General features: G+C 41.7%; 2 protein-coding genes and 1 pseudogene across 5 annotated transcripts; 2 read left to right on the forward strand and 1 right to left on the reverse strand.

Annotated features, from left to right (window-relative positions):
* The first annotated feature begins 2,171 nt into the window (after window positions 1-2,171).
* On the forward strand, window positions 2,172-15,529 carry KIAA1191 (KIAA1191 ortholog). 3 transcript variants are annotated; one of them, XM_055435439.2, is made up of 9 exons: window positions 2,172-2,387; window positions 3,415-3,523; window positions 3,756-3,841; window positions 6,684-6,862; window positions 9,356-9,485; window positions 11,489-11,613; window positions 13,593-13,699; window positions 13,884-14,026; window positions 14,136-15,529. In XM_055435439.2, the coding sequence occupies exons 3-9, from the start codon at window positions 3,814-3,816 to the stop codon at window positions 14,342-14,344; spliced, it is 921 nt and encodes a 306-aa protein (XP_055291414.1). In that variant the 5' UTR covers window positions 2,172-2,387; window positions 3,415-3,523; window positions 3,756-3,813; the 3' UTR covers window positions 14,345-15,529. The 3 variants fall into 3 exon arrangements, with proteins under 3 accessions (XP_055291414.1, XP_055291415.1, XP_055291417.1); XM_055435440.2 differs by having other exon boundaries at window positions 9,359-9,485; XM_055435442.2 differs by lacking the exon at window positions 3,756-3,841.
* SIMC1 (SUMO interacting motifs containing 1) lies at window positions 15,166-100,210 on the reverse strand. Of its 2 annotated transcripts, none has more exons than XM_055435435.2 (11): window positions 99,973-100,210; window positions 67,560-67,679; window positions 56,119-57,645; window positions 53,035-53,267; window positions 52,193-52,262; window positions 47,711-47,865; window positions 40,313-40,465; window positions 38,016-38,144; window positions 25,323-25,479; window positions 25,099-25,183; window positions 15,166-16,440 (listed from the first exon to the last, which is right to left on the reverse strand). In XM_055435435.2, the coding sequence occupies exons 1-11, from the start codon at window positions 100,099-100,101 to the stop codon at window positions 16,196-16,198; spliced, it is 3,003 nt and encodes a 1,000-aa protein (XP_055291410.2). In that variant the 5' UTR covers window positions 100,102-100,210; the 3' UTR covers window positions 15,166-16,195. The 2 variants fall into 2 exon arrangements, with proteins under 2 accessions (XP_055291410.2, XP_055291412.2); XM_055435437.2 differs by lacking the exon at window positions 99,973-100,210 and adding an exon at window positions 67,905-69,019.
* Window positions 100,211-132,330: 32,120 nt separating this feature from the next.
* Window positions 132,331-133,933, forward strand: LOC129563427 (protein FAM151A pseudogene; annotated as a pseudogene).
* The last annotated feature ends 10,246 nt before the right edge of the window (window positions 133,934-144,179 follow it).

A 144,179-nucleotide genomic window follows, 5' to 3' on the forward strand; every position in this document is an offset into this window, starting at 1 on the left:
CTGAGTCAGGAAGATCCCCTGGAGGAGGGCACGGCGACCCCCTCCAGTGTTCTCGCCTGGAGAATCCCGTGGACAGAGGAGCCTGGCGGGCTGCAGTCTGCAGGGTTGCAGAGAGCTGGACCTGACTGCAGTGACTCAGCACACATGTCATCATGCAGCCTCTAGGTGGCGTTTCAGGGGCTCCCAGGAACTCTGGTCCTTTGTGTCTCAGGGCAGGAAGAATTCAGCCAGAGGCAAAGTGACAGGTAAGAAGCGATTCGTTAGAATTGGATGCTTGGAAGGGTTATGGGCAGGCGAGAGGGTACCAGGCCCCGAGAACTTAGTGGGCTACCGTTTTGTAATCAATGGAAGAGTGAGGAGGAGGGAAAGACCACCTTCTTCCTCTTTCTTAGCTGTCTCATCAGCTCCTCCTCCAGGTTGGGCAGGGGAGTTTTCTTGTCCCTACATGGTCAAGCCAGGTTTGTCATGGAACTATGGAAAAATTATTTCAGGTCTCAGTGCAGTGAGGGCCTTTCATTTGGAAATATCATCTTTCCCTAAATCATTGTTTTTTATGTATCCAGAGAGCACGTCCTGGGGATCAGTAACTTCCTGAGCTCCTGGGCAGGACGTGGGTCTCGTGCCAGCACTGTTTTCTTGTTTGGGGGCATGTCTCATGCTGTTGTTGCTGAGAAAGCCTGCTTGGTTTTGTGGGTAAGCCAGCCTGCCTTCTTCAGTGATCATTACCTTACAGGGGTCTTCCGTACTGCTTTCTTCATTACAGTCCTCTAGCGAGGTTAACAGTTTCATCACCTACTTTGTCCCTTTGCTCCGTCCCTTTCCATTAGGAGAAATAGTATACCCATAGGAATGAGTTCAAGTATCAGAAGGGCACAGAAGTATCATAAATTCAATTATTGCTAGCACATCAGAGGCATAAATTAAGAATTAATAAAGAAAAAGGTTGATATATTTGACTACATTAAAATAAAGAGTTAATGACTTTTAAAAGATACCCTAAAAATAATGAAAGACATATCACAAGGTACGAGAAGTTATTTATGATCGAAAAGATCAGCATCTAAAGTATATATACATCAACAAGAAAAACATAAAACACCGTAAGAGAAAAATAAACCAAACAGTAAATAGGTGTTTCATAGAAGAAAAGGCTAGTGAACACTCAGGATGCTGAACCTTCTTTATTGGTACTGTATGGAGACCATACGGTATTTTTAAAAAGCAGAGCCATCACTTTGCCAACAAAGGTCCATACAGTCAAAGTGATGGTTTTTCCAGTAGTCACGTATGGATGTGTTGGACCATAAAGAAGACTGAGCAAGGAAGAACTGGTCCTTTTGAACTGTGGTGCTGGAGAAGACTAGTCAATCCTAAAGGAAATCGACACCCTGAATATTCATTGTAAGGACTGATGCTGAAGCTCCAATACTTTGGCTACCTGATGGGAAGACCTAACTCATTGGAATAGACCCTGATGCTGGGAGTGACTGAAGGCAAAAGGAGAAGGGGGTTGCAGAGGATGAGTTGATTAGATAACATCACCAACTCAATGGACATGAATTTGAGCAAACTGCGGGAGATAGCAAAATACGGGATCTTCACTGGCTGTAGTCTGCTGCTGCTGCTGCTAAGGCGCTTCAGTCGTGTCCGACTCTGTGCGACCCCGCAGACGGCAGCCCACCAGGCTTCCCCCGTCCCTGGGATTCTCCAGGCAAGCACACTGGAGTCGGTTGCCAAAGTCTATGCTGTCCCAAAGAGCTGCACACAACTTAGCGACAGAATGCCACCACCGCCACCTACAGGAGGCGGGCGCTGCTTGCTTCACGTTTTGGTCCTGCTTCCAAGTATGAACCCGGCTGCTAACATGAACCCAGCAGTTCCTGGAAGAGGGTCCCTGCTCACTTCAGCTCTTCTTAGCCAAAATGCCTTCGTATCTCTCCTAACGACAACTTCCCTAAATGAAAAAGGTTTTAGAGTGTCACTTTACCGTGCTACGCATAGAATGCTGGTCAAGGGGCGCTTTTCTTCTGGGAGCTTGCGGATTCGACACACGGAGCCCTGGCCCCGAGACCCTAAGTTCCCGTGATGATCCTGGGGCTTGCCGGATCGTGGACTACAACTCCCAGCATGCTCCGAGCCCCGCCCTCATCCTGCCGGGTCTCGCGTGAAGTGACGCAGGCTCGGGAGAGTTTATCAGGGAGGCTGCCGGCCGCTGGTATCCCTTTCTCCCTCCCCGGTTGGCGTCTGGGATCTTCTGTCTCGCCACAGGCACCCCCGCTCACACCATGGCTTGGATTCGGACTGCGCAACAACCTTTCGAGAGACGGGGGTCTTTGGAGCCTCTTTAGTCCCGGGCCGCAGGCAGCTCCGCGGCGGCGGACGGAAAGGTAACTGGCGGAGCCGGGCCCGGCCCTTCGGGGGCTCGGTCTCCGCTGCCTGGGAGGGGCCTGACCCCCACCCCGCCAGGCCCGGCGCTGGGGCCTCGTGGTGCCCTCGCTCAGGCTGGCTTACTCAGGCTCGGAGCTTGGCTGGACCGCAGCGTGCAGCTTTCGCTCCGCCTTCGGGGGGCTCCTCCCACCGCGGGGTTCCTCAGCGAAGACGCCCCCGCAGCCCCGCCACCGGGCCTCGCCTCTAGCAAGCCGGCCTAGCCCTGGACCACCCACCCCTCCTTGCCTTCAGCTCCCCAGCCTCCTGCTTGCTTCGCCCCGGGGAGCCTTCATCTTGAGCCGGCCCCTGCCCCTAATCTCCTTAATCTTTCTTAGCCTGGCTGGGTGGAAGAGGCGATTGAGTCAGCCCAGGCCTTTCACGTCCTAGTGGCGTTGTCCTGTGTCTGGTAAAGAAGTCAGAGCTCTGCGCGGGAGGGGGAAGGGCCGGGCCCGGGAAGTGAAAGGGGAGGTGTCCTTGTCGGGACGCTCCCTGGACTCCGAGGTTGACGGAACTTTGGCTTCTGCGATGCTCTTTACGAGTTTGCCGTCTGAGCTTCATCCGGATCGAGGGGGCAGTGTAGCAAGTTGAAAGCAAATAACGGCTTGCTCAGAGCTTTGAACTCCTCGGTAAAATGGGGCTGAAATCTGTCTTACAGATGGGCCACTTATCTGTGACCTTGGACAAGTCACTTCTCCTTTTTGGTTTCTTCTAAAGTGGGAGTAAACAGTGGATTGCTGCAAGGGTTAAAACACAAGATAAGCGTTGTCTGAGTATCAGTCAGTACTAGCAACAAGGAATGAATTTATTGACTTGATCCCTAGCCCCTTGCTGTGGGTCAGGTTATTTTGACCCTGAGCCCTAATTTACTGAAAAATGAAATGAGTATAGTATCTCTTTCTAGATTCTTATGGCAAAAACATGAAATACAGGGAGATGTTTGACAGACTCTGCAGGGCTGTGCCAACACTGGTTGTTTGTTGTTCTCAGAACCTCTGGAATGGCTGGCCTCTTCCTGAGCAGTTTTGCTAATTTGCAGCAGCTGGACGGTGTTCCTCATTAATATCTGTCTGTCGGCATAATCGTCACATCGTCTCTGGTAAGGGGACCTTTTCACTGTGCATAGTGCCTGTCGTATCCTGGGTGTTAGGATCAGTGACGGGTACGCTGAGGCCTTTGACTTTGTCCTTTTTTTCCTCCCTTGGCCTGTTTGTCACTCATTGGCTCTTTTACGTGTTAAAACCATAAAACTGTGTGCCTGTTGAAAGAACAGCGCTGGACCTTGTCTTTGGTGTTCGCTGTAAGAAAATACCCTTTGTTATTTTTATTAGGTGGCGGGGACTCAGCTCAAAATCTGTGTAGGAAAAGCACCTGGATCCCAGTCTTTCAATGGCTTCGAGACAACCAGAAGTGCCTGGTAAACTTAGTTCTTTTTGGTATAGTTATGTTTTACCTTTAGGGTTTTAAACTAGACAGAAACCACTTTTTCTGAACCAGATGTTAATAGTTACTCTCTGCCATTTAGACTTACTATTTAAAGGATGCCAATCTATTATCTTATTATTATAATCCTATTAAATGGTTAGTATTATTTTATTATCACATTAAATCTTACCTTATTATCTTATTAACCCACCCAGGGTGTGAACCCAAAATCTAACTTGAAAGAGCACCCTTATTGCTCTTAAGGGTTTCGACAAATTTGTCACTTTCCTATGTATCAAATCAAAATTCAGAATAGTTTTTGTACCAAAATGAATAAACTCACCCCTTTTGTTTGTGAGGAGGAGGTAGGAGATTGGGACGAATGAAAGTCAAAGCAAAGACACCAGCCTGATTTCAAGGCAACTTGAACTTAGTTATGACAATATTCACTGCAACATTTAGTGAGTCCTGGGTTCTTTACAGGGTGGTAATTTCTGGGTTAGTGAAGTCATTGATCCTTCCTTGGACTGTTTTAGTGGGAGGGGTTAGTGATTTTTACAGTCTGAATCACTTAATTTTTAAAAGAAATTTAAACATTTGTTTATTACCATCCTGGCTGCACTGGTCGTCCTTGTGGTGCGCGGCTGCTTTCTCCAGTTGCGGCACCTGCAGGCCTGCCTTGGTAGTTGCAGCACGGGAACGTGTGGGATCTTAGTTCCTGGCTAGGGATCGAACCTGTGTCCCCTGCACTGGACCACCCGGGAAGTCTCTGAATCAATTTTTGATTCTCAGTATAGATGATAGTGCCTGTCTCTCAGGGTTACTGTGAAGATCAAACATAAATGAAAAGTGTGAATCAAAAGTTAATATTGAATAGTTACTTACTGCCCAGAAAAATTTTAGTTTTCTATTCATGGGAATATGTGTGAAAGTTGCTCAGTCGTGTCTGACTCTTTGCGACAGTCCATGGAATTCTCCAGGCCAGAATACTGGAGTGGGTACCCTATCCCTTCTCCAGGGGATCTTCCCAACTCAGGAATCCAACCCAGGTCTCCCGCTTTGCAGGCGGATTCTTTTCCAGCTGAGCCACTAGGGAATATATTTCCTCATAAATACTACCTGATTTTAGTGTTTTTAGGAAGGCTGTTGGGATGTCTTTAAGATGTTTGTGAAATTGCTCCCAAATTAAGTGGAGGGATAGGAGTCTCCTGTCTTGTCTTTTGATATGGATCCATCTTGAGTCTCAGACTGCCACCAACTTGTGCTCCAGTTCGTGTTTCATTGTGGTTGTGATGCCTGTAAACTCCCTGTGGGCATCTGTGCCCCAGGCTGCATGCAGGGCGGGGAGCGTGGAGGGTTGCATGGGGGTGTGAGTGCTGGCTGATTCCACCTCACACTTGCTGGGCTGTTGTTTAAGATCCATGCCTCAGTTTCCCAAGCTGGGAAAGGGGGAGAATATCTGCTTAATGAGGATTAGAAAAGATGAGGGATGTGTGCTTGACAAAGAAGAGTACTTGGTAATTGTTATTTGCTTATGTGTTTGTTTTGATTGAGATAATCCACATACCATACAATTCAGCCATTTTAAAGTGAACGGGTCAGTAGAGATTTTTAGTGTAGTGACAAAGTTGTGCAACTGTCACCACTGTCTTAATTCCAGAATATCTTCCTGTCCCCCAAAAGGAAGCCTTGTCCCTGCAGTAGTTAAGCCTTATCCCCGCTGTGGCTCCTCCCTCCACCCAGCTCCGGGCAACTACTAATCCTCTTTGTATGGATTTGTTGGTAGTTGTTAGAAATCATAGTAAAAAGGGTAACTGCTTGTCCCCCTCTGTTTACATAGAATGTCTTTGCTGGTTGGGACTTCACTGCCACACAGGTTGATGTCTTGAGAGAGTGGTTGTGCAAAAAGGAAACTGTCAACCTGAAGGCAGCAGGATCAGGCATTAGTCCTGGTTTGAAAGGATCCGCAAAGTGAACTTGGCTCCCTGGTCTGGCAGAGCTGAGTGCACCCTTAAAGTAGGAGCCTGTGTCAGGGTGGGGCGTTCCATTGGACAGGAATAGCAGGATCAGCTGGCACTGCTTTGTGAGAACGGTTGTCACTAGTTTCTGGATGGAAATTGCCTCTGCTCTTTTGAGTCATAGAGAACATTTGAAACTGTTTTGGATGCTGCTGGATACCCAGAGTGTCCAGCATGTCATATTGCTCTTGTTTTCTGAGGAGATATAGGAAAGACAGGATTTGCCACCTCTGAGCCTTCATTTACTCATCTATAATATGGGAACAAGACTTCATGTTTTTTGGGGAGGGGGGAGCGGGCCATGAGGCTTGTGGAATATTAGTTCCCTGACCCTGGATTGAACCCGGGGCCTCAGCAGTGAAAACGCTGAGTCCTAACCACTGGACTGCCTGGGGATTCCTAAGACTTCATATCCTCAGTTTCGCCTGAGTTGAGATGTTTGGGATTGCCACGGGGGCGGCTTCTGTGGCCTAAAGAATACAAGCTTTAAAATCATGTGGGTTTGGCTTTTGATTCCTTACTACACTTTGAAGTTATGTGACCTGGCTCAGGTAAATTGAACTGTCTGGTTTTCTAATCCATAAAGATGGATTAGGGCCGCTGTGTTGGTGAAGTGGAGAATCCAAAGCGGCAGGCCGAGAGGAAGGACTTTGTCCTGTTTCTTTACCTTGCCTGGGTTAGCTCTTCCAGAACCAGCTGCTATTGCTTTGTCCCAGAAGAAGTGTTTCAGAGCCTTCCTGCCTACAGATGAATTAATTTAAAGCTACCAGTATGTTCAGCTGCTGAACCCATCCTGACTGGTGTCTCTGTTCTTAGCTCTTGAGCCTAGTGGGCCTCTAGGCAAGATGTCCCTGCCCATCGGGATGTACCGCCGGGCATTCAGCTATGATGATGCCCTTGAGGACCCTACACCCATGACTCCTCCTCCATCGGACATGGGCAGCATCCCCTGGAAGCCAGTGATTCCAGAGCGCAAGTATCAGCACCTCGCCAAGGTATCTGACCCTGCTGAGTGCCCCCGGCAGGCCCAACCCCTTCCTTCTCCTTCCTCTGCTCCTGAAGCTGCCGGTGGCCCCCGGCACACGGGGCGGCCACTCATCTCTGTGCTTGTTAATGTTCTCTGTGGGGTTGCTGGGCCCCTTTTCCTTTACCATTCAAAACTAGAGCGGCTGTGTCTTCTCCCGCCACCCGTCCCTGCCATTTCCACAGTGTTAAATCCAGGCTCCTTAGTCTGGCTTTCCATGATCCTGGTCCTCTGAACACCACGCCCCCCACATGCCATGACCCAACCTTGCCACTTACCTAAGATTTCTTGTACTTAGTAGGGTATTTGATGCCCCTAAGTCTTTCTTGTCAGTGCTCCGATTGCCTGGGACAGTCCCAGTCCCCATCCTGTCGTTCTGTTCCGTCTGCCTGACAGACGGCACCTTTCTTTAAGTCTGAGCTCAGCCTCTTCGGTGCTCTTCCTGTGTCCTCCCCTGCTTTTCAGGTCTCCAGTGCACTTTGGACCCTGTCACCATCCCTGCTGTGTCACTGTCACCCTCTACTAGTGCTCTGGGGCAGGGCCATGTCTGATCTGTACCCATCTGCAGCACCTAGTGAAGGATGTGGCAGACGCACTGGTTTCTCGTGCTGTCCTTTGTCTCGGGTGCCCGGCCCATGCCGCCCCCGGGGAGCGGCCTTCCCGTCAGCCCTCCTCCGTGCCCATCTGCGCTCACAGCCCTTTGTGCAGCTGGGCTCATGGTTCTTACATGCTGGCTGCAGGCGTGTTACTGGACCCCCTGCTTCCTGACTCTCTCTCGCCTCTGACTTCCCAGAAAGGTGGTCCCACTGCCTGAATTAGCCTGGCCTGCCCAGTTCAGGTGATTCCTTTTCACCCGCAGTCGCGCTGCACTGTGGAGTTGTGTGACAGCTCAGGTCCTGAGGGCAAGTAAAGCCCCCGTGGATGCAGCCCTGGGAGTGAGCCCCTAACAGCCTGTGTCCCCGCCATGAGCCTGGCCTCACCCCTGAGCCAGCGTCTCGTGTGACAGATGAAAATACTTCTGTCACGGAGTTGCTGTGGGGATTAAAGAAGAGACAGCAGGAGGCCCGTCCTGTCTTTGGTGTGGAGCCGATGCTGTGACTGTGGCTTCCAGCCCACCTCTCAGTAGAGCCGTGTCTGAGCCCTCCTTTCTAATGGGGGTGCCCCGCTCACCCACGCCCGCCCCGTCAGGCTCTCAGGATGCGCGCCTCTTGCTGTCGCCATGAAGGAGTCCCTGCATCTCCAGGGCACATTCCCCACGTTAGTCATCTACCAAAATCTGACCCAGTCAGTTGTTGAGGTGGAAAAGGGCCCTGGCAGCCTGCCTGCGATGCCAAAGCAGCAGACTCACGGGACTGGAGCAGAAAATAAGGGCGGCTCCTGATGGAGCTTAGGGCTTGGAAGGCGGCCCACCACCCTCTTCATCTGTGAAGGCTCCTGCTTGCTTCACGAGGCAAAGAATGTGCGTCCAGTTTTCGGCTGTGCCCCAGCTGGGACAGCTGATGTTTGGAACAGCCACTCTCCATGGGGAGCCCAGCCTGACTCTGCATGCATGCTTCCACTGGTCCTAACTCTCTACGCCCTAGGCATCTGCATCCCCACCCTCAGCTGTCCTCCATGTGAGGAAGCAGAGGTTTAGGTTTTACTCGAGTTAGTTGGATCGTAGCTGAGAAGTTTAAATCCTGTTTTGTAACAGGGATGCAACATTTCAATACTTCTTCCTCCCCTCCTTTTTGACCATCTTTCTTCTCAATTCCTTTGGAGAAGCAGAGAACAAAGAGGAAACCCACTTCTGCTTCCAGTCAGCCCTGAGCACCGTGTCAAGTGTTGAGATGAAGGAAGGGAGCACGCTCCAGCTCTCTCATGTTAAAGATGAGGAGCTATGGAGACTTCCTGGTTTGTTTTAAAAGACCATTATTGGACCTTTAGAGCCATGGTCCAGAAAGTGTGGTCTCGGGACCTGCAGCATCAGCATCACTTGGGGGTTTGTTGGAAATAACGGTCTTGAGCCATGACCCAGACCTCCTGAATCCCCTCTGGGTGGGGTCCAGCAGTCTGTTTAACAAGCCCTCCAGTGGATGCTGGCGCTCGGCAGAGTTCCAGAACTGCTTAGTAGATGCAATGATTAATGAAGCCAAAGCAGGCATGGTGCTTGGAACACAGTCAACGCTTAGTAATAGGCGTCTCCTCTGCACCCTCAGGGCCATGGTGGTGAAGTGAATTGGACACAGTCTGGGACGACAGTAAAGCCTAGAGCTTCAGATTCTGGCTCTCCCACTTCTATAAATACATAAATTCAGGCTCTTTGTATCATGCCATATGTGTTGTCACTGCGCATCATATATCTCTAACCAGATGGGAATGACAGCCCCCTTCACATATTTCCTCATATATCTGATTGCTCCCAAAGGAGGGGCTGAGGCTGTGACTCCCGTGTCCGGCTCACGCGCCCCCTCCCCCTCTTGAGCAGGTGGAGGAGGGAGAGCCCAGCATCTCCCCGCGCGCCCCGGCCCTGCCGCCGGCCACTGACAATGCAGAGAAGGCCCCTGTGGTGAAGGCCAAAGCGACCCATGTCATCATGAGCTCTTTGATCACAAGTAAGCCTCTGCGCTCTCGGAATAAGAGTCAAGTGGGGCAGGGGAGAGTTGAGTTCCTACAGCCAGCTGCCAGGGGCTCTGCACAGCCACCTGCCTCAGCCTGTCCCGTGAGCCCTGCCAAGGCCAGCCAGGCTGCTGAGGCGGCACCAGGGCTGAAGCCCCATTTAGGCGGGAGGTGGACCCAGCGCTCAGCACTGCGGTTCATTCGGGGGCACTCCTGCTGCTCCTGCTACAGCCTTGTTCTCCCCTGCCCATCAGCGTGGCCTGGGGCAAGTTGTCTTAACTGTGGCGGCTGTTCTCTCCCTGAGGTGGGGGATCTGGCCTGCAGCAGGTGGCAGGATTGGATAGCACCGTGCTCAGTGGCCAGGGGCTGCTGCTGCTGCTGCCGCCTCAGGCTCTGCTAGAGGAGGAGACCCCCTGACTGAGGCATCGCCCGCCTGCCCCGCACTTACTTTTTTTGAATTAAATGGCTCAGCCGTTGATCCTTTTCCTGGACCTTGAGGCACCAGTCTTTAGTCTTAAAAATATGTGATTTATAGTCCTGATAAGACTAGAAACAAGATAGCCTGAATTAAAAAAAATCCTAACAAGTTATCTAAACTTGGTGGTTCTGGAAGGTCCTTCTAGTTGCTGTGGGAAGTTAACAGTTACTAGATGCAGAGTTCTGCTTGTTCGCAGCAGCCTCTGCCAGGGGCAGGGCACTCTGGAAGTCAGAAGCCCTTGTTTATGTGCTCAGGGAGGGTGTCAGTTAGTCTTGGGCAATTCTTGAAGAATTTACCCAGGAACCAAAAGTTCAGACTCTTACCTGGACTTTCTTATTCACACAGAAATGCACCGTTTGACTTGGCAGCTCTGCCTTGTATTCTGCAGCCTTGAGACTGTCCTGGCAGCGCTGAGCGCAGCCCTTGTTCTTTCCGTGCAGTGGGGTTGCTTTATTAACATGCAGGTTGCCAACAGCAGAGACAGCACAGAGCCCCAGTGCACATCATTATCACTCAGATGCTTATGTGGCTTAGTTATGTCCACCTGTAGGCATATTTTTATGCAATTGCAGGTATAATAAACCAGTTTATTTTTTCAGTTAATACTGCCTTGAACTTTTGATGTTGCTATAATCTTAAATTTTTTTTTTTAAAGCTGCACTTAAATTAGTGTATAGTATTCATTAAGAAGTCCCTTCCTGCTTTTAAAATTTTCAGGTGTCTACCTGGCAAGACTGGAAAACATCTTCATACTTTAGTGTGTGTGTATGTTTTCCCTTGCTTCTATTTCTGATGGAAATAAACTAGCCCCTTCGAAGGGGAGGAACTAAGTCATGAAGGGCCTGTGGCGTCTGGACACAGCTGCCACACTCTCACCCGTGAGGGTGCATTATACAGAGTGTGCAGATGAAGCAAGAATCCCACTGTCGTGCAGGGTGTCACTGACACTGGCCCTCAGACGCTGTGCCGGCACTGTGGCGGGCGCTCGCGCACACGGGCGTGGGAAACACCGCGTCAGTAGACCTTGGTTTGTTCAAGTCACTTTCTCTCTGGTTTGGATCTAACTGCGACCCTGGTGCCATCTGGCCTAAATGTGGCCTGCTTTCTCTTTGGGCAAAGGTCTTAGAGAGGGTGGTGAGTCTCTCTGAGAAAGCTTTGTATTGGAGAGCTTGCACTGTTTCTGAACGTCAGCTGCCTTCTCCGTGTTGCATTTCTAAATATTAATACACAGGAAATGTCCTGGGGTACAAATGAGAGGACGGTAAGGAGTGTTTCCCTGCAGGTTGTCTGGCTCTCTTTAGGAGTAACCTGCTCTTCAGCTTGTGTCAGGGAGGCTTCCTTCTGCTCAGAGGGGCTTTGTGGGAGATTCAGAATTGCTACTACGATGCCTGTCTGGGGGATCCCATTTCAGACGGCCAGTGTGAGCGCTTGCTCCTGGGGAGAACCGTGGCTGGCTGTTGATCTCCCCCAGGTTGCGATGGGAGGTGGGGTGGCCATGACTATCATCTCCTCTGTCCCCAGAACAGACCCAGGAGAGCATTCAGCGTTTTGAGCAACAGGCAGGGCTGCGAGATGCTGGCTACACCCCCCACAAGGGCCTCACCACTGAGGAGACCAAGTACCTTCGAGTGGCAGAAGCACTCCACGTAAGCTTGTTTTTAGGAACTGAAAACACACCGAACCCCCATCATTTATAGCTTGAGCGTGGCTGTGGTTCAGAAGTTACCAGCTCAGCTAGTTGGGGGTTTAGGAGAGTGGTGGCAAGAGATGCGAATGAGGAATTCAGAGCAGGTTTAGTCCCCCCCGAAAGTGGTTGCACTTTAGCTGAAAGGTCCCAGGCTCTCAACCTCATCGTTTCTGCTTATCTGTAAAGCTTGGGTTGGAGGGTCAGACGAGATTCTGGGCTGATCCGTGTGAGCATGTGATGAACAACAGAGCCAGCGTGGGTCATTGTGTGCTAGCGAGCGACCGAGGGTGAGAAAGGAGAGTTGGGCAACCTCAACAGAGGTAACGCTGGCTGGGAAGGAGTGTCAGGTTCTAATTTAATTATTAAAAAATTAAAATAGTGTAGAATTGGGGTGTTTTTGCTTTTTCATTTTTAAAATTGGAACGAATAAAGAATTTTCAGTAAGGCTTTTGTTTAGTTACTAAGTCACGTCCAACTCTTTGCAACCCCATGGACTGTAGCCCACGAGGCTCCTCTGTCCATGGGATTTCCCAGGCAAGAATACTGGAGTGGGTTGTCATTTTCTTCTCCAGAGTATTTTCCTGAGCCAGGGATTGAACCCACATCTCCTGCATTGGTGGGCAGATTCTTTATCACTGAGCCACCTGGGAAGCCCCTTCAGTAAGGTTAATAAGGACCAAATAATTGTATAAATAAAATAGTTTTAAATGATTTTCTTTCAGGGACTATCACTTTATAATTAATGCTGCTTTTAAGATTTATCAAGCACTCATATTCACTTCATCTTATTAATCCTCTGACATAGACACTATTATCCGTGTTTTGTAAATGAAGAAACAGGGGTCTAGGGTTATGTATTTAAACATCCATAGTATCTGAACTCAAATCTCTGGATACCCTATTCCCTATGGATTCTTTCTCATATTCCAAAATCTTCTGAGAATCTGGCTCCTGAAGGGGCTTATTCGGAGGCATGATATACAATACATAGAAGGAGGAATAATGTAGAGTTAGTGGCCTGTGGCAGAGACAAGACACTGTAGACAATGGTTGCATTTTGTAATGAGGGTCCCGGATGATTTTTGCACACTACACTTAAAACTATGCTGTGGGGGAGTCAGGGTTGGCTTGGTGTCCAGCTGAAGCTCTCAGACAAGACAGATGCTTCTGAAGCGGAGCACTGTCAGCCTTTGACACTGAGAACTTTCCAGGGTGTCATTCTGAATTCAGTTGCACAGTTCACTCCATGTAGTCATGGAACTGAATCTGGCACATCTTTTGCATCTTGGCCATAGGAGTAGAACATGAGGATGGCTGAGATGCCAGCTCACATAGCTTCCTGTGCTGAGAGGGTGGAGAGGATTCACACATGGGCACTTATGCAAAGCCTGGGCTGAGAGTGTTGGCATACTAGCCACGGGGCATGGAGACGTGTGGAAGCCTTGCCCTAGGGGCAGTGATTCAAGCAGGCTTGTCTCCCCCAGGAAACTGCTGGTCTGTTGTTAGGCGTCTGTTTACTGCACCCAGAGCACCAGGGTGACTGCGTACGGGAGGGAGAGGTTGCACAGAGGAACGCTGAGCTGGAGAGAGTGGCGTGCTGAGGTGGTGTAGGAGAGGCAGGGAGGCGGGCTGAGGAGGGCCCGCTGCAGGGCTTCTGGCTCCTCCACTTACTGGCTGTAAATGTGCGGAAGTCAGAAGCTCTGGTGTGAAGTTAGTACAGAGATGTTTGAGATGTATTTGATGAAAACATGTTTTTAAAATACGGACTTTTACCTCGCATTGCAGAGCCTGAAGAATATCTGTCCTGTAACCTAGATGATTGCACCTGTTAACGTTTCCTATCCCTGAAGTTATTGTGAACCATGTTGTTACTCCCTAACTTAGCTGTTTTGTATTTGCTCTGACTTTTACCAAGTCTCTCTTAACCCATGTGAGCAGAAACTAAAGCTCCAGAGTGGAGAGACAGCAAGAGAGGAGCGGCAGCCGGCGTCCACGCAGTCCACCCCGAGCAGCAGCCCCCAGGCCTCGCCTAAGCAGAAGAGCAGGTGACCCCCCCGCCGGGCCCCAGCAGCCGGGGGCTCAGATGGGCTGGTGTCCCCTCCATGCCGGGAGCTCAGCCCAAGGCTTCCCAGTCAGGGGCGGGAGCTGGCGGTCCCTGGCCCCAGCAGGGAACACTTCTAGAGCTGGAGCAAAAGGATGTGACCTGGCGTTTCATCCTTTCTCTTGCAGAGGTTGGTTCACTTCTGGTTCTGCCACAGCCTTACCTGGCCCCAGTCTTAGCACCATGGATTCTGGAAGCGGGGATAAAGACAGAAGCTCGGCCGATAAATGGAGCCTCTTTGGACCAAGATCCCTCCAGAAGTCTGAGTCAGGTAAGGCACCCTTTTCACTAAAGAAAGCGGCGTGGCAGGCATTTGACCATGTTTGCTGCTAACTGCTGACAGATCTTGAAATCGTCTGCGCTGTGGTTTACTTCTGCAGGAGGCTTTGCCATCCAAGCCTACAGAGGAGCCCAGAAGCCTTCTCCAATGGAAGTGATGCGCGCACAAGCCGCCCGAAGGGCGGAGGAGCCAGCAACGTGCAAGCCACCCAAGATGGATATCCCAGTGATGGAAGGGACGAAACAGCTGCCACGGGCCCACAGTCTCAAACCCCGGGACTTGAATGTTCTCACACCCACTGGCTTCTAGAGCTTTCTGTCCTGGGGACTCTGCATCGAGGGTATTGAGCCCAGCTCCCTTTACCTTGGCTGTGACATAGGAAAAGTTTTCTTTTTGTGAAAATCAAACTGAGGCTAGATGGAGACATAATTGGTTTTTGCGAAACATTAGTGCAAAGCTTGTCCTTGTGTGGAAAAGCCATTTTGTATTGCTTTAACGTTAGACTAAACTTGAGCAGTGGTGTATGGGAACCTCCCCAGAACTTGGACCACTGCTTACTAGGTGACTGTCTGCATTGTTCCAAAACCAAGGCTTCAGGATTCCTTCACCACTGTCCAGGTGGCATGGACAGACCACCGCGTAGGGATGTCCGCGGACTAGTGCAGGCGACTTTGGCCCTCACGGCTCTGCTGGTGCTGGGTGCTCTGGTCTGGCCAGTCAGGGAACCCAAGACCTGCTTGAGATCTGGGTACAGCTAGGAGCCAGCCCCGGCAGGGACCCCTTTCTGTGCTGGCACCGGAGTCTCCTCGCGTCCTGGGGGACCTTGTGGGCCCGTGTCCCGCAGCCAGCCCTTGCTGTGGTTTCTCTGGGGCCTGTGCTGTGGGAGGGGTGCTTCTCTTCTGTGTGTCACCACAGAACAAACACTAGTCTTAACACATCCTTTGTTGCACTTTAAAGTGACATTAATTTAACTTCCATTTGGTTGAAAACTTCCTAAGGAGAAAGTTCAGTCTACTGGCTTGCTATAGATAAATGAATGTTAAACTTTTTAAAAAAGAGGTGGCAACTGCAGTTCGAATATAGTCTTGAGGTTCATAGGAGACTAGTGTCACTCTATTTTGATTTTCTTGTTCAGGCTAGGGCTTGAAAATTTCCTGGGAGGTGGAAGAATTAAAAAGTTTCTGTATGCAATCATTTTCCCCTCAAATGAGCCTGATACCTTTGTAAACATGTGCCTCACTGAGGAAGGGAGCTGGGAAAGCCACGTTTTCATTCTCTTCACCGTGTACATGTACAGCCACTGTCCTGAACACTGTCTCCCACTCCTGCTGTCTTTTGCTTTGGACGGTATCGTGTCTACACACAGAGCCAAGCTGACCTTCCCCCAGAGACACCCTGGAGTCTCAAATGATCAGAATTAATTTATTTGTGTCTTCTGTTATGCTTGTATCTCTTGTTTTGACAATAAAAATCCTTACTACTTTCTCAAATGTAGATGGAAGTTGTTTTTCATTACGTTATTCCATTCTGCCTACTCGTCATGAAACCTAAGCATGATAAACTTGATATTTTGAAACACCATTGCCTCTTTATTGTATCCTTTTAACATGAGATTTTTTGCAGCACACTCAATACTTTTGTTTCTATCCCCCTTCATTACATTAGGTGTTAACAGACTGTCCACAAATTCATAGGCAGTATCACAGGTCCAATATTGGATGTTTGTTTTCCATTAGGGAGACAAACATCTTTCTCTTTTGAAACAGGTTCTTAGTACCTGAATGACGTAACATTGAACGTCTAGAATTTGTTCAGCACATGGATTCTTTTTTTACATCTTGAATGGAAACATTAAACATATAGTGCATACAGTATTACCTGTTTCAAAAAAAGTATACATAAATAATTTATTAAAAAATATATACACCATATGTATTTAAGTCATATCTGAGAAGAGGCTAGAACAGGGTTGTTAAAAAAAAAAAGATATTTACTAAAGAGTTAGAAAGTTATCATAGCCTACAGATAAATAAGGTAGGTTTGGTCCTGTTAGATTTTAAACTACTTTCTATACTTCTGGGACTTCCAAGCAGTTGGAGGTGGAGGTCAGGAGGTATTCTCGGTGTTCAGTGCCTCGGATGACCTTGGGCTGCCCCGGGCCTACGGAGAGGCCTCCGAGTCAGGGTTCAGGTCTGCGGCAAAGAAGAGCAGGAGCTTGAGGAGGTGCACCTTGTCCTGAAGCTGCGGGACGAGCGGCTCCCCCAGCATGTGGACCAGGCGGCTGCGGAAGGCCTCGATCTGCTTCTCCACGTCCACCACGGAGATATCGTCTCCCTGCTGGGGCTTGGGCTTGATTCTTTTGATGATTAAGTCTTTCCGATCAATCACTGAGCTCCGCAAGTGCTCTGCCAGAAGGAAAAAGTCAGCAGCACTGTTCTGAACGACTTTCTATTCCTCTATGACTGGGGAAGATGGAATTTTGGTAGGTAGGGTCTAGGCAAAGATTTGTTGATGACTGAATAGGCTACAAGTCAAAGGCCCATTTCTGAAAGGTCCTTTGTTCTGGTTCTCTCTGGACCTCAGGTTTCAGTATTAAAGCCTTGGTTTTAGTTCTTTTTCCTTTGTTGATTTAGACAACGAACCTATATTAAATAATGAAACTATTTCAAATGGATATAATTGGAAAACTTCTTTGAAAAGAATTGCAAAGAAATATTAAATTTTATGTGGTAAGCTTGTCATGATTTTGGTTTATTGTAATTCTATTTAAAAGAGTCCATTTTGTATGTATTGCAGGATAGACCAAATGAATAAATATATTCGTGTTGTTGAGAATAAAGCAAGGGTTCTCACTATGGGAGAAATGATTGAGTTGAGGAAGGAAGAACTCTGTGGAAGTGGAAACAGGTATCAGTATGAACTTGTATTTTTAAAAAATTACATAATTTACTAGCTCTTGTCAGAAAGGGCCTAGAAGCAATAATAACTGATGGCCATCCCAGTAGCAATCAGCATACTTAGCACCTAGATCCTGGTTTCTAAATACTATTTCCCACTCAACGCTAAAAGATACTAGAACTCTTGGCAAAAAGGCTGATTTTAGGATCATGGCAAGGAAGTCACAAGGTGAACCTGTAACTTTTTTTATAAGAAAGTAAGGCCACCTCATGCAACGAGTTGACTCACTGGAAAAGACACTGATGCTGGGAAGGATTGGGGGCGGGAGGAGAAGGGGACGACAGAGAATGAGATGGCTGGATGGCATCACCGACTTGATGGACATGAGTTTGGGTGAACTCCGGGAGTTGGTGATGGACAGGGAGGCCTGGCGTGCTGTGGTTCATGGGGTTGCAAAGAGACACGACTGAGCGACTGAACTGAAGGGAATGCTTATAAACTAATGGGGACATGTAAGAGAGTTCCTGTTGGCCACATTCTGAACAATAATAATGGCAAAAAAAATGGGACTATAACACACTGAATTTTAAAATGTCCCAAATCCATAGTAAATAAGAATGAGTGCAGGGAAAAGGGAAAGGTTATTTTTACCAGAAGGCCAGTTAAGAAATGTAGAAGGAATACATAACTAGAAAGGGACCATTTTTCAATCTACTAAATCAATTCAGTAGTTCACCAAATGAGAGGCTGAACAGGATATTGAGTCTCAAAGTTCTACCCTCTGGGAAGAGAACAATGGAGAAATCTCATAGACAGTCCTTGACCAAATGGTCCAACTTAACATCAATGAGACCAAACTGATGTTACTGCCTCTTGATGTAATGCACTGGGAAGGGGTGGACACCCTCATCTCTTCTGTGTTCTTGTTGGTCATGAGAGAATAACTAGACAACCCCAATTGTGCGGTGTTCTATGAAATAACTGACCTGGACTCTTCAAAAATGTCCCATTATGAGAGACAAGTAAAGGCTGTCAGCTGTGTTAGATGACAGGAGGCCAAAGAGCATAACCAAGTACAATGTGTGATGTTTGACTGAATCCTGACCCAAAGCAAAAACCAAACACCAGTCAAGGATATTACTGGCACATATTAGATAACATTCTATCAAGGATAAAATCAGTGGGATAATGAATAATGGTATGTAGGAGAATATTCTTAAGCTGAAGTAGTTAATCATGAAGGATTATGATAGTGCAACTTACTCTTAACTGGTTCAGCAAAAAAAAGTATGTGGATAGACAAATAGATAAGCCAAATATGGCAAAACGTTAACAGCTTCTGAATCAAGGTAAAGGTTATATGAGTGTACGTCATACTACTCTTTAAACTTTTCTGTAGGTCCAAAGATAAAATGCTAGGGAAAAGTAAAAACTTCTAAAGGTATCCATTACAAAACCATGACTCAGTCCCAGCAGGGTTCTGGAAGTATGCGGAATTGAGGCGCACAGTAGCACAGGATCACAGGTCAGGCAAATGAAGTGGAAGGGCCCTGCAGGCCTTGTGAGTCCCAGGTGCCCCAGGGACCACGACAGCATCATTTTCTCTATCTCATTTATAAAAGGGGGTAATGGCACCTTCATTAACAGGGTTACTAGAAGGCCTGAACTACAGGGTCTAGAAATTTGAGAAAACAGAATCAACTGAAAAAAAAAAGTGTAATAAATAGATTGTAGAATATCCAAAAAGTCCTGGAAACAGGAAGCACAGCTGCCCTGAGATGTCATCACAGGGGCTTTTCAACATGTAATCAACGTTTACAGTGAGTGCCTACCCTGCCTCTGGGACAGGGCTAGGCTCCGGGGAGACAGTGGGATCAGAGACCTGGGCCCAGCCCTCATGGATAGACATTCTAGCCACAGGAAGCCTGACAGTGAACCAGTCAACAAAAACAGTTGTGGTTTTGGTGAGTGCAACCAAATAAATAAACTGGGTGCTGTGATAAACAGGAACATTGAAGATACAAGGGAAGCGGTGCATTCCAGTTGGAGAGGGCCTCTTAGTTGAGTCCCAAAGGATAAGAAGGAGGTAAGTAGGCAAAAGTCTAGGGGAAAAGCAGTCTAGGGGAAAAGTAGTCCATGTAGCAGGAAGAAGTGCAAATGCCATGATACAGGAAAAGCTTGTTTGGAAAAGTAGAGGTAGATCTGGGTAGTAAGAAGGAAAACAGAACTAGAAGAGACTGGTAGGCAGCCTGGTCACAGACCAATGTGGAGTTTGTCTTCTGAAAGCAAAAGGAGGTATGTGGAGTGTTTTAAGCAGTGAAATGTGCAACACTTCAGTCTGCTACTGGGGAAGAATAGTCACGGGACAAATCCTTTTAGTAGAATATGATTTTTACTCTGAAAAACAAGAAAATGACTTCAAAATAAAAGAATTGACAGCAAAGAGAGGGATAGGGGAGACTTGGAAGGAAGAGGAACTTCCAAGTCATTAATACAGGAAATTCAGAGAAGCAAAGGTCAGCAGTGCCCACCTACCCACTGCCCATGGGGAGCAGGTCCTGGCCAGTGGACTTGAACCATCCTGGCCCAGCTGGCGGGGCCCTGGATTTTATGCTTCAGTAGGGACGAGAGCTCTTACCACAGAGGTTCTTAGGGTTGTTGTGTGAGGCAGTTTATGCAAGGGCTATGTGGCACAAGGCCTGGCTCAAGACACTTGGGCTGGGAGTGCTGTTACTAGTTCCTGGGTCAGTACTGGGGCTAGTGATCATCATGTGTCAAGGCCATCGTCACTAGGGCCTCCAAACTAATGGTCACATGGAGCCCTTTACCGTCTCTGCAGCTCTTCCATGTACCTCCGTGTCAGCACTGGCAGAAGCATGGGTGTCATCTCCAGCCTCGACACCCCTGCCCTGTCACACCCTTCAGAGTGCTTCTGCTCCGTCAATGGGGACCGCACTGCATCACCCACACCCTCGTCACCATTACCCTCCCCGGACCTCTCGCGTCCTCAGCCAAGCTGTCTGCCACACATCAGGCCTTTCGTCAAACCGTCTTGTTGGGTTCCCTTCACTCTGGAATCAAGGTGAATGAGCTCCCTGACTGGAGGGCCCTTCACCCCCGCCCCTGTCTAGGACCATGGTCTTGTTCCCTGCTGCTCTCCCCTTGCTCACTGAATCCTAGTCCTACTAGTTTGCTCTATGTTCCTTGGACTCATTAAATAGCTTCTGGCCTCAAGGTCCCTGGACATGCTGTTGCTTCTTTCTGGGAAACTTTGCCCTCCCTATTTGTCTGGCTAATACCAGTACTTCACATCTTAGTCTGAGTATTACTCCTTCAGAGAGGCCTTCCCGAGTTCCCCCATAAACAATTTAAGTCCTACTGTTTCCCTTCACAGCATTTATTTTCATTGCAGTTATGTTACTAGCGTGATGGCTTGTTTAGGGCCAATCACTTCACTAGACAGTTAAGTTCCAGGAGGGCAGGGGCCACATTGGTCTTAGACACTGAAGTTTTCCCAAGAAGCCAGGCACAGAGGAGGCATTGGGTAAATATTTGTTGTCTGGATGAATGTATGAACTTAACTGATCGTGCCTGAGTCTGCTTTTCTCCCCTCTGTGGATGAGGCTCCTTGCAGGACGGCTGTGTGTGAGACTCTCCTTGGAATGAACAGGTGTCTGACTTCCGCGTCACCCTCAGTGGCCCAAAGTGAAGTTCAGGAAAAGCATTTTGTTCATTTAAATACCATAAGTTTAAATCCCTAGATTCATAGCTTTAAAGTATATCCTAATTACTCACATGCGTCAGGAGAACTCACAACATATGGCAGCTCGTAATTCTGCTGAGGCTCGGACTTGAGTTTCACAGGTATGAAACTGGGGTGTGGGGGCTCACTTCCCTCAGCTCAGGTGACAGCCCAGCATCCACCGCTCAGGGGCTGCTGTGCCCTCTATGGGAACATTTACAAAATGTGGGGGTTCAAGATACATTGCTCCCCAAGGTCAAGGGTCAGTATGAAAGTAATTTAACCATGTATAGAGAGTTTAGAAAGCGGGCATCAGAAATTCCTTAGAACCTCGTCTTTTAATCTCATCTGGGATTTCACAGAAGATTAATTTCCTCCAGTGTGTTTCCACCGTACACAGACTTTGGCAACAGACCTAAGTTTGAATCCTGGCTCTGCATGTACTTTCCTCTCAGCTGTTGTTTGCCTATATGTGAAAGGGGGTTGGTACTCATCTCACAGGCTTACTGGGTTAGATAAGCCAGTGTATGTGAATTTATCTATGCCCCCTTCTCTCTTCCTCCTTAGAAGTTCCCATAAACAAAGGGCAAACTTGGACTCCCCAACCTCTTTCTTTCCTCCTCCACCCTTGGAGTTGGACAACTCTGTGTGTGTGCTCAGTCGCTCAGTGGTGTCTGACTCTTCGTGACCCTGTGGACTGTAGCCTGCCAGGCTCCTCTGTCCATGGGATTCTCCAGGCAAGAGTACTGCAGTGGGTTGCTATGCCCTCCTCCAGGGGATCTTCTCTACTCCGGGATCGAACCTGTGCCTCATGAATTGCAGGGGCGTCTTTATCTGCTGCGCCTCCTGGGGAGCCCACTGGACAACTCTGGCTGACCTCAAAATGCACTCAATGACGCCCTCCACCCACTCGAACTGGGCAGAGATGACTAAGGAGCCTTCACAGTAAAATGCCTCCTGATAAAGGTACTGACTATTTCAGGGAACCATTCAGTTGTGTTCTTTGCAGGACACTATTTTCAAACTGCTGGTTCTAAATATTTCTTCTCCTTCTTAACTCTTTTCCAAAGAAGCTGAAAAGGATGTTAAAGATAAAACAGGATTGGAACACCCCATTTATTCTTGGTCAGTATATACTGGTCTGAGAGCTTCCTCTCCCTTATACAAGGCAGAAGAGAATATTCTGTAATAAAAGAAGATCCCATGTCCACCTTAAATCACTATTGCCCACAACCCAGGTATATTCCCTGGGAAACAAAATAGAAATGAACAACAAGTATTAAAGGTGAACTTTAAACAAAACCAAGCTGCTTTAATATTAAACTTTCTGCTAGATCTCCAAAATAAATAATTACATAAACTTCAGTGAGGCTGAGGACACATGGAATTTGCCTTTGGGGATTTGTTCTTAGAAGGACATGTACCTTTCCTTGAGCATGTTAAAAAATGCACAAACCACACAACCACATGTCATGGCCTTGACACAGCTCTGTTATGTTTTAGTTACAAGCGTCTGAAACAGAGAAGACCCTTGTAGCGTGCTCCTAGCCTAGCAACAGGCAGCCTGAGAGTCAGCTAACACTGACTGAGCACTTTCTGCTTTATTTCACACTGCTGCCGCTGCTGCTAAGTCACTTCAGTTGTGTCCACCTCTGTGCGACCCCATAGAAGGCAGCCCACCAGGCTCCCCTGTCCCTGGGATTCTCCAGGCAAGAACACTGGAGTGGGTTGCCATTTCCTCCCCCAATGCATGAAAGTGAAAAGTGAAAGTGAAGTCGCCCAGTCGTGTCTGACTCTTCACGACCCCATGGACTGCAGCCCACCAGGCTCCTCCATCCATGGGATTTTCCAGGCAAAAGAATACTGGAGTGGGGTGGCTTTATTTCATGCCTATTAGCAATTAGTCTTGGCAAGTTATGTATTATCATCCCCATTCTATAGAAGGAAGAAACTGAGGTCTAGAGATATAAAGTTAGCTGCCCAACGCAGAGTAGGTGATTAGGTGATGGAACTGGGATTCAAACCCAGAACTTCTATATTAAATCCGGTGCTTTTAATTTTTTTTAATATTTCTGTAATACCTTCCTCAATTCCAGGCAAAAGAGGGTGTAAGGACCATCTTATCTTCCCAAGAGCATTACCAAGCTAAAATCAACCTCAATATGATCATGGCAGGTAGATCATGTATGTGTGTATATAGGTGTATATGTATATACACATATATATATGCAATATATATATATATTAAGGACAGAATAAAGGGCAGAAATAGCTAGGACCTAAAAGAAGCAGAAGAGATTAAGAAGAGGTGGCAAGAATACACAGAAGAGCTGTATAAAAAAGGTATTAACGACCCAGATAACCATGATGGTGTGGTCACTCACTTAGAGCCAGACACCCTGCAGTGTGAATTCAAGTGGGCCTCAGGAAGCATTACTATGAACAAAGCTAGTAGAGGTGATGGAATTCCAGCTGGGCTATCTCAAATCCTAAAAGATGATGCTGTTAAAAGTGCTGCACACAATATGTCAGCAAATTTGGAAAACTCAGCAGTGGTCACAGGACTGGAAAAGGTCAGTTTTCATCCTACCCAATCCCAAAGAAAGGCAATGTCGAAGAATGTTCAAACTATCTTACAGTTGAGCTCATTTCACATGCTAGCAAGGTAATGCTCAAAGTCCTTCAAGCTAGGCTTCAACAGTATGTAAACTGAGAACTTCCAGATGTACAAGCTGGATTTGGAAAAGGCAGAGGAACCAGAGATCAAATTGCCAACATCTGTTGAATCATAGAAAAAGCAAGGGGATTACAGAAAAACATCTACTTCTGATTCACTGACTATGCTAAAGCCTTTGACTGTGTGAATCACAACAAACTGTGGAAAGTTCTTACAGAGATGGAAATACTAGACCACCGTACCTGCCTCCTGAGAAACCTGTATGCAGCTCAAGAAGCAACAGTTAGAAATGGACATGGAACAACAGACTGGTTCCAAATTGGGAAAGGAGTACGTCAAGGCTATATATTCTCACCCTGCTTATTTAACTTCTATGCAGAGTACATCATGAGAAATGCCATGCTGGATGAAACAAAAGCTGGAATCAAGACTTCTGGCAGAAATAACAACCTCAGATATGCAGATGATATCAATATAAAGGCAGAAAGTGAAGAGGAACTAAAGAGCTTCTTGATGAGGGTTTAAAGAGAATGAAAAAGCTGGCTTAAAACTCAACACTCAAAAAACTAAAATCATAGCATCCAGTCCCATCATTTCATGGCAAATAGATGGTGAAAAAGCAGAAACAGTGGCAGATTTTATTTTCATGGGCTCCAAAATCACTGTGGTTGGTGACTGCAGCCATGAAATCAAAGGAAGCATGCTCCTTGTAATAAAAGCTATGAGAAACCTAGACAGCATATTAAAAAGCAGAGACATCACTTTGCAAAAAAGGTCTGTATAGTCAAAGCTATGGTTTTTCCAGTAGTCATGTATGGATGTGAGAGCTGGACCATAAAGAAGCTTCTTTTTCAGGATCCCCTCCAGGATCATGTTTTGCATATAATATTCACATGTTTTAGTTTGATTTTAATCTGGAGTAGTTCTTCAGTCTTCGTTTGTTTTTAAGACATTGGGACTTTTGAAAGTACAGGCCAGTTAGTTTGTAAAAGGCCCTTCAATCTGGGTTTGTCTGATGCTTCCTTCTGATTAGATTCAGGTCATGAATTTTTGCCAAGAACATTACCTAAGTGATGAGGTGTTCTCAGGGTATCACATCAAGAGAACTGTCAGTTTTCTCCCTTGTAAACTTATTATCTTTCCTTATGTAATTTATCATCACACTAGTTTTCCTAAGGGCCTCATTAATCCTTGGCTGATCAAATCACTCCTATTTGAAGCACCTATTCCACCATTATCCTTGTCGATATTTGCCCCTGGGTGCTAGTTAACTAATTAGTCTAACTCTCCCAGATCCTCACTGGCTTTGCCTGTGACTGGGGCAAAGCGACATTCAGTCTTACATCATTTGCAAGATGTACATGTTTACCTTGCCACTGATATGCTGTGTATTTGTATCATATTGATAGATGTTTACAACATTCAAGTCAGTGAGCAATGGTGGGCCAGGGAAAGCTGCCAGGGCTCAGTCATTACTGAATCTTGCTCATGGCAGGGTAACTTTCATTTACCTACACAATCCTAAGGACTATGAGGACCACTGTAGTATCTGCCGTAACAAAAATACTACATGAATTCTTCTGTTTCAGAGCAGTGAGTCCAGCTATGTCCCTTCTCGTTTCTTGCAGGTACACTAAGGAACAATGATTCACTGAAGTTAACAGAGCCCCTTATGTGACTTTAATTCATAATAATGTCCACTGCCAGACTCCCACACCACCTGGTTTGTGCCCAAATGCTCCTTACCTCTTAAAACATGCTGGTAACTGGATAACAGAAACTGCAGGTGCTCGACCAGCTCATCCCATTTCTGCCACTGGGTTTTATCTGACTGCAGAGATAGTAAAATCAGTTGGTAATAAATTCTTTCCTCAGTAAGAAGTTTATACAGTTTTTAAGTAACTTACAAAAACCTCAAGGATTAAGGAAAAGGTGGTCTAGGCCTGCAACTGAAGTAGGGAAAAACATACCTGACACTTGAGCAGTGATGTGGAATTGTTCAGAAAATAGAGGGCCTGGGCCAGAGACAAGGGTAGGCGGGTGGGCGTCTCACAGCTGTGGAGAAATATGATTTCCAGCACTTTGCAGCGTAGAAGGTGGCTTTCCATGGTAGTAAAGAACATCTCTCTGCATGGAGAAGAGAGAGAGAGAGAGTGCACCATCACAACCATTGTTTCAAGGAACATATACCACAGTTCTCCCTGAATGCTCTAACCTTTGCCTAAACCAGAGAAGGCTAAGAAGGAATACAATGAACGCCTATAAAATCACCAAGCCTGTGGACAGGGCAGAAACAGATTTGTTCATGAACTGACAACTGCCAGACGGGGAGGAAACTCCTTGACATTTGAAAGCGAAAGACTAGTTTAGGACACTTAAAGAATTACAGCATACTCCAACCAAGAGAAGATTCATGAGATTAAATGTTTCTGAATGGCCATAAAGTGCCATCACTGGCACACATAAAAGAGGGTACTGCTCTCAAAAAGCTGATGGTTGAACAAGGGCAGGAACTGTGCAACAGGAACCTACAGCACAGGGCTGGTGTATACACGTGTGGTGGTGCTCCCGTGACGCAGATGGGAGAGCACAACTGGTCAGGGTTGAAAGCAGCCTCTGACGGGGGAGGCGGCACAGGTGACAGTGGTCTGGGGAAGTAAAGAAGGCCCAAGGTAAGAGGCACTTCAATGCCAGGAAAAACACGGGCGAAAAGCAAGAAGTAAAGAAATATACACATCTGGGGCACCACAGCCTTCTTCAATTTCAAGTCCCTAGGACTGAGGAGTCCTCAAGTGACTTGGTCAGCGAGGGTGGGCTGGAGCACACTCAAGGCTTCTGAGAAGGAGAGCTGTAAACCAAGGGCTGAGCTTCGGGAAGGTGAATCCCACTCACTGTTCTAAATGCAGTGTCAGTGTTCCGCCACCCCCCAGAATGTGATGAATCTCAGATGCACAGGGCGCATCTCTGGACTGCCTAAAGGCTTTGGCCTGAAGGTTTGGTTGGTGGTTCTTGCCAGGTCTGCGCATCAGAGCAGTCTCTGAGGAGCAGGCAGTAAGCAGACAAGGAGAGGGCAGCAACAGAACCTGCCCCAGGTATCAGGGCTCTTTCTTCTACAGCTGCCCCTTTGCAGTGGGGCAACATTTGGAAAAATAGAGGGCTCTTGGTGCCACTGCCGCTTATAACAATGATAAATAACAAAGTATCTATTCATTTTTATTTTCTTCTTCCCTTTCCTTTTGCTGTTCCACCAGACATGTGTTATTAGTATAAAAGCAAAATTTAAAAAGCAGAATAAATAATTTTAAAACCTTTGCTTCTTACCATTCTAAAGTATAAAAAAAGTCTAAAATATTTATGAAAAGTCATTTGATCTCTTTAATGTATTTTTAGTACCATTCTATACCTTCTCTGACAAATTTTCTTTAATACAAAGGATTCCAAATTATTACATTCATAAGATATTCTCCAAATTCTTTTAAAGTCTAATTTCTACTCTGCATTTGAGTGTATGATTTTCACAGACAGTTGTCCTATTCAATAACTTTTAATTTCAAACTTGACTCCAGAGCCTGCATTTGGCCTGGTTTTACAAACCAAGATGTCAAACCCAGAAATATACAAAGGACAAGAAAGTAATTTTAATGTGTTGGACATAGTAGGAAATGGAGGTACAATTATATATAGCAATTCAAATTTTAAAAACAAGATAGAGAGGAAGGCTAACTTCCAGATCCAGCCTTAACAAGTATATCTGGTATTGGATTTACTCTTTTATCAACAGTCATAAACCTGAACAAAATGTATGAAATAACTATTTCAGGCATTGGATAAGCTATTACAAATGACTATTGTTCTTGAGAGAAAGGGAAACAAAGGTGGTGAACCTCATGTTTACCCCAGATTTCCTGCTGGGGGCACTTTCTAACTAAGGCCAAGGAAAGTATGGGTCCTAAACAGAAAGCAGTGGATTTGTTGGGCAGAGCAGAGACTGGAGTCAGGGGAGCTGAGTTGGCTGCAATATCTGCAATGGTCCCCTTGGCACATGGACAGGGAGACAGCCAAAGCCTGGGAGAGAGCAGTTAGTGAGGGCTGCAGGATGAGTGGGGATTTGAGAAAGTGCCCAGTGTTGACAGAGGTGGGGTTTCAATGAACTAGAAGAGAAATCTCATTGAACATGTTGGGCATTCGGGTGCAACCCCAGAAGACTAAGCTACAGGACATTAGTCTCTTAAGAAAGCCTGCTTTAGAATACCCTTACAATTCCTAGAAGCAGGCTTCAAAAGGAGAATGCTAATCTGCTAAGAAATCACTGTCTGCCAGAATTCAAGTCAATATTCTTTAAAGGAAGTCAGCAAATTTCGGATTCTCAACAACGGACCATTCATAATGTTAGGCATACAATAAAAAGTTATTAGACAAGGGAAAAAACAGGAAAATGAATCCATAACCAGGATCAAAATGCCCACAGAAACAGACCAACAGATGACACAAATGTTGGAGTTAGGAGACAAGGACTTCAGAACAGCTGTTATAAATACGCTTAGATTAACCAGCCAACCAACCAACCAAGATATATACGAGTGATAGATGGGGACTCTTAGCAAAGAGAAATGGACACTCTAAGGATGAACCAAATCCTAGCTCTTGTTCTGAAAGATATCATATCTGAAATTAAGAAAAAAAATCCACTGGATAAGCTTAACAACAAATTAGGCATCCCAAGAGAAAAGAAAAGATCAAGGAGGAGGAAGTGAAGCAGAGAGAGAAAAAGAGACAAGTCAGAACAAAATCAAACAAAAACAATAGCAGGAAACACCAGAGCTGTAATTTTCTATGGAACAGTTTTGAGACACAGCCTAGCATATATGTACTTGAATTCCCAGAAGATGAGAATTCAGGCCAAAAAAATTTTTAAAAAAATGCCCAAGATATTTCAAAATTTGATCAAAAATATCAACTCACAGATTCAAGAATCTCAATAACCCCCAAGCAGAGTAAACATAATGGAAACTACAACTAGTTACCATAATCAAGTAGACGGAAAAAAAAAAGCAGCAGCCAGAGAAAAGGACACATGACATAAAAGGGAACAACAGTAAGAAATTCTAATGACTTCCCATTAGCAAGCCAGAAGAAAGTGGAATATCTTTAAAATAAGTAAAAATACCTATCAATCTAGAATTTATATCAAGTAAAAACACTTCATATAGGAAGGTGAGATAACATATACAGATAAAAGCTGAAAGAATGCATTACAAGTAGACTTGCAGTACAAAAAATATTAAAAGAAGTTAAGTTCTTTACATGGAGGAGAAATAATACCAAATGGAACTTGGATAGTCAAGAAAGAATGAAAGAACACCAAAAATGGTAACTGTGTGGATCTGTGTTTTTTCCAGCAACACTAAGCAATCAACTCAGTTTTGACACTATGTACATAGCGTCAGATTCCATAGGTTAAGTAAGGGCTCAGTCCTACAAGGCTGCCCTCACATGCTCTCTTTAGATGCCAACCAAAAGTCCAGGTTTCCAACCTGTGTGCTTCTGAACCACGTAGCTATTGATGGGAGGTTCCCAGGATCCCCACTTAGCTTTGATTAATTTGCTACAGTGGCTTACAGAACTCAGACAAACCCATTGCTTACTAGATTACCAGTTTATTATAAAAGGTATAACTCAAGAACAGCCAAATGGAAGAGATGTATAAGGTACGGGGAGAGGGTGAGGCACTTCCATGCTCTCTGAGTACATCACTCTAAGGTAATCTCCACTTATTTACCAACCTGGAAGCTCTCTGGACCTAGTCTTTTGGGGTTTTCAAGGAAGCTGCATTAGGCATGGCTGATTAAATCAGTGACCACTGGTAACTGAACTCAACCTCCAGCCCCTGTCCCTCCCCTGGAGGAGGGGATGAAGCGGGAGGAGGGAGGGCAGTGGAGAGCTGGAATGGAAAGTTCCACTTTCTAATCACATGGTTCCCCTGGCAACCAGCCCCAACCTTCAGGTCACCAAGTGGTTTTCTGAAAGATACCTCGTTAACATAACAAAAGATAACTTTATTAATTACTCTTTTCACTTACAAAACTCCAGAAGAGCTCTGTGCCAGGAACAGGATGAAAGTCTCTCTCAAACCCACACACACACAAGCTTGGACGGTAAAGGATCTGCCTGCAATATGGGAGACTCAGGTTTGATCCCTGGGTCAGGAATATCCCCTGGAGAAGGGAATGGCAACCCACTTCAGTATTCTTGCCTGGAGAATTCCATGGACAGAGGAGCCTGGCAGGCCACAGTCTCTGTGGTCACAGAGTCAGACATGACTGAGGACTAACGCTTACTTCCTTTATATATATATTTCTTATTATAGGCTACAATATCACAGATAGGAAGAGCAAAGATCGTTCCCAATCCCCCATCCCTGAATTTCTTTTAAAAAAAGCTGTTTAAAGCAAAAACATGATTCCATCCTAGAGTAAAGTGCATGACAACAATAGCACAAATAGTGGATGGGAGTGGATAAATGAAAAAACGATTATCAAGATTTTAACATTACATGTTATGATAGAGTATTAATGCAAGGTAGGCTCTAATAAGAACGCATATTGTACAATACCAAAAACATTAACAGTTAAAATTTCACCAAATGAAAAAAAATACTATAGAATACACAGTTGCAAAAAGCTACATTAAGTTATTTTACAACTGCCTCAAGCTGCAAAAAGAAAAAAAAGCATATTGTAATTCCAAGAGCAACCATTAAAAAAATAAAACATCTCAAAAAGCATTTGATAAAATTTAATATCCACTCATGATAAAAACAGAAAACTAGGAATAGAAGGGAAATTCTTCAACTTATTAATGAACATCTAGAAAAAAATTCCTAGAGCTAGCATCATAATTAATAGTGAACTGATATTTTAATTAATCAATGCTTTTAAACTGTGGTGTTGGAGAAGGCTCTTGAGAGTCCCTTGGACTGCAAGGAGATCCAACCAGTCCATTCTAAAGGAGATCAATCCTGGGTGTTCATTGGAAGGACTGATGCTAAAGCTGAAACTCCAATACTTTGGCCACCTCATGCAACGAGTTGACTCACTGGAAAAGACTCTGATGCTGGGAGGGATTTGGGGGCGGGAGGAGACGGGGACGACAGAGAATGAGTTGGCTGGATGGCATCACCGACTCGATGGACATGAGTCTGAGTGAACTCCGGGAGTTGGTGATGGACAGGGAGGCCTGGTGTGCTGTGATTCATGGGGTCGCAAAGAGTCAGACACAACTGAGCGACTGAACTGAACTGAACTGAATTAATTAATGAATTGAATGCTTTCCCCTAAATCATGAACAAATCAAAGATGTCTGCTTTCCCCTGGATCATAACCAAGGCAAAGATGTCTGCTTTCGTCATTGCTATTCAACATAATACTGGAAGTTCTCAGTCAGTGTAGTTAGGCAATAACTACTTTCTGATTGGAAAGAAAGAACTGAAACTTTCCCTACTTGCAGATGACATGATGGTCTACACAGACAATTCCAAGGAATCTTTGGCATGACAGCATTTTCCATAAAAGAAAATTTGATAGGACAGATTTCATCAAAATTTAAAACTTGCTCTGTGAAAGATCTTGTTAAATAGGATGAAAAATTACAGAATGGGAGAAAATATTTGCAAACTATAGATCTAAAAAGGAGTATATCTAGAATATATAGACTCTGAAAACAGGAAAAAGCAATCTGTTAAGAACATGAGAAAAAAAATATTTTAGTAAAGATGGCAATTAAGCACATGGAAAGATAATCAACTTCATTAGCGATTAAAGAAATGAAAATCACAATTAGATACCATCATACACTTATTAGAATTCCGTTCCGTTCAGTCGCTCAGTCGTGTCTGACTCTTTGCGACCCTGTGGACTGTAGCCTACCAGGCTTCTCCGTCCATGGGATTCTCTAGGCAAGAATACTGGAGTGGGTTACCATTTCCTTCTCCAGGGGATCTTCCCGACCCAGGGATCGAACCCGGGTCTCCCGCATTGGAGGCAGACGCTTTAACCTCTGAGCCACCAGGGAAGCCCACTTATCAGAATAGCTAAAGTAAAAAAGTGATTTAACAACACCAAATGCTGGTTAGGATGCAGAGAAATTGGATCATTCATACTGCTGGGGAGAATGTAAAATGGTAAAGCCACTCAAAGAAACAGTTTGGCAGTTTCTTAAAAAAAACTAAAGAAGTAGCTACTATATAATGCAATGGAGAAGGAAATGGCAACCCACTCCAGCATTCTTACCCAGAGAACCCTATCGGCAGAGGAGCCTGGTGGGCTATAGTACACAGTGTCGCGAAGAGTCAGACACGACTGAGTAACTAACAAACAACATATAAAGCAAAAATTGCACTCCTTGGCATTTATTCCAGAGAAATGAAGATTTATGTTTATTCAAAAATTTGTACATGAATGTTTATAAAAGCTTTATTCACAATAGCCCTAAATTGGAAGCAACACAGATATCCTTCAATGGGTAAAATGGTTTAAAAAAAATACCAAAGGTATACCCATACTATGGAATACTATTCAGCAATAAAAGATACCACAACCTGAATGAATCCCAAGAGAACTACGCTAAGTGAAAAAGCCAAGCCCAAAAGGTTCCCTACTGTATGATTCCACTTATATAATATATTGAAATGATCTAATTATAAAAATGGAAAATAGATAAGTAGTTGCCAGGGCTGGGGTAAAAGGGGAGTGGGTAGGGTTATAAAAGGTCAAAACTAATAGTCCTTATGGTGATGGAAATGTTCTAAATCTTATCTTGCATCATTCTTTGTATCCTGACTGTGACACATGCACTGAAGTTTTGCAATATGTTACCATTGGGCAAAACTGTATAAAGAGTACATGTGATATCTCTGTATTATTCCTATCAACTGCATAAGAATCTATAACTATGTCAAAATAAAATTTTTGTTTAAAAAAGTTAAAAAGCTTTGCTCGTGCTCAGTCAATTCATTCTCTTTGTGACCCCATGAACTATAGCCTGCCAGGTTCCTCTGTCCATGGAATTCTCCAGGCAAGGATACTGGAGTGGGTAGCCGTTCCCTTCTCCAGGGGATTTCCCCACCCAGATATCGAACCCAGGTCTCCTGCATTGCAGGCAGATTCTTTACTGTCTGAGCAGGGAAGGCCAAATGGAAGAATAGAAACTACTTGATTAATCCAAAAGAAGGCAGAAAAGGAGATAAAAATGAACAAAGAACAAATAGTAAACAAATAATAAGATGATAGATGTAAAACCAATAATGAATTTAAATGTAAATGGAATAAATAACTCCAGTTAAAAGGCAGAGATTGTCAGCTGCCTAAAAAAGCAAATCTGACTATATGCTGTTTACATTAAACATATCTTTTATAAAAAAATCTTTTTGTTAGACTCAAAGAAGAGTTGCAAGAATAGTACTAATAATTCCCAAATACCCTTAGTACTTTTCATCCAGATTCCCTAAACGTTAAACATTTACCATATCTTCTTTATCCTTAATATCTCTTTTAATTTTTTTTGAACTATTTGATAGTAAGGTGTAGGCATGATGCCCATTTATCCCTAAGTTCTTCAGTGTATAATTCCTAAAAACAAGAACATTTGCTAAGGTAACCAAGTACAATGACTAAAAGAAAAAAACCAAAAAACAAACCAGAAAGTTAATCTTAATGCAACAGTATTATATTAACCATAGACTTTAATCAGATTCTTTTCATTGACCTAATATTATTAATAGCAAAAGAAAATCACAGGTTATGCACTGCGTTCAGTTGCCTTTTTTTTTCAGTGTCCTTTGATCTGCAACAATTCCTCACTGTTGCTTTGTCTTTTATGACATTGACATTTTGGAAAAGTACAGTTCAGTTTTTTTCACACATTTCTCATTGGGAATTTCTCTGATATTTATCCATGATTTGATGGAGGTTATACATTTTTCGGCAAGAGGACTGCAAAAATGTTTTGTGCATCCTATCAAGGAGGATATGATGTCAGTTTGCCCCACTGCTGGTGTTAATTCTGATTACTTGACTCCACAGTAAAGTTATTTTTCACTTCATAATTAATATCTTGTGAGAATATACTTTCAGACTATGCAAATATTTTGGTACGCCACAAAATTTCATCATTTTAGTACCCAGTCATACCTGAATTAATTCTTACTATGATGGATGCCAAATGGTATTTTCCCCAAAATTCATCATTTCTTCTTATATTTATTAGCTGGCTTTCTACTATAAGGAACAGAGTCCCTTCTCTTCCTTCCTATCAGTATTAGAATCATGGGTTATTATTCTACACAACAGTTTGTAGTCTTTTACTGTCAACATTTATTTGGATACTCAACTTATCTCAGATTTAGCCAGTGGAAGCTCTTTAAGCTTCTTTTGTCATGTTCTGAACATTCTTTGAACATTTCCTCACTTTAAGATGTTCTAGGCTCATTTTTTACTTTATCTCAGGTCTGGAACAGGGCATTTCTTAAACTCTGGTTCCTCTTAGTGTAAACTAGTATTTAGAAACAAAGATCTGAGTACTAGGTCTTCTCATTGCTACTAGGGGGTAGTTGTTCCTATGCTCTCTTGGTGGGTAGAGGTAGGAAAGAAATGTATGAATTCACACATACACACATGTAATATATATATAAATGCTCACACATCTACATTTATTCCTATATCTATCTATTTACTAGAAACCACAAGTTCATAGTGATGCCTCCAAATCCAATCCAGCACCACAGGGTTCCTTGCATCCTTTCCCCTTTTCATATGTGTAACTCTCTTCTCTGACAGAAACTTGGCTCTCTTTATCCACAATACATTTAAGTGTTTAATCCTAGAATACATATAAGACAGTTTTTGAATTGTTAATACTTTCTGTGAAAAAGAAATTTACTCACTAGAGTTTAATATTTATTTACACTTCATTTTTTGTCTTTAGCCTGAGGATATTTAGTCCAAATACTGCGTTTTAACTTACTTGGATGGGCTGGGGAAGATGAATAGTTATCGTAAAAGGGTAGTACTAGGGATCTTTGTGGTGATGGAACAGTTCTGCATATGTTGATTGTCTTGGTGATTATATGAAGCTACACATGTGATAAAACTGCTTAGAACCACATATGATGAGTGCAATCTGGGTGAAACGGGTGAAATCTGAATATGTCCTGTAGATTACACTAATGTCTTCTTTGTGGTATTGTTACAGTAACGCAAGATGTAATCACTAGGGGATAGAAAGTGAAGGGTACAGAGGACCGCTCTTACTAGTTTTTGCAACTTCCTGTGAATTTTTATTTAAAAATAAAAGGTAAAGAAAAAAAGTTGCTTGGGCTTGTCCTTCCCCCAGCTCTTACCCCTCAGCCCCATTTAAATGAATAATAATTCATTTAAACACAGGTTAATTTCTGTTTGTATTGCTTGTTAGGCTCTCCTCCAACTTCCTTACTGATTTATTTTTCTTTTTTGAGTATATAAAACATGAACATGGTTCTAAAAGTCTAAAAGTTATAACTATACAAAGAAGTCTATTCAGGAAGCACTATACTATCAATACCACTATTAAGGTCATTATCACTTCAGCCTAGCACCCTAGCTCCTTTCCAGCCCATCTACCCCTGTATGTAAGCAATTTGATTGGTCTGCATTTATCTTAACTTTGTTTCTTTTTTAACAATTATAATCATGTATATTAAAAATGTTCTCCTTCTTAAATGTATATTTGTTATGTATACTCTATGTATTTTGCTTTGTTTACTTAACAATATATTTTGGAAAACAGTTAAAAATTCTGCTCCTATTTTTAATATTGACTTTTTTACAGCTACATCTTCATTGTGTAGATGTACCACAGACATTCAACTACTGTCCCATATATGGGAATTTGGATTGTTTCTAGTATTTTGCAATTACAAACATGCTGTTGTGAATATCCTTTTGCATATGTATTTTCATACTGTTAAATGTGTATCTTTAGGATAAATTCCTACACGTGATTTTTCTGGGTCAAGAGGTAATGTACATTTAGTTTTGTTAGATATTGTAAAATTCCACCACACACACCTCCGCCCCCCACCGGCTGAAACGCCTGTACCATTTCGCATTACCACCAACAATGTATGGGCACCTACCTGCTTTCTCAAACCTTCACTAACAGAGTGCTTTATAGTACTTTAAAATTTTTACTATTTGTATAGGTTGGAAATAGTATCTCAGTGTAGTTTTAATTTACATTTATTTATTTTTTATATACATTTCTTTAAATATAAGTGAAGTTGGACATTATACAAAAATAAAATTACTATCTCTAGTAAACATAGATGAAAAAGCCCTTAACAAAATATTAGCAAATTGAATCTGTCAATAGAAAAGAGTAATATATCACAATCAAGTAGGGCTTTTTATTCCAGAAATGCAAGGCTGGTTATAATACGAAGAAATCAATCATTGTAATTCATCGTATCAATGGAATGAGGGAGGAAAAACTATGATTATTTCAACAGATGAACAAAATACATTTTATAAACTCAAATACCTATTTTTCATAAAACACTTAATACCTTACACAAAGAAGGAGGCCTCCTCACTCTGACAATGGGCACCTATGAAACACCCGCAGCGAATATTACATTAATGGTCAAAGACTGAATATTTTCCTCTAAGATCAGGACTAAGGCAAGACGTCTGTTCCTATCCCTTCTCCAACACTCTACTGGAGGTGTCAGCCCTGGCACAGGGTAAGACAAAGAAGGAACAGGCATACAGACTGCAAAGGAAGAGATTAAAGTTTTTATTTGCAGACAATATATCGTGTATATAGAAAATTCTAAGGCAATCACGGAAAAATTCCTACTAGAAAAACTGAATTCAGCAAGGCTGCAGGATTTCTATCACTATCAATGAGCCACTGGAAAATAATAGGTCACATAAGCTATACTTTTGTCAAAGCTTTGGAATGATACCTATGTAAATTAGTTTATATCATTTAACTGCATGTAAACTATACATAAACTTTAAAAGATTAAAAGGTAAAGCCATATAAAGTATCTTCGAGTATAATTTGGGGTGGTTGCAAATTTTCCCTTCCTGAAAAGTTTTAAATTAGGACCAGGTTTCATTTAAACTGTTTTTGTCTATGTTTAGTTTAAATTTGTTTACAGTTACCCACTCCTTAGATTTCCCATCTCTCATTAGAATCTGGGCATAAATAAATAAATAGTACAGGAGATGGATCCAAATGAAATACTAACGAAGTGATAGAGCAAGCATGATTTTATGAATGCTTCCTTTTGGCTGACCACTGTAATGTACTTCCTTTGAACTGACCTTGGAATTAGGAAGTCCTAGGTTTAAATCTTCGAGAAGGCAATGGCAACTCACTCTAGTACTCTTGCCTGGAAAACCCCATGGACGGAGGAGCCTGGTAGGCTGCAGTCCATGGGGTTGCTAAGAGTTGGAAACGACTGAGCAACTTCACTTTCACTTTCATGCATTGGAGAAGGGAACGGCAACCCACTCCAGTGTTCTTGCCTGCAGAATCCCAGGGATGGGGGAGCCTGGTGGGCTGCCGTCTATGGGGTCGCACAGAGTCAGACATGACTGAAGCGACTTAGCAGCAGCAGCAGCAGGTTTAAATCTGGATTCTAAATCTGATTAGCGATAAAAATTTTGGCTAGATATTTAACTATTTAGAGTATTTTTTTCATTTGTTAAATGGGAACAACATTATAAAGCTTTATAAAAACATGAGATAATTAATGTAACAATGACTGGCACATTGTATGGATCCAATAAATGTTTGTCTTAATCTTAGCAGGATAGTTTAACTAAATCTTTATCACAATTCTATTTGGAATGACATTTTCTTCTAACAGAGGAACCAGACATGTACAAGAGTAGTCTTGGTTACCAATTGGGAGCTTAGGAAATGGGGTGGGAAGCAGACAAGGAGCGGACAGAGATTCCCTCAAGGGTCACCACCCTACAGTGGCTCTCCCATAGTTATTTCCTGTTCCAGCAACTGTTCATGAAATTACTGTCATGGTAGCTTATTTTCCTTCCTCTGGATTCTAAAATTACTGGTTCAAAGGAGGAATCATTGGTCCTAGTCAAGAACTCTTATTTCTTTGTCTCTTCCTAATGGAATGCTTCACTAATTAATGTTTAGAGAACGTTAATTCCTTACTCCTAATATCTTGGCTCATTCTACAGGTACAACTGTATTCATTCTTGGATCACCTCTTCTTCCCCTCATATGGACAGGCCTATTTCACCCAAAAAGACTTTAATATATACCAGGCTCTCTGGCTGAGGGCCAGAGAAGATGGTAGTGCTTAACAGCTGAAAACTTGAGGGATGAGTAAAGTTATTAGACAAATGGATAAAGTGGGAAATTTAGGCTGCATTTAAGGTACCCTGCCTCTTCCAAGAAATTATGCCTTAGTTGCAAATAATAACAGTTGGTTGAGAAACTATTTCTTTCAAAGGTTAAAGAGACAGGAACTATTTCTCTACCTTTCCCCTCCTAATTTAACTACTGTTTGGAATTTTCTTTTGAAATTATGTTCTCTTTTGAAATTATGTTTTGAAATTATGATGAAAAAATAAAACAAAGCTAAGACTCACCTCTGACTCCTCTCAGGAATGTCCAACACAAACCCAAACATCATTTCAGCAATTTTATTGGAGCTACACGTGGGGGTCCTGTCCACCTCTACAGCAATAGACAGCATCCTCTGGAGCTGGCATACAACCCTGAGTCCAGAACACAGAACACAAATGAGCGGGAGGGTCCCTACTGGCTGCGATGAGGTACCCGCCAGTGTACTAAAGGCTCTTGTAAAGCACACACTAGGTCAGGGAGAACTACTCAAGCATCAGCATGCTTTTATTAGCAATTTCACCTACCTGAATCCCTTTTGCCAGATCATACTATCAACCTCTCAGAACCTGGGGTTGCGCTGCAAAAGCAAGCTGCTTTTAAATTCAAAAATAGAAACATACAATCTTTTAAAAAATATAGTTCTTGTTGCTTATCTATTTATTCAAAAAAAAATTGTGGCCATGCCACAAGGCAGGTGGGATCTTAGTTTCTTGACCAAGGATCAAACCTATAGAACCTTCCTCAATCTGCCCCTGCATTGGAAGCATGGTGTCCCAACCACCGGACGGCCAAGGAAGTCCCTAGGAACATATAATCTTAAGGATCTAGAGAACTTTAAGGGGGTGGGAGGAGAAGGGGACGACAGAGAATGAGATGGCTGGATGGTATCACCGACTCGATGGATATGAGTTTGAGTGAACTCCGGGAATTGGTGATGGACAGGGAGGCCTGGCGTGCTGTGATTCATGGGGTCGCAAAGAGTCGGACACGACTGAGCGACTGAAATGAACTGAACTGAACCTAAAACTTCTATATTCTACAGATGAAGAAACAGCTCCAGAATGACTAATAATTATCTGAATTTCTTTGATAGGAGAAAATACAAATTTACTACATAGTTTTCTCCTGTTACTAGTTCCTTTACAATAATCTTTCCCTAAGTTCAGTGTCAGAATTTCAACTAGTGAAATGTGACCCTCTCTCCCATCAGACCTAACTGGGAGAGACCCAGGCTGAAGGAAGGAATCTGAGCAACCCCTCAGAAGGTGAGCCTCACCTGAAGCTAGCCTTTTCTAATGTGCACTGTTATTTGTGAGGCAAAGAAGGGCTCTGTTTGCAGAAAATCTGCAGCCAGGGACACAATAGGTAGACCAGAGTCAGATCAGATTCTGGCTCTGCAATGACAAGCTATTCAATTTTTGACAAATTACTAAACTGCTCTGAGTCAAAACTCTCTCATCTCAAAAAAGGGGAAATAACACCACCTATTTCATAAAGTAGTGCTGAGTAACAGATCTGGCATATAGGCACTAGTTAATGGTAAACAGCGGTGCCTATTGTTGTTAAGATCATGATAAATTGATTTTTGAGGGCTCTGATTTTATTCTTCTAATATCTACTTATAATTACTATTATTATATTAGCTTTCTCTTAAGAAACAGTGTCTGCCTCTCTCTTGGTCTATATACTGGGGTTCTGACATAATCTTATTTTCTTACTTTTGGACCTTCCCCACTCTGCCCAAGCAAATGCTTCATCATTCCAAAACATTCTCCCTTTAGATACAAGATTGTCTCTTAGATTAGTTAAAATCCATAGTACTTACATAAGAATCCAGTCAGTGCAACTAAATTATAGCACTGTAAATTTAGGCAAAAATGCTATATCTGAAATATCAAGTTTAACTGGCTTTTAAACATAATTGACATAGAATAGCAGATTACTTGTACAAGGGCAGCTCCAGCCCATAAAATCCTGGCATTTCCCCCAAAATGCCAAGACCACTTTCAATTCCGTAAAAGAAATGCCAGGAATTTCTTTCCAGTGAAGTCTGAGGGAATGGGACCTGATCTGGTCTGAGCCATTGCTGTTACAACCTGTTGGAACCTGCAGGTTGAACTGCTATTCTTCCAGGACTGAGGAGAGAGACGTAGGCCCTTGAGGATTAGAGGCTGCTAGAATATCCACTACCCATGACTCCCCATCTGTCAACGGACAGACGAAGTGGTGAGTGGCTGTGATCCTGTATTGTCTCTTGGAATCTAGGAAGGGGAGGGCACTGTTGTTCAGCTCTTGTTCCACTTCAGCTGGTGAATTCACTTAGTGAAGTCCTATTCATCTAGGGGGAAAGCATCTGCTTTCGTTTTACCTCTGGAATTAGGAACTTAGCCTTTAGTCAAAATGAGGTAGTTTTTAGTAAGAATCAGCCTATGTTATAAGAGCTGTTAATTCTGGGGAAACTGCTTGTAGAGAGTGGTGCTAGTCTCCAAAACAGTAAACCCCAGAGCTCCAGGAAAGATAACTTCTGTCTGCTCCTTACAGCTGATTGGCATTCTTTGTCAGGTTAGGTTGGGAAGAAGGGTGGCTACTGCTGGTCTTCAAGATTCCTTTTCCTGAAGAGGTTTGATTCACATTTGGGGGCTGGATTAATCTGTCTTCAGTTACTGCTCTGATCAACCACTTGATGACATCCCTGCAATGGAGAAAAAGATAAGAAAGAAAAAGTTTAAACTTCTGTATTACTGTTACGGTGCTCAGAACTGCAACTTTAATACGGACTCCTAGACACCTAGATTTCCCTAAAGGCAACAGAGAGGAGCCCTTAGGCTATTTTCAATATTTTACAAGTCTAATGGAAACCCTGCATTTAATTGCAGGAAAGTTACAAAAGATAAGTAAAATGTCAACATTTTTCTTTAAGTTAGAATTATTGAAAGGTATCTCCAAGGTTAAAGAGTACTATCTGTGGCTTCCTGACCAGGAACATGCCTTGACAAGGCAGAAAGTTGGACTAGACAACCTTGTTGGCTTTCTATTATTAGGCTAATAATCAAAGTTTAGAGTATGTTCAGTGCAGTCATACCTTACACAGGGTGTAGGCACTCAGCATTAGTGAGATAAAAGCTTCTCATATAGTCCACATCTAATTTTGCTGCCTTCTAACATCTCATTAATAGTAAATAATTTTTTAAAAATCCACAAAGAAGGGAAGAAAAGGAAGGCAGATAATAACGGTAAAAATCTGGAAGTTGGAAGGAAAATGAGTATTTCACAAAACAGAATATTATATAGTAGTGGAAATGAATAAGCTAGAGTGGATAGGTAACAATATGGGCAAATTTTAGTGCACTATAATATTAAGTGAAATAAAAGCACCAATCGATTACATTCAGCATGATACTCTTTTATAAACAGCTAAAAGGAACTAGAATAAAAATACATACTTCACAGGAGCACATACAGATGCAATAAACTACATAAAAAAGAAAGGAAAATGATGAACACTTGGGATGCTGATTACTTTGGATGCAAAAAGGTGCAAAAGTGGGTGACAGGATGGGATGTGTGGTTAGATGTAGGTAACTGTCAAGGTCCTACCATTATGATTTAAGGGGTGGGGTAAGAGATGCTGATTACAAAACTCAGAGTAACCAATTAGCGAAGTAAATAAGGCAACTGTCATATTTCAGTTCAGTTCAGTTCAGTCGCTCAGTCGTGTCTATTTGCGACCCCATGAATCACAGCACGCCAGGCCTCCCTGCCCATCAGCAACTCCCGGAGTTCACTCAAACTCATGCTCATTGAGTTGGTGATGTCATCCAGCCATCTCATCCTCTGTCATCCCCTTCTCCTCCTGCCCCCAATCCCTCCTGGCATCAGGGTTTTCTCCAATGAGTCAACTCTTTGCATGAGGTGACCAAAGTATTGGAGTTTCAGCTTTAGCATCAGTCCTTCCAATGAACACCCAGGATTGATCTCCTTTAGAATGGACTGGTTGGATCTTCTTGCAGTCCAAGGGACTCTCAAGAGTCTTCTCCAACACCACAGTTCAGAAGCATCAATTCTTCGGCAATCAGCTTTCTTCACAGTCCAACTCTCACATCCATACATGACCACGGGAAAAACCATAGCCTTGACTAGACGGACCTTTGTTGGCAAAGTAATGTCTCTGCTTTTTAATATGCTATTTAGGTTGGTCATAACTTTCCTTCCAAGAAGTAAGCATCTTTTAATTTCATGGCTGCAATCAGCATCTGCAGTGATTTTGGAGCCCCAGAAAATAAAGTCTGACACTGTCATATTTAGATGATGTTTAATCTAACTCTATGCCTTTGGCAAAGGGATACATTTGAACTGACTTGGCAGAATTGAGGAAGCTGAATCCTAAACCACCAGTAGAGAAGAGTAATCCTATTTAAAAGACAGTACAAGGTTTCCATGAAGTTAGGATAAAAGAGGGTAAATTAAAAAATAAATATAATGGTTTATAATCTGTTTAAGAAACTTTTAGAGCCCTATATCTTCTTTTCCAATCCTGAAGACTACAGGTTAACTCTGTGGAGAGATAAATAGGGTGTCTGGACTAGGATATCAGGCACAGCTGGGAAACAAAGGCATCAAAGCAAAAACAGGGGCATTAAGTGAACCTGCGCATGCTCAGTGCAGAGATTCTTGCCATCTTCCCACAGCTGTCTTTCAAAAACCTGGCATCCTGGTCTCTATCCTTCATGAAGGAGATCTGAAGTCTTTTCTGGAAGACCCATCCAGCCCAAGAGGAAAGATATAAAGTCATTGACAAGGTATTTTCTAAGATATGTGAAGCCGGTTCCACCTACAGGAAAACTCAGAAATGACAAGTCCTCACCTGTACTCAGAGCTTCCATCAGCTTTTGAATTGCCCTTAAACACTTAAACACAAATTTGAGTTGCCAAATTTTTCCAGACATCTATGGACATATTCTAACAGAAGAGATTAAGGAAAAATAACCCTCCAAACCAACCCTCCTCTCTCCTCAAAAAAGCAACTTGGAGAAAACAGACATTATACAGAAAAATAACAAAAACAAAAGCTATCAAAAAAAAAAAAAAAAACCCACAAAAGCTATCATTAGTAACATCAAAAATATGAAAAGACACAGATCCATGAAAGCAAAAGACAAGAACAGATTCCTAGTTATTAATTGTAAAAAGGAACATTTAAAGAAAAAGTAAAACAGCTCTTGGAAATTAAAAATATGGTAACAGCAATGAAAACTCTATTTTCCATAAATGAAGGATATGAAATGGCCCACTGAATGTCCAGCATAACAGATGAATATAGACCTAAAACAAGTATACTGGGCAAAAAGAAGATTCTGCAAACATCCAGAGAAAAAAATCAAGGCACATACAAAGAATCAGTAATTAGAGTAGCCTATGGCTTCTTCACAGCAAGAAGCTAGAAGACAATGGAAAATTTCCTTTAATATTCTGTAGAAAAGTTATTTGTAACCTAAATATCTCACATGAATCAATGTATGAAAGATAAAGATATTTTCAGACATACAAAAACTCAAATTTTACTTCCCACATACCTTTCTAAGAAGCTACTGGAGACTGATCCATCAAAACAAGGGAGTAAACCAAGAAAGAAAAGATATGAAACATATCCAACACTGGGAACAGGTGAAGGGAATTTCACATTTATGATACAGACTTGGCAAAGAGGACAGCCAATCCAAGTTAAAGGAGGTCAGAGTACTCCACCACAGACCTTCAAGAAGAAGAACCTCATAAGTGTGAACAAACATCTTGACAGGATATTTAAATCAAATGGCAGAGAATCTGGGGCTGACTGCTGCTGCTGCTAAGTCACTTCAGTCGTATCCGACTCTGTGTGACCCCATAGACGGAAGCCCACCGGGCTCCCCCATCCCTGGGATTCTCCAGGCAAGAACACTGGAGTGGGTTGCCATTTCCTTCTCCAAGAACAAAAGAACAGGAGGAAACTAAAGATGAGGCAATAATTAACTCTAAGGAAAACAAAAAGCTATGAGTGGAAGGAAAGGTAATCATAGTTTAGTACTGGGCTCAACTCGGACTAGCACACAGTTATAGTGATCAGAACATCAAATACTGATCTAAACAAAATTCTGATATAGCTATATTATGGTATGGGGGCTGGGAAGCGTGTGTGTGTGTGTGTGTGTGTGAGAGAGAGAGAGAGGAGGGAGAGAGGAAAAAGAGCTAACTCCTCATCTTTCGGGGGGGGAGTCAATAGATAGTCAATAATAGTCAATTAAAGCTAACAGTAGACAGCAAGGAGATCCAACCAGTCCATCCTAAAGGAGATCAGTCCCGAGTGTTCATTGGAAGGACTGATGCTAAAGCTGAAGCTCCAATACTATGGTCACCTGATGTGAAGAGCCGACTCATTTGAAAAGACCCTGATGCTGGGAAAGATTGAAGGTGGGAGGAGAAGGGGACGACAAAGGTTAGGATGGTTGGATGGCATCACTGACTCAATGGACATGAGTTTGAGTAATCTCCGGGAGTTGGTGATGGACAGGGAGGCCTGGTGTGCTGCAGTCCATGGTGTCACAAAGAGTTGGACATAACTGAGCGACTGAACTGAACAATAAAACATCAATAATTAGCAACACGGGCAAGTTATTCAGCCATGAAGAAGTTAAATCCAAGGAATCTCTTAAATGAAAGAGTTGAAAGCAGTTACCCCTGTGGGAAAAGAAAATGTGGATGAGGTCATCTGGGGACAACTATATCTCTTAAATTGTGTAGAATTGTGTAGAACTCTTTGTATGCACAGTTAAAAAGAAAAGAAAATCCCTTAAGGGGCCATATGAAGACTGACTTACCACCATTCTCTTTTAAAAGCTTATCTTTGACGTATAACTTATATAAAATAAATTGCACACTGCTTTTTGTTTAATGAGGTTTTTTTTTTATTTTAAGACAGAAAATGGAAATTTTATTTGCGCCAAGCTGAGGATTACAACCCAGGAATAGCCTCTTCTCTGACAACTAAAGGTTAAAGCACAGTTATATCATTTGATGAGTTTTGATAAATATATGCACATATCCATGTATTACAACCTCAATCTAATAGCCATCTCTTATTGAATCAAAGGGCTTCCCTGGTGGCTCCGATGGTAAAGAGTCTGCCTGCAATGCTCGAGACCGGGGTTTGATCCCTGGGTCGAGAAGATTCCCTGGAGAAGGAAATGGCAACCCACTCCAGTACTCTTGCCTGGGAATCACGTGGACAGAGGAGCCTGGTAGACTACAGTCCATGGGTTCGCAAAGAATTGGACACAACTGAGTGACTTCAATTTAGTTTTAGTTTTTTATTGAATCAAATACAGCTGGTTTTCCCTCCAGCTGGAATTGAGTTTTTTCATTAAGAAAGCACAAAACAGTGTATTTTATTTGCATTTCAGTTCAGTTCAGTTCAGTTCAGTCGCTCAGTCGTGTCTGACTCTCCGCGACCCCATGAATCACAGCACGCCAGGCCTCCCTGTCCATCACCAAGTCCTGGAGTACACTCAAACTCATGTCCAGAGAGTCGGTGATGCCATCCAGCCATCTCATTCTCCGTCATCCCCTTCTCCTCCCGCCCCCAACCTTTCCCAGCATCAGAGTCTTTTCCAGTGAGTCAACTCGTCGCATGAGGTGGCCAAAGTATTGCAGTTTCAGCTTTAGCATCAGTCCCTCCAATGAACATCCAGGATTGATCTCCTTTAGAATGGACTGGTTGGATCTCCTTGCAGTATAAGGGACTCTCAAGAGTCTTCTCCAACACCACAGTTCAAAAGCATCGATTCTTTGGCGGTCAGCCTTCTTCACAGTCCAACTCTCACATCCATACATGACCACGGGAAAAACCATTGCCTTGACTAGACGGACCTTGGTTGGCAAAGTAATGTCTCTGATTTTTAATATACTATCAAGGTTGGTCATAACTTTCCTTCCAAGGAGCAAGCGTCTTTTAATTTCATGGCTGCAATCAGCATCTGCAGTGATTTTGGAGCCCAAAAAAACAAAGTCTGACACTGTTTCCACTGTTCTTCCATCTATTTCCCATGAAGTGATGGGACCAGATGCCATGATCTTTGTTTTCTGAATGTTGAGCTTCAAGCCAACCTTTTCACTCTCCTCTTTCACTTTCATCAAGAGGCTTTTGAGTTCCTCTTCACTTTCTGCCATAAGGGTAGTGTCATCTGCATATCTGAGGTTATTGATATTTCTTCCAGCAATCTTGATTCCAGCCTGTGCTTCTTCCAGCCCAGCGTTCCTCATGATGTACTCTGCATATAAGTTAAATAAGCAAGGTGACAATATACAACCTTGACGTACTCCTTTTCCTATTTGGAACCAGTCTGTTGTTCCATGTCCAGTTCTAACTGTTGCTTCCTGACCTGCATACAGGTTTCTCAAGAGGCAGGTCAGGTGGTCTGGGATTCCCATCTCTTTCAGAGTCATAAATTCCCACGTTTAACTCAAGAGTATAGTGTAGGGTATACTGAGAGACTCATGCCCTCAAAGGTGGAAATGCAAGTGAGCAACTTGTTAACAGATTGAGTTGGGTTCATGCCTCCCATCTCCCAATTCAACACCTAAGCTCACAAAGCAGAATGGTCAGTAGAGCTGCTGTCATTATTGAAATTGTTGTTTTTCAATTTTACACCCAGTTATGCTCTTGTAGTTTCTCTACTTACTGGTTTTCTACGCCTATAATTAACATTTAAACTTTACCTAAAATGCCACACCCACAGAAATGGACAGAAGCATGCAAACCCAGGGAGAAAAAGCCATGGTCATTGTTACTGCTCAGTCTCCCAGTCATGTCTGACTCTGTGAGACCCCATGGGCTGCAGCACGCCAGGCCTCCCTAGCCCTCATCATCTCCCAAAGTTTGCCCAAGATCATGTCCACTGAATCGGTGATGCCATCCAGCCATCTCATCCTTTGACGCCCTCTTTTCCTTCTGCCCTCAATTTTCCCAGCTGACTGATACTCAAAAACATAATGAAATGTCCTTCTTTTTTCATTAAAGGAATTATAATAGTCAATATCCCATATTGGCCTGTGAAAACTATTCTTAACAAATATGCAAGAATATATGAGAATGTATATGACTGAAAAAATCTGTGATGTTTTTAAAAAGGCAATGCTGAAGAGAACCTTTTCCAAAAGAAGCAAAAGAAGGGGGTAGTTCCAGGATGAAAATTCTAGTCTGAGATCCCTACCCGAGAAACCACATTTCCCCCTACTTTTATAAGGATATGGTAGTTTCCCACTCTGAAGCTTCCAGAAGCTTTAGCCCTGATTTTACAGAAAAAAAAACATGTGTTTGCTACCTTATTGTATCTTATTCCATGTACCCTATTATCATAAAAGATTTCTCAGAAAGTAGTAGTGACAAATAAGGTTTATCCTGAGTTACTCAGGGGGGTGGAAATAAATTTAGGCTTATAGCATCTGTGAAGTTTTACACAAGTTCATGTTTTCCCATGTATCTCCTGAGGCTGTCTGAACAATACTGAAATAGATTAAAGGAAGTCTGATGGTCTCAGGAGGAAAAACCACACAAGTTATGGCACCTGACACACAGTTGGTACAGAGGTTTTTTTTTCTAGGACTGTCTATATCTGCCTACAATGCAGAAGACCTGGGTTCGATCCCTGGGCCAGGAAGATCCCCTGGAAAAGGAAATGGCAACCCACTCCAGTATTCTTACCTGGAGAATTCCACAGACAGAGGAGCCTGGTAGGCTAGAGTCCATGGGGTTGCAAAGAGTCAGACACGACTGACACTTTCAGTTTCATAGTAATAATAACTATCGCTGTTACATTATTTAGTTACTAGACAATCTCACCCGCCTGTTGCGTTCTCTGGACTTGATGACCCTTGTCATCCCAGGCTTCAGATGGCTGGTTACCTGACATTGTGGGGTTGCTTGTCACAGGACAGCACAGTGCTTGCAATGGCTTGCTGCAGGTGCTGCCGCTGCTTCCTCAGGATCTGCTGGAAATCATCTTCCAGGGTCTGTACTACATAACGCAGAAAGAAGACTCGCCCGGGCAGGTTTTGTCCCTTGGGGAGAAAACATGAGAAGTAAGTATTTCCTCTTAGTCTCCTGGATGATACTGAGCACTGGGCTCTCATAAATACTAAGTCAAGGGAAGATGCATGAGTCCACAGTGTCTGTATCTAAAAGAAAGGCCTGTGGGAGAGAGCAAGCAGCCTAGGTCATTACAAAAGAGGGCAAACAAGGCAATCCTAGAGCTTGAAAAGTCAGTATCTTTCTCTCACTGAACCTCAGTGATGAACCCCAGTCTCAGAATAGGCCCCGAGCTGTGTATATCTGAAAAGAGAGACAGAAAAATGACTGCTAAGCTGCTACATCAAACCACCATGATCTTTATCCCACTGCTAAACTTCTAGTAACATGATCTGATGTACAGTCTATTGTTTAAGCAACTCTGAGCTGGTTTTTTTGTTACAGGTGAAATGATCCTAATTGCTGAAGCCCAGCTAATGTAGGTAAAGAGCATGGGCTTTGGTGATGCAGAGACCTTATTTATTTGTTTGTTTGAAACTCAGCCCCATTCCTTATTTAACTTACTGCTCTGAGTCTCAGTGTCTTTCTGATTTACATGGTGATCACCCTAACCTTACCAAAGCCAGGCAGGCATGCACAATTTGTTGGTTTCCTTTTACTGATAAAGAGAGACTTAATTCTGGCCTTGTTCTAGTTGTTTTCTAAATGCCTTAGAGTTTTTTGGTCCCTCATTTCCTGCATCACTGTCTTGTCTTTGATTTTTTTGTAATGAAATGCTTACATTCTTTTCTAATTTCCTTTTCTGTACATTCTATAGCTAGTGTCCTTGTGGTTACCATGGGGATTACAGTTAACATTCTAAAATTATAATACTTTGAATTTATACTAGGTTCACTTCAATAACACACAAAAGCTCAGCTCTTTATGGCTCTGTTCCCACCCGTTTTAATTGAAGTAATAAAACTACATTGTGTGAGCAAACGTAAACTAATAATTCTTTAAAAAATTTTGGTTTATTTATTTAGTTTTGGCTGCTCTGGGTCTTCACTGCTGTGCTCAGGCTTCCTCCAGTTGCTGCAAGTGGGGGTTACTCTCTAGTTTCGATGCATGGGCTTCTTGTTGTGGTGACGACTTCTCTTGTTGAAGAGCATGGGCTCCAGTAGTTATGGCTTGCAGGCTCTAGAGCATGGGCTCAGTCGTTGTGACACAAGGGCTTAGTTGCCCTGTGGCTTGTGGAATCTTCCCAGCCCAGGGATTGGCAGGCAGATTCTTAACCACTGGACCACCAGGGAGGTCCAATAATTCTTTTCAGTTCTTTTCAATCTTTCAAATTATGTAGAAAACACAATGTGGAGTTACAAAGTTAAATAACACGAGCTTTTAGATTAATATTTTAAAAATGTACGTCACTTAATACATTATAGAAAACCAATGTGGAGTTACAAATCACTGTCATAGTAGTTTTCATAATTGCCCATGTATTTATCTTTGCGAACATCTATTTTTTTCATATGTCTTCAAGTTACTGGTTAGTGTTTCATTTTACCCTGCAGGACGGACTAGTGGGAATGAATTCCCTCAGCTTTTGTTTATCTGGGAGTTTCTTTACCTCGCCCTCATTTTTGAGGGATGGTTTTGTTGGATACAGGAATCTTGGTTGAGTTTTATTCTTTAGCACTTCAAATGTATCACCCCATTACCTTCTGGCCTCATTTCTGATGAGAAATCTTACTGAGGATCTTGTATCCATGTGTCACTTCTCTCCTGCTGCTCATTCTCATTTCTTGAAGGCAAGTTTTGCCAGATACGGTATTCTTGGTTGACAGCTTTTTTCTTTTAGAACTTTAAATACATCATCCCATTACCTTCTGACCTATGTGACTTCACTGAGAATTTGCTGAGAGACTTATACCAACTCACTTGTATGTGATAATTCACTTTTTCCTTGCTGCTTTTAAGTCTGACTTTTGACAGTTTGATTATAATGTTTCTTGGTGTGAGTCTCTTTGGTTTATCGTCATCGGTGTTAACCTTCTCGAATTTGTATGTCTATTTCTTTCCTCAGATTTGGGAAGCTTTTTGGTCATTGAGCTCTCTGCCCCTTCTCTTTTCCTTCTCTGGAACTCCCATAATGTATATGTGGTCTGTTTAATGATGCCCCATAGTCCCTCAGGTGCTCATCAATTTTCTTCACTGTTTTCTTTTTACTCCTCTGTCTCAGTGATTTCAAAGACATTTCTTCATGTTCACTGATATGTTTTCCTCCTGCCTGATCAAGACTGTTGTTGAACTCCTCTAGTGAGTTTTTCAATTTAGTTATTAAACTTTTCAGCTCCAGAATATGTTTGATTATTATCTACAGTTTAAAATTTTAATATTCTCATTTTGTCCATGCATCATTTTCCTGCTTCATTTTGTTTGTGTTTTGTTTTAGCTCCTTGAGCATCTTTAAGATGGTTTTAAAAAATTATTTCTCAGGAAGTTGAGAGATTTGTATTTCTTTAGGGTCATTTTCTGGAACTTTATTTCATTCTTTTGATTGGGCCACACTTTCCTGTTTCTTTGTGTGCTTTTTAATCTTCTTTTGAGATTTAAACATTTGAAAAAAAACAACTTCCCCAGTCTTTATGCATTGAGTTCATGCAGGGCAAGGCCCTTAACAATCAGTCTGGCTAAAGGTTCTCAGCGCTCTCAGAACTTTTCTGGAGATGTGTTTTCTCTGAGCTTGTGTGTATGCTTTTATCTGTCTTAACTCTCCAAGCAGCTTGCCCTTGTTTCTTCTCAAGAGCCCACAGTCTCTTGCTTCCCCAGGACCTGTTTATGGAAATGCATACTCTCTGAAGCTTTAAAATGCTGCAGTGCTCACCTTTCTTTTCAGCCAGAAAACTAAGCCAGGGTTTTCAATAGTGTTCTGAGTCAGGTGAGACAAAAACTATCCCCATAACAAGCCAGAACACTGGACTTGATTTTCTCTCCTTTGTTTCCATCCCGAGAGAGAAGCCAGGGTATGGGAGATTTTCTCCCAGTAGCACTGTGCTCAGCTGGGTACAGGGAGGGGCATGGACACACAAAAATACCAAAAACGTCCCTACTCCTTTTAATGGAGTCCCTTCTTGGTTATGCTTTGGCCTGGGTACTGCAACTTCTCAACTGAAGAAGAGTTTCTAGAGTTTTCACAAAGGTATTCTGGCCCATGTATTGTTGTTAAGTTGGTGTCTCCATTGGGGAACAAGGGCCTGGAGCGTCCTCGTCTACCATCTTGGTGGTGTTTCCCAGATCATCCTTTCTTAAAGCCCTGTGTTTTGTTGCTCCAATCTGGAGTGACTCTTTAGGTCTACTATTTGTGGTAATCTCAGGACTTCTCTTTCTTATTCTTCTGGATTAGATCCAGTGTCCTTTGGATCCCATGCCTCTTCCTCTTTTGATTTCTCCCCTATTCTTCGTACGCATATCTTCAAGTAACCTATGGAATGGGGTGTATGAATATTTTTTCAAGTTTGTACATGTCTGGAAATGTCTTTATTCCACCCTCACACTTGATCAGTAGCTTGGTTGACTACAGAATTCTAAATTGACAATAATTTGTTCCGTCCATGTTCTTTGGGAAAAGTAGACACAAAGCTGGAAATTAAGCTCAGGGATCCCTAAAGGTCAGAATGTAGACTTTTTTCTGGAGTACCAACTCTACACTGAAAGAAAGTGAAAGGGAAGTTGCTCAGTCGTGTCCGACTCTTTGTGATCCCAGCCTACCAGCCTCTGGTAGGACTGCAGCCTACCAGGCTCCTTCGTCCATGGGATTCTCCAGGCAAGAGTAGTGGAGTGGGTTGCCATTTCCTTCTCCAGGGGATCTTCCCGACCCAGGGATCGAACCCGGGTCTCTTGCACTGCAGGCAGACGTTTCACCCTCTGAGCCACCAGGGAAGCCCATATAAGAAGTTCAAAAATTCTCTGTTCTAAAGGGCAGATTTCCTTCCTCTTTGGCAAGCCTGTGTTCTAGCCTGTAGCTTTTGCTGCCTAGCTTCATCAGTCATCACTTTTACATTTCCTTTAGCTTTTCCAGTCTTCATTCAAATCTGTTGTCTTTCCCCTTATTTTCAGTGCCGTAGGTTCATAACTTCTTCTATTCTTTACTGTTATTTTAAGTGAAGTCTTAAGAAGGGGAGGGATAAATGAGTATATTCAATCTTGAATTGGAAGACAACACATACCATTTCAATAGAAATATTTTGGTCTGGATCGGGGGAGTAAAAGCTAAAAGGAAGGAATAATGGCAAAGACTGTACTACCAGATTTATTGTCACTTTTGTTTCTAGTTTAAACTTCCTCTGCAAAAGATTTCTGCATGCAAATTATTGTTACCTCTTCCTCCATGACATAAGCGAGCAGCTTCCAGTCCCACTCCACCGTCTTGGCATTAGCTGGATGTAGCCTGAAAGTCAAGTGACAGCAGTGAGAATTCTGGAGACTTTAGTGGAAGGAAGGACAGGATCTGGAAGACAACAGAAGCAATAGAAGATGATAGAAGCAAGAAGACTCTTCTTATCCTCAGTGCTCTTGCCCACCCTCTTGCCCACCCATGTCTCTGAAGGAAGTGGAACTTCATTTTCTTTTTCTGGCTACCTAGTATCTACTTCTCTTTTGGGAGGCATTAGCATTCCTTGAAGAAATCAACTCTTTATTACTCTTAGCCCAGTGGCTTTCACCCACTAGGACCCTGGGATGAAACCTATGAAGCATGTTGAGCTAATCACGATATTCTGTCCCACAGGTCACATGACTGGCTCAAAGTCAGACTCTTGTCTTATGTCATGCCAATTAAAACCTGTAAGACTCAACTTCAGAACTCTTGTGTGATTATAAAGGAAATGGATGCTCTCTTGTATTAAGAGTGTCTGAGAAAGCCACCATATGAAGCCTAGAAACAGAAGCAAAGCTGAAAAATGGATACTGGTAACCATTTTGGAGCTGAATTAAGTCACATCTTACTCCTAAGGTTTCTAGGTTTTTAGTAAAATGTCATTAAATTCTCTTTTACCATTTGTTAAAGCCAGTTTGGATTGAGTTTCCTGTCACTTGCAATCTAAATAATATTAATATACTGTCACCCTTTCTAATGTTTAGTTGAATAAATCTTAGGCAAGAGAAAATTGTGCCCTGAGTCCAGGTTCCCTAAAAGATTTGCCAACAGCCAAGGTTCATACTGTTGAATCTTCATGAGAAGCATGTAGGCCTCCTTTAGAACATCCACAGTCTCAGAGCCACTGAGCAGGATTTTCTGGATGATGTGAGCCACAATTTCTCGGGGTGGGTAATGCTGGGGTGACACAAAATCCATCAAAAACTGCACAGTCCCCAAGGGGAAATTTTCTTCAATGGTGTTTGTTACCATCCTTAATCTTCGATGAGGGATAGGTTCTAATTTTTGACCCTTGTTCTGTAGAGATAAAAAAAAAATAAATTAGGATAGGTTTCTATAGACAAAAACACAAGAGGTTCTAGAAAAAGTTGAAGACAGCATTTGAATATTCATAATTAGAAAAACTGAGATTGGAAAGCCTTATCTAAAAAACTTCTAATGATATGGGAAATGCTTATATTAAGTTAAATAAGAATTCAAAGTTCTACATGTAAACATGACTTCATCTGTTAAAATATAGCACAGAAAGGAAAGTGCAAGAATCAAGAGCTAGCCTAAGTTGATTCTGAAGTGAGGGTGGTAAGATATTTAGGGGTAGTTATGATACTATATCAGACACTAAAACAAAAATATGAAGAAAGATGTTTTAAATATGTTCTATTGTTAGAAGAATTTCATTTTGTTGATTTTTTTTTAAGTCAACAGTAAATATTAAGCTGCTTCACCCCCTGCCCCTACCCCTAAACAGTACATATATAAAGACTGAGAATGTGTGAAAAAACTTTCCATTATCTAGGTGGTGAAATGATGGATGCTTTTTCCTCTGTATGCACCTTTGTATTTTTCAGTTTTTCTGTAATAGACAAATAATCAGAAGAAAAACAAATGCTAAAAAGTCTGATATGGGAATAGTATAATAACAATAATTATAATAACAATTTTTTAACATCTAACTTATTCTCAATTCTCACAACTCTAAGAAATACATGTTATTATTATTCCTATTTCATACATAAGGAAACACATTTAGAGAGAAAGCACTTGTCATGCAACAGAAGTTGGTTTCATATGGTGCTATTACTTCAGAGCTACCCTCTACATTCATTCTCTGTAAACAACAAAACCAACAATAATAAATATATTTTTGTTAAAACTCCCAATTATTAAAAAATTTAAAGTGCTGACAAAAAGGCCAAAAGGAAGGAAATATACCCAACTATTAATATTAATAAATGCTGACTGATAGCATCATGTGGGCAATTATTTTTTAATATTGTAAATTTTAAAATGTTTTGTACTAAGCAAGCAAGCATTATTTCAAAAGCTGAGAATAAGCATTAATTTTGCAACACCAACTAGACAAAATTTTGACAGTTTATGTATAACAGTAAAATAGCGATGGCTCACATTGCCCTTCCAGGGAGAGGGAAGTTAGCATTTTGGAGGAAAGAAGTCTAGCTAGCTTTCTTATGTCTCAAGTCACCTGAGTGTAACTCCTCTGATCTCACTGATGAGAAACCAACACTGTAAATAGCATGGAATAAGAATTAAGAGCAAGAGAAGAACAAAAATCTTGCTTTGGTGACTATTTTATGTGTGATGCACTTTATGATCTTGAAACTGTATTATTCATTACTTGCCTACAAATGGGGACCTCTACAAACTTTAGATAAAGTTTATAAATTGTTCTAACGCCCTTATCCTTAAGGGGAACTACTGTTTATAGAACATTTCTATAAACCCTGAAAGGTTGCTTCATGCTTCTGTGTGTTTACCTTTAAGCCAAACAATGACATGATACAGGTGTTATGACCTATTTCAGAGCTAAAGAAAAAGAGACTCAGAGGAATTAAGGTCCTTAATTAAGGAATTAAGGAATTAAGTGGCAGCATAGAGCCTGGCTAAGAAGTCACTGGGAGAATTTACTATATAGCTTAGAAATTGGGTTTCTATATAGAAACCCCTATATAGGGGATTATATTCAATATCTTGTGAAAACCTATAATGGAGTATAATCTGAAAAAATAATGGAATCATTCTGCTATACACTTGAAACTAACATATTGTTCAGTTCAGTTCAGTCGCTCAGTCATGTCCGACTCTCCACGACACAGCACGCCAGGCCTCCCTGTCCATCACCAACTCCCGGAGTTCACTCAAACTCATGTCTTGTTAACCAACTATAATTCAATAAAAATATTATTAGAGCCATCCTAGTAGATGTGATTTTTTTTTAAGTTCCTTAATGACTGACTTAAGACTCAACTTTCAAAAAACTAAGATCATGGCATCCAGTCCCATCACTTCATGGCAGACAGATGGGGAAACAATGGAAACAGTGACAGACTTTATTTTCTGGGGCTCCAAAATCACTGCAGATGGTGACTACAGCTGTGAAATTAAAAGACACTTGCTCCTTGGAAGAAAAGCTATGATCAACCTAGACAGCATATTAAAAAGCAGAGACATTACTTTGCCCACAAAGGTCCATCTAGTCAAGGCTATGGTTTTTCCAGTAGTCATGGACAGAAGTGAGAGTTGGATCACAAGGAAAGCTGAGCACCAAAGAATTGATACTTTTGAACTGTGGTGTTGGAGAAGATTCTTGAAAGTCCCTTGGACTGCAAGGAGATCAAACCAGTCAATTCTAAAGGAAATCAGTCCTGAATATTCACTGGAAAGACTGATGCTGAAGCTGAAACTCCAATACTTCGGCCACCTGATGCAAAGAGTCAACTCATTGGAAAAGACCCTGATGCCGGGAAAGATTGAAAGCAAAAGGTGAAGGGGGCACCAAAGGATGAGATGGTTAGATAGCATCACCTACTCAATGGACATGAATCTGAACAAACTTCGGGAGATAGTGAAGGACAGAGGAGCCTGGCACTCTGCAGTCAATAGGGTCACAAAGAGTCAGACACGACTTAGTGACTGAAGTACAACAAAGTGATGTCTCCAGTGCCGGTTTCTAAGTGTGGGCCTGAATTTGAACCCGGACCTGATTCTACATGGGATGGTTCCACAAACGGGAGAAAGATAACAATGTGAAACTCAAGTGGTCCTGTTCTCTCATGTGTGGACCCCCCTGAGCATATACAAGACCTGTACAAAGGACACTTGATCCCCAAGGGAAGGCATGTTAGCTCACCTCTCTTGTGTCTTTATCTGGTATTAATGTCTGGAAGAAGAGATGATGCACCGGAGGTCGTAAGAAGTACTTCAATCTATGTAGGCATGGTCTGTTGTACAACCCGCCTTGTGGTATCTGTGCCTGTATCAGGGCACACCCGGGGTTGACAGGCTCTGACAGTGATCTCTCTTTTCTGGCTGGATTTTCTGTGACAGAGAACCAAGGAACTTTCTCTAAGGAAGTCTGAAACTCTGGGGACTGTGAGCTGGGAGAGGAGCTTGGAGAGGATGGAGCCGAGACATCCATAGGGGTGTCATTGTTCTGTTTGCCATTCTGGGGAGAAGCAGGCCTGATTTTTGGTAAATGAGGCAACTGTCCAACTGTGGGTGGCATGTCTTCCAACAAGCATGACATGTCCCCAGGTGAATGCAGCGCATCTCCTGATAAGCGTGAGACTTCTCTAGATGAATGTGGTATACTTGCTGGCGACGGTGGCACATCTGGTGATGGCGGTGTGTTGACGGGTAACTGTGACACATCTGCTGGTGGCTGTGGCATGCTGACCAGAGACAGTGGCATGTCTCTTGGTGACTGTGGTATGCTGACTGGTGACAGTGGCATATCTCCTGATGACTGCGGCATATCTTGTGGTGACTGTGGCATGTCTCCCAGGGACTGTGGCATGTCCTGTAGATGGACCACACCTTCCAGGTACGATATGTTCTGAGGTGAACCTGGTACATCTTGAGGTAGGCCCAGTGAGTCTTGAGGTGGGCAGAGTGAGTCTTGAGGATGCCATGATGAACTAAGAGGTGGACTTGGCATACCCTGCTGGGGACCTGGCACATTCTGAGGGCAGGGCATGTCTTGAGGAGGACATGGCTCTTCTTGAGGCAGGTGAGGCAAAGTTTGTAGCTGGTACTGCATGGTTTGTGATGGGCATGACAAGGCTCGCGGTGGGCATGAGGAGGCTCGAGGTGGACATGGTGGGGCTTGCAGTGGGCACGGCAAGGCTCGCAGTGGGCATGGCAAGGCTTGTGGTGGGTATGGCACATCTTGCTGTGGGCATGGCAAGGGTATCCTTTGATTGCTCCTGCTACTATTATTGCTGGTTTGGGGGAGGGAGTGAATATTTGAAGAGGGTTGTAGGCTTGCCAAGAAGCTGAAGTCACCTTTGAATATGGTTGCGCTACAGTTCGGCTCTACTGGGTAAACAGAGTCCCCACTGATAGACATGGGCGGCTGGGAACCTTCGAATGCAGTTTCTTCCAAAAGGTCCAAATCCACAGGATCACTGTTGATGATTCTCCGTGCTGCAGGCCGAGAGCTTCTGTCCACCCACCCTTCTGTTGTCTCTTTGCTGGAGAGGCTGGCACATGCTTGAAGACTGGCTGGCTCTTTCTGGGAAGGAGCAACAGGTTCTAGAGTCAAGTCAAGAGTGGCAATAGGTCTATTTTCTTCCTCAGATCCTGTCAGGTCAATCACACAGAGTCCACTGCGATCCTTTGCCCTTGGTCTGGTTTCTCTAGTTAAGTCAATGACGTCCTGTTGAAGGATTGTGAGAAGATAAGAGGTTAAGTTGGGGAGAGGGTGTCTTAACTTTATTTAAGAGGACTTAAAGCGTAGCTTTTAAGGCTAAACCTATTTTACCTTTTCATTTCACTGACAATTTGCGTATCTTGTATAATGTAAGTATTAGTTTATTTCCTTTGGTCAAAATTTTGCTATTGCCAAAGCTGCCAACTTCCATACCTTCTTAAATTATCCAAAGGCCATAAGCACATAACAGAGTCCACAGAGAGAAATGTTTTATGATCCATGGTAGACAGGGGAGTAGTAGGGAAGATTTCAACCTTAAGTCAAAGTGAAAAGCAATCTTTGTTTGGAAAAGCAAATACACAGGATAACCTACAACAGAAGCGAAAGAAAGGAAGCTAGTACAAGAGAATCTGCTTTGTGCTAAGAACACGGTGAGCGCTTCCATACATCTTAAATTTTCACAGTTACCCTATCAGGAAGGCATTTTATTATCAGGAAGGCATTATCATCTCCTTTATACAGATTGGGAAACTAGAGTTCAGAGCGTTATGAATTATTTAGCTATGAAGCAGAGAAAGACACTCAAACCCAGGCCTGTTTCTTTCTTTTCCTGTTAGGCCCTAAGAATGTACAACCTCATTCAATGTATAATCAGCTTATAGTCAGATATGGAGGATAATACAATAAGGGTTATAAACCTAACCAGTATAAGTTTAAGCCTACATTAATTACAAAAATATCTTTTATCTTCACTACCATTCCTTGGCAAAATGATTAAGCAGTTCATGAAGCCTAATGATGCCAGCTGAGGTACTTAAACAACCTCTGTGTCAGGAGCCAGGAATAATATCGCTCTATCTTCCAGGTGCCTCTTCACCTGGTTGGTGCCACTGCCACTGGTATATTAGGTAGCAACTGCTGCACTACCATGCTATTGCTGCTACCACAGTTTCCACGCTACTTCTTTTAGCAAATGTGACGGTTACCACTGTCAACAGCACCAAAGCTGGACCCAGGATTCTGGGTGAGTCAAGTGAGAAGTTGGCATGCATCTCATCCTGGAATAGGGATTGCTTGGTGAAACCAAATGCCTCATTCCTGAGAAGCAGCCATAGAGTATCACTGCCTCTCTACTGCTAGCTGAACTCAACATAAATAGCTGTAAGGGTCTGAATTCAACTCCTCTGCCATGGCCAACTCCTAAAGCATAATACTATCATGTTTCTTTCACTTAAAACCCACCATATGAGGTACAGGATAAAGGACAAAGGCCTTAGTAAGACTCATGAAAAAGCTGAAGTACCTCAGTCGTGTCCCACTCTTTGCAACCCCATGGATTGTAGCCTGCCAGGCTCCTCTGTCCATGGAATTCTCCAGGCAAGAATACTGGAGTGGGTAGCCGTTCCCTTCTCCAGGGGATCTTCCCAACCCAGGGTTCAAACCCAGGTCTCCCGCATTGCAGGCTGTTTCTTTACTGTCTGAGCCACCAGGGAAGCCCATGAATACTGGAGTGGGTAGCCTATCCCGTCTCCAGGGGATCTTCCTGACAACAGGGAATGAACTGGGGTCTCCTGTATTGCAGGTGGATTCTTCACCAGCTGAGCTAGAAAGTGAAAGAAAGTGAAGTAACGCAGTCGTGTCTGACTCTTTGCGACCCCATGGACTGTACCCAACCAGGCTCCTCCCTCCATGGGATTCTCCAGGCAAGAATACTGGAGTGGGTTGCCATTTCCTCCTCCAGGGGATCTTCCCAACAGAGGGATCAAACCCGGGTCTCCCACATTGCAGGCAGACACTTTAACCTCTGAGCCATCAGGGAAGCCCTTTAACTGAGCTAGAGTCCTTCATAATTTAGTGTCTTCCTGAGTAAATGACATAGCAATACTTCAGATCCTTAAATATGCCATGCTTTCTCAGTATTTCTATCTTTATGTTTGCTTATGGTTCTTTTGCCTGAAATGACTATTATCTGTTTGATTGTTTGAAAGTTACTTGTCTTTCAAGACAGCACAGATAGCACTGTGTCTGAAAATTCTTCCAGATCACTTCCGGTCTCAAGTTATTTGTTTTCCTTCCTTATATCCCCACTCTGCATATAATTTAAATAAGCAGAGTGACAATATACAACCTTGACGTACTTCTTTTCCTATTTGGAACCAGTCTGTTGTTCCATGTCCAGTTCTAACTGTTGCTTCCTGACCTTCATACAGGTTTCTCAAGAGGCAGGTCAGGTGGTCTGGTATTCCCATCTCTTTCAGAATTTTCCACAGTTTATTGTGATCCACACAGTCAAAGGCTTTGGCATAGTCAATGAAGCAGAAATAGATGTTTTTCTGGAACTCTCTTGCTTTCTCCATGATACAGCAGACGTTGGCAATTTGATCTCTGGCTTCTCTGCCTTTTCTAAAACCCGCTTCAGAATCTGGAAGTTCACAGTTCACATACTGCTGAAGCCGGAAGAAGCACAAGCTGGAATCAAGATTGCTGGGAGAAATATCAATAACCTCAGATATGCAGATGACACCACCCTTATGGCAGAAAGGGAAGAGGAACTCAAAAGCCTCTTGATGAAAGTGAAAGAGGAGAGTGAAAAGGTTGGCTTGAAGCTCAACATTCAGAAAACTAAGATCATGGCATCTGGTCCCATCACTTCATGGGAAATAGATGGGGAAACAGTGGAAACAGTGTCAGACTTTATTTTTTTGGGCTCCAAAATCACTGCAGATGCTGATTGCAGCCATGAAATTAAAAGATGCTTACTCCTTGGAAGGAAAGTTATGACCAACCTAGATAGCATATTAAAAAGCAGAGACATTACTTTGCCAACCAAGGTCCGTCTAGTGAAGGCTATGGTTTTTCCCGTGGTCATGTATGGATGTGAGAGTTAGACTGTGAAGAAGGCTGATCGCTGAAGAATTGATGCTTTTGAACTGTGGTGCTGGAGAAGACTCTTGAGAGTCCGTTGGACCGCAAGGAGATCCAACCAGTCCATTCTAAAGGAGATCAATCCTGGGTGTTCACTGGAAGGACTGATGCTGAAGCTGAAACTCCAATACTTTGGCCACCTCATGCAACGAGTTGACTCATTGGAAAAAGACTCTGATGCTGGGAGGGCTCGGGGGCAGGAGGAGACGGGGATGACAGAGAATGAGATGGCTGGATGGCATCACTGACTCGATGGACATGAGTTTGAGTGAACTCCAGGAGTGATGGGCAGGGAGGCCTGGCGTGCTGTGATTCATGGGGTCGCAAAGAGTCGGACACGACTGAGCAACTGAACTGAACTATATCCCCACTGCATCTGTACAAACCTTTTTCTTTTTAAATGGTAAACACTTCTTTTTTTAAATTTATTTTTAATTGGGGGGAAATTGCTTTGCAATGTTGTGTTGGTTTCTACCATACAGCAACGCAAATCAGCCATAATTACACCTATATCACTCTCTTGAAGAAACACTTTAAAAAATATATTTATTTGGTTGCACCGTGTCATATTTGCAGCATGTAGGATCTAGTTCCCTGATTAGGGATTGAAGCCGGGCCTCCTGTATTGGGAGCATGGAGTTTTATCTACTAGACCACAGGGAAGTCCCCAAAACTTTTCTTTTAATCCGAAAGAATCTGATGCTTTTAAACGATATTGAAAATGGAAAATTTTTTTCATTTTCAATTATTCATTTCTAGTATAAAGCAATACTATTGATTTATGTATGTGTATTATCCCTGTGTCCTTTGACCTAGCTAAATTCACTTACTAGTTCAAGTAACTTTTTTTTTGTAGATTCCTTAAGGTTTTCCATATAAGAAATCATGTCTGTAAATAAAAGTTTTACTTCTTCCTTTTCAATCTGCATGCCTTTTATTTCCTTTCGTTACCATTGCAGTGGCTAAGGCATTCAGTACAATTCTCAGTAAAAGTGCTGAAAGCAGACACATAAGACTTTAATCATTAAGTAACATGTTAGCTGTGTTGTTTTCATAGATTCCCCATATCATGTTGAGAAAGTTTCCTTATTTTGTTTTCTGTGAGTTTTAATTGGGAATGGTCATTAGTCAAGTGATTTTTCTGTACCTGTTATTTTATGATTTTCCCTTGTACTATCAATATCAAAAATTATATTCACTGATTTTCTAATGTTAAATTAGTCTGGGGAAAACTCCACTTGGTTATAATGTATTACTCTTTTTCTACAGTTTGGTTTAACATATCAATATTTTGTTAAGAATCTTTACATATTCTTGAGGGATATTCAGTTCAGTTGCTCAGTCGTGTCCAACTCTTTGTGACCCCATGGACTGCAGCATCCCAGGCCTCCCTGTTCATCACCAACTCCCAGAGTTTATTCAAACTCATGTCCACTGAGTCGGTAATGCCATCCAACCATCTCATCTTCTGTCGTCCCCTTCCCCTTAGTTTGTAGTTTTCTATTCTTATAATTTCTTTTACTGGTTTCGCTATCAAAATAAAATTGGCTTCTTGAAGTGACTTGGGAGCTATTCTCATCCCCTCTATTCAGGCTGTGTTGGATTGGTACCACATCTTTCTTCTGTGTTTATAGAAGTGAAGCTATCTGGGCCTAAAATTTGCTTTGTAGTTAAATTTTGGAAGACATAAGGCTATTAACATTTTCCACATCTCGTGTTAATTTTGTGACTTGTGAAACTGGTCTGTTTCATCTAAATTGTCAAATTTATTAGCATAAAGTCATTCAAAATAGTGCTTAATATCTTTTAAACTCTAAACTCCATATAGATTTATCCCCAATTTTCTTTTTCTATTCTCAATATTGGTAACTTATATCCTTTGCATTTCCCCCCCATCAGCCTAGCTAGAAGTTTATCAATTTTACTGATATTCACAAAGGACCAGATTTTTCATCTATTTCCTTTATTTCTATTGTTATCATTTCCTTCATTCTATTTACTGTGGGTTTGAATTTGCCTTCTTTTCCTAACTTCTTTTTAAAAAAATTTTATTCATCTTATATTTATCTTTGGTTGTGCTGGGTCTTCACTGCTGTGCCTAGGGTCTTCTCTTCATTGCGGCGCATGCGTTCTCATTGTGGTGACTTCTCTTGAGGAGCACAGACTCTAGGTGTGTGGGCTCAGTAGCTGTGGAGCATGGGCTTCATTGCTCCACAGCACGTGGAATCTTCCTGGACAAGATGGAACCTGTGTCCCCTGCATTGGCAGGTAGATTCTCATCCACTGTACCACCAGGGAAGTTCTTTTTCTACCTTCTTAATGTGGAAGCTTAACTTGATTTTTGATATCTTTCTAACATTAGCATTCAAAGCTAAAAATTTTCCTGTAAGTACTGCTGTAGCTTCACCCCACAATTTTTAATACAAAGTCATTTTATTATCATGCAGTTCAAGCTTACCTTCACTATGGTAGGAAAACAAAACCCTGTAAGATTTCAATCTTTTGAATTACACTGAGGCTTGTTTTATGCCCTTACACATGGCCTACTTGCTGAACATTCCTTGTATATTTGGAGAAAAAAATGTGGATTCTCCAATTGTTGGCTATAAACGTCAATCAGGTTATGGCTGTTGACAATAGCTTTTGGATCTTTGACTTTCTTCATGTTTGAAAGGATGCAGTTGTGCTAGTAATTACTGAGTGTATTAAAGTGTCCAACTAAGATTGTGGCTTTGACCATTTTTCCCTTGTGTTCGGTTAGTTTTTGCTTCATGTATTTTGAAATTCTGTTTATTAAGTGTAATAATATACTTATTCTACCTTCTTAATGTATAAACCCATTTATCATTATTAAAACAACATTTATCCTCTCAAGTCTCCAGCAATCTTCCTTGTACTGATGTCTATTTTTTCTGGTAAATAATAGAGACACCTTCTTACGCATATTGTTTGCCTAGTGTACTTCTTTCTACTCTCCACGTATTTGTGTCTTTGTATTTAAAGTGCACCACATATAAATAGCTAATAGTTGTTATTGCTTTTTTGTCCAATCTGATCACCTCTGCCTTGTGATTAGTTTTTGGTTCATTTACACTTGACTGTTGATATATTTGCTTTTATATCTGCATCCATATATTTATTTCTTATTTGTCCTATCTGTTCACTCTTCCTCTGTTCCTCCTTTTCCACTCTCCTTTGAGTTAATCATATATTTTTTGGAATTCCATTTTAATTCCTCTGTTGGGGTTCTAGCTATGTATTTTTTATATTTTTAATGGCTACTCAAGGGCTTCTCTAGTGGCCCACATGGTAAAGAATCTGCCTGCAATGCAGGAGACCTGGGTTTGATCCCTGGGTCAGGAAAATCCCCTGGAGAAGGGAATGGCAACTCACTCCAGTGTTCATTCTTGCCTGGAGAATTCCATGGACAGAGAAGCATGGTGGGCTACAGTCTAACTCCTCTCTTCAGCTCTTATTTGGGCTTTCCAGGTAGTGCTAGAAGTAAAGAACCCACCTGCCAATGCAGGAGATGTAAAAGACATGGGTTCAATATCTGGATTGGAAGATCCCCTGGAGAAGGGTGTGGCAACCCACTCCAGTATTCTCTCCTGGAGAATCTCATGGCAGAGGAGCCTGGTGGGCTACAGTCCACAGGGTTGCAAAGAGTTGGACACGACTGAAGTGACTTAGCCACGCATGTGGTTACAGGGGCTTTCCTGTGGCTCAGATAGTAAAGAGTCAGCTTTCAATGCAGGAGACCTGGGTTCGATCTGTGGCTTGGGAAGATTCTCTGGAGAGGGGAATGGCTACCCGCTCCAGTGTTCTTCCCTGGAAAATTCCACAAACACCGGAGCCTGGAGGGCTATAGTCCATGGGGTCCCAAAGAGTTGGACACAACTGAGCAACTAACACTTTTACACTTTTCATGTGGTTACAGTATACAGATTCAATTTATTCCAGTGTACTTAGGAAAAATATTAAAATACTTAAGATAAAAACACAGAAATCTTACAAAATATTTCTCTTGCCTTGTGCCCCATTCTTTATTTTTGTTGTCATATATATTATATATGTAGCGTATTTACTTTCAGTTATTCACTTTTAAGGAAATTAATAGAAGAAAATACTTTCTTTTATACACATATTTACAATTCCTAGTTCTCTTCATTTGTGTAGATCCAACATGCCATTTGGTGTCATTTCCCTTCAGCTAAAATATTTTGTAGCACAGGAGTGCTAATGATAAATTCTCTCATTGTATCTGAAGCTGTCACTATTTTGTCCTTATTTTCTAAACTTTATTTACTTAAGTTGTATTTATTTTTGGCTGTGTTGGTTCTCCACTGCCATCAGACTTTTCTCTTGTGGCAGCGAGCGGGGGCCGCGCTCCAGGTGAGATGCCTGGAGCTCTCACTGCAGTGGCCTCTCCCGCACTGGAGCACAAAGGCTTCACTAGCTGTGGCTCTCGGGCTCAGTGCGGGCTCAGTAGCTGTGGTGCATGGGTTTTTAGTTGCCACAGGATCTTCCTGGACAAGGGATCAAACCTGTGTCCCCCACACTGGCAGGTGGATTCCTAATCAGTGGACCACCAAAGAAGTCCCTATGTAACATATTTTTTTCTGGACAGTAGTGGTTTTCTTCCTGTTCATCTCATCTTGAGTCTGCTCTGCTTCTAGGATCTGTAACTCATTTTTTTCCTCACCAAATCTGAGAAAATTTCAGCCATTATTTCTTAAAAAAATTTTTTTTTAGTTATTCCCACCCCTCCTTGAAAGACTCTATTTTTTGAATTATTTGGTATTTCCGTGCAGATCTCTGATGCTCTGTTCAATTTTTTCCACCTTTTACTGTACTCTAATCTTAAAATCGGGTGGTTTCCACTGTTCTGTCTCAAACATCTCTGTCCCTTCCCACCTGCCACCAACTGCTTTCTTTCCTAATTTGCTATTGAGCCCATTTAGTTACTTTAAAAATTTAGTTACTGTATTTTTAAACTCCTGAACTTTTCTTTTCTTAAAATAACAGAACTTTATTGTCTCACAGCTCTAAAGTCCCAAATCAAGGTGTCAGTAGGGCCATGCTCTAATGGCTTAGGGGAGATTCCTTCCTTGGCTCATCTAGCTTCTGTTCATTAGCAATCCTCAGCACTCCTTGGCTTGTAGATGCATCACTCCCATCACATGGCCATCTTCTCCTGTGTGTCTTCACACTGTCTTCCCTGTGGATGTCTATATCCAAATTTTCTGTCTTTATAAACTGAATTTCTGCTTTTTATAGCTTTCATTTCTCTGCTGAGATTTTCTATCTATTCACTCATCAGTGTCACATTTTCTTTAACCGAATAGATGTATTTATAGTTTTTTTTTTTTGAGTATCCATGTATTTTATTTGTTCACATTTATCCTATCTGAGGTTAACACTACATCATTGGACAGTTTTTAAAAAAATCATTCTGTAAACAAAATTAAAAACAGCAGCAACACCTAAAAATGAGGACACAATGGATTCTAAAATAAAGGAATGTATTGGAAGGAATATTCTGAATATGCAAAGAAAATGTGACCATGATTATGAATTCAACAATAAGAAGAAAAAAACTCCAACATCTGTAAAAGACAAAACCGTAACAGTAATAAAAAAGAAGCGAAAATACAAAGTGCAGGTGCGACGGTTTTCATTTCCAAGTCCATTCAGTAAATAGAGCATACTATTCTCTTACATAAAGTGTCAAGTTCAGATTCACACATTCAGTCACGTGATCTTGCAGAGCTTTTTTCATTTTACATTATCTCTACATTGATTATACTAATTATTTTGAAGTTTTTGTTAAATCCAACACTTAGGCTCACTCCAGTCAGATTCCATTGACTGCCTCTTTTTTTCCTCCCCCTGAGAATGAGTCACACTTCTGTTTTTTTGAATGTCTAGTAGTTTTTGGTTGAAAACTGAGTTTTACAGATACATGTAATGATTTGATGGTTTTCTTCCAAAAATTGTCCTTTCATTGTTGCTGTTGCTCCAGTAGTTAATCTGCCTGAAGTCAAACTGCAAGCTTCGTCTCCTTCACACAACGTAGGTGCTGGTATCTTTGTTCTTATGCTTTCCAGCTGCTACCATTTTAACCTGACCTTTTGGTGGTGAGGGATGGGGTGGTTCTCATTTGGGCAGAGATTTTACTTTAATTTTGGGGTTTGCCCTTCCTGTGATTTTCTTGGTTCAAGAGATTAGGGATTGCAGCCCTAATTCTTTGCTGCTCAGCTATCCTTTACTCTATCCCTTGACATTTCAAAACCATAAAAATTTCAGCTTTCTGTCACTTAAGTGGCAAGTGATTAGGGAATGCAGTCTGTTAAAAGAGCAGCAAATTCATAGATACTGCCCTATGCAGCTATCTTTCAGTAGATTTCTCACTAGTGTCTGCCTGATTTTTAACTGGGCCCTCAGGGAGTATTTTGGCAGGTCAAAGAGTTTCACAGATTGGAAGCACAATTCAACTGCATTGCTCAACCTTGGAGAGCTTATTGCTTCCCTTTTTGATTACTCCAAAGCACTCTGTACACACCAATATCACTTTAGTGCATATCACAGAGCACGTCCATATCCTTCCCCTCATTAGATGGTAACTTATTCTTGTATCCTGTATCCTTGCATAGTATTTTAGACTCAACTCATAGTATTTAACTCATTAGATAAATGAATAAATTTAATCTAATGACAATCATTTGTTTATCCTCTCATCTCATTGTCCTAATTGATCCTCCTAACTCCTAATTAAGTAATTTGTATTTTATCACATATTACTCTAAGTTTTCAGAGATAACAAATTATCTTTCTAGTTGTAATAATTATGTCATCAGATGGAAATACAGATGCCTAAGACTCTCCAATGGGCTTCCCTGGTGGCTTAGTGGTAAAAAATCCTCCTGCCAATGCAGGAGACTCAGATTCAGTCCCTGGGTTAGAAAGATTCCCTGGAGAAGGAAATGTAAACTCACTCCAGTATTCTTGCTTAGGAAATCCATGGACAGAGGAGCCTGGCAGACTATAGTCCATTGGGTCACAGAAGACTTGGACATGACATAGCACCAACAAGAAGGCCCTCTAACAGTCTGCATCTGTAGAATGAAACACAGCAATAAGCCCATAAAGCCCTTGTCTACCCCCAATAACCGTATTCTCTGACCCAGATGCCTCATAACAACCCTGTGAGGTAAATATCATTCATATTTTCTAGCTATAAAAACTAAAACCCAGAAAGCAAACTACTTTTGGGTTTCTGGATCTGTTTAAATGAGAAGTCTCATTTATTTACACCTTCAAGGGGCTGGTCCAAGACTTACTTCCTGATTATGGTGCTGATAATGGGATTTGCTCTTCACCACTCCAGGTTATCTCATGATTTTGGTTTTACTTTTCTCCTTCGAGATTTCTGTTAATTCCTTGCAACCCAGCAAGCAGGAAAAATTAGTTTCTTTCACAATCTAGTTGTTGTTTTGGCAGAGATCCCTTTAAAGCCAGTCACTCGTATTGCTGAAGGAAGAAGTTCCTAGGTCCAGGTCTTTTTACAGTATTCCAATATCAGCTGCTTATCTTTCCCACTAGGACTGAAAATAATGCCATAATGCCTGGCACAGCATCTTTTGAAAAGTGGCAAAGTGCTCAAGAAACATCAACTGAACCTAAAAAAAAAAAAACAATTTTGAGGGGGAAAGCTCATCTTCCATATCTCACATGTGGACCTTCCATTCAACAAGACTGAAAATAATAAGAGACACTTCAGGTTTCTCCCTACCTATCACTCTTTTCCAACAAGGCAAATGGAATGGCTTCATTATTTGGTGAAACTAGAACCAAGGGCTGAACTCAGAGTCTCCTTTCTTTATTTTAAGCCCTCTTCCCTAAAGATCCTATCTGCTTTTTCCATGGGTAAGGTTACCATGCAGGCTTTTAACTTGAAACTTGTTAGGTAGGAAGGGGACAAAGGAACATTAAGTTTAATTATAGTTTTAGGGAGCCCAAATGGGGCTACAGATCCATGAAGCTTATTCTAACTAAGCACTATTAGTAACATAACTATTATATCAATCTCCATTTATCTGACCTATATATCCATTTCCTGTCTCTGTGAATTTGTCCATTCTAGTATTTCATATAAATGGAATCATAATTATGTGGCATTTTATGTCTGGCTTCTTTTTTTTTAATATAAATATTTTATTGAAGTTTCAGGTGCTTGGCAAGGTGATTCAGTCATACATACATATAAATATTATTTTTGAAATTATTTTCCATTATAGGTTACTAGAAGATATTGACTATAGATCCCTGTGCTATATAGTAAACCTTTGTTGCTTCTTGCATATGTTTTTTTAATTAGAAATCTAGCACTCTACTCATACTAAGTCAAACAAGTCGAATCAAAGTTTCATAAATTTTTAGGCAAAAATTGGTAAGTTTTCTAAAAAATATACATTATGCATATTATTTATATATATGCATACAAAAGCTTTTCTATTAAACTCAATAAAGGCTTGAGAAAGAACACCAGAAAATAAAAGAGATGGAGAAATTGGAAAACAAACTAAATGAAATGAAAGCACTGAATGTTAAATAGAAAAAGTGAAACAAACTAGATAAAAGTAAAAGATCATCATGTAGTCCAGTTGTTTTTAAACATGACTGCTTATTAGAAACCTATCTGGAGCTCTGGAGATAAAAAAAAAAAGCAATACATGAGCATTTGTATTTTTCAAAAAATTTCAAGATAACTCTGATATGCATCTGGATTTCAAAAAGTGATTACAGGTTTTTCTATTAAATTATAGTTTTGGTGATATAGAATTCTATTATTTTTCTATTGACAAATCATGATACAGTGGTATTGAGTGACTAATAGTTACACAGTCACCATAGTGAAAGATGTTTATCAGTTTTCAAAATGAATAGCCAGGAAAAAAAGATAATTAAAACTGCAAGCCATAATAAGAATATGATTCACTTAACAATATAAAATAATTACATACAATTTGGGGGGTCAAGAAGAGTGATGTGGTAAGTGGAAGTGTATACACGCACATGTTTTCATCTGCCTAGCCAGTCTATGTCTTTTGGTTGGTACATTAGAACCATTTACATTTTAGGTAATTATCAGTCTGTATGACCTTATTAGAAAGCCTTGCTCAGTGATCAGTGCAAAGAAATAAAGGAAAACAACAGAATGGGAAAGACTAGAGATCTCTTCAAGAAAATTGGAGATACCAAGGGAACATTTCATGCAAAGATGGGCACAATAATGGACAGAAATTGTATTGACCTAACAATCCTGGGTGTTCATTGGAAGGACTGATGCTAAAGCTGAAACTCCAATACTTTGGCCACCTCATGCAACGAGTTGACTCACTGGAAAAGACTCTGATGCTGGGAAGGATTGGGGATGGGAAAAGAAGGGGATGACAGAGAATGAGATGGCTGGATGGCATCACCGACTCGATGGACATGAATTTGAGTGAACTCCAGGAGTTGGTGATGGACAGGGAGGGCTGGCGTGCTGTGATTTATGGGGTCACAAAGAGTCTGACATGACTGAACGACAGAACTGAACTGAACAGAAGCAGAAAATATTAAGAAGAGGTGGCAAGAATATACAGAAAAACTATATAAAAAAGATCTTCATGACTAAGATAACCACAATGATGTGATCACTTACCTAAAGCCAGACATCCTGGAATGTGAAGTCAAGTGGGCCCTTAGGAAGCATCACTACAAACAAAGCTAGTGAAATAGCTCAAATTCCAGTTGAGCTATTTCAATTCCAGTTGAGCTATTTCAAATCCTAAAAGATGACGCTGTGAAATTGCTGCACTCAATATGCCAGCTAATTTGGAAAACTCAGCACTGGCCACAGGACTGGAAAAGGTCAGTTTTCATTCCAATCCCAAAGAAACGCAATGCCAACGAATGCTCAAACTACCCCATAATTGCATTCATCTCACATGCTAGCAAAGTAACGCTCAAAATTCTCCAAGTGAGTCTTCAACACTATGTGAACCATGAACTTCCAGATGTTCAAGCTGGATTTAGAAAAGGCAGAGGAATCAGTGATCAAATAAACAACATCTGTCAGATCATCGAGAAAGCAAGAGAGTTCCAGAAAAACATCTACTTTTGCTTTACTGCCTTTGACTGTGTGGATCACAACAAACTGTGGAAAATTCTTAAAGAAATGGGAATATCAGACCACCTGATCTGCCTCCTAAGAAATCTGTATTCAGGTCAAGAAGCAACAGTTAGAACTGGACATAGAACAACAGACTGGTTCCAAATTGGGAAAGAAGTATGTAAAGGCTGTATATTGTCACCCTGCTTATTTAACTTCTACAAAGAGTACATCATGCGAAATGCCAGGCTGGATGAAGCACAAGCTGAAATCAAGATTGCCGGGAGAAATATCAATAACCTCAGATATGCAGATAATACCACCCTTATGGGAGAAAGTGAAGAATTAAAGAGACTCTTAATGAAAGTGAAAAAGGAGAGTGAAAAAAAAAAAGGCTTAAAACTCAATATTCAAAAAACTAAGATCATGGCATCTGGTTCCATCACTTCAAGGCAAATAGATGAGGAAACAATGGAAACAGTGACAGACTGTTTTGGGGGGCTCCAAAATCACTGCAGATGGTGACTGCAGCCATCAAATTAAAAAATGTTTACTCCTTGGAAGAAAAGCTATGACCAACCTAGACAGAATGTTAAAAAGCAGATACATTACTTTACCAACAAAGATCTGTCTAGTCAAAGCTATGGTTTTTCCAGTAGTCATGTATGGACGTGAGACTTGGACTATAAAGAAAGCTGAGCACTGAAGAATTGATGCTTTTGAACTGTGGTGTTGGAGAGGACTCTTGAGAGTCCCTTGATCAAACCAGTGCATCCTAAAGGAAATCAGTCCTGCATATTCATAGGAAGGACTGATGCTGAAGCTGAAACTCCAATATTCTGGTCACCTGATGCAAAGAACTGACTCATTGGAAAAGACCCTGATGCTGGGAAAGATTGAAGGCGGGAGGAGGAGGGGACGACAGAGGATGAGATGGTCGGATGGCATCACCGACTTGAGTTTGAGCAAGCTGCAGGAGTTGGTAAGGACAGGGAAGCCTGGAGTGTTGCAGTCCACGGGGTCGCAAAGAGTTGGAAATGATTGAGTGACTGAACTTAACTGAATGAGCTTATTACCATTTTCTTAATTGTTTAGGGTTCATATTCTGTAGGTGTTTTCCTTCCCTTGTGTTTCCTGTGTAGAGAAGTTCCTTTATAGCATTTGTTGTAAAGCTAGTTTGATGGTGCTGAACTCTCTTAACTTCTGCTTGTCAGGAAAGCTTTTGATTTCTCCATCAGATCTGAACCAGAGTCTTGCCGGGTAGAGTATTCTTGGTTGTAGGTTCTTCTCTTTCATCATTTAAATATATCGTGCCATTCCCTTATGGCTTGTAGAGTTTCTGTTGAGAAGTCAGATGACAGCCTGATGGGAATTCCCTTATATGTTGTCATTTTTCCCTTGTTGCTTTTAATATTTTATCTTTGTCTTTAATTTTTGTCACTTTGATTACTACGTATCTTGGCATGTTCCTCCTTGGGTTCATCCTGTGGGACTCTCTGTGCTGCCTGGGCTTGGCTGACTATTTCCTTTTCCATGTTAGGGAAGTTTTCAGCTATTATTTCTTCAAATATTTCTTCTGGTCCGTTCTCTCTCTCTCTCTTCTCCTTCTGGGACCCATATAATGTGAACGTTGGTATGTTTAATGTTGTCCCAGAGTTCTCCTAGGCTGTCCTCTTTTCATTCTTTTTTCTTATTCTGTTCTGCAGCAGTGATTTCCATCATTCAGTCCTCCAGGTCATTTATTCATTTTTCTACCTCAGTTATCCTGCTATTGATTCCTTCTAGTGTATTATTCATCTGTTTGTTTGTTCTTATAGGTCTTTTGTAAATATTTCTTGCATCTTCTCAATCTTTCCCTTCATTCTTTTTCAGAGATCCTGAATCATCTTCACTAACATTATTCTGAATTCTTTTACTGGAATGTTGCCTATCTCCACCTCATTTAGTTGTTTTTCTGTGGTTTTATCTAATCCCTTCATCTGTGATGTAACTTTCTGCTTTTTCATCGTGATTACCTTTCTGTAATACGGTTTTTGTTTTAGCTGCTGTGGGATTGTGCTTCTTTCTGCTTCTTCTATCTGCCCTCTGATGAATGAAGCTAATAGGCTTGTGGAGATCAGTGGAGAAATAACTTCAGAAAGAATGAAGGGATGGAGCCAAAGCAAAAGAAATACCCAGGTGTGGATGTGACTGGTGACAGAAGCAAGGTCTGATGCTGTAAAGAGCAAAATTGCATAGGAACCTAGAATGTTAGGTCTATGAATCAAGGCAAATTGGAAGTGGTCAAACAGGAGATGGCAAGAGTGAACATAGACATTCTAGGAATCAGTGAACTAAAATGGACTGGAATGGGTGAATTTAACTCAGATGACCATTATATCTACTACTGTGGGCAGGAATCTCTTAGAAGAAATGGAGTAGCCATCATGGTCAACAAAAGAGTTCGAAATGCAGTACTTGGATGCAATCTTAAAAATGACAGAATGATTTCTGTTCATTTCCAAGGAAAACTATTCAATATTACAGTAATCCAAGCCTATGCCCCAACCAGTAATACTGAAGAAACCGAAGTTGAACGGTTCTATGAAGACCTGCAAGACCTTTTAGAACTAATACCCAAAAAAGATGTCCTTTTCATTATAGGGGACGGGAGTGCAAAAGTAGGAAGTCAAGAAACACCTAGAGTAACAGGAAAACTTGGCCTTGGAGCACGAAATGAAGCAGGACAAAGGCTAATAGAGTTTTGCCAAGAAACGCACTGGTCATAGCAAACACCCTCTTCCAATAACACAAGAGAAGACTCTACACATGGACATCACCAGATGGTCAACACCGAAATCAGATTGATTATATTCTTTGCAGCCAAAGATGGAGAAGCTGTATACAGTTAGCAAAAACAAGACCAGGAGCTGACTGTGGCTCAGATCATGAACTCCTTATTGCCAAATCCAGACTGAAATTGAAGAAAGTAGGGAAAACCACTAGACAATTCAGATATGACCTCAATCAAATCCCTTATGATTATACAGTGGAAGTGAGAAATAGATTTAAGGGACTAGATCTGATAGATAGACTGCCTGATGAAATATGGACGGAGGTTCGTGATATTGTACAGGAAACAGGGACCAAGACCATCCCCATGGAAAAGAAATGCAAAAAGGCAAAATGGCTGCCTGAGGAGGCCTGACAAATAGCTGTGAAAAGAAGAGAACCGAAAAGCAAAGGAGAAAAGAAAGATATAAGCATCTGAATGCAGAGTTCCAAAGAATAGCAAGGAGAGATAAGAAAGCCATCCTCAGCGATCAATGCAAAGAAATAGAGGAAAACAACAAAATAGGAAAGACAAGAGATCTCTTCAAGAAAATTAGAGATACTAAGGGAACATTTTGTGCAAAGATAGGCGCAATAAAGGACAGTATGGTATGGACCTAATAGAAGCAGAAGATATTAAGAAGAGGTGGCAAGAATACACAGAAGAACTGTACAAAAAAGATCTTCACGACCAAGATAATCACGATGGTGTGATCACTCACCCAGAGCCAGACATCTAGGAATGTGGAGTCAAGTGGGCCTTAGAGAGCATCTCTACGAACAAAGCTAGTGGAGGTGATGGAGTTCCAATTGAGCTATTTCAAATCCTGAAAGATGATGCTGTGAAAGTGCTGCACTCAATATGCCAGCAAATTTGGAAAACTCAGCAGTAGCCACAGGACTGGAAAAGGTCAGACTTCATTCCAACCCCAAAGAAAGGGAATGCCAAAGAATGCTCAAACTACCGCACAATTGCACTCATCTCACATGCTAGTAAAGTCATGCTCAAAATTCTCCAAGCCAGGCTTCAGCAATATGTGAACCGTGAACTCCCAGATGTTCAAGCAGGTTTTAGAAAAGGCAGAGGCACCAGAGATCAAATTGCCAACATCCGCTGGATCATGGAGAAAGCAAGAGAGTTCCAGAAAAACATCTATTTCTGCTTCATTGACTATGCCAAAGCCTTTGACTGTATGGATCACAATAAACTGGAAAATTCTGAAAGAGATGGGAATCCCAGACCACCTGACCTGCATCTTGAGAAACCTGTATGCAGGTCAGGAAGCAACAGTCAGAACTGTACATGGAACAACAGACTGGTTCCAAATAGGAAAAGGAGTATGTCAAGGTTGTATATTGTCACCCTGCTTATTTAACTTCTATGCAGAGTACATCATGAGGAACGCTGGCCTGGAAGAAGCACAAGCTGGAATCAAGATTGCCGAGAGAAATATCAATAATCTCAGATATGCAGATGACACCACCCTTATGGCAGAAAGTGAAGAGGAACTCAAAAGCCTCTTGATGAAAGTGAAAGAGGAGAGTGAAAAGGTTGGCTTGAAGCTCAACATTCAGAAGACAAAGATCATGGCATTTGGTCCCATTACTTATGGGAAACAGATGTGGAAACAGTGGAAACAGTGTCAGACTTTATTTTTGTGAGCTCCAAAATCTCTGCAGATGCTGATTGTAGCCATGAAATTAAAAGACGCTTACTCCTTGGAAGGAAAGTTATGACCAGCCTAGATAGCATATTAAAAAGCAGAGACATTACTTTGCGAACCAAGGTCCGTCTAGTCAAGGCTATGGCTTTTCCCCTGGTCATGTATGGATGTGAGAGTTAGACTGTGAAGAAAGCTGATCGCCGAAGAATTGATGCTTTTGAACTGTGGTGCTGGAGAAGACTCTTGAGCATCCCTTGGACTGCAAGGAGATCCAACCAGTCCATTCTAAAGGAGATCAATCCTGGGTGTTCATTGGAAGGACTGATGCTAAAGAGGAAACTCCAATACTTTGGCCACCTCATGCGACGAGTTGACTCACTGGAAAAGAGTCTGATGCTGGGAGGGATTGCGGGCTGGAGGAGAAGGAGATGACAGAGAATGAGATGGCTGGATGGCATCACCAACTCGATGGACATGAGTTTGAGTGAACTCTGGGAATTGGTGATGGACAGGGAGGCCTGGCGTGTTGTGATTCATGGGGTCGCAAAGAGTCAGACACTACTGAGCGACTGATCTGAAGCTTCCTGATGGAAGTGACTGGCAATGGGAAAAACTAGGTCTTGCTCTGGTGGGCAGGGTCTTGCTCAATAAAGCTTTAATCCAATTATTTGCTGATGGGTGGGGTTGCACCCAGTTTTTTGACCTGAGGCAACCCTGCCCTGGGGTCTATGGGCTGTATGATAGGGTTAATGGTGAACTCCAAGAGGGTTTACCCCAAGAGGGACCTTTGTTGCCTGATGATGTCAGTGTGACGCCACGTGAGAGACGTCGGCCCCGGCGGCGCAGACGAGACGCGAGAGACGCCGCCCCGGCGCAACGAACCACGCAAAGAGGTGCGGCTGTGAGGCGCTACCCCACGCCTGAGGCCAGGGCCGGCAGCCGAGAGGAGCTACCCAACGTCCAACAGGCGGTGGCTGCGTGGGCGCAGGAGGGCCGAGAGGAGCTACTCCGCGTTCAAGGACAGGAGGGGAGGCCTTGAGGAGATACCCCTCGTCCAAGGTAAGGTACAGCGGCTGCACTTTGCTGGAGTGGCTGTGAAGAGATTTTCCACGACCAAGGTAAGAGAAACCCAAATAAGACGGTAGGTATTGCTAGGGGGCATCAGAGGGCAGACAAACTGAAATCATAATCACAGGAAACTAGCCGATCTGATCACATGGACCACAGCCCAATGTGGTCCACTGGAGAAGGGAATGGCAAACCACTTCAGTATACTTGCCTTGAGAACCCCATGAACAGTAACATAGGGCAAGATGATAGGATACTGAAGGAGGAATTCCCCAGGTCGGTAGGTGCCCAGTATGGTACTGGAGCTCAGTGGAGAAATGACTATAGAAGGAATAAAGGGATGGAGCAAAAGCAAAACCAATACCCAGCTGTGGATGTGACCAGTGATAGAAGCAAAGTCCGGTGCTGTAAAGAGCAATATTGCATAGGAACCTGGAATGTTAGGTCCATGAATCAAGGCAAATTGGAAATGGTCAGACAGGAGATGGCAAGAGTGAACGTCAACATTCTAGGAATCAGTGAACTAAAATGGACTAGAATGGGTGAATTTAACTCAGATGACCATTATATCTACTACTGTGGGCAGGAATCCCTTAGAAGAAATGGAGTAGCCATCATGGTCAACAAGAGAGTCTGAAATGCAGTACTTGGATGCAATCTTAAAAATGACAGAATGATTTCTGTTCCTATCCAAGGCAAACCATTCAATATTACAGTAATCCAGGCCTATGCCCCAACCAGTAATGCTGAAGAAGCCGAAGTTAATCGGTTCTATGAAGACCTACAAGACCTTTTAGAACTAACACACAAAAAAGATGTTCTTTTCATTATAGGGGACTGGAATGCAAAAGTAGGAAGTCAAGAAACACCTGGAGTGACTGGCAAATTTGGCCTTGGAGCACGGAATGAAGCAGGACAAAGGCTAATAGAGTTTTGCCAAGAAACGCACTGGTCATAGCAAACACCCTCTTCCAATAACACAAGAGAAGACTCTACACAAGGACATCACCAGATGGTCAACACCGAAATCAGATTGATTATATTCTTTGCAGCCAAAGATGGAGAAGCCGTATACAGTTAGCAAAAACAAGACCAGGAGCTGACTGTGGCTCAGATCATGAACTCCTTATTGCCAAATCCAGACTGAAATTGAAGAAAGTAGGGAAAACCACTAGACAATTCAGATATGACCTCAATCAAATCCCTTATGATTATACAGTGGAAGTGAGAAATAGATTTAAGGGACTAGATCTGATTGATAGAGTGCCTGATGAACTCTGGACGGAGGTTCGTGACACTGTACAGGAGACAGGGACCAAGACCATCCCCATGGAAAAGAAATGCAAGAGAGCGAAATGGCTGTCTGAGGAGGCCTTGCAAATAGCTTTGAAAAGAAGAGAGGTGAAAAGCAAAGGAGAAAAGGAAAGATATAAGCATCTGAATGCAGAGTTCCAAAGAATAGCAAGGAGAGATAAGAAAGCCTTCCTCAGTGATCAATGCAAAGAAATAGAGAAAAACAACAGAATAGGAAAAACAAGAGACCTCTTCAAGAAAATTAGAGATTCCAAAGGAACATTTCATGCAAAGATGGGCTCGATAAAGGACAGAAATGGTATGGACCTAACAGAAGCAGAAGATATTAAGAAGAGGTGGCAGGAATACACAGAAGAACTGTACAAAAATGATCTTCATGACCAAGATAGTCACGATAACGTGATCACTGACCTAGAGCCAGACATCTTGGAATGTGAAGTCAAGTGGGCCTTAGAAAGCATCACTACTAACAAAGCTAGTGGAGGTGATGGAATTCTAGTTGAGCTATTTCAAGTCTTGAAAGATGATGCTGTGAAAGTGCTGCACTCAATATGCCAGCAGATTTGGAAAACTCAGCACTGGCCACAGGACTGGAAGAGGTCAGTCTTCATTCCAATCCCAAAGAAAGGGAATGCCAAAGAATGCTCAAACTACCGCACAATTGCACTCATCTCACACACTAGTAAAGTCATGCCCAAAATTCTCCAAGCCAGGCTTCAGCAGTATGTAAACCGTGAACTCCCAGATGTTCAAGCAGGTTTTAGAAAAGGCAGAGGCACCAGAGATCAAATTGCCAACATCCGCTGGATCATGGAGAAAGCAAGAGAGTTCCAGAAAAACATCTATTTCTGCTTCATTGATTATGCCAAAGCCTTTGACTGTGTGGATCACAATAAACTGTGGAACATTCTGAAAGAGATGGGAATCCCAGACCACCTGACCTGCCTCTTGAGAAACCTGTATGCAGGTCAGGAAGCAACAGTTAGAACTGGACATGGAACAACAGACTGGTTCCAAATAGGAAAAGGAGTACGTCAAGGTTGTATATTGTCACCTTGCTTATTTAACTTATATGCAGAGTACATCATGAGGAACGCTGGGCTGGAAGAAGCACAAGCTGGAATCAAGATTGCTGGGAGAAATATCAATAACCTCAGATATGCAGATGACACTACCCTTATGGCAGAAAGTGAAGAGGAACTCAAAAGCCTCTTGATGAAAGTGAAAGAGGAGAGTGAAAAGGTTGGCTTAAAGCTCAACATTCAGAAAACAAAGATCATGGCATCTGGTCCCATCACTTCATGGGAAATAGATGGAAAAACAGTGGAAACAGTGTCAGACTTTATTTTTTTGGGCTCCAAAATCACTGCAGATGCTGATTGCAGCCATGAAATTAAAAGACGCTTACTCCTTGGAAGGAAGGTTATGACCAACCTTGATAGTATATTAAAAAGCAGAGACATTACTTTGCCAACCAAGGTCCATCTAGTCAAGGCAATGGTTTTTCCCGTGGTCATGTATGGATGTGAGAGTTGGACTGTGAAGAAAGCTGATCGCCGAAGAATCGATGCTTTTGAACTGTGGTGTTGGAGAAGACTCTTGAGAGTCCCTTATACTGCAAGGAGATCCAACCAGTCCATTCTAAAGGAGATCAATCCTGGATGTTCATTGGAGGGACTGATGCTAAAGCTGAAACTGCAATACTTTGGCCACCTCATGTGACGAGTTGACTCACTGGAAAAGACTCTGATGCTGGGAAAGGTTGGGGGCGGAAGGAGAAGGGGACGATGGAGAATGAGATGGCTGGATGGCATCACTGACTCTGTGGACATGAGTTTGAGTGTACTCCGGGAGTTGGTGATGGACAGGGGGGCCTGGCGTGCTGTGATTCATGGGGTAGCGGAGAGTCGGACACGACTGAGCGACTGAACTGAACTGATGTCAGTGTGCCTGTCCCTGTGGTGAGACCCTGCCAACCCACGCCTCCACAGGATACCCTCTAACACTAGCAAGTAGTTTTGGTTCAGTAACCTATGGGGTCACTGCTCCTTTCCTCTGGGACTTGGTGCACACAAAATTTTTTTTGTACCCTCTAAGACTGGAGTTTCTGGTTTCCCCAATCCTGTGGAACTCCTATAATCAAATCCCATTGACCGTGAAGGCCAGATTCCCTAGGGATTCCCAGTTCCTTTGTCGGATTTGATTTTTATCATGATTGCACCCCTCCTGCTGTCTGACTGTGACTTGTCATTGGATGTGGGGTATCTTTTTTGGTGGGTTCCAGTGTTCTCTTGTCAATGATTGTTCAAAAGCTAGTTAGAATTTTGGTGTTCTCACAGGAGGACATGAGCGCACATCCTTCTACTCCGCTGTTTGAACCAGAAACTATGTGTGAGCTTCCTGGTAACCACAAAGCAAAACTCTCTAATATGTACATAAAAGATAATGTGAAAGGAATGTATGCATAATTCTAAAGAAATTCATCAAATCAGAAGGTAAGAGAGAAGACAGAACAGAAACAAACCAGAAAACCATTAACAAAATGGCAATAAGTACATATCTATCAGTGATTACACACCTATCAATAATTAAATATAAGCAGGCTAAATTCTCCAATCAAAAGACATAGAGTGGATGGAGGGATTAAAAAAACAAACATATGCTGCCTGTGAGATTTACTTCAGATGTTAGGACACACTCTGACTAAAAGTGAATGGATAGAAAAAGATGTTCCATGCAAATGGAAACCAAAAGAAAGACTGGGTAACTATATCAGACAAAATAAACATTAAAATAAAGACTGTAGTAAAAGACAAAGAAGGGCATTACATAATGATAAAGGGGTCAATCCAACCACAGGATATAACATTAGTAAATATTTATGTACTCAACATAGGAGCACCTAAACATATAAAGCAAATATTAATAGATGTAATGGGAGAAACTGACAGCAATAAAAAATGTTATACACTTTAATACCCCATTTACATTAATGGACAGATCATTCGGACAGAAGATCAATAAGGAAACACTGGTCTTAAAAGACATGCTAGGCCAGATTAATATAGATAGAACATTCCAGCCAAAAGCAAGATATTATACATTCTTCTCATGTGTGCATGCAACACCCTCCAGGATAGATCCTTTTTAACATAACAAATCACAATACATTTAAGAAAAAGAAGTTAAAAAAAATACCTTGAGACAAATGGAAATGGAAATACAACTTACCAAAATATATAGGATGCAGTAAAATAAGTTTTAAGAGGAAACTTGACAGTGATACAGACCTACTTCAAGAAACAAGAAAAATCTCAAATAAATAATTTAACTTTACAACTAAAGGAACTAGAAAAAGAAGTGAAGCCTAGAGTTAGTAGAAGGAAGGATATAATAAAGATCAGAGTAGAAAGAAATGAAAGAAAGACTAAAAAGATCAATGAAACTAAGAGCTGGTTCTTTGAAAAGATAAACAAAATAGACAGATCTTTAGCTAGACTCACCAAGAAAAAAAATAGGAAGGGCTCAAATAAAATCAGAAATGAAAGAGAAGTTACAACTGATACCACAGAAATACATAGGGTCATAAAAAATACTAAGAGCAATTATATGTCAACAAATTGGACAACCTAGAAGAATTGGATAAATTCCTAGAAACACAATCCTCCAAGACTGAATCATGAAAAAATAGAAAATCTGAATAGACAGATTACTAATAATGAGATTGAATCAGTAATAAAAAACTGCCCGTCCCCCAATAAAAGTCCAGGACCATGGTTTCATTGGTGAATTCTACCAAATATTTAAGTAAGATTTAATACCTATCCTTCTCAAACTCTCCCAAAAAAATGAAGAGGAAGGAATGCTTCCAATCTCATTTTGCAAGGCCAACATGGCCTTGATACCAAGGAGACAAGAATATCAAAACAAAAGAAAAGTACAGGGCAATATCACTGATGAACATAGATACAAAAATCTTCAACAAAATAATAACAAACCAAACCCAACAATTTATTCTAGGAATGCAAGGATGGTTCACCACCCACAGATCAATTAACAAGACATACATGAACAAAATGAAGGATAAAAATCAAGATTATAGCAACAATTGCAGAAAAAGCATTTGACAAAATTCAACATTCATGACAAAATCTCTCAACAAAGTGGGTAGAGATGGAAACACACCTCAACATATTAAAGACTATATATGACAAACCCACTGTTAACATCATATTCAATGGTGAAAACTGAAAGCTTTTCCTCTGAGGTCGGAATAAGACAAGGATGGCCACTCTTGTCATTTTATTCAACGTGGTATTGGAAGTCCTGGTCAGAGCAATAAGGCAAGATGCAGAAATAAATGGCATCCAAACTGGAAAGGAAGAAGTAAAATTTTCACTATTTGTGGATAATATATAAAATGCTAATAACCACATCAAAAAAAACTATAAGAACTAATAAATAAATTCAGAAAAGTTGCAGAGTACAAACTAAATATACAAAAATCTGCTGTATTTCTACACACTAACAATGAACTGTTAAAAAAGAAGTTGAGAAAACAATCCCATGTACAATAGTATCAAAAAGAATAAAATACCCATGAGTAAATTTAACCAAGGAGGTGAAAGACCTGTATACAGAAAACTATAAGACACTGATGAAAGAAACTGAAAACACAAATTAATGGAAAGATGTTTTGTGCTCATGGTTTGGATGAATTAATATTGTTAAAATGTCCATATTAGCCAAAGCAATCTACAGATTCAATGTAATCCCCATCAAAATCCCAATGGCACATTTCACAGAAATAGAACAATCTTAAAATTTATATAGAACCACAAAAAACCCCAAATAGCCAAAACAGTCTTGAGAAAGACGAACAAAGCTAAAGACACTGCACTCACTGAATTTACACTCAATGATTCTGACATAAAAGCAGACATGTGGATCAGTTTTAATAGCCCAGAAACAAATCCCATGCATACATGGTCAATTAATATATGACAAAAGAGGTTAAGATTATACAAAGGACACTCTTTAATAAATGGTGCGAGGAAAACTGGAAAGCCACATGCCAAAGAATGAAACTAGACTACTATCTTACACCATACACAAAAATTAACTCAAAATGGACTACAGACTTGAATATAAGACTTGAAACGACCAAACTCCTAGAAGAAAATAGAGGCAGTAAGCTCCCTGACATTAGTTTTGGTGATTATTTTGTATCTGATTCCAAAAGCAAAAACAAATGGGATTACATCAAACTAAAGCTTTTGTACAGCAAAGAACACTATCAATAAAATGAAGACAACCTCCTAAGTGAGAGAAAATATTTGCAAATCATGTATCTGATAAAAGATTAATATCCAAAATACATGAAGAACTCATACAACTCAGCAACAAAAAGCCAAAAATCTGATTATGGAATGGACAGAGGACCTAAATAGACATTTATAGATGGCCAGCAGACACAAGAAAAGATGCTCAACATCACTAATCATCAGGGAAATAAAAATAAAAACCACAATGAAATATCCCTTCATTCCAGTAACAGTGGCTCTTATTAAAAAGACAGGCGATAACAAGGGTTGGTAAGGATGTCAAGAAAAGGACACCCTTGTGCACTGTTAGTGTAATTAATGTTTAGCACAGTGCTATGGAAAATAGTAAAGAAGTTACCCCCTAAATTAAAAATAGAACCAACATGTGATCCATCCAGCAATTCTACTTCTGGTTATTTATCTGAAGAAAATGAAAACATTAATTTGAAAAGATACATGCACCCCTACATTCACTGAAGCATTAGTTACAACAGCCAAGAAATGGAAACAATGTTAAGTGTCCACTGATGACTGAATAAACACGCAGTGCATATATGTATATATATGTGCACACACGTTGGGCTTCCCTAGTGTCTCAGACTGTAAAGAATCTGCCCACGATGCGGGAGACCTGGGCTCGATCCCTGGATTGGGAAGATCCCCTGGAGAAGGGAATGGCTACCCATTCTAGTATTCTCACCAGGAGAATTCCATGAACAGAGGAGGATGGTGGGCTACAGTCCATGGGGTCACAAAGAGTTGGACACGACCGAGCAACTAACACACACACACACACACAACAGAATACTACTCAGCCACAAAAAGCAGGGAATTTTGCCATTTGTGACAACATGGATGGAACTTGGGGGTATTATGCTAAGTAAAATAAATCAGACAGAGAAAGACAAATACCTTATGATTTCACTTACACATGGAATCTAAAAACAAAAACATACAATATGAAACTAACAGGTACGAGGAATATAATGGGGGTTGTCAGGAGGGTTGGGAGGGTAAGCAAAGTCGGTTAAGGGGGTTAAGAGGTATAAACTCCCTATCAATAATATTTTATAATATATTGATGTATGATAAATGATGTAGACAGACTTATTATGGATGTCATTTTGCAGTGTGTATAAATGCTGAAGCATTATGATGTACACCTGAAACTAATATAATGGTATATGTCAATAAAAAAGTGAAGGATTTTTGGAAAGTGGGACATGACACTAAAGTTCATTTATAATGTGTGAAACTTTGATTAAAATGTAAAAAGTTTATTAACTAATTAAACTGTTAGTTAAATCACCATGATATATACTTAAAATATCTTAGTTTCGTCAATTATAAATCAACAAACATTTTAAATAAATAACTTAAAACAAGAGAAATGTGAGAAAACCTAGAAAAAACTCTGGAAAATAATGAGCTAGAGACTAATACTACCCTAATTTTCATTGCATACCATTCTCTAGTATTTTAATTTTTTGGACCGATACATTTTTTACAGTGATAAACTACTTTTTAGAGCAGTTTTTGGTTTGTGGCAATATTGAACAGAAAGTATGGAATGTTGCCATATAGTCCAACTCCCCACATATGTACAACTCCCCCACTATCAGTATCCAGCATCACAGTGGTGTATTAGTTACAACTGATAAACCTACACTGGCACATTATCAATACCCAAAGCCCATAGTTCATATTAGGGTTTACTCTTGTACATTTTATGGGTTTTAACAAATATATAACAACATGTATCTACCATTGTAGTATCATACAGAACAGTTTCACTGCCTGAAAAATCCTATGCTCTGCTTATTCATTACTTTCTCTCCACCAACCCCTGAACCAGTAATTTTTTCACTGTCCTCATAGTTTTTACTTTTCCAGAATGTCATATTGATGGAATCACACAGTATAGTCTTTTCAGACTACATATTACTAAGTGAAAAAAGCCATTTAAGTTTCCTCCAAGTATTTTCATGGCTTGATAGATCATTTCTTTTTAGTGCTGAATAATATTTCAGTGTCTGGAGGTAACAGTTTACTTATCCATTTACTTACTGCAGAACATCGTATTGGCCTTCCAAGTTTGGGCAATTATGCATTAAGCTGATACATAAACATCTATATTGTTTTTTGTGTGTGCGGATTTAATTCACACAATTCATTTGGGCAAATACCAGGGAGCACAATTGTTGGTTTGTACTATAAGAATACATTAGTTTTGTAAAAAACTGCCAAACTGTTTTCCAAATTTGCTGTACCATTTTGCTTTCCCACCAGTAATTAATACCATTATTCCACATTCTCACCAACATTTTGTCTATTCTAAAATCCAAATGTAATAATACTTCACTGTTGTTTTAATTAACAATCCCCTAATGGCGTATGGTAAAATCATGCTCAAAATTCTCCAAGCCAGGCTTCAGCAATACGTGAACCATGAACTTCCAGATACTCAAGCTGGTTTTAGAAAACGCAGAAGAACCAGAGATCAAATTGCCAACATCCGCTGGACCATGGAAAAAGCAAGAGTGTTCCAGAAAAATATTTCTGTTTCATTGACTATGCCAAAGCCTTTGACTGTGTGGATCACAACAAACTGTGGAAAATTCTAAAAGAGACGGGAATACCAGACCACCTGACCTGCCTCTTGAGAAATCTGTATGCAGGTCAGGAAGCAACAGTTAGAACTGGACATGGAACAACAGACTGGTTCCAAATAGGAAAAGGTGTACGTCAAGGTTGTATATTGTCACCCTGCTTATTTAACTTATATGCAGAGTACATCATGAGAAACCCTGGGCTGGATGAAACACAGGCTGGAATCAAGATTGCTGGGAGAAGTATCAATAACCTCAGATATGCAGATGACACCACCCTTATGGCAGAAAGTGAAGAGGAACTCAAAAGCCTCTTGATGAAAGTAAAAGAGGAGAGTGAAAAAGTTGACTTGAAGCTCAACATTCAGAAAACAAAGATCATGGCATCTGGTCCCATCACTTCATGGGAAATAGATGGAAAAACAGTGGAAACAGTGTCAGACTTTATTTTTTTGGGCTCCAAAATCACTGCAGATGCTGATTGCAGCCATGAAATTAAAAGACGCTTACTCTGGAAGGAAAGTTATGACCAACCTAGATAGCATATTAAAAAGCAGAGACATTACTTTGCCAACCAAGGTCCGTCTAGTCAAGGCTATGGCTTTTCCCCTGGTCATGTATGGATGTGAGAGTTGGACTGTGAAGAAAGCTGATTGCCGAAGAATTGATGCTTTGGAACTGTGGTGCTGGAGAAGACTCTTGAGAGTCCCTTGGACTGCAAGGAGATCCAACCAGTCCATTCTAGAGGCGATCAATCCTGGGTGTTCATTGGAAGGACTGATGCTAAAGCTGAAACTGCAATACTTTGGCCACCTTATGCGACGAGTTGACTCACTGGAAAAGACTCTGATGTTGGGAGGGATTGGGAGCGGGAGGAGACTGGGATGACAGAGAATGAGATGGCTGGATGGCATCACCAACTCGATGGACATGAGTTTGAGTGAACTCCAGGAGTTGGTGATGGACAGGGAGGCCTGGCGTGCTGTGATTCATGGGGTCGCAAAGAGTCGGACACGACTGAGCGACTGAACTGAACTGAACTGATGCCTACTTTATGAGCTGTCTGTTTATGTCTTTTGCCCATTTTTTAATCAGGTTGCTTGTTTCCTCATTGTTGATTTTAGGAGTTATTTGCATATTTTCAGTAACAGTCTTTTATCAGACGTGTCTTTCATAAATATTTTCTTCTAGTCTGTGGCTTATCTTTTCATTCTATTGTCTTTCATGGAGAAGTTTTTAGTAGTAGTGAAGTTCAGTTTAGCAATTATTTCTTTCATGGATTATGTTCTTAATGTTATATCTAAAACATCATCACCAAATCCAAAGCCATCTAGGTTTTCTCCTATCTTCTAGGAATTTCATAGCTTTGCATCCAAGGTTCAGGTCTATGATCCAGGTTTTGAGTTGATTTTTATGAAATTTGTCCAGTTCATTTCTTTGCCTGTGACTCTCCAGTTGCTCCAGCACCATTTGTTGAAAAGATGATCTTTGTTCCATTCTATTACTTTAGCTCCACTATCAAAGATTAGTTGACTAGCGTAATTTGGGTCTACCTCTGGGCTTTCTATGGTGCTCCACTGATCTATTTGTCTATTCTTTCACCAATTCCATACTGTTTTGATTACTGTGGTTTATAGTAAGTTTTGAAGCCAAAAGTGGCAATCCTCCGACTTCACTCTTCTCCAATATTCAGTTGGTTATTGCATCTTCTTAAAGAGAAAGGGAATACCAGACCACCTTACCTATCTCCTGAGAAACCTGCCTGTGGATCAAGAAGCAACAGTTAGAACCGGACATGGAACAATGGACTGGTTCAAAATTGGGAAAGGACCACATCAAGGCTATATATCGTCATATTGCTTATTTAACTTATATGAAGAGAACATCGTGTGAAATGCTGGGCTGAATGAATTCACAACTGGAATCAAGATTACTGGGAGACAATGTTCACTACAGCACTATTTACAATAGCTAGAAAATGGAAGCAACCTAGATGTCTATCAACAGATGAATAGATAAAGAAGTTGTGGTACATATCAGTTCAGTTCAGTTCACTTCAGTCGCTGAGTCGTGTCCGACTCTTTGCGACCCCATGAATCACAGCACGCCAGGCCTCCATGTCCATTACCAACTCCCGGAGTTCACTCAAACTCATGTCCATCAAGTAGGTGATGCCATCCAGCCATCTCATTCTCTGTCGTCCCCTTCTCCTCCCGCCTGCAATCCTTCCCAGCATCAGAGTCTTTTCCAGTGAGTCACTCGTCGCATGAGGTGGCCAAAGTATTGCAGTTTCAGCTTCAGCATCAGTCCTTCCAATGAACACCCAGGATTGATCTCCTTTAGAATGAACTGGTTGGATCTCCTTGAAGTCCAAAGGACTCTCAAGAGTCTTCTCCAGCACCACAGTTCCAAAGCATCAATTCTTCGGCAATCAGCTTTCTTCACAGTCCAACTCTCACGTCCATACATGACCACGGGAAAAACCATAGACTTCACTAGACGGACCTTGGTTGGCAAAGTAATGTCTCTGCTTTTTAATATGCTATCTAGGTTGGTCATAACTTTCCTTCCAAGGAGTAAGCGTCTTTTAATTTCATAGCTGCAATCACCATCTGCAGTGATTTTGGAGCCCAAAAAAATAAAGTCTGACACTGTTTCCACTGTTTTTCCATCTATTTCCCATGAAGTGATGGGACCAGATGCCATGATCTTAGTTTTCTGAATGTTGAGCTTCAAGCCAACCTTTTCACTCTCCTCTTTCACTTTCATCAAGAGGCTTTTGAGTTCCTCTTCACTTTCTGCCAAAAGGGTGGTGTCATCTGCATATCTGAGGTTATTGATATTTCTCCTGGAAATCTTGATTCCAGCTTGTGCTTTTCCAGCCCAGCGTTCCTCATGATGTACTCTGCATATATGTTAAATAAGCAGGATGACAATATACAGCCATGATGTACTCCTTTTCCTATTTGGAACCAGTCTGTTGTTCCATGTACAGTTCTGACTGTTGCTTCCTGACCTGCATACAGGTTTCTCAAGAGGCAGGTCAGGTGGTCTGGGATTTCCATCCCTTTCAGAATTTTCCACAGTTTATTGTGATCCACACAGTCAAAGGCTTTGGCCTAGTCAATGAAGCAGAAATAGATGTTTTTCTGGAACTCTCTTGCTTTCTCCATGATCCAGCGGATGTTGGCAATTTGATCTCTGGTGCCTCTGCCTTTTCTAAAACCTGCTTGAACATCTGGGAGTTCACGCTTCATATATTGCTGAAGCCTGGCTTGGAGAATTTTGAGCATGACTTTACTAGCGTGTGAGATGAGTGCAATTGTGCGGTAGTTTGAGCATTCTTTGGCATTGCCTTTCTTTGGGATTGGAATGAAGACTGACCTTTTCCAGTCCTGCGGCCACTGCTGAGTTTTCCAAATTTGCTGGCATACTGAGTGCAGCACTTTCACAGCATCATCTTTCAAGATTTGAAATAGCTCAACTGGAAATCCATCACCTCCACTAGCTTTGTTCGTAGTGATGCTTTCTAAGGCCCACTTGACTTCTCATTCCAGGATGTCTGGCTCTAGGTCAGTGATCACGTTATCGTGATTATCTTGGTTGTGAAGAATTTTTTTGTACAGTTCTTCTGTGTATTCTTGCCACCTCTTCTTAATATCTTCTGCTTCTGTTAGGTCCATACCATTTCTGTCCTTTATCGAGCCCATCTTTGCATGAAATGTTCCCTTGGAATCTCTAATTTTCTTGAAGAGATCTCTTGTTTTTCCTATTCTGTTGTTTTCCTCTATTTCTTTGCATTGATCACTGAGGAAGGCTTTCTTATCTCTCCTTGCTATTCTTTGGAACTCAGCATTCAGATGCTTATATCTTTCCTTTTCTCCTTTGCCTTTCACCTCTCTTCTTTTCACAACTATTTGTAAGACCTCCTCAGACAGCCATTTTGTTTTTTTGCATTTCTTTTCCTTGGGGATGGTCTTGGTCCCTGTCTCCTGTACAATGTCACGAACCTCCGTCCAGAGTTCATCAGGCACTCTATCTATCAGATCTAGTCCCTTAAATCTATTCCTCACTTCCACTGTATAATCATAAGGGATTTGATTGAGGTCATATCTGAATGGTCTAGTGGTTTTTCCTACTTTCTTCAATTTCAGTCTGGATTTGGCAATAAGGAGTTCATGATCTGAGCCACAGTCAGCTCCTGGTCTTGTTTTTGCTAACTGTATACAGCTTCTCCATCTTTGGCTGCAAAGAATATAGTCAATCTGATTTCGGTGTTGACCATCTGGTGATGTCCATGTGTAGAATCTTCTCTTGTGTTGTTGGAAGAGGGTGTTTGCTATGATCAGTGCATTCTCTTGGCAAAACTCTATTTGCCTTTGCCCTGCTTCATTCCGTCCCCAAGGCCAAATTTGCCTGTTACTCCAGGTGTTTCTTGACTTCCTACTTTTGCATTCCAGTCCCCTATAATGAAAAGGACATTTTTTTGGGTGTTAGTTCTAAAAGGTCTTGTAGGTCTTCATAGAACCATTCAACTTCAGCTTCTTCAGCGTTACTGGTTGGGGCATAGGCCTGGATTACTGTAATACTGAATGGTTTGCCTTGGATAGGAACAGAAATCATTCTGTCATTTTTAAGATTGCATCCAAGTACTGCATTTCGAACTCTTTTGTTGACCATGATGGCTACTCCATTTCTTCTAAGGGATTCCTGCCCACAGTAGTAGATATAATGGTCATCTGAGTTAAATTCACCCATTCCAGTCCATTTTAGTTCACTGATTCCTAGAATGTCTATGTTCACTCTTGCCATCTCCTGTCTGACCACTTCCAATTTGCCTTGATTCATGGACCTAAGATTCCAGGTTCCTATGCAATATTGCTCTTTACAGCATCGGACCTTGCTTCTATCATCAGTCACATCCACAAGTGGGTACTGGTTTTACTTTGGCTCCATCCCTTCATTCCTTCTAGAGTTATTTCTCCACTGATCTCCAGTAGCATACTGGGCACCTACCGACCTGGGGAATTCCTCATTCAGTATCCTATCATTTTGCCCTTTGATACTGTTCATGGGGTTCTCAAGGCAAGTATGGTTATTACTTAGCCATAAAAAGGAACGCATTTTAGTCAGGTCTAATGAGGTGGATAAACCCAGAGCCTATTATACAGAGTAAAGTAATTCAGAAAGAGAAAGATAAATACTGTATACTAAAGCATATTTATGGAGTCGAAAAAGAGGGTACCAATGAAGTTATTTACAAGGCAGCAACGGAGAAACAGACATAGAGAACCGACTTATGGACACAGGGAGAGGGGAGGAGAGGATTAGATGTATGGAGAGAGTAACATGGAAACTTATATTACCATATGTAAAATAGATAGCCAATGGGAATTTGCATTATGGCTCAGGGAACTCAAACAGGGGCTCTGTATCAACTCACTGGGGTGGGATGGGGAGGGAGATGGGAGGCAGGTTCAAGAGGGAAGGGATATATGTATACCTATGGCTGATTCATGCTGATGTTTGACAGAAAACAACAAAATTGCTGTAAAGCAATTATCCTTCAAAATAAATAAATACAAAGATTACCTTTTAAACCTCAGATGTGCAGATGGTACCACGCTAATCCAGAAACTGAAGAAGAACTAAAGAGCCTCTTGATGAGGCTGAAAAGAACAGGGTGAAAACGCTAGCTTAAAACTCAACATTCAAAAAACTAACATTGTGGTATCTGGTCCCACCTTTTCATGGCAAATCGAAGGGGAAAAAGTGCAAACAGTGGCAGATTTTATTTTCTTGGGCTCCAGAATCACGGTGGACTATGACTGCAGCCATGAAATTAAGATGCTTGCTCCCTGGAAGGAAAGCTATGACAAACCTAGATAACATATTAAAAAGCACAGGCATCACTTTGCTGACAAAGGTCCATATACTCAAAGCTATGGTTTTTCCAGTAGTCATGTATGGATTTGAAAATTGGGCCATAAAAAAGGCTGAGTGCTGAAGGAATGCTTTCAAATTGTGGTGCTGGAGAAGACTCTTCAGAGTCCCTTGGACAGCAAGGAGATCAAATCAGTCAATCCTAAAGGAAATCAACCCTGAATATTCATTGGAAGGACTGATGCTGAAGCTCCAACACTTTGTCCATCTGATGTGAAGAGCCAACTCACTGGAAAAGACTCTGGTGCTGGGAATGATTGAGGGCAGGAGGAGAAGGGGCAGCAGAGGGTGAGATGGTTGGAGAGCATTACTGACTCAATGGACATGAGTTCGAGCAAATTCAAGGAGATAATGAAGGACAGAGAAGCCTGGCATGCTGCAGGCCATGGGATCTCAAACAGTCAGACATGACTAAGTGACTGAACAACAACAAATTGCCTCTCCATATAAACTTCAATCAGTTTACTGATATCTACAAAATAACTTGCTAGGATTTTGACTGGGATTGCAATGAATCTATAGATAAGGTTCATAAGAACTGACAGCTTAATATTGTTTTCGTTTCCATGAACATGGAATCAGTTCAGTTCAGTCACTTAGTCGTGTCTGACTCTTTGCAATCCCACGGACTGCAGCACGCCAGGCTTTCTTGTCCAGCACCAACTCCCGGAGATTGCTCACACATCCATCAAGTCGGTGATGCATCCAACCATCTTATCCTCTGCTGTCTCCTCCTGCCTTCAATCTTTCCCAGCATCAGAGTCTTTTCCAGTGAGTCAGTTCTTCTCATCAGGTGGCCAAAGTATTGGAGTTTCAGCTTCAGCATCAGTCCTTCCAGTGAATATTCAGGACTGATTTCCTTTAGGATTGACTGGTTTGATCTCCTTGCAGTCCAAGGGACTTTCAAGAGTCTTCTCCAAAACCACAGTTCAAAAGCATCAATTCTTCAGCACTCAGTTTTCTTCATGATCCAACTCTCACATCCATATATGACTACTGAAAAAAACCACAGCTTTGACAAAATAGATCTTTGTCAGCAAAGTAATGTTTCTACTTTTTAATATGCTGTCTAGGTTGGTCACAGCTTTTCTTCCAAGGAGCAAGTGTCTTTTAATTTCATAGCTGCAGTCACCATCTGCAGTGATTTTGGAGCCCAAGAAAATAAAGTCTGTCACTGTTTCCATTGTTTCCCCATCTATCTGCTATGAAGTGATGGGACTGGATGCCATGATTTTAGTTTTTTGAATGTTGAGTTTTAAGCATCATTCTCCTCTTTCACTTTCATCAAGAGGCTCTTCAATTTCTCTCTGCTTTCTGCGTAAGGATGGTGTCATCTGCATATCTGAGGTTATTGATATTTCTCCCAGCAATCTTGATTCCAGCTTGTGCTTCATCTAGCCCGGAATTTCGCATGATGTACTCGGCATATAAGTTAAATAAGTAGGGTGACAATATACAGTCTTGACGTACTCCTTTCCCAATCTGGAGCCAGTCTGTTGTTCCATGTCCAGTTCTAACTGTTGCTTCTTGACCTGCATACAGATTTCTCAGGAGGCAGGTCAGGTGGTCTGGTATTCCCATCTCTTTCAGAATTTTCCACAGTTTGTTGTGATCCAGTCAAACGCTTTGGTGTAGTCAATAAAGCAGATGTTTTTCTTGAAGATGGCATGCTGCTGCTGCTAAGTCGCTTCAGTCATGTCTGACTCTGTGCGACCCCATAGACAGCAGCCCACTAGGCTCCTCTGTCCCTGGGATTCTCCAGGCAAGAATACTGGAGTGGGTTGCTATTTCCTTCTCCAATGCATGAGAGTGAAAAGAGAAAGTGAAGTTGCTCAGTCATGCCTGACTCTTAGCGACCTCATGGACTGCAGCCTACCAGGCTCCTCTGTCCATGGGATTTTCCAGGCAAGAGTACTGGAGTGGGTTGCCATTGACTTCTCTGGAAGACGGCATATATCTCGTTTATTTCTTCTTTGATATATTTTATCAGTTTTATAGTTCTCCTCATATAGATCTCTCATAGTTTTTTTATGAAATTTGTATTTAATTTTTACAGTTTTGATGTAAATGGTAGTATGTTTTTAATTTCAAATTCCCCTTGTTCACTGCTGGTATACGGGAAAGTGATGACTTTTGTAAAGTGACCTAACATCCTACAATGTTGCTATTATTACTTATTAGTAATTTTTTTTTTGGTTGCTAATTCTTTTGGATTTTTTCTACATAGGCAATAATGACATATGTGAGTAAAAATTTTATTTCTTCTTTCCTAATCTGTATACTTTTTCTTGCCTAATAACATCAGCTAGGACTTCCAGTACAATGCTGAAAAGGACTGGTGAGAGAGGATGTCCTTGACTTGTTCCTGGTCTTTTTCTTGTTTTTCACAGTTGTGGAGGCTCAGAAGCTCAAAACTCGGGTGTCTGCAGGACCACTCTCTCTTAACGGCAGCAGGAGAGACTGTTCTGTGCCCTTCTCTTACCTTCTGGTGTTCATTCGTTTGCAGTTGCAGAACTCCCATAGTCTCACAGGGTTCTTCCTCTGTCTTCACATCTTATAAAGACATTACTTATATCAGACTAAGGGCCCACCCTACTTTCTATGATCTCATCTTCACTGATTACATCTGCAATGACTTGATTTTCAAATAAAGTCACATTCTATAGTGGCAGCGAGGGCTTCAACACATCTTTTTGGAGGACCCAATCCAACCTATAAAAAGTCTTTACTATGTAAATAAAACTATGCTGAGTCGCTTCAGTCATGTCTGACTCTACTGATTGCGGCCTGCCAGGCTCCTCTGTCCGTGGGATTCTCCAGACAAGAATATGGGAGTGGGTTGCCATTTCCTTCTCCAGGGATCTGCCCAACCCAGGGATTGAAACCACGTCTCTTTTGTCTCTTTACCACTGGCGCCACCTGAGAAGTCCAAGTAAAACTGACAAATTAGTAAAAGCAAAAACAAAAAACTCCACCAGGACAAGAATAGGCAATTAACTCACATAAACTATACACACACACACACTCACACATATATAGCACACTACATTCAAGAATTCATGAATCTTTCCTCTAACCCTGTTCCTCCCCAAGACATCCTCATGTCAATGACTGACACCAACTTGCATACAGTTGCTAGGGACAAACCAAGGCATCATTCAGGAATCCCCCCTTTCCCTCATTAACGACAACCAAGGATCAGGACTGTAACCAAAAGTGGGGTCTGGCTGCTTGTCATTCAAAAAGTCAATAAAGAGGCAAGGTTGTTGGAAAGGAAAGTTTGATTTATTTTGCATGCCAGCAACTAGGGTATGGGCGGTGTAGAGGGTGGACACCTGTCCAAAGGCCAACTCCGCCCCCTGAAAATCAGTGGACAAGAGCTTTTATATTTTATAGGCTGAGGGAAGGGGCTACACGCAGAAACTGTATAGTTAGCTCTGACAATCATCTTGAAGTTGGTCATCAGTGGTCTGATCAGTGTCACCTTGATTGTTTTAAGTAAAGGGTTTTCAGTTCCAGGGTTGGTTTGTTCTCACTTCTTTGAAGCCAATTCTTGGAATTGTGGCAGCTTATGTCATGGGTACAGTCTGGTCATTATGTGGTTAACTTTTACCTGGTGGGGTTTCGGTAACCATAAGACAGCTCCCAGGATTTGGCTCAGAATATCATCTACAGTGCCTGAGAAGGAAGGAAAGGTCCTTGACTTTGTTTACAAACTAAATTATTATTACTTTGTCTCCTTGACTGCTTTCCTCTGTTTCTGCATGTTCTCACTTCTCTGATTAAACTTACTATGTAGCTAAAGTTTTTCCACAGACAAAAGGCAGGCAGAGGACGTACAAGGCAATGACCACAGGGTCCTGCTGTTTTATGACCAGTTCATTTTATCCAGTCTCACCTACAAAGCTACGATGATCTCTGGTCTGGACTACTGCTGCAACCTCCAAGACAAATCTCTTTGATTCCACTTTTGTCCCCGTACAGTAAGGTGAAACTGGTTTGTATGGGACAGTTTCAGTTTTTACCTGTTGTTTGACACCCTGTCCAGTTAGCAACCTCTTTCATTTGCAAAAGGATCCCCATCTGGATGATAAATTATATGGTCACCCTACCTTACAGTCTTTTCTTCTCACATTAGCTAAAGTCACTTTTTAAAAATGTAAATTAGATTATGTTATTCCCCTGCTTAAGACCCTTCAAAGATTTCTTATTACATAAGAATAAAATCCAAATTCCTTATCATGGTCTACAGGCCTTATATAATCTAGTCTACCTACTTCTCATCGCTTCCAACTCTGTCACTTACATTCTAGCCCCACTGGCCTTTTGATTCCTCCAATTAGTCATGCTCCTTCTTATTTCCAATCTTTGCTTTTGCTATACCCTTTCAGTTCAGTTCAGTCTCTCAGTCGTGTCCGACTCTTTGCGACCCCATGAATCACAGCTACACCCTTTGCTGTTACTTTATTCCCCAAGATCTTCTCATAACAATTCTGTCATTTTGTTCTCAGATCAAATATTAACTCTTCAGAGAGGACTTCTTTGAAGACACAATCTAACGTTCCCAAACCCACCCAAGTTGTTCTCTATTACATTGTTCACTTATTTCTTAGTTTATTGCTATTTCCCCACTAGAACATAGGTTCACTGTCACCTTGTTCACCTTTGGTACCCAGGGGCAGAGCATGTGCTCAACAAGTATTTAATGAGAGAATGAATCACTACCTACAACCAAAGAAAAAAATTAAAACCATGACAGCTCACAGAATCTAGCTATCAAACCAGCAAATACTGAAAAATCAAAAATGCCTTACTTTTCTTTCTAACACTCTGTGTATCATCTGACAGGACACCTATGTGATTGTTTACTCTTTGTCTCCCTCAGACTAAAATGAAATCTACACAAAAACAGGGACTTGGTTTTGTATTTTTAGCTGTATTCTTAGCAACTGTATGCCAACAAGAGTGTCTGGCATATAGTAAGTGTTCCATAATTATTTACATATTCAGTAAACTGATGGTATCTAGGGGTGAGTAAGTACTAGAGAAAGGGGTACGGTGAGAATATAATTGATGTACAATTTCCATAGGAAATTGACAATATATATCAAAAGTCCCCAAAGAGGGCATACCTTTAGACTCCACAATATCACTTCTAAGAGGAACTTATCCTAAACAAACAAATGAACAAAGGTACAAAGATTATTTATGAGGAAATTTCTGACTGGTTTTATAATAGAGAAAATTTAGAAATGGCAGCATAATACCCATTTATAGGAAAAGGTAATGTAATTATAAATCTGTACAATGAAATACATTATAATATTGGTGAAAATGTATATTTGTTGATGTAGAAAAGTATATTGAGACAAAAAGGCAAAAAAAAAAAGAAGTATAGCAAGATTTCATTTTTGCAAAAACAGTGGGAGACACATGGGTATGCGTGAGCGCACACTGGCACTCACAAAGAAAAGTTTGCTGCGGCTGCGGCGTCACTTCAGTCGTGTCCGACTGTGTGTGACCCCATAGACGAAAGCCCACCAGGCTCCCCTGTCCCTGGGATTCTCCAGGCAAGAACACTGGAGTGGGCTGCCATTTCCTTCTCCAATGTGTGAAAGTGAAAAGTGAAAGTGAAGTCGCTCAGTCGTGTCCGACCCTTAGCGACCCCACGGACTGCAGCCTACCAGGCTCCTCCATCCATGGGATTTTCTAGGCAAGAGTACTGGAGTGGCTTGCCATTGCCTTCTCCGAAAGAAAAGTTTAGGTAGGCATATTTCAAAATGCCAACACTGGTTATCTCTGCATGGTGAGATTAACGGCAATTTAAATTTTCCTTTGTATACATTTCTCAATCTTTGTAATTAGGCCAACCAAAATGAGCTGAACATGATCCGCTTTTATAAGTGTGTGTGGTTGGAGGGGGCGCGGGGGGAGAGGGGGAAGCAATAAATATAAAAAACACAGACACATTTCAACTTACTGAAGTCTAAACCCCAGGTTAAGAGCCAGAAGTTCAGAAACATCAACTTCAGCATAGGAGGTGGCTTTCTGATTTCCTGAATTCAAGCAAGTTGTTTCCCCTCAGTCAATATTTGCAAAAAAGAAAAAAAAAAAATCACAAAACTTGTTTCTTTTATTTCATTGCTTGCCAAGCTTGAGAAAACAGCATAAAGTGTAGCAAAAGCTATCATTTATGCTGGGCACTATTCTTGCATTTTTTCATTAAAAACCAAAGACTCTGATGCTGGGAGGGATTGGGGGCAGGAGAAGGGGACGACAGAGAATGAGATGGCTGGATGGCATCACCGACTCGATGGACATGAGTTTGAGTGAACTCCGAGAGTTGGTGATGGACAGGGAGGCCTGGCGTGCTGTGATTCATGGGGTCGCAAAGAGCTGGACACGACTGAGCGACTGAACTGAACTGAACTGAATGGTCCTGCCAGGTAGGTATTAATGTTCTCAAATGCAGAACCTTGAGTCTCTTAATGCCTCTGATATTTTGTGTGGTTATCCTACCACCCTTATAACTTGCAAGAAGGATAAAAGGAGAACCAGCCAGGAGTTCTGAGAAAGCTTGAGTAAATATCTGGAGAAGCGAGATTTACATTGGGTGCTACTCTGGAACGTGCCTGCCCTTCACTTCTCTTCAGTTCTAAACGCCTCCAACTCAAAATGCTTGATTGAGTGGTCACAGAGGAGGAGGGGAAGTTTGTGAGCACCCCTATGTATGTGCAAGAAGGGTTATAGCACATACCACAGACTTGGCTAAGGATGACACCTAGACACTTGAAGAAGGAAGCTGGCCCAGGATGACAGGAGGTGGACACCCCTTGGGAGGAAAAAGCAAAGTTGGTAGGAAGTACAAAGTTAAAGGGGGACTGAGAGAAGGAGGAGGAGGGAAGAAGAAGAACTAGGAGAGGCAGTTGAGGGTTATTCTGCAGTACTTTTTTCTTCCACCTTTTTTCTTTCTACATTCTTTCCCTTGATTATCTCAATCATAATTAGACCTTCAGTGCTTCTTTCTATTTAGATGATTACCAAATCTCTCCAATCCTGATTATTCTCCAGAGTTCAAGTCCTCTGAGGTCCAAACTGAAGGCAGCATTTCTGCCACCTCAAGCCTGCTTCTGTTATATTCACTCTCACCATCAAACGACTGTCTGAACTGCTCTCTCCCCTCATTCCGTCAACCATTCTTTCATCCAACAAATATATCTTGTATGTCCCCCACACTGTACTAGGGACATCCAGTCACTTTTACCTTGAAAATCTCTTGTCTGTCCATCTCTTCCAAATTCTTTACTGAAAGTTACAGAGAATTCCTCTTGCTTGAACCATGGCAACACAGCAGTATAAGTTAATTGGTTTTGCATGCCATTCATTCTTATAGTGACCTCCTATATTTAACACTATACCTGAGACACAGAAGTGGCTCACAGTGGAGGCTTAGGGACTAAAAACGCTGGGAAGGGGATTGGAGGAGCAGAAGCTGGACTTGTCTTGAGGAAGTATTTATATAGGAAGAAAGGCGTTTACAAATAACATCAGCTTGACAGTTCTGTTATTTCTGGGGTGTGGCTTTAGGAGGCTGGGAAGATCGTTATAAGTCTGATGTTGAGAGTCTCCTGATACCGAGAAAGCCCCGCCCACCTCCCATCCCTTGAGTATTCTATAGCGACTTGTTGATTGTATCACCTTCTATGACAGAAGCCAGGAATGTTGTGTTCTTCATCGTATCCCCAGCTCTTAATACACCTGGCCCATAGTAGGGGCTCAATAAATATCTGTGGAGGATTCTAGAAAGGCAGGGGCCATAGATGTTTTATTCAGCACTTTAGGCAGAAGGACAAAGACTAACGAGCCCAAGGGGTAAAGAAATCGTGGATGTTTTTCTCCCTATTCCTTTAGAGCTTGGTAAATGTTTACGAAGCGCCATAAACCGCCCTCCCGCACGTCTCCAAAATCCGGCCCCTCGCTCGCCTGCCAGGCCCTGGAGCTTGGCGACCGTCAGGCCCAGGCCCCAGCTTCCCTCCCTCCCCGCTAGGGCTCCTGCTACCTCCCTGCACACATCTGTACACGCCACAGGCCAAACAATTACGCGCTCCCGCACGCCCGCCTAGAGGTCTGGGTCTCCCCAGAGGACCCCGTGTGTCCCCGGCCCCCGCCCACCGCTCGGGGAAGCCCGCGGCCTGGCCTGAGGACCGCCGCCCCCTGTGAGCTCCAGCGGCCCCACACCTGGCGCGCCAGGACCTCGTCCATGTGCCCGGCGGCCACTCTCCAGCCTCAGCCGCTCTCGGGCTTGAGCGCGGAGCCCGGGAGGCCCAGCGTCTCGACCCGCGGCCCGCCGCGCTCCTCGGGGCGGGACACACCAGGAAGGCGGGAAGCCGCTGCAGCTGTGAGGCGCCCGGGGGCGGGCGGCGGAGCCGCGGAGAGCAGCGGGCTGGGCCGAGGGCTGTGCGAGCGGCGGCGGGCTCCGGCCGCAGCGGGGCTCGGCGAGCGGCGGCTCGCTCACTCACCACAGTCCGGCGGGGCAGCGAGCCGGGGGTCCGGGACAGGGCCCGGCGGAGCCTCCGCGCCCGGCCCGAGCGGGTCCCCTCGGAGCTCTCGGAGCCGCTGTCGTCCGAGATCACGATGAAGTCCTCCATGGCTGCGGGACCTGCCGAGAGAGCGCGCGGGCGACCAGCGACCCGGGCGGCGGCGACTTCGGTTCCTGCTGCTGAGGTAGGGGCCGCCGACGAACGGAGCCAGCCCGCCGGCCCCGCCCCTTCCCGCCCCGCCGGCCCCGCCCCCCGCCCTCCGGGGGCCCGCCCCCTGGCGGCGGGAGACTGGCGGCCGGTTCAGGGCCGCCTTGGAGGTACCTGGCGGTGGCCCTGGTCCTCCCTTCCTGAGGAGAAAACAGAGAGAGGGGAAAGATCAAGTCGCAGCCGGCTTGGGCTGGTTTGGGGCCGGTCGTGCGGGACGCTGAGGCTGTGAGAGCTTTCCCCGCTGCTTCCAACTGACTCCAGTGTGAAGTGAGGTGTGAACAGGCCTCTCTGACCACCGTAAAGGGCTTCAACGGACTCACCCGGAGAGGCCCTTTGAGGATGGGACCCAGGCTTGGACTGGCGGTGTGCGGTTAGGTGGAGGGGACTGACTGAGGGTGGGTGAGCTGGCCTTTGGTTGAGTAGGGGGAGAAAGGCCCCCTTCTAAATGGCAACCCACTCCAGTGTTCTTGCCTGGAGAATCGCAGGGACGGGGGAGCCTGGTGGGCCTCCGTCTGTGGGATCGCACAGCGTCAGACACGACTGAAGCGACTCAGCAGCAGTAGCAGCAGCAGGCCCCTCTGTAGGATCACTTCCCAGAAGTGGAGTTACTGAGTCGAAGGCGCTGTTGCTGTTGTTTCGATAAGTGAGGCAGAATACTAAGTTGTACTAATTTCCGGGTTTCACCAACAATCTATGTCACTCAGGAATTTAAACTGAGATTTAGAGATTTGTTCAGTTGATAGCAGGATCAGAGATGCACAAAGAGAAGCAGTGAAGGAGCAGACATTGTGAATAGTTAGATGAGATGAAGAGCAAAAAAGATAACCCAGTGGAAGGAGAAGTGGTCAGTAGTTGGTATGGGATAGGAATTGTGTTACAATAAATGTGGGGTATTGACCCAGTATTGCTGCTCAGGCTCTAGCGTTTTCAGTTCAGTTCAGTTCAGTTGCTCAGTCGTGTCCAACTCTCCGCAACGCCATGACACAGCACGCCAGGCCTCCCTGTCCATCACCAACTCCCGGAGTTCACTCAAACTCATGTCCATCGAGTCGGTGATGCCATCCAGCCATCTCATTCTCTGTCGTCCCCGTCTCCTCCTACCCCCAGTCCCTCCTAGCATCAGAGTCTTTTCCAGTGAGTAAACTCATTGCATGAGGTGGCCAAAGTATTGGAGTTTCAGCTTTAGCATCAGTCCTTCCAATGAACACCCAGGATTGATCTCCTTTAGAATGGACTGGTTGGATCTCCTTGCAGTCCAAGGGACTCTTAAGAGTCTTCTCCAGCACCACAGTTCAAAAGCATCAATTCTTCGGCTCTAGCACTTTCAGTTCAGCACTTTGGCAACATGTTATTAACAGATCCAAAGGAAAATGAGTTTATCAGAAAGGGGATTGGTTCCTAAAGGATTGGCTATCAGGTGCTATCTAAGCACTGTCTAGAGCAGTGATTCTCAAACCTTAGTTTGAGATCAGAATCAGAATCACCCAAGAGGCTTGTTAAAGCAGACTCCTGGACCCCACCCCAGACTTTCTGATTTAGTAGGTATGAGGTGGGGCCACACAAATTCATTTTTAACGAGATCCCAGGTGATGTCAATGCTGCTGTTGTGGGGACCACTGCATTGAAAACCCACAGGTGAGTGGCCACCAGATTTCAGGTGTGCTGGTGGTATGTTTGAAATCATCCTTGTGAAGGGATTCATTAAATTTTTTATCTTCACCAAATGCCATTAAACATTTAGTTTAACTTCTTTTCTGGGTTTCTGTGACTCGCACCTCTGTTACCACTTCTTTTCGTTCTCCTTAGCTGACTTCCTTAATAAGTCCTCTAACTTACTCCTTAAATCCTCCTCATGACCTTTGCATACTCTCCCTACAGAATCTCAACCATTTCCATGCTTTAATGATAATTTTTATGGTGGTGACTCCCATATGTTTATCTTCAGCCCAGCCCTGTCTTCAAAGTGCCGGATGTATATATCTGAATGTCTGTTGAACCTCATGGGCATCTCAAGTTGAGTATGTCCAAAAGCAACTCAGAAATACCTGTCCCCTACCCTGTTCTCCAAAAATAAAGCCTGTTTCTTCTCTGTGTTCCCTCCAGTGACTGGTGGTACTGCCAGCCAGTAATTGCTCAAGTCAGAGATCTGAGCTTTATGCTCTCAACAAGTCCTGTCCCTTTTACCCCCTAAATAATGCTTGCACTCACTTGTATCTTTAGGTTTCTCACCTTAGCTCTGGCTCCTGCTAAGTAGGGAGGAGAAGGGAGAAAGAATGTTCTAGACAGTCTTCTCTTTTTCTTCTGGTTTTTGTTACTTTAGTAACAGTTCTCCCAATGTGTCAGGAGTCCAGATGCCAGCTCTCTTACTTGGACTGGGAACATCCTTAATTTCTGGGTCCTCCCCTGTGCACTCTCTAACGTAGGAGAGGTCAGTCTCAACTCTTTCTTCCGAGACATCCCCATCAGTCCCTGCCAGGGGTAGTCTAACATATAGCCTTTTGTTGTTGGGAGGTCCTTGTCTCAAGGAGCCTCTTGGGGAGCGATAGCAAGGGACTGAAGTCTCGGCCATCTTCCATGCTCTCCAGTTGACTCATGCATGGAGAATTTACATGTGAAACTCAAGGAGGAAAGGAATGCAGGCAACTCCCATCTTGGTGCCCTTCTGTCAGCATCAACTAGCTCTCTCCCCCCTTCCTTCACCACAAAGGTTATCAGGGGCTTATCGAGGCAATAGTTCAGTGACTTTGAGACAAGGTCTCATCTTGGGGAGTAGAGAGAGTAGTTTATTGCATTTTAAACTTGTGGGAAGGGATTGGAGAACAAGACGAATGGCTTGCATCTTCTTTAGCTAGGGAAAAGCAAATGGATGGTTGCTATCTACAATAAGTGATGTTCATTCATGGATATATGAACTAATTGGAAAAAATTCAAATATCTACCTCTGTTGCAGAAAACGTGATAAAGTGATTAATATTAGTAGCTGACTTTTAAGCATATAAATAGTGATAAGACTAGGGGTACTGCAGTTTTCTGATTGTATGTATCTTTCTCATCAGCCATCTTGCCTGAAACTCAAGAAATATAGGATCCCTGGGAATGTAATGTGAGTACACTTGCACAGTTTCTTGTCCTTAGCTGGCAATCTAGATGGATGGATACTGGCCCTGAAGTTGCCTTTCTTAAAACCATAAGTAGTGTCACTTATGTTTTCTTGGCCATCCTGGATCTTTTTTGAAGTAGGCTATTTACTCAAGACTTCCAAATTTATGATGATGTCTTTTTCAGAAATTAGTATGTATGTGTATTTTTCTTTTTCTTCTGGGTGACTTATTTTTTCCAGATTTAATGAGATACAATTGACACATAACATTGTGTAAGTTTTAAATGTGTGATGTTTTTATGTATGTATATGTTGAGAAGTGTTTGCCACAATACAGTTAGTTAATACATCTTTTCCCAGGTAGCACTAGTGATAAAGAACCCACCTGCCAGTGCAGGAGACGTAAGAGATTTGGGTTCAACCTCTGGGTCATTACTTTGCCAACAAAGGTCCATCTAGTCAAGGCTATGGTTTTTCCTGTGGTCATATATGGATGTGAGAGTTGCACTGTGAAGAAAGCTGATTGCCAGAGAATTGATGCTTTTGAACTGTGGCGCTGGAGAAGACTCTTGAGAGTCCCTTGGACTGCAAGGAGATCCAACCAGTCCATTCTGAAGGAAATCAATCTTGGGTGTTCATTGGAAGGACTGATGCTAAAGCTGAAACTCCAATCCTTTGGCCACCTCATGCAACGAGTTTACTCACTAGAAAAGACTCTGAGGCTGGGAGGGATTGGGGGCGGGAGGAGAAGGGGACGACAGAGAATGAGATGGCTGTATGGCATCACCGACTCGATGGACATGAGTTTGAGTGAACTCCGGAAGTTGGTGATGGACAGGGAGGCCTGGCATGCTGTGATTCATGGGGTCACAAAGAGTCAGACATGACTGAGCAACTGACCTGAACTGAACTGAACTCTGGGTCATGAAGATTCCCTGGAGAAGGGCATGGCAAATCCACTCCATGCTCCACTCCATGTATTCTTGCTTGAAGAAACTCATGGAGAGAGGAGGCTGGCAATCTATGGCCCATTGAGTCACAGTCAGGGACAACTGATTTTTTTTTTAACACATAGCACAGCACATCTTTTACGTCACATAATAACCATTTTGTTTTTGTTGTTATGGTGAGAACAGTAAAGAAAGGTTCAAGTATATTGTACAGTATTGTTATCTGTAGTCATCATGCTATGCATTAGATCCCTGGAACTTATTCATCTTATAATTGAAAGGTTATAGTTTTAACCAACATCTTCCCCATCCCCCAGATACCAGCAGCCCCCATTCTACTCTCATTTTCTGTAAGTTTTGTGTTTTTAGATTCCATGTGTAAGTGAGATCATAGAGTATTTGTCTTCCTCTGTACAACTATTTCACTTAGCATAGTGCCCTCAAGGTCTATCCATATAGTCCCAAATGGTAGGATTTTCTTCTTTTTTTATGGTTGAATAATATTTGTGTGTCTGTTTTTCAAGGTGACACTTCTTCATGACTTATTCCCCTCAATCATACATAAATTGGGAGGATAATGCAACCATTTATTCCTCAAGTGTATACCCTAATGAATGAGTTCCCACAAGGTACCAGGCACTTTGTTAGGGGTTGGGAATGCAACAGTGAGCAAGACAGCCCTGGCCTCAATCTCCACAGTGTTTTGTTGTTGTTCAGTCACTCAGTTGAGTCCAGATATTTGGAACCCCATGGACTGCAGCACACTAGGCCTCCCTGTCCTTCACCATCTCTTGGAGCTTGCTCAAACTCATGTGCATTACGTTGGTGATACCATCCAACCAGCTCATCCTCTGTCGTCCCCTTTTCCTCCTGCCTTCAATCTTTCCCAGCATCAAGGTCTTTTCTAATGAGCCAACTCTTCACATCAAGTATCCAAAGTATTGGAGCTTCAGCTTCAATATCAGTCCTTCCAATGAATATTTAGAACTAATTTCCTTTAGGATTGACTGGTTTGATCTCCTTGCAGTCCAAAGGACTCTCAAGAGTCTTCTCCAACACCACAGTTCAAAAGCATCAGTTCTTTGGTGCTCAGCCTTCTTTATGGTCCAAATCTCACACCCATACATGACTACTGGAAAAACCATAGCTTTAACTGGACAGACCTTTTTTGGCAAAGTCATGTCTCTGCTTTTTAATACGTTGTCTAGGTTTGTCATAGCTTTTATTCCAAGGAGAAAGCATTGCCACAAAGTTTAACAATGAAGAAAAAGCATCTCTTGCATCTGAATGAAGAAAAGAAATCCTGATCCCTACTTTCTTTTTCTGAAATAATTTTTAATTAAAAATTTATAGTACATGAAAAAATAATATATAAAAATGCAAATCAAAACCACAGTGAGATACCATTTCACACCCATTACAGTGGCTTATTATTTTAGAGAAGTGGGGGTGGGAAACAAGTTTTGGAGAGGATGTGGAGAAGTTGGAACCCTCAATCATGGGAATGTAAAATGGTGCAGCTGCTGTGGAGAACACTTTGGCAGTTCCTCAAAAAGGTAGAATTACCATATGAACCAGCAATTCTACTCCTAGATATTTTCCCCAAAGCATTGAAAGCAGAGACTCAAACAGATACTTATCCACCAATCTTCATAGTATTATCCATAATAGCCAAAGGTAGAAATCAAGTGTTCATCAACAGATAAGTGGATCAACAAAATGTGATATATCCACATAATAGAATTCTACTCAGCCTTAGAAAGGGTGGAAAATACGACATATGCTACACCATGGATGAAAGTTGAGAAACCTATGCTAAATATAATAAGCCTGTCAAAAGGGACAAATATTTTATGATTCTACTAATATGAGTTACCTTTAATAGGTAAATTCATAGAGACAGAAAAATATTGGTTATCAGAGGTAGGGGGAAGGGAAATGAGTTATTTAATGAGTACAGAGTTTCTATTTGGGATGATGAAAAAGTTTTAGAAATGAAGAGTGGTGCTGCTGCTGCTGCTGCTGCTGCTGCTAAGTCACTTCCGTCATGTCCGACTCTGTGTGACCCCATAGACGGACGCCCACCAGGCTCTCCTGTCCCTGGGATTCTTCAGGCAAGAACACTGGAGTGGGTTGCCATTTCCATCTCCAATGTATGAAAGTGAAAAGTGAAAGTGAAGTCGCTCAGTCATGTCCGACCCTTAGCGACCCCACGGACTGCAGCCTACCAGGCTCCTCCATCCATGGGATTTTCTAGGCAACAGTACTAGAGTGGCTTGCCATTGCCTTCTCCGGAAGAGTGGTGAAGTTTGTGTAATTTTGTGACTTTACTACTGAATTGTGCATTTAAAAATGGGTTTTTTTATGGAGTTTATGTGTATTTTAACCATAACATGTGAATACTTTCCTTTTACTAGAAAATTGAAACATTATAGACAAGGTTATAGCCCTCTTTGACCACTTCCTTCATCCTGATTCTAGTCACCCCTGTTCAGTGTTTCTGTGCTTACTTCTCTAGTTTTTTTTTAAATATTTATCTGTACTTACCAAAACGCTATGTATTTTCAGCTTTATCCAAAAAACATATCTGCTTTAGTATGGAGATTGAATCCATGGTTTGCAGTGAAAATGTTCTAAGCAGCAAGGCTACCTGGCTTATTAATGGAGACTTCTTTTATTATTTTTTTTTTTTTGATGGATATACATCTTTAAAAGTTTTTTTGGGCCTCCTCTACTCCCAAGACACTACAGATGAGATCTTTCTCCCTTTGGGAATGGAGGAGCATAAGGAACTCAATCAATAGTTCTTCCTTTTAAGTTTGGCCGCACCATGCCTTACCTTAGTTCCCAGGGATTGAACCTGGGCCCTCAGCAATGAGAGCGCAGAGTCCTAACCACTGAACAACCAGGAACTCCTTCAATCAATATTTTAAGTAAAAACTTAAGTAGAGGAGAGACGCCCGGCTCCGGCGGCGCAGACGCGAGAGATGCCCGGCTCCGGCGCAACCGATCACGTGTAGAATCGTGACTGAGATGAGCTACCCCACGCCCAGGGTTAGGGCGGTGGCCGAGAGGAGCTGTACCACGTTCAGGAGGCGGTGGCTGCTTGGGCACCGGAGGGCCGAGAGGAGCTGATCCACATTCAAAGCAGGAGGGGCAGCCTTCAGGAGATACCCCTCGTCCAAGGTAAGGTACAGTGACTGCGCCTTGCTGGAGCAGCTGGGAAGCGATACTCCACGACCAAGTGGAATATAAGAATCCAGTGTTCTGGGGAGGAAGGAACAAGATGGCGGAGGGATAAGACGGCAAGACCACTTTCTCCCCCACAAATTCATCAAAAGAACATTTGAACGCGGAGTAAAGTCCACAAAACAACTTCTGAATACTGGCAGAGGACATCAGGCTCCCAGAAAAGCAGCCCATTGTCTTCTAAAGGAGAGAGAAGAAATCCAGCTCCATCCACCAGAACACCGACACATGCTTCCCTAACCAGGGAACCCGGACAAGTCACCCGTCCAACCCCACACACAGCAAAGAAACTACATAATAAAGAGAACTCCACAAACTGCAAGAAGAGGGAAAGGCCACCCCAAGCAAAGCAATATAAGCAAGATGAAGAGGCAGAGAAATACCCAGCAGGTAAAGGAACAAGATAATTGCCCACCAACACAAACAAAAGAAGAAGATATAGGGAATTTACCTGATAAAGAATTTCAAATTTTGATGGTGAAAATGATTCAAAATCTTGAAAGCAAAATGGAGTTACAGATAAATAAGCTGGAGAAAAGGATTGAGAAGATGGAAGAAAGATTTAATAAGGACTTAGAAGAAATAAAAAAGAGTCAATATACAATGAATAATGCAATAGATGAGATCAGAAACACTCTGGAGGGAACAAACAGTAGAATAACAGAGGCAGAAGACAGGATAAGCGAACTAGAAGATAGAATTGTAGAAATAAATGAAACAGAGAGGAAAAAAGAAAAACGAATTAAAAGAAATGAGGACAATATTAGAGACCTCTGGGACAATGTTAAACGCTCCAACATTCGAATCATAGGAGTCCCAGAAGAAGAAGACAAAAAGAAAGACCATGAGAGAATACTTGAGGAGATAATAGTTGAAAACTTCCCTAAAATGGGGAAAGAAATAATCACCCAAGTCCAAGAAACCCAGAGAGTCCCCAACAGGATAAACCCAAGGCGAAATACTCCAAGACACATATTAATCAAATTAACAAAGATCAAACACAAAGAACAAATATTAAAAGCAGCAAATAACACATAAGGGGATTCCCATAAGGATAACAGCTGATCTTTCAACAGAAACTCTTCAGGCCAGAAGGGAGTGGCAAGACATACTTAAAGTGATGAAAGAAAATACCCTACAGCCCAGATTACTATACCCAGCATGGATCTCATTCAAATATGAAGGAGAAATCAAAAGCTTTACAGACAAGCAAAAGCTGAGGGAATTCAGCATCACCAAACCAGCTCTCCAACAAATGCTAAAGGATCTTCTATAGACAGGAAACACAGAAAGAGTGTATAAACTTGAACCCAAAGCAATAAAGAAAATGGCTACGGGATCGTACTTATCAATAATTACCTTAAACGTAAATGGGTTGAAATTTTCAAAAAGGCTAGGAAACAATTCTCATAGCCATCAATAGTTCAGTGTTGAGTTCATGAATAGTTTTTAAAGTTTGGGACAAACTGTAGTATTTGCTATTTGAAGTACTATTCGTAATTGGCATATTACGATGTAACATTGGTCTTCGTTTCCAACTTAAAACGCCTAAAATTGCCTAACAGGTTTTTAGATTTGTGAATTTTAGTTGAAATGTATTTTACGATGTTACTAAACCTGCAGAAATATTGAAATATTTCAGAGAACTTATTCACTGTACATTTAATTTATTTTATTTATAAAAGTTATGAACTGTAGAAAGTTTTACTTGTTGGGTCAAATGCTTGTTGCTTCAAATGCTTGTTGCATTTGAAGTGCTAGTTACAAGAAAATCAAATACCTTCAATGTATAAATGCTATTAAGTTTTTAAAGGACTCTGGAGTATAAGTAAGTTTGTTTAAAGAAATTTAGTCTGTTCAACTTGAAAAAATAAATAAATAAAATTGGATTATTTGATTTAAAAAAAAAAAAGTTTTTTTGTTTTTTTCAGTTTTCTTTTTTTTGTTGTGGCAGGGTTAGTGCCTGCAGACCCACTTTTGTTTATGCTAAAGCTGGCCAGCTCAGGTTTCACTCCTGCCCTAGGGAACACTTCGTTCTCCTTGCTGGATTCCAGGTATAGACTCTCAGTTTCGGGTCACTGCTCTCTTTAGCACAGGGCTGCTTTAGTAGGCAGTCTCTCAGTGTGCATAACTTTATTTAAATCATTTTCTTTTCCCTTTTGCATTTCTATTACAGCTTCTAGTTTGCAGAAATATCAAGTAGATGTCAGAATTTATATTAAAAAATTGTTATCTTCTGTGTTCAAAGAAGATGCATCCTCATTCTGAGAAAATTAAGACAATTTAGAATGGTTGCAAAGCAGAATGTATATGCACTTTGATAATCTTTCCAGACATTTCTTAATGTAATTACCCACAGGTACCAACACATAATTTTACATAAGTAGGATCATACTATGCACATTGTATTGCAATTTACTTTTTTAAATTAAAAAAGGAGATCTGTATAGTTTTCTGTGTCAGTGAATATAGATATACAAACCAATTTTTGCCTCACAACAATACTTTTAAAAATAGAATGGGATTTGCTCTTATTCTATAGAAAAGCACAAAGAAGCAAACATTCTCCCAACCTTGAATGCCTACAGGGAACAGTTTGTTAAATTAAAAGAAACACATCTATGAGATTAGAAAATTCATGCTACAAAATGTTCCCTTTTTTGGGGGGTGGCTTCCCTTATGGTTCAGCTGGTAAAGAGTCCACCTGCAACACGAGAAACCTGTGTTCGACCCCTAGGTTGGGAAGATCTCCTGGAGAAGGGAAAGGCTACCCACTCCAGTATTCTGGCCTGGAGAATGCCATGGACTGGATGTCCATGGGGTCGCAAAGAGTTGGACACTACTGAGCGACTTTCACTTTCAAAAAGTTATAAAATAAAAAGTGAATGTTGAGAGCCACTCTTCTTTTCTTAGTTCATTTACTCAAGGCTAAAATGCCTTTCTTAGTTTCTTGTGAATGCTTCAAAACATACAAAATTGTGCTCATTTCACATGCCAGCAAAGTTATGCTCAAAAACCTGCAGGCTAGGCTTCAGCAGTATGTGAAGCAAGAACTAACTTCCAGATGTACAAGCTGGCTTTAGAAAAGGCACAGAAACCAGAGATCAAATTGCCAACATTTACTGGATTATGGAGAAAACAAGGGAATGCCAGAAAAACATGTACTTCTGCTTCACTGACCAAACTAAAGCCTTTGTGTGGATCACAACAAACTGTGGAATATTCTTATCTTACCTGAATATCCATCTTACCTGCCTCCTGAGAAACCTGTATGCAGGTCAAGAAGCAACAGTTAGAACTGGTCATGGAATAATGAACTGGTTCCAAATTGGGAAAAAAGTACAACAAGGCTGTATATTGTCGCCTTGCTTATTTAACATATGAAGAGCACATCATGTGAAATGCCAGGCTGGATAAATCATAAACTGGAATCAAGACCTTCAGGGAAACATCAACAACCTCAGATAGGCAGATACCACTCTAATGGCAGAAAGTGAACAGGAACTAAAGAGCTTCTTGATAAAGGTGAAAGAGAAGAGTGAAAAGGCTGGCTTAAAACTCAACATTCAAAAAACAAGATCATGGCATCTGGTCCCATCACTTCATAGCAAATAGATGGGGAAAAAGTAGAAGCAGTGACAGATTTTATTTTATTGGGCTCCAAAATCACTGCGAACGGAGACAAAGCCATAACATTAAAAGACACTTGCTCCTTGGAAGAAAAGCGTGACAAAGCTAGGCAGCATATTGAAAAGCAGAGATTATTACTTTGCTGACAAAGGTCTGTCTAGTCAAAGCTATGGTTTTTCCAGTAGTCACGTATGCGTGTGAGAGTTGGACCGTAAAGAAGGCTGAGGGACAAAGAACTGACGCTTTTGAATAGTGGAGAAGATTCTTGAGAGACCCTTGGACTGCAGAGAGATTAAACCACTCAATCCTAAAGGAAATTAACCCTGAATATTCATTGGAAGAACTGATGCTGAAGCTGAAGCTCCAATAGTTTGGCCACCTGATTCAAAGAGCCAATTCATTAGAAAAGACCCTGATGCAGGGAAAGATTGAAGGCAAAAGGAGAAGGGGTCAGCAGAGGATGAGATGGTTTGATAACATCACCAACTCAATGGACAGGAATTTGAGCAAACTCTGGGAGACAGTGGAGGACAGACTGCTGAAGTCCATGGGCTGCAAAGAGTTGGATACAACTTAGTGACTAAATATCAACAAATGACAAAAAAAAAAAAAAACATACAAAATTATTTACATGGACAGGGAAGCATGGTGTGCTGTGATTCATGGGGTGGCGAAGAGTCAGACACGACTGAGCGACTGAACTGAACTGATTTCTGTCTCTTTTTGTCTGTTTTTAACACAAAAGATCATAGTATACAGTTACTTACTTTGTTTTTATCATTTAATATATTATGGGGTTAGTTCCCTAACAGGAAGGAATAAAATATAATATGCATGCATGCTATATCACTTCAGTTGTGTCCAACTCTATGCACCCCTATGAACTGTAGCCTGCCAGGCTCCTCTGTCCATGGGATTCTCCAGGCAAGAATACTGGAGTGGGTTGTCATGACTTCCTCCAGATCTTCCTGACCCAGGGATCAAACCTGCATCTCTTACATCTCCTATATTTTCAGGTGGGTTCTTTACCACTGGTGCCACCTGGGAAGCCTATAATATAATATAATATATAATAAATATATTTCTGTACTGCTAAAAAAGTCATTTGTTAGAATGTGCCACAATTTATTTAATCAGTTTCCTATCATGGTAATTTTGACTGTTGCTAGAGTTTTCCTTGTTTGTTTATTGTGGGTTTTGATTTTACTGTTATGAATAATATTACAAGAATACCTATGTACTTATGCTACTGAGTCCAAGCTTGTTTTGCTGGACACACAACAGGCCAATGAATCGGAGACGATGTGTTGAGGCAAAGAATGTGACTTTTTTGCATTCGCAATGAAAGCAAGTCAAAGAAATGATTACAACATGGAGTCAGAATTGGTTCTTCCCTTCAACATTTATCTTAAGAAGTCTTTCCTGCATATCCACAGAGAGAATCCTAAGCAGTGAGGACTGGATTAAAGGATATATGTGTCTTACATTTTGAACGAAATTACCAAATTATTTTCCAGAAAGCTTGCACATAATATGCCAACAAAAGTGTCTGAGAACTTGTTTCCTAAAATTCCACAAGCATTGGTTATAAAAAGTTTTAGTTGTTGCCAATCAAATACATTAAAATTAGTATCTTTTTCTAGAAGGAAGTGACAACCCACTCCAGTACTCTTGCCTGGAAAATCCCATGGACGGAGGAGCCTGGTAGGCTACAGTCCATGGGGTCTCAAAGAGTCAGACATGACTGAGCGACTTCACTTCACTTTCTGATTTGCATTTACTATATTATGAATGAATTTAGGATACTTTAAAAATGTTCATTGGCCATTTGTAGTTTTTTCCTTGAAATGTTTTTTCACTGTGTTTTTCTCCTGCGCTATTCATCTTTTTCAGTAGTTACCAGTAGAAGATGGCGGAGGAATAGGACAGGGAGACCACTTTGTCCCCCACAAATTCATCGAAAGAACATTTGAATACTGAGCAAATTCCACAAAACAACTTCTGAATGCTGGCAGAGGACATCAGGCACCCAGAAAGGCAGCCCATTGTCTTTGAAAGGAGGTAGGACAAAATATAAAAGATAAAAAGAGAGACAAAAGAGTTAGGGACAGAGACCTGTCCTGGGAAGGGAATCTTAAAAGAGGAGAAGTTTCCAAACACCAGGAAACCCTCTCACCGGTGGGTCTGTGGGGAGTTTTGGAATCTCAGAGGGCAACATAACTGGGAGGAAAAATAAATAAAACCCACAGATTATGTGCCTAACGGCAACTCCCAACAGAGAAGTAGGCCAGATGCTCACATCCGCCACAAGTACCAGTGGGGGCTGAACAGGGAGGTATGGGCTGCATTTCTTAGGGTAAGGACCGGGCCTGAATGCCCTGCGGGCAATCTGAGGGAGCTAACGTTAAATAGGAACCCAAACTGTGGGATAGCCAGAGAGAGAGAGAAAAAAAAAAGAGGAGAGAGAGAGAGAACTTTCCCGCGAAAATCTCTAACCTAAAGCACTGCTGGCTGCTCACAGAACAAAGGACTGAGGGAATACCAGAGGCAAGCAAGCCAGCTGCGGACCGGCCCATCCCCTGCTGGAGGCAGGGAGGCAGGTAGGCAGGCGGGAGGCAGTCAGAGTTGGAAAGGGGCAATCTCGCCCCAGAGACAGCATCCTCTACCAAACTGTGAGTAGGCTCCCAGTTGCTAACCAAGACTTCCTGGGATCCTGGATGGTTGACATCCCCCAGGAGGGTCGCAGCCAGAGATCACCTCCCCAGAAGAGACACATGGCACACCTGAGATGGCACGCCCACTGCGCACCCAGGAAACCAAGCAGCTGGGACAGGAGAGGTGATAAGATGCACCGCCCCACCCGGGGAGAGTGTGTTTGCCAAGCACCTGGTCACCTGAGCTGCTCGGACGTGGGAAGGGCACAAAATGCAGGCCCAACTGAGTCTACCTTTGTGGAGTACCCGAGAACCTGAACCTGAGCAGCTTAGACCTGGGAAGTGCACACAACCCAGGGCCTGCTTCAGACAGTTCCCCTGCAGAGCGACCTGGAGCCTAAGCAGTGTAGACTGGGAAAGCACATACACTGCGAGTGGGGGCAAACCCAGTGTGGCCCAGACACTGTGAGCACTCCCCACACACACCAGTGATATTTGTTTGCAGTGTTCCTCCCTCCCCACAGCACAACTGAACAAGTGAGCCTAAATAAGTGACCACCTTCGCCCCCTTGTTTCAGGGTGGAAATTAGACACTGAAGAGACTTGCAAACAGAAGAAGCCAAAATAAACAGGGAACCACTTTGGAAGTGACAGGTGCAACAGATTAAAACCCTGTAGTTAGCACCAACTACATTGGAAGGAGCCTATAAGTCTTGAGAAGTATAAGCTGGAACAAGGAACTATCTGAAACTGAACTGACCGCACACTGACCACAACAGCTCCAGAGAAATTCCTAGATAGATTTTTACTATTATCATTTTTTAAGTAAAATTTTTTTAAAATTTTAAGTCCTCTATTACTCCTTTAATTTTCATTTTTATAACCTACTATTTCTTTGACCACCTCATGCAAAGAGTTGACTCATTGGAAAAGACTCTGATGCTGGGAAGGATAGGGGGCAGGAGGAGAAGGGGACGATAGAGGATGAGATGGCTGGATGGCATCACCGACCCGATGGACATGAATTTGAGTGAGCTCTGGGAATTGGTGATGGACAGGGAGGCCTGGCATGCTATGATTCATGGGGTCACAAGGAGTTGGACACGACTGAGTGATTGAACTGAACTGATAACCTTGCAAAAAAAAAAAGACCCTATTTTTAAAGAAAAATTCATATATATCTTTTATAATTTTTGTGATTTTGTTTTGTTTTGTTTTTTTAATGTTGTTTTTTTGAGAGTCTAACCTCTAGATTTTTAATCTTTGCTTTTTGGTATTTGTTATCAATTTTGTACCTTTAAGAATCCAATCTTCAGTACCCATTTTTACTTAGGAGTGTGAATACTGGCTTGATTGCTCTCTCCCCCTTTTTACTCTCCTTTTTCACCCCCAGGTCACCTCTATCTCCTCCTTCCACCTTCTCTTCTCTAACCAACTTGGTGAATCTCTTTGTGTGTTCTGGGCTGTGGAGAACACTTAGGGAACTGATTACTAGCTGGGTCTGTCTCTCTCCCCTTTCGATTCCCCCTCTTCTCCTCCTGGTCACCTCTATCTCCCTCTTCTCTTCTCCATGTAACTCTGTGAACTTCTCCGGCTGTCCCTCACTGTGGAGAAACTTCTCATCATTAACCTAGGTGTTTTATCATCAGTGCTGTATGGATGGAGAAGTCTTGAGGATACTGTAAGAATAACACTGAAAACGAGAGGCAGGAGGCTTAAGTCCAAATCCTGAGAACACCAGAGAACTCCTGACTTCAGGGAACATTAATGGACAAGAGCTCTTCAAAAGCCTCCATACCTACACTGAAACCAAGCACCACCCAAGAGTCAACAAGTTCCAGAGCAAGACATACCATGCAAATTATCCAGCAACACAGGAACATAACCCTGAGCATTAAAATACAGGTTGCCCAAAGTCACTCCAAACCCACTGACATCTCAAAACTCACTACTGTATACTTCATTGCACTCCAGAGAGAAGAGATCCAGCTCCACCCACTAGAACACTGACGTAAGCTTCCCTAACCAGGAAACATTGACAAGCCACTCGGCCAACCCCACTCATGGGGAGGAACCTCCACAGTAAAGAGGAACCACAAACTGCCAGAATACAGAAAGGCCACCCCAAACACAGCAATATAAACAAGAAGAAAAGGCAGAGAAATACTCAGCAGGTAAAGGAACATGATAAATGCCCACCAAACCAAACAAAAGAGGAGATAGGGAGTCTACCTGGTAGTAAAACATGATAGTCTACATGATAGTAAAAATGATCCAACATCTTGAAAACAAAATGGAGTTACAGATAAATAGCCTGGAGACAAGGATTGAGAAGATACAAGAAATGTTTAACAAGGACCAAGAAGAAATAAAAAGAGCCAATCAATAATGAATAATGCAAAAATGAGATAAAAAACTTTCTGGAGGGAACCAACAGTAGGATAATGGAGGCAGAAGATAGGATAAGTGAGGTAGAAGATAAAATGGTAGAAATAAATGAAGCAGAGAGGAAAAAAGAAGAATTGAAAGAAATGAGGACAACCTCAGAGACCTCTGGGACAATGTTAAATGCCCCAACATTTGAATCACAGGAGTCCCAGAAGAAGACAAAAAGAAATGCCATGAGAAAATACTTGAGGAGATAATAGTTGAAAACTTCCTTAAAATGGGGAAGGAAATAGTCACCCAAGTCCAAGAAACCCAGAGAGTCCCAAACAGGATAAACCCAAGGCAAAATACCCCAAGACACATATTAATCAAATTAATGAAGATCAAACACAACAAATATTCAAAGCAGCAAGGGCAAAGCAACAAATAACACACAATGGGATTCCCATAAGGATAACAGCTGATCTTTCAATAGAAACTCTTCAGGCTAGGAGGGAATGGCAGGACATACTTAAAGTGATGAAAGAGAAAAACCTAAAACCAGATTACTGTACCCAGCAAGGATCTCATTCAGATATGAAGGAGAAGTCAAAAGCTTTACAGACAAGCAAAAGCTGAGAGAATTCAGCACCACCAAACCAGCTCTTCAACAAATGCTAAAGGATCTTCTCTAGACAGGAAACACAGAAAGGGTGTATAAACTCGAACCCAAAACAACAAAGTAAATGGCAATGGGATCATACTTAGCAATAATTACCTTAAGTGTAAATGGGTTGAATGCCCCAACCAAAAGACAAAGTTTGGTTGAATGGATACAAAAACAAGACCCCTATATATGCTGTCTACAAGAGACCCACCTCAAAACAAGGGACACGTACAGACTGAAAGTGAAGGGCTGGAATAAGATATTTTATGCAAGTGGAGACCAAAAGAAAGCAGGAGTAGCAATACTCATATCAGATAAAATAAACTTTGAAATAAAGGCCGTGAAAAGAGACAAAGAAGGACACTACATAATGATCAAAGGATCAATCCAAGAAGCTATAACAATTATAAATATATATGCACCCAACATAGGAGCACTGCAATATGTAAGGCAAATGCTAACAAGTATGAAAGGGGAAATTAACAGTAACATAATAATAGTGGGAGACTTTAATATCCCACTCACACCTATGGATAGATCAACTAAACAGAAAATTAACAAGGAAACACAAGCTTTAAATGATACCATGGACCAGTTAGACCTAATAGATATCTATAGGACATTTCACCCCAAAACAATGAATTTTACATTTTCTCAAGTGCACATGGAACCTTCTCCAGGATAGATCACATCCTGGGCCATAAATCTAGCCTTGGTAAATTCAAAAAAATTGAAATCATTCCAAGCATCTTTTCTGACCACAGTGCAGTAAGATTAGATGTCAACTACAGGAAAAAAAATTAAAAATTCCAACATATGGAGGCTAAACAACAAATAACCAACAAATCACAGAAGAAATAAAAAATCAAAATATGCATAGAAACAAATGAAAATGAAAGCACAACAACCCAAAACCTCTGGGACACTGTAAAAGCGGTGCTAAGGGGAAGGTTCATAGCAATACAGGCACACCTCAAGAAACAAGAAAAGTCAAATAAATAACCTAACTCTACACCAAAGCTACTAGAAAAGGAAGAAATGAAGAACCCCAGGGTTAGTAGAAGGAAAGAAATCATAAAAATTAGGGCAGAAATAAATGCAAAAGAAAGAAAAGAGACCATAGCAAAAATCAGCAAAGCTAAAAGCTGGTTCTTTGAGAAGATAAATAAAATTGATGAACCATTAGCAGACTCATCAAGAAACAAATGGAGAAGAATCAAATCAACAAAATTAGAAATGAAAATGGAGAAATCCCAACAGACAACACAGAAATACAAAGGATCATAAGAGACTAGTATCAGCAACTATACGCCAATAAAACGGACAACTTGGAAGAAATGGACAAATTCTTAGAAAAGTATAACCTTCGAAAACTGAACCAAGAAGTAGAAAATCTTAACAGACCCGTCACAAGCATGGAAATCAAAGCAATAATCAGAAATCTTCCAGCAAACAGAAGCCCAGGACCAGACGGCTTCACAGCTGAATTCTACCAAAAATTTAGAGAAGAGCTAACACCTATCCTACTCAAACTCTTCCAGAAAACTGCAGAGGAAGGTAAACTTCCAAACTCATTCTATGAGACCAACATCACCCTAATATCAAAACCAGACAAAGATGCCACAAAAAAAGAAAACTACAGGCCAATATCGCTGATGAACATAGGTGCAAAAATTCTTAACAAAATTCTAGCAAACAGAATTCAACAACGTATTTAAAAGATCATACATCATGACCAAGTGGACTTTATCCCAGGGATGCAAGGATTCTTTGATATCCGCAAATCAATCAATGTAATACACCACATTAACAAATTGAATGATAACCGTATGATTATCTCAATAGATGCAGAAAAAGTCTTTGACAAAATTCAACATCCATTTATGATAAAAAAAAAAAAAACCCTCTAGAAAGCAGGAATAGAAGGAATATACAGCATCACCGACTCTGTGGACATGAGTTTGAGTGAACTCCAGGAGTTGGTGGTGGACAGGGAGGCCTGGCGTGCTGTGATTCATGGGGTCACGGAGAGTTGGGCACGACTGAGCGACTGAACTGAACTGAACTGAACTGAATAAAAGCTATATATGACAAACCCACAGCAAACTTTATCGTCCATGGTGAAAAACTGAAAGCATTTCCCCTAAATCAGGAACAAGACAAGGGTTCCCACTCTCACCACTACTATTCAACATAATTTTGGAAGTTTTAGTCACAGCAATCAGAGAAGAAAAAGAAATAAAAGGACTCCAGATTGGAAAAGAAGAAGTAAAACTCTCACTGTTTGCAGATGACATGATCCTCTACATAAAAATCCCTAAAGACTCCACCAGAAAATTGCTAGAGCTAATCAATGAATACAGTAAAGTTGCAGGATATAAAATTAACACACAGAAATCCCTTGCATTCCTATACACTAACAATGAGAAAACAGAAAGAGAAATTAAGGAAACAATTCCATTCACCATTGCAATGAAAAGAATAAAATACTTAATATACCTACCTAGAGAAACAAAAGACCTATATATAGAAAACTATAAAACACTGGTGAAAGAAATCAAAGAGGACCATGTTCATGGATTAGAAGAATCAATATAGTGAAATTGAGTAAACTACCCAAAGCAATCTATAGAGTCAATGTAATCCCTATCAAGCTACCAGTGGTATTTTTCACAGAACTAGAAAAAATGATTTTACAATTTGTATGGAAACACAAAAAACCTTGAATAGCCAAAGCAATCTTAAGAAAGAAGAATGAAACTGGAGGAATCAACCTGCCTGACTTCAGGCTATACTACAAAGTTACAGTCATCAAGGCAGTATGGTACTGGCATAAAGACAGAACTATAGATCAATGGAACAAAATAGAAAGCCCAGAGATAAATCCACGCACCTATGGACATCTTGTCTTTGACAAAGGAGGCAAGAATATACAATGGAGAAAAGACAATCTCTTTAACAAGTGGCGCTGGGAAAACTGGTCAACGACATGTAAAAAAATGAAACTAAAACACTTTCTAACACCATATACAAAAATAAACTCAAAATGGATTAAAGATCTAAACGTAAGAACAGAAACTATAAAACTCCCAGAGGAAAACATAGGCAAAACACTCTCCAACATAAATCACAGCAGGATCCTCTATGACCCACCTCCCAGAGTAATGTAAATAAAAGCAAAAATAAACAAATGGGATCTATTTAAACTTAAAAGTTTTTGCACAACGAAGGAAACTATAAGCAAGGTGAAAAGACAGCCTTCAGAATGGGAGAAAATAATAGCAAATGAAGCAACTGACAAAGAGTTAATCTCAAAAATATACAAGCAACTCCTGCAGCTCAGTTCCCGAAAAACAAACGACTCAATCAAAAAATGGGCCAAAGAACTAAACAGACATTTTTCCAACAAAGACATACAGATAGCTAACAAACACATGAAAAGATGCTCAACATCACTCGTTATCAGAGAAATGCAAATCAAAACCACAATGAGGTACCATTTCATGCCAGTCAGAATGGCTGCTATCCAAAAGTCTACAAACAATAAATACTGGAGAGGGTGTGGAGAAAAGGGAACCCTCTTACACTGTTGGTGGGAATGCAAACTAGTACAGCCACTATGGAGAACAGTGTCAAGATTCCTTTAAAAACTCAAGTAGAACTGCCATATGACCCAGCAATCCCACTGCTGGGCACACACACTGAGGAAACCAGAATTGAAAGAGACATGTGTAACCCAGTGTTCATTGCAGCACTGTTCACAATGGCCAGGACATGGAAGCAACCTATATGTCCATCAGCAGATGAATGGATAAGAAAGCTGTGGTACATATACACAATGGAATATTAACTTCAGTTCAGTTCAGTCACTCAGTCGTGTCCGACTCTCCACGACCCCATGAATCACAGCACGCCAGGCCTCCCTGTCCATCACCAACTCCCGGAGTTCACTCAAACTCATGTCCACAGAGTCGGTGCTGCCATCCAGCCATCTCATTCTTGGTCATCCCCTTCTCCTCCCGCCCCCAACCCTTCCCAGCATCAGAGTCTTCTCCAGTGAGTCAACTCGTCGCATGAGGTGGCCAAAGTATTGCAGTTTCAGCTTTAGCATCAGTCCTTCCAATGAACACCCAGGATGGATCTCCCTTAGAATGGACTGGTTGGATCTCCTTGCAGTCCAAGGGACTCTCAAGAGTCTTCTCCAACACCACAGTTCAAAAGCATCAATTCTTCGGCGATCAGCTTTCTTCACAGTCCAACTCTCACATCCATACATGACCACGGAAAAAACCATAGCCTTGACTAGACGGACCTTGTTGGCAAAGTAATGTCTCTGCTTTTTAATATATTATCAAGGTTGATCATAACTTTCCTTCCAAGGAGTAAGTGTCTTTTAATTTCATGGCTGCAATCAGCATCTGCAGTGATTTTGGAGCCCAAAAAAATAAAGTCTGACACTGTTTCCACTGTTCTTCCATCTATTTCCCATGAAGTGATGGGACCAGATGCCATGATCTATGTTTTCTGAATGTTGAGCTTCAAGCCAACCTTTTCACTCTCCTCTTTTACTTTCATCAAGAGGCTGTTGAGTTCCTCTTCACTTTCTGCCATAAGGGTAGTGTCATCTGCATATCTGAGGTTACTGATATTTCTCCCAGCAATCTTGATTCCAGCTTGTGCTTCTTCCAGCCCAGCGTTCCTCATGATGTACTCTGCATATCAGTTAAATAAGCAAGGTGACAATATACAGCCTTGACGTACTCCTTTTCCTATTTGGAACCAGTTTGTTGTTCCATGTACAGTTCTGACTGTTTCTTCCTGACCTGCATACAGGTTTCTCAAGAGGCAGGTCAGGTGGTCTGGGATTCCCATCTCTTTCAGAATGTTCCACAGTTTATTGTGATCCACACAGTCAAAGGCTTTGGCATAGTCAATGAAGCAGAAATAGATGTTTTTCTGGAACTCTCTTGCTTTCTCCATGATCCAGCGGATGTTGGCAATTTGATCTCTGGTGCCTCTGCCTTTTCTAAAACCTGCTTGAACATCTGGGAGTTCACGGTTCACATATTGCTGAAGCCTGGCTTGGAGAATTTTGAGCATGACTTTACAAGTGTGTGAGATGAGTGCAATTGTGCGGTAGTTTGAGCATTCTTTGGCATTGCCTTTCTTTGGGATTGGAATGAAGACTGACCTTTTCCAGTCCTGCGGCCACTGCTGAGTTTTCCAAATTTGCTGGCATACTGAGTGCAGCACTTTCACAGCATCATCTTTCAAGATTTGAAATAGCTCAACTGGAATTCCATCACCACCACTAGCTTTGTTCCTAGTGATGCTTTCTAAGGCCCACTTGACTTCACATTCCAAGATGTCTGGCTCTAGGTCAGTGATCACGTTATCGTGATTATCTTGGTCGTGAAGATCTTTTTTGTACAGTTGTTCTGTGTATTCTTGCCACCTCTTCTTAATATCTTCTGCTTCTGTTAGGTCCGTACCATTCCTGTCCTTTATCGAGCCCATCTTTGCATGAAATGTTCCCTTGGAATCTCTAATTTTCTTGAAGAGATCTCTTGTTTTTCTTATTTTGTTGTTTTCCTCTATTTCTTTGCATTGATCACTGAGGAAGGCTTTCTTATCTCTCCTTGCTATTCTTTGGAACTCTGCATTCAGATGCTTATATCTTTCCTTTTCTCCTTTGCTTTTCACTTCTCTTCTTTTCACAGGTATTTGTAAGGCCTCCTCAGACAGCCATTTTGCTTTTTTGCATTTCTTTTCCATGGGGATGGTCTTGGTCCCTGTCTCCTGTACAATGTCACGAACCTCCGTCCAGAGTTCATCAGGCACTCTATCTATCAGATCTAGTCCCTTAAATCTATTCCTCACTTCCACTGTATAATCATAAGAGATTTGATTTAGGTCATACCTGAATGGTCTAGTGGTTTTCCCTACTTTCTTCAATTTAAGTCTGAATTTGGCAATAAGGAGTTCATGATCTGAGCCACAGTCAGCTCCTGGTCTTGTTTTTGCTAACTGTATACAGCTTCTCCATCTTTGGCTGCAAAGAATATAGTCAATCTGATTTCGGTGTTGACCATCTGGTGATGTCCATGTGTAGAGTCTTCTCTTGTGTTGTTGGAAGAGGGTGTTTGTTATGACCAGTGCATTCTCTTGACAAAACTCTATTAGCCTTTGCCCTGCTTCATTTCGTGCTCCAAGGCCAAATTTGCCTGTTACTCCAGGTGTTTCTTGACTTCCTACTTTTGCATTCCAGTCCCCTATAATGAAAAGGACATCTTTTTTGGGTGTTAGTTCTAAAAGGTCTTGTAGGTCTTCATAGAACTGTTCAACTTCGGCTTCTTCAGAGTAACTGGTTGGGGCATAGGCCTGGATTACTGTAATATTGAATGGTTTTCCTTGGAAACGAACAGAAATCATTCTGTCGTTTTTAAGATTACATCCAAGTACTGCATTTTGGACTCTTTTGTTGACCATGATGGCTACTCCATTTCTTCTAAGGGATTCCTGCCCACAGTAGTAGATATAATGGTCATCTGAGTTAAATTCACCCATTCTAGTCCATTTTAATTCACTGATTCCTAGAATGTCTATGTTCACTCTTGCCATCTCCTGTTTGACCACTTCCAATTTGCCTTGATTCATGGACCTAACATTCCAGGTTCCTATGCAATATTGCTCTTTACAGCACCGGACCTTGCTTCTATCATCGGTCACATACACAACTGGGTATTGGTTTTGCTTTTGCTCCATCCCTTCATTCTTTCTGGAGTTATTTCTCCACTGATCTCCAGTAGCATACTGGGCACCTACCGACCTGGGGAATTCCTCATTTAGTATCCTATCATTTTGCCTTTTGATACTGTTCATGGCGTTCTCAAGGCAAGTATACTGAAGTGCTTTGCCATTCCCCTCTCCAGTGGACCACATTCGGCTGTGGTCCATGTGATCAGATCAATACTCAACTATTAAAAACAATACATTTGAGTCAGTTCTAATGAGGTGGATGAAACTGGAGCCTATTGTACAGAGTGGAGTAAGCCAGAAAGAAAAACACCAATACAGTATACTAATGCATATATATGGAATTTATAAAAATGGTAACGATGACCCTATATGTGAGACAGCAAAAGCGACACAGAACAGACTTTTGGATTCTGTGGGAGAAGGCAAGGGTGGGATGATTTGAGAGAACAGCATTGAAACATGTATATTATCATATGTGAAACAGATCAGCAGTCCAGGTTCGATGCATGAGGCAGGGTGCTCAGGGCTGGTGCACTGGGATGACTCTGAGGGATGGGATGGGGAGGGAGGTGGGAGGGAGGTTCAGGATGGGGAACACATGTACACCCATGGCTGATTTCTGTCAATGTATGGCAAAAACCACTACAATAATTTAAAGCAATTAACCTCCAATTAAAATGAATAAATTAAAAAAAAAGGAAAAGCTGCTAATATAAAAAATAAAAATAGTTACCAGTAGAATTTGTATGAATACCTAAGGCAAAGCATTACATTATTTTAAAATTTATTCAACTACCTAATAATGAACACTTCGGGCATTTACAACATTATACTACAGTTTCGAGCATTCTTATACTGACATACTTATCTGTACCAAATATCCCTTTAAAGTAGATTTTTAGAAATGGAATTCCTTATTTACAGCCAAAGTATTTGTCAGACTTTTCAAAACACCATTGTTTGATGGGGGAAAGGTGCACGTGGGAGCAGAGAAGAGGAATGAAGTAGTTTCTCCTAAGTGTAAGGCCAATCAGCCCTAAATTAGAGTTGAACTAGTAGTCTAGTTGGTGATGTTATCATCCTCATTGCTTTCATTAGTAAGTTTCTAAAAAACCCCAAATCTCCTTCTCTATTTGTGTTTCTCTATTTACAGACCTCCTGGGAGTCTATAAATCCTATGGAAAAAAAAAAGCTATAATAGCTTTGTAATTTTAAATTGAATAATAGTGTTTAAAAATTATAAGCACATTCTGAATCATTTTATGGCCATGCAGTTTTTATGTTGGCTTTACGTTTCTGTTTACAATTGTTTGAGTTGGTATATACTGTTTGAAGGAACATTTAACATTGTGGTAGTTCATGAATTTAAACTGAATAGAGAGAAGTAGTGGGAGAATTAAGTCAGTTAGCTATGGCACTGGTGGACTCCTGGGGAAGCAGAGTTCAAAAGAAACTCTGCACAAAGCAACCCATTAAATTAGAAGAATGCAGGAGACTATTTGGTGGAGGATGAATTACTTAAATCCTGTCTTTGCACCTAACATGTTAATTAATGATCAGTGTGGTAGAAAATATAGAGTGAAGAAACTTTCAGTTCAGTTCAGTCACTCAGTCGTGTTTAACTCTTTGTGACCCCATGAATCACAGCACGCCAGTCCTCCCTGTCCATCACCAACTCCCGGAGTTCACCCAAACTCATGTCCATCGAGTCGGTGATGCCATCCAGCCATCTCATCCTCTGTCGTCCCCTTCTCCTCCTGCCCCCAATCCCTCCCAGCATCAGAGTCTTTTCCAGTGAGTCAACTCTGTGCATCAGGTGGCCAAAGTATTGGAGCTTCAGCTTTAGCATCAGTCCTTCCAGTGAACACCCAGGACTGATCTTTAGGATGGACTGGTTGGATCTCCTTGCAGTCCAAGGGACCCTCAAAAGTCTTCTCCAACACCACAGGTCAAAAGCATCAATTCTTTGGAAACTTTAAATTTCTGATTTGAGTAATAACTGGATTAGAATACCAATTTAGGCCAAATTGTATTAATGACCACAGTGCCAGCCTCAGTCTTATAGGAGTTATGGGGATTTTTAATTTTAACTGCATTAAACTAGGTATTTTGAGATTGCTTGGGTTGGCTGCCTTGAGTTAGTAAAGAATGAAGTTATTAACACCATTTCATACAACATAATTATCTGAACACTTGTTTTCTGCATTTGTATTATTGACAGACAAAATCAAGTGGACAAAAATTGGTTTGTTCTCATTACTGATCAAATATGGATTTATTTGATTATTTTGAGGATATATACACATACATACATATAAAACATTAATCTGTTTTTCTTTTTTCCAGTGTTACGTACTTGACAAAAACCCCAAGATGAAAATTTATGACTTCATTTAAGTTTTCCTTTGTCCTCGTTACCACTACATTCAGTTTTACATACTCATTTGTAAAGTTATTATTACTAGAATGTTGATTTCTACATTTCATTTAACATGTACCATAAATTGTTTTCCATGTTTTAATCTGAATTTATTCTTATTTTCTTTTGCCTATGAACTCTTTCTTGACAATCATCATGTAACCTATGTCATTTGCCCAGGTATATGAGCCCACACATTTTTCTCCATAACCTTGTAAAGATCTAATATAGATACAGATATGTACAAATAAATACATAAAATATGTGGAAGACTGTGAGTTTCTCATTTGGCTTTACAAAAGTCAGATCATAAAATCATAAACCATATATATTTCTTAGTTATATCCTTTCTTACTCAATTTATCAGGGTAGCCCGCCAGAGTAGGAGCTGTAGATTCAACTTGATTTTTTAAAATAGCAACATAGTTATCCATACTCCACATGGATACGTTCATTTACTCTTCTTCCATTGATGGAAATTAAAGTTGTTTTCAAGTTTTTTGTCACTATAAATAATGCCACAATGGATATTCTCATAGGTTCATCCCTAGATGATTAGAACTGGAACTACTAGATCAAAGGATACGTGTATTTTTTGTTTTTAATACATGAGGCCATATTACTTAAAAAAGCTGTGTGTGGACCTTGTTTGTATCTCAAGTCACTCACACTATGAAAGTAAGTATGACATTTGTAAGACAATTGGAAATGCAAACACTCACTAGATAGTTCATTAAATTGAGGAGTTTTTGTTATTTTTTAGATGTGATAATGGTATAGACACAAAATGAAATATTTATGGATGAAATACTTCAGAAAATTGCTGGAGGGAGAGAAGTGAATGAAAGGATGGATTAAATAAGAGTGGTCATGACTTGATAGCTGTTGAAGCTGGTATAATGGGGGTTTATTATATCATGATCTTCTTTTTTATATGTTTGAAATTCTTCACAATAATAATTTTCAAAAAATTAACAAGTCATACTATATCTAGTGAGAAAACTTATTTCCATACATTTCCCTTAAAACTGAGCGTTACTGCTTTCTATTTTTGAAAATCTGCTGTGTGAAAAAAAGGTGTTAGTTGCTGTAATTTGCATTTACTTTATTGTTAGTGAGGTTTATCATCTTGAGAGAGTGTAAATCTTCCTCACTGGCAGCTAGCATCTAGGTCATGGTGTTCCCAAAGAAACTTACATAATACTTTCTAGAATCTAAATAAGCTGTACACAAGGCCACTCTGACATATCTGGAATGAGAGAGACAAGACGACTTTGCAACCATAGAAACAATAAAACATCCCCCAACTCTGCCTAGCCTGAGTGACAGCTGCTCTTTTACCAATGACAACTTTCGGTTCAGTTCAGTTCAGTTCAGTCGCTCAGTCGTGTCCGACTCTTTGCGACCCCATGAATCATAGCACGCCAGGCCCACTTTAGCATTGCTTTAATGCTACTTACTAGATAAAAATTATGAATCTATCCAGCTACTAAATTGCCCCAGTTTCTTGACAGCCTTCAATCCGTAACTGGTCTCCACTTCTTTAACTTTTCTGGAATAACCCAGCACAAATGCAAGTTCTGTGAGAAGCCCCTTCCAATCCTCTTGTTGAGGCCTATAGTTCTTCTGGAGAACTTTCTCCCTTGTGGCAGCAAGGTAAAGAAACCTTTTCTTTTTTTTAACTACGGATATGACGGTAAACAATCCACCTTCTATGTGGGAGACCTGGGTTCCATCCCTGGGTTGGGAAGATTCCCTGGAAGAGGGCATGGTGGCAGCCCACTCCAGTATTCTTGCCTGGAGAATCCCCATGGACAGAGGAGCCTGGCGGGCTACAGTCCATGGGGTCTCAAAGAGTCGGATATGACTGAGCAACTAACCACAATGCAGCACATGTCCCTGAATGTCTTTCGTCAGTGGTCTTTAAAACAGTCTTTGCAAAGTTTATGATCCATTTGAATTTCCTCTTCTCTGGGACATTTTCCCAGTTTAATGGGTAGTTCTGAAAATTTCCCTTTTGTTTTAGAGTCAGTCCCATTGATAACTCTAGGACCTGTATGTACTACTTCTTACTCAGAAGGGGCAAAAGATAAGGATTCTTACTCAGGTTGGATCATTCAAGGTTTGATGGCATTAGCAAGAATTTTCAGGATCTTATTAATTCATCAGTAAGGCTGCTGAGAGATGAGGTTGAAAGTAGGAGCTCAGCTAAGTTGGACTTCTCTATTTGCTGCAGACAATTCTGGTTATTTTCTTGGCTACCAATCTTATTTGGCCAGCGTTGATGGAGTGTGTTTTTAAGTATGTATGTGCGCTTGTGTGTGTATACCATTTATTGCTTGTTGCATGAGGTATTGAAAGAGAAAATTTATCATCGTAACTGAGAAGTCTAATGTTTCTATTAGATTTTGTTTTATATTTTTACAAGGTCTAATGTGAGATAAATAAAAATTGAATGCTACTTTGTTCTTTGTTAATTGTTCTTGTATTGATATGAAATATTACTGTTTGTCCCTTGTAGTGCTTTTCATCTTGAATTCTACCATTTGTTACATTAACGTTGTAACATACATAACACAGTCTTTGTTTGGTATGCTGGGAAAATATTTTGATATTTAAAGCCGTGTGTTTTTATCCAGTAAAAGCCGTGTGTTTTTTCCATTTAGATGACCAAACCCTTAGTCATCCTTTGCCGTAAGGGAGAGTGTCACAACAGAATCAGAGTAAAGGAGAGGCAAATTCTTGGCTAGTGAAGTTCCTGGCCGAGGCTCAGGTATAGCTATAGGATGTTCAGAGCCAGTCTCTTCACCTTCAGTTAGCGGAGAGAAGAGACATGTCCTGTTCTGTTTGCTCTATTAGTTCTGTTTCCTTAAGTGTTAATGTCTGTCTTTTGTGAGATGTAGTGTTTATCAGTTTTGATGTTAGAATGTTTCTCAAATGTTTTGTAATTCTTGGGTTAGGTGTTCATCTTGATTTTTGAAGTTCCCTGTTAGTCTACATGTGAGCATTAGATCTGTGTATCTCATCTTGTTGCCAGGAATTTCAGGAGAGTTTGAATTTGCTGCTGGATGTATTGGTGAGGCAAATATAACCTCTACACTATGGAAACCAGCCTGGATGGTCTATATTAGTGTCCAGTCTTCTGGGGCCAAAGACGACCACATTACTACCATAGGCACTGCAGTGTCCTGCCTCTGTGGCTCAGTTACTTACAATCACTGCCCTTACCAGGAAGCAGAGGTCTCTACTGCTAGTTGCTTTGCAAAATCTGGGGAAGATTATTTTAGTAGTTACCTCAGCAAACTCTCATTACTATTTCCCTGTATTGTCCGTCTCTGAGGTTGGAGAACCTTCAAGTTGCTGTCCACATTTGCTTCAGTTTTTTGCTTTGAATATTTTAGGCCAGTATAATGTTCTCTTCCCAGTAGTCATGTATGGATGTGACAGTTGGACTATAAAGAAAGCTGAGCACTGAAGAACTGATGCTTTTGACCTGTGGTGTTGGAGAAGACTCTTTGAGAGTCCCTTGGACTGCAAGGAGATCCAATCAGTCCATTCTAAAGGAGATCAGTGTTCATTGGAAGGACTGATGCTAAACCTAAAACTCCAATACTTTGGCCACCTGATGTGAAGAGCTGACTCATTGGAAAAGGCCCTGGTGCTGGGAGGGATTGGGGACAGGAGGAGAAGGGGACAACAGAGAATGAGATGGTTGGATGGCATCACCGACTTGATGGACATGGGTTTGGGTGGACTCCGGGAGTTGGTGATGGACAGGGAGGCCTGGCGTGCTGCAGTTCATGGGGTCGCAAAGAGTCAGACACGACTGAGTGACTGAACTGAACTGAACTGAATGTTGTCTTTCAATCTGATACCATTTGCTTCCCATTTCCCAAAGATTTCTTTATCATTCCAACAGATTAATGTCATTATCAACATCATATCAGCCCTCAGCACTTCTGGATAATTCTCCACTTTTAAAATCAGTTGGATTTTCTGCTCCATATTTATTCTATACTGCTTAAACTTTTGACTATTCTAGGTGAGAAGGCCTTGCCATTTACTGCATTACCCCTCCATACTCTACAGAAATGGTGCCCACTCAGTAAATCTGACTTCTGTGGTGGTTTTAAAATCTGGGTACAAATTCTTTAATCTTCCTCCTTCAAAGTGTAGAGTCTTAAGTCCTTAAGTGTAGGTTGTATTACATGACTTGCTGCTGATGAATAGAATATGCCAGAAGTGATGGTATTTGACTTCCAAGACTGGGTCACAGTGTAGCTTCAACTGCTCTGTCTTGGGTTATTTGCTCTGTGGAACCCAGCTGTGAAGGGGTCCTGTTGGAAGGGGATCCTCCTGTCCTGTAAACTCTGCAGAGGACCACAGCCTGCCTGACATCTTGACTGTAGTCTCACAGGAGACTGAGCTAGAACCATAGCCCAGCAGCTCCTGGGGCCCTTCCTTTCAGAAATAATATTTCATTGGATGTATATACTACATGTTGCTTATCTGTTCACTCACTGATGGACACCTGAGTTTGTGCTGCTATGAACATGGGTGTACAACATCTTTTGGGGACCCTGCTTTCAGTTCTTCTGAAAGAAGAATATATACCCAGAAGTGGGATTGCTGTGTCATGTAGTACACTATTTTTAATTTTTTGAGGAACCACTATAGTGTTTTCCATAATGGCTATATCATTTTACATTCCCACCAACAGTGAACAAGGATTCCAGTTTAAGCAGTTTATCAAATCTTTCTTTTATGGATTGTCACTTTTGTGCAGTATCTAAGGACTTTTCGGCTAACCCAAGATCATGAGGGTTTTCTCCTGGTTTCTTCTAAAAATTTTATAGTTTTAGCTCTTACATTTAGATATTTAATTCATTTTGAGCTATTTTTAAATGAGTGGTGTGAAGTGAGGACCTAAATTCATCTTTTTTGCTTGTTAATATTCAATTGTTCCAGCGGCATTTGTTGAAACTAATATTCTTTCCCCATTGAATTATTCTGGCACCTTTTTTGAAAATCAACTGACCATAAATGTTAAGAGTTTATTTTTGGACTCTCAATTCTGTTCCATTGATTTATATATCCATTAAAAAAATTTTATTTGGCTCTTCCAGGTCTTTCTTGCTACACACCAGTTTTCTATAGTTGTGGCAAGCGAGGCCACTCTCTAGTTGCAGGGTGTGGGCTTCTAATTGCAGTGGCTTTCCTTGTGGAGCACGGGGCTCTAGGGTGAGGACTTTAGAAGTTGTGGCTCGTGGGCTTAGTTACATATAGATTCCATGTGGAATCTTCTTGGACCAGGTATTAAAGCCATGTCCCCTGCATTGACGGGCAGATTGTTAGCCACTGAACCACCAGGGAAGTCCAATATATCTATATTTATGCCAGTACACTGTCTTGATTTCTGTAGATTTAGAATTTATTTTGAAATTGATAACTGTAAGTCCAACTTTGCTTTTTTTCAAATTTGTTTGAAGCAATTCTGTTCTGGGTCTTTTGAATTTTTATATGAGTTTTAGGATCAGATTGTCAATTTCTGCAAAAAAAAGCAGCAGGGATTTTGGTTTGCTTGCACTGAATCTATCGATCAATTTGGGGAAGAATTGCATTTTAAGAAGAGTAAGTCTTTTAATCCATGAATATGAAATGTCTCTCCTTTTATTTTATTTTAATCTTCTTTAATTTCTCTTAGCAATATTTTATAGTTTTTTCTTCCAGCTTCATTGAGATATAAGTGATATACAGCATTGTATAAGTTTAAGGTGTCCAACATAATGATTTGACTTAAATACAGTATAGTCTTATGCTTTTTTGTTAAATTTAGTCCTAAGCATTTAATCTTCTTGATATTATTGCGAATGGAATTCTTTTCTTTTTTTTTATTAGCACTGTTGTTGTTTAGTTGCTAAGTCATGTCTGACTCGTTTGCCACCCCATGGACTGTAGCCCACTAATCTCCTCTGTCCATGGAATTTCCCAGGCAAGAATACTGGAGTGGGTTGCCATTTCCTACTCCAGGGGATATTCTTGACTCAGGGATGGAACCTGTGTCTCCTGCATTGGCAGGCAGATTCTTTACCACTTGAACCACCTGGGAAGCCTATGGTGATGCAAAAGATAAGATAAATGGTTTTCAGGTCAAACCTCATTACCCATTTTTGCTCTTTTACTTAAGAGATTTTTACACTTTGGTTAGTCTCTCTTATCTTCCATATCGCTATCTATGAAATGGGGTTAAAATGTATTTTAGTTGCTCTGAATCCCAGCTCTCAGAGCCTCAGGAGACTCTGCCCTTTGAGGGGAATTCCCCTCAGAGGGTCACCATGGCCAACAAGAAGGGGTGCTGGAAGTGGGCCATTGGTGGTGGTGTCAGTACGGTTCTAGTGTTTGCCATTGCAATGATCGTGGGCTTCTCACTGCAGAAGCACACCATCCTGCCAGGCTATGAACAGGATCGGACCTGCTGCTCTGACGCACACATGATGGGCTACCTGCTAAGTTTGGGTCAGATCACCCAAAGGGACGGCCTGCTGGTCACCTGGTACCACGCTGCGAACAGCAAAGAGCAGATGAAGGTTGCCCTCAGCAGCAACGTCATGGTCCTGGAATCAGACGTCACAATAGAAGGGCTTGACACAGACGACGAGACAGGGGTTCCCATCACGGTGCACCCCCCCAGCCATCTACAGTGACAACACCCAAGAGCAGTGGCTGGAGGCTGTGCTGTCCTCTTCCAAGAAGAGCATCAAGGCTGTGGGCCCCACCCTGGACCTCCTGCGGCAGCTGATAGAGGAGGGGAAAGTTCGAAGGCCTGTGTGGATCAATGCTGACATCCTGAGGGGTCCCAACATGGTCAAACCAATAGAGGTCAATGCTCCACAGTTCCTGGCCTTGGTCCAGGAGAAGTATCTTGAGACAACCCTATCTCCAGGCTGGACTACCATCTACCTGCCCTTGTTCCCAAATGGGACATACACCCAGACCACGGTGGAGAAGATGCAGGAGCTGGTGGGAGCAGTGCCACAGAAGGTGACCTTCTCTGTGTGGCTTGTCATGGCCAGAGCTGCCCGGCCCCACTTCAGCTGGCTGCTGGGCCAATCTGACAGGTACAGTCTGACAATACGGCAGTCTGCCTCGGACCCCGTGACAGTGGATGACCGCCTCTATATCCAGGACAACACCACCACCCACCAAGTCTGCTATGACTTCTTTGAGCCTCTCCTGTCTCAATTCAATCTGCTTGCCGTGAATACCTCACAGAAGCAAAGGTACTACACCAGGGGCAGCCTGATCCCTGCTCTCCAAAACCCTGGAGACGAGGGTCTGAGCATGGAGTGATTGGTTCCTGACATCCAGGGCAGTGGAAGCACAGCAACAGTGCGGCTCCCAGACTGAGAAGGCACGATCCTGCTGGATTCGGGCCTTCAGGAGCCAGCAGCTGGGGAAGTGCTGGGCAGTGGCTATAGGGAACAGCTGTTCACAGATATGCTGGAGCTGTGCCAGGGCCTCTGGCAACCCGTGTCCTTCCAGCTGCAAGTTGGGCCTCTGGGCCAGAGTCCCGCTGGTGTCGTGGTCCGGCTGCTGGTAGCCTCCCCCCGGTTCACAGTCACAGTGGAACACAGCCCTGGCCAGGGCCACTATGCATCTATGTGGGCAGTGCTGCTGGCAGCCAGGGCCGTGGAGAAGACCCGAGTCTACTACAGGCTACCCCAGAGCTACTGCCAAGACTTGCAGGCAGTTATTGGCAGACACTCAGCACTCAGGGGTGCTGGCCTGGTGCACCCCGGCTTCCCATGGGGGAGGCAGGAAGGAATAAATGCCTCTGCTTCCTCAAAAAACAAAAAGTATTTTAGTCCTTTTTTTGTAAGGACTAAAGGGGAATTTGTAGGTAAATGTGAAGTAATCAAAATTGTGATCCGAAACTGATAGTCCCCCTCCACTGAACAGGATCCTCTAGAATGAACCTTTGAAGGAGAGTGCTCTGGTCTTTTCTCCAGGATAGTAAAATCAACTCCTTTTAATTTTTTTTTAATTTTTGGTTGTGCAGTTTGGCATGTGGAATCTTAGTTCCCTGACCCGGGATCAAACTCACATTTTATGCAGTGTAAGTGTGGCGTCTTAACCACTCAAATGCCAAGGAAGTCCTTAAAGTTGGCTTCTTTTAATTAATGGGTTCTCTATCACTTCATTTCCCTTACAATTTATCCTTTGAAAACCCATGACCCATGGAAAATAATATTCCCATGACTCAGAGATTCTCCAAGTCTGAAATTTGCTGATTCCATACTTTTGATACAAGGGCATGCTCCTCTAACTTATATACTTCCTGCACATTGGCTGTTGTATCTAGAGGCTTGATCAGATTTAGTTTTAATGTCCTTGGCAAACTGTAGATGTTGTATGCTTTCATGAGTCTAGCAATGTCTGACTGTCTCTTTTTTTCTGTGTGTGTGTTACTTGCAGCTGTTGGTGCTCATTGCCAAGGATATTAATTTGTGATTTCAAAATAGTGCTATTGTAATTCTATTATTTCTCTTTAATTTATTTGTTGAAATGTTTTGGTAAAGAGATATTTACCTTTATATGGTTACTTAGTGATTCATTTCTTTTCAAAAGGTTGGATAAATGTTTGATTTTTTTCCTTTGTTTACCAGTTCTCAAAATAAGAAATTTTCTATCCTTTATCTCAAAATGTGGTTAGTTTTTTAAAAAATATTATTGTGACTTTATGTCCTTAAACATATTTGATACGGTTCACTGTATTCTAATTACTATTCTTATTGAAGCACAAATTAAGCTCCAGATAATATTCGTTAGGAAGTCCTCATGCAAATAATATTCCTTGACTTCTTGCTTATTACTAATAAAGTTTATTTGTGTCCTTTACACTTAAAATTTAGTTTTGCTGGATATAAAAATCCTTCACTTGAATATTCTATTTTGTTTATCTTAAATGTTTTTCCCCTTTTTTATCTATACAGATATGTGGCATAAAGTGTGGCTTTCAAAAGGACTGATGATTTTTAACTTATTTTCCTTCAAGAAACATCAACTTTTTGCCTAGATGCCCAGAGACTTTTTCCAGTAATTTATGAGTTGACTCACTGGAAAAGACTCTGATACTGGGAAAGGTTGGGGGCGGGAGGAGAAGGGGACAACAGAGAATGAGATGGTTGGATGGCATCACCGACTCTGTGGACATGAGTTTGAGTGAACTCCGGGAGTTGGTGATGGACAGGGAGGCCTGGCGTGCTGTGATTCATGGGGTCGCGGAGAGTCGGACACAACTGAGTGACTGAACTGAACTGATGATAGTATTTGCCTTCATATTGGTTGTTCTGGGTTCAGATTTTCAGGTTTGGTTCAGTTCAGTTCAGTTCACTCAGTCGTGTCCGAATCTTTGCGACCCCATGAACCACAGCATGCCAGGCCTCCCTGTCCATCACCAACTCTCGGAGTCCACCCAAACTCATGTCCATCGAGTCGGTGATGCCATCCAACCATCTCATCCTCTGTTGTCCCCTTCTCCTCCTGCCCTCATCTTTCCCAGCATCAGGGTCTTTTCAGATGAGTCAGCTCTTCACATCAGGTGGCCAAAGTATTGGAGTTTCAGCTTCAACATCAGTCCTACCAATGAACACCCAGGACTTATCTTCTTTAGGATGGACTGGTTGGATCTCCTTGCAGTCCAAGGGACTCTCAAAAGTCTTCTCCAACACGACAGTTCAAAAGCATCAATTCTTCTGTGCTCAGCTTTCTTCACAGTCCAAGTCTCACATCCAAACATGACTAATGGAAAAACCATAGCCTTGACTAGATGGACCTTTGTTGGCAAAGTAAAGTCTCTGCTTTTTAATATGCTGTCTAGGTTGGTCATAACTTTCCTTTCAAGGAGTAAGCATCTTTTAATTTCATGGCTGCCATCACCATCTGCAGTGATTTTGGAGCCCAGAAAAATAAAGTCAGCCACTGTTTCCACTATTTCCCCATCTATTTGCCATGAAGTGATGGGACTGGAGAGTCCCTTGGACTGCAAGGAGATCCAACCAGTCCATTCTAAAGGAGATCAATCCTGGGTGTTCATTGGAAGGACTGATGTTAAAGCTGAAACTCCAATACTTTGGCCACCTCATGCGACGAGTTGACTCACTGGAAAAGACTCTGATGCTGGGAGGGATTGGGGGGTGGGAGGAGACGGGGACGACAGAGAATGAGATGGCTGGATGGCATCACTGACTCGATGGACATGAGTTTGAGTGAACTCCGGGAGTTGGTGATGGACAGGGAGGCCTGGTGTGCTGTGATTCATGGGGTCGCAAAGCGTTGGACATGACTGAGCGACTGAACTGAACTGAACTGAACTGATGGGACCGGATGCCATGATCTTTGTTTTCTGAGTGTTGAGCTTTAAGTCAACTTTTCACTCTCCTCTTTCACTTTCATCAAGAGGTTCTTTAGTTCTTCTTCACTTATTGCTATCAGGGTGGTGTCATCTGCATATCTGAGGTTATTGATATTCTCCCAGCAATCTTGATTCCAGCTTGTGCTTCCTCCAGCCCAGTGTTTCTCATGAGGTACTCTGCATAAAATTTAAAGAAACAGAGTGACAATATACAGCCTTGATGTACTCCTTTTCCTATTTGGAACCAGTCTGTTGTTCCATGTCCAGTTCTAACTGTTGTTTCCTGACCTGCATACAGATTTCTCAAGAGGCAGATCAGGTGGTCTGGTATTCCCATCTCTTTCAGAATTTTCCAGTTTATTGTGATCCACACAGTTATATGATGTATTCTTTCAGTATGTAGCTTGAAATGGTTTTTTATTTCAGGAAGGCTTTCTTGAATTAGTTTTGGGTATTTGTTGTATTGTTTTACTTTGGTTTTCTTCAGGTTCTCTTATTATCTTCTTAGTATTCCAGTCCACTTATCACTGTCTATCTTGTTTCTCAGCCACCCAGAGCTCAAGCCTATCCTTCTAACTGTGTCCATCTCAGGTTTGACCCATGGAGAAGTACTTTGTTTCCTGAAGTACAGGTGCTTTGGTCAGCATTGGGGGTATGGATGAGTTAGTTTGGTGCAATTGCTTTTTCCAGGTAAGCGATTCTGCTAGTACTTTCCTTTTTGGATAGTTTTATTTCATCCTGGGCGAAATTATGCCCTCCCCTTATTCTTTATACATGGGAAATTCTCCTTCTACCCTGTATTATAGCCTCATTGGTCTGTGAGGACCCTCAGTTTTAGCAAGCATGGGCAGATGCTAGCTTCAATATTAGAAGATCATTTTATTGACACTGAATAAGTAGAGACAGGTAACTAAAACCCCCACTTCCATAGTGAGAATCATATATTTCATCTTCAGCCATCAGGACTTCTTGAATATCATATGTTTTTAATCTCTGCACATTGCTTCTTCACCAGTATTAGCATAAATGAATTTACCTCCTTAAGACAACTTTGTTTATATCATGATAATCACTGCCAGGTAAAAAGGGAGCAAAAGGTTTGAAAAGAAAGTGGCAAGTCACAAGGAAAATTCTTTGTAAAAAATTTTACATTTTAGTAAATTAAAATTTTTCCATAAAAACTATTTATAATATTTTTGCACTGGATCTTAGTTGCAGCACACAGGATCTTTAATCTTTTTGTGACATGTGGGATTTTTTTTTTTTTTTTGCTTTATTGTGGCATGTGGGATCTTTATTTTTTAAAAATATTTATTTATTTTTAGTTGACTGATGATTGCTTTACAATATTGGTTTGATTTCTGTCATACATTGACATGAATTAACCGTAGATATACATATGTCCCCTCCCTCTTGAATCTCCCTCCGACCTCCTGCCCATTCGTACCCCTCTAAGTTATTAGAGAGCCCAGTTTGAGTCCCCTGAGTCATACATCAAATTCCATTGGTTATGTATTTATATATGTTAGTATCTATACATCATGCTGCTGCTGCTAAGTCACTTCAGTCGTGTCCGACTCTGTGTGACCCCATAGACGGCAGCCCGCCAGGCTCCCCGTCCCTGGGATTCTCCAGGCAAGAACACTGGAGTGGGCTGCCATTTCCTTCTCCAGTGTGTGAAAGTGAAAAGTGAAAGTGAAGTCGCTCAGTCGTGTCCGACCCTTAGCGACCCCACGGACTGCAGCCTACCAGGCTCCCCCGTCCCTGGGATTCTCCAGGCAAGAGCACTGCAGTGGGTTGCCGTCTCCTCCAGTACATCATGCTGCTTTCTCCATTCATTTCACCCTCTCCCTCTTCTCCCCTACCCTTGTCCGTTAGCCTGTTCTCTGTGTCTGTGTCTCAATGCTGCTCTGCAGACAGATTCGTCAGTACCACCCTTGCAGATTCCATATATGTGTGTTAATAGACGATATTTGTTTTTCTCTTTCTGACTTACTTCACTCTGTAGAACTGACTCAGATGTGTTCCTTTTTTTGGCTGAGCAGTATTCCATTGTATATATATGCTGCAATTTCTTTATCCATTCATCTGTCAGTGGGCATCTAGGTTGCTTCCATGTCTTGGTTATTGTAAAATGTGCTGCAGTGAACATTGGGGTACATGTGTCATTTTCAGTTTTGGTTTCCTCAGGGTATATGCCCAGAAGTGGTGTTGCTAGGTCATATGGCGGTTTTATTCCTAGTTTTTAAGGACTCTCCATGCTGTCTTCCATAGTGGCTGTATCAATGTACATTCCCACGTGGGATCTTTAGTTGTGGCATGCAAAGTCTTAGTTGTGGAGTCTGGAATCTAGTTCCCTGACCAGGGACCAAACCTGGGGCCCCTGCATTGCAGATGTGGAGTCTTAGCCACTGCACTGCCAGGGAAGTTCCCCAATTTTTTCATTATAAATAAAAATTTTAAATACAGAAAGTAGGTGAAAGAAAGAAGAGTAACCTGTGGTGTCATCACCTAGAGACTAGCTGTAGTAATGTGCATTTCTTGTTCTTTTTTTTTTTCAATATATAAAATGTGTTAGTCACTTAGTCATGTCCAACCCTTTGCAAACCCATGGCTTCTCTGTCATGGAATTCTCCACGCAAGAATACTGGAGTGGGTAGCCACTCCATTCTCCAGGGGATCTTCCCAACCCAGGGATCAAACCCAGGTCTCCTGTGTTGCAGGCAGATTTTGTACCATCTGAGCACCAAGGAACTTAAATATATTTGTCATGAATTACCAAAATAATTATGCTTTGCTTTTAATAACCCTCCGCCCTAAAAACAAAGCAGAACTTGAAAATGGAAAAATGGAGAAGAGTATTCGTATTACAACAGAAATTCCCTCAGACTTATTTTTAAATGTGATTCTATTCTTTTTGGAAATATCATACCCTTAAACAATTTCAAATTACACAAAAGAATAAGGGAAGGTAAAAAAGTTGACATTCCCTTATTTAGAATGAACTACTGTTGAGATACAGCTAGCCCATTGTAAAGAATCTGCCAGCAGTGCAGGCAAGAGATGTGAGTTTGATCCCTGAGTCAGGAAGATCCCCTAGAGTATGAAATGACTACCAACTCAGCAGTGGCCACAGGACTGGAAGAGGTCAGTCTTCATTCCAATCCCAAAGAAAGGCAATGCCAAAGAATGCTCAAACTACCGCACAATTGCACTCATCTCACACGCTAGTAAAGTCATGCTCAAAATTCTCCAAGCCAGGCTTCAGCAGTATGTAAACCGTGAACTCCCAGATGTTCAAGCAGGTTTTAGAAAAGGCAGAGGCACCAGAGATCAAATTGCCAACATCCGCTGGATCATGGAGAAAGCAAGAGAGTTTCAGAAAAACATCTATTTCTGCTTCATTGACTATGCCAAAGCCTTTGACTGTGTGGATCACAATAAACTGTGGAACATTCTGAAAGAGATGGGAATCCCAGACCACCTGACCTGCCTCTTGAGAAACCTGTATGCAGGTCAGGAAGCAACAGTTAGAACCGGTCATGGAACAACAGACTGGTTCCAAATAGGAAAAGGAGTGCGTCAAGGTTGTATATTGTCACCTTGCTTATTTAACTTATATGCAGAGTACATCATGAGGAACGCTGGGCTGGAAGAAGCACAAGCTGGAATCAAGATTGCTGGGAGAAATATCAATAACCTCAGATATGCAGATGACACTACCCTTATGGCAGAAAGTGAAGAGGAACTCAAAAGCCTCTTGATGAAAGTGAAAGAGGAGAGTGAAAAGGTTGGCTTGAAGCTCAACATTCAGAAAACAAAGATCATGGCATCTGGTCCCATCACTTCATGGGAAATAGATGGAAAAACAGTGGAAACAGTGTCAGACTTTGTTTTTTTGGGATCCAAAATCACTGCAGATGCTGATTGCAGCCATGAAATTAAAAGACGCTTGCTCCTTGGAAGGAAAGTTATGACCAACCTTGATAGTATATTAAAAAGCAGAGACATTACTTTGCCGACCAAGGTCCGTCTAGTCAAGGCAATGGTTTTTCCCGTGGTCATGTATGGATGTGAGAGTTGGACTGTGAAGAAAGCTGATCGCCGAAGAATCGATGCTTTTGAACTGTGGTGTTGGAGAAGACTCTTGAGAGTCCCTTATACTGCAAGGAGATCCAACCAGTCCATTCTAAAGGAGATCAATCCTGGATGTTCATTGGAGGGACTGATGCTAAAGCTGAAACTCCAATACTTTGGCCACCTCATGAGACGAGTTGACTCACTGGAAAAGACTCTGATGCTGGGAAAGGTTGGGGGCGGGAGGAGAAGGGGACGACGGAGAATGAGATGGCTGGATGGCATCACCGACTCTGTGGACATGAGTTTGAGTGTACTCCGGGAGTTGGTGATGGACAGGGAGGCCTGGCGTGCTGTGATTCATGGGGTCGCGGAGAGTCGGACACGACTGAGCGACTGAACTGAACTGAACTGAACTGAACCAACTCCAGTATTCTTGCCTGAAAAATTCCCATAGGGTTGCAAAGAGTCAGACACGACTGAGCACACACATTACATACAACCTACTGTTTAGAGATGAACTCATGGCTGTGGTTTTTTATGTTGAAAAAAAGAAAGAACTCAAATTAATAACTTAATCATCTATTTTAAATAACTGGAATAAGAGTAAACTAAACCCAAAGCAAACAGAAGGAAGGAAATATTAATGAGCAGAGTAGAAGTAAATGAAATAGTAGAAAAACAGTAGAGTAAATCAAGGAACACCAAAAATTTTCAACAAAATTGGCTAACTATTAGCTAGACTGACCAAATGTAAAACAGGGAAGATTCAAGTTATTAAAATCAGGAATAAAAGTAGGGACATTACCACCAACATTATAAACGAAAAGAATGATAAGGGAATACTATGAACAACTATATGCCAAAAAGCTAGATTATGTAGATAAAGTGGACAAATTCCTATAAATATACAAATTACCTAAACTGACTTGAAGAAATAAAAAACCTGAATAGATCTGTGACAACAAAAGGTATTGAATTAGTGATCAAAACCTTTTCACAAAGAGATGCCTAGGACCATATAGCTTCACTAGTGATTTCTACCAAATATTTGAAGAAGAGTTAAAACCAATTCTTCATAAATTACACCAAAAAAACAAAAAAAAAGGAAACAGAGGGATATCTCCCAGCCGTTTTCAAGAGGCTAGTATTATTACCCTGCTGCCAAAGTCAGAGACAAACAGCACAAGAAATCTATAGACTAATATCTATTATGACTCGAGATACAAAAATCCTCAGCAAAATACTAGCAAAGTAAATATAGTAGCATGTAGAAAGATTGTATGTCATGACTAAATAGGATTTACCTGAGGAATGCAAGGTTTGTTCCACATATGAAAATCAATCAATGTGTACTAATACATAGTAATAGAATAAGGGAGAAAATCCACATGATTATATCAATAACTTCAGTTAGAGCTTTTGATAAAATTCAATACCCTTTTAAGACAGAGACAATAAACTAGAAATAGAAGGTAATTTTCCTAGCCCGTAAATAATGTCATACTGTATGGTGAAAGACGGAGAGCTTTTCCTCTAAGATCAGGAACAGGAAAAGGATGTTTGTTCTGTTCAACACTGCTCTGGAAATTTTAGCCAGAGCAATAAGGCAAGAATGTAATAAAAAAAAAATCCAGATTGGAAAGGAAAAAATAAAATTATTTGTGTGCATGTGTGCTAAGTTGCTTCCAACTCTTTGCGACCCTATGGATGAAGTACACCAGGCTTCACTGTCCATGGGTTTCTCCAGGCAAGAATACTGGAGTGGGTTGCCATGCTCTCCTCCAGGGGATCTTCTCCACCCAGGGATCAAACCCACATTTCTTAACGCTGCTACACTGGCAAGAGAGGTTTTTACCACTAGCACCACCTGCAGATGATACAATCTTTAATATAGGAAATCCTAAGGCATCAAGTAATTCAGCAAAGGTTGCAGGATACTAAGATACCAAAATCAATTCTATTTCTATACGCAAGCAATGACAATCCAAAAATGAAAACAATTCTATTTACCAGTAGCATCGAAAATAATAAAATACTTGGGAATAAATAAAATAAAAAATAAAGAAAGGGTAAGGTCCGTCTAGTCAAGGCAATGGTTTTTCCCGTGGTCATGTATGGATGTGAGAGTTGGACTGTGAAGAAAGCTGATCGCCGAAGAATCGATGCTTTTGAACTGTGGTGTTGGAGAAGACTCTTGAGAGTCCCTTATACTGCAAGGAGATCCAACCAGTCCATTCTAAAGGAGATCAATCCTGGATGTTCATTGGAGGGACTGATGCTAAAGCTGAAACTCCAATACTTTGGCCACCTCATGAGACGAGTTGACTCACTGGAAAAGACTCTGATGCTGGGAAAGGTTGGGGGCGGGAGGAGAAGGGGACGACGGAGAATGAGATGGCTGGATGGCATCACCGACTCTGTGGACATGAGTTTGAGTGTACTCCGGGAGTTGGTGATGGACAGGGAGGCCTGGCGTGCTGTGATTCATGGGGTCGCGGAGAGTCGGACACGACTGAGCGACTGAACTGAACTGAACTGAACTGAAGACTTGTACACTGAAAACTACAAAACATTTTTAAAAGAAATTAACATATCAAATAAAAGGAAAGACATCTTGTATCCATAGATTTGTAAGACTTCATATTTTTAAGATGACAGTGCTCTTCAAATTGATCTGTATAGGTTCAATGCAGTCCCTATCAAAATCCTAAATACCTCACTCTGTTTTTTTTTTTGCAAAAATCGACAAGTGGATTTTAAAATTTATATGGAAATTCAAGGAACCTATTATAGCCAAAACAATATTGAAAAAGAAAGAACACCGAAAAAATTATTTGAAATTTATGATACATGAATTTTATCTCAATTAAAAAAAAAATACAAAGGTAAATGTTAGCTACTGTTAAGAGTACCATTGTGGTGAGTACTGTCCAGCCATCTAGATTCAGTATATAACCCTGTGTTCATGTGACACAAGGATGCATTCCTGCTGCTCTGTGACCTGTTCATCTTTGTATACAATAAACAACACAGTGATGATTATCCTTTATGAAGTTTTTTTTCATTATGTTATCACCCTTTGGATAAATCACTGAACTCCTAGATTGATAGGTAGTCACATTTTGTAGAGGACCAAACAAAGAGTCAGACATGGCTGAGCAACTGACACTTTCGTTTTACACAAACCACCGTGTAGAAAGTTTATTTCAGTGTATGCTTTTAGCACAAGGTCATGCCATATTTGTGCAAGTTTCTTTTAATTATCTACTTCACCTACTACATGTAAAATGTAATTTAATTTACATACCCTTCAGGAATATATCAAATATCAAATACTTTTTCTAAATAGTTCAGCATAATACCATTTTGTATATAATTTTTTCCCTATAACCTAGGTTAAGAGACAAAAATAAGATTCTCACAGAAGTAGAATAAATGAATATCAATTTCAACCTTGATGAATAGCATAAATAGGAGATAGTCTAAGTTCTCATTAGAATCGTAATAGGTAAATAAGTTTTAGTACATCCTGTGAGGACACCAAAAGAATGAGGAAGAGTTATATGCATTGAAGTGTAAGGTCTGCAAAACATACAGCTAAATAAGAAGAGCAAATAGCAAATCAGTGTATATGATGTGTTCTAATATAGACCAAATAATAATAAAACTAAGTATATAGGAAAAGTTCTT

The sequence above is a fragment of the Moschus berezovskii genome, chromosome 9 (assembly GCF_049115385.1).
Source record: "Moschus berezovskii isolate FMDL1 chromosome 9, NW_MosBer_1.0, whole genome shotgun sequence".
Lineage (NCBI taxonomy): Eukaryota > Metazoa > Chordata > Mammalia > Artiodactyla > Moschidae > Moschus > Moschus berezovskii.

What these genes read in the sequence shown, in the direction of transcription:
- SIMC1 (XM_055435435.2), bottom strand. Translation starts at nt 100,101, where the DNA reads ATGGAGGACTTCATCGTGATCTCGGACGACAGCGGCTCCGAGAGCTCC. An exon ending in ATTCCTGAGAGGAGTCAGAG is followed by an intron (nt 25,480 to 38,015) that starts GTGAGTCTTAGC and finishes TTCTCCATGCAG; the next exon opens with AGAGATGTTCTTTACTACCA. An exon ending in TTACCAGCATGTTTTAAGAG is followed by an intron (nt 16,441 to 25,098) that starts GTAAGGAGCATT and finishes TCCTTCTGGCAG; the next exon opens with AGCACTTGCGGAGCTCAGTG.
- KIAA1191 (XM_055435439.2), top strand. Translation starts at nt 3,814, where the DNA reads ATGGCTTCGAGACAACCAGAAGTGCCTG. An exon ending in AGTATCAGCACCTCGCCAAG is followed by an intron (nt 6,863 to 9,355) that starts GTATCTGACCCT and finishes CCCCCTCTTGAG; the next exon opens with CAGGTGGAGGAGGGAGAGCC. An exon ending in GAGTGGCAGAAGCACTCCAC is followed by an intron (nt 11,614 to 13,592) that starts GTAAGCTTGTTT and finishes CCATGTGAGCAG; the next exon opens with AAACTAAAGCTCCAGAGTGG.